We start from the raw sequence: 113,811 nt of genomic DNA on the forward strand, positions 1-113,811 counted from the left end.
TAAATCCAAAACACAGCACTATGCCTGCTGCTAGGAAGAAAATTAACTCTATCCCAGCCGAAACCAGGACATCTGGTAATTATATCTATATTCTTCCAATCACCCTGTGTGGGGAGGGTAAGTGTTTTATTGCTTCTGATAAAAGATGTGAAGAGTAAGGTGGATAACTATCCTGGAAAATGAGGTCTTCAGGTTTCTTTTAAGTCAATATTACTACTATTTAATTAGTTGTAAGAAGACAGAGCTCAGTGTACCTGCCCCAGCTGCCTTTATTTATCACTAGCACAAAAGTGGGCTTTTAATACAGCAGAAAAGCTTCTAAAAAACCCGCTGAAGATGTAATCTAATCCAATGTAGGCACCCTTAGTCATTCTTATCTTTGGAAATTATATGCTTTGACATTCCTCATGTGTGGAGATGAAGGTGGGATGAAGAGGTTTTGGCCTAGAAGTCCTCGAAGTCTCAGGCCATGAGAGCTTCTCAGCATCAGCTTCATAAACCCCCACGTACAGCAGATACAGGCTGGGTAAAGAGGGCTTTTGAGCACCTGGAGCAACAACTTCATTTTCTTTTTAGCCACAAATGACTACAATTTGTTTTGCAGTAAATCTGCCATAGCTTTTCATGGGACAAAGGTCATCTGAAAAAACAAAAAAAGAAAAAAAAGGTCTCCATTTTAAGCCCCTTTTTCATCAGTATTGCACTAAAAATGGTGTTTTCACATGTCCTTTTAAGTGACATTTCTCCAGCCATCCTGTAGTAAATTGCGATAGAACTAGCGTCTTGCTCCTCTGGCTGTCTACTTGCAATAACAAAAATATTTGCAACCACGAGACTTAGCTCTGAGGCCAGTTTGACATCTAATACCAATGATCATTTCATTGTTTTACATTTGCTTTTACCTGATGCTCTACGTACAGCTGGCCAGATCCTTCTCTGTTGCCCACTTTGAGGGCATGTGAGACGTTGCATCCCTAGGGGCAGTGGGGCTCCTTGTGAAATGCAGTTGGCTTTTTTTGTCCCCCAACAGTTATTGTGGTTTCTATGAAAAGAATACTAGAAATAATTCAAGAATCAGCCTTACCTTTATCATTAGGAGTTCACTTTGTTCACACCTGCCAGGTAGGGCACATGCAGTTCTCTGATGTTTAATTTTTGGCTTACAGCCAGCCACTTCTTAAGTCTCTGGCAGCACTGGAAGAATGCGTGCGGAGATTTCAGTATACAACTGAGACAAGCAATCTCACCTTCCTGATGCTACTAGTTCCTCATCACAGCTTGGCAGCATCCCTCTGGTTTTACTGCCATGTTCACGTCTTCTGCATTAATCATGACACTTCCCAGCCTGCACAGTGTGACCGGCTCTGCTCTGCACAGACCACCGTGCAAGCCTGGCCCTGGTTCCAGTAGCTTTCTGGATGTGCCTTCTGTTGGCTTTCAGTCTGCTTTATTTGTCCTGCTGTACAACGGATGCAGAATGTAGGTCAGGCAGAAAGTGTTTACTTCTTCCTTCCATGCTTTGGCTGTAGACCAGATGCACTGAGCAGCCAGTCTTGCAGCGACAGCCTTGCTCCTTAAATGCCCCTTCCCTAGCCTGCATTGCTGGGACTATCACAGCAGCAGAGGGACTCACTCTCATCTCCTCACCCCCAGTTCATTCTGTTCACAAACAAGAACCATGCTCCATCTGCCCTGCTTTTGGCTGGGAGAGTTCATTTTCTTCCTAGTAGCTGGCATAGTGCTGTGGTTTGGATTTAGCATGAGAATGAAGTGATAACACGCTGATGTTTGAGTTGTTGCTAAGTACTGCTTACACTAGTCAAGAACTTTTCAGCTTCCCATGCTCTGCCAGGTGCACAAGAAGCTGGGAGGGGGCACAGTCAGGACAGTTGATCCAGACTGCCCCAAGGGCTATTCCATACCATATGGCATCATGCTCAGTATATAAACTGGGGTGTTGGCCGGGGGGCAGCGATCGCTGCTTGGGGACTGGCTGGGCATCAGTCGGTGGGTGGTGAGCAATTGCATTGTGCATCACTTGCTTTGTATATTCTTTTATCATTATTATTATTATTATTTTCTCTTCCTCTGCTGTCCTATTAAACTGCCTTTATCTCAGCCCATGGATTTTACTTTTTTTTTTCCGATCCTCTCCCCCATCCCACCGGTGGGGGGGAGGGTGAACAAGCGGCTGCGTGGTGCTTAGCTGCCAACTGGGATTAAACCACGACACCACCAGAACCTGTTTTCTCTGTACCAGGACCTTGTTTGGCTGTGTAGTGCCCTGGCAATGCTTATGATAGCACAGTAGACTGATGCTTATCCTCATCTCCCCAGCAGTGCCACAGTCTGTAAAAGGCACTGCTGACACTTAACACCCCTTAACACTGTCTCCCAAATCACCTTCTTCTCACCTGGTTTCTATCCCATTCACAAGGATGAGGGTTCCCTTCAGCACATGGTGATGCTCTGCCTGACGTACCACTCATTCATCACTATGAGCATGGTCTGCAGGCTTGTGCTGGCTGTGCTTACCTGCCCAGGTGCTTTCCTATGGAGACCAGCAGCAGATACATGTCTGGTGTCTATTTTGATTGCCCCAGTGCCTGCTCCCATCTCCTCTGCACTCATTGCCTGCTTCTGTTTCACCTGGGGCTTTATCTCCACATACTTGGCCTCCTAGCAAATCCTTGCTGGCTTCACCACTTCTCCTTCTCACTTGGTTTTCTGTTTCTCTTTGTGCTTTCTGGAAGAGAGAGATGATACTTGGCTGGAGAGAGGACAGGAGGGGACTGGAGGCAGTGCCTTTATGGACCAGCTGGAGGAGAATTCAGTCCATCAAAGGAACCAGGAGACAACGTGTGATGGAGTTGCCATTTTCAGAGGGGTAGAGTGACACAGCAAGGATTTCCCTGTTCCTTCAACCTCGCAAACTCAAATATATCTCTCACAGAAAATTGTACTCAAACCCTAATTAACAAACTTTTAGCAGTTTGGAGAGCACTCACCCATCCAGGCCACTCACTGCCATATACAGATAATTTTGTCTTTATTGGTTATCTTTAACAACAGCAATTACTAGTCAGGGATGGCAACATTGCTTATAATGATAAAAAAGCTGACATACCTTCACAAGGAGCAAAAAAACCCAAACCCCTCATTAGCACTTTAATGATAAAGAAAAGGCAGCAGAAGAGCTGATAAGTGTGAGCTGAAGCCAGACTCATTCAGGTGGGAAGCTCAGATGACATTTGCAGAATTAGCCATGGGTAGTTTGCACCAATGTGTTCCCTGTTCTTTTGAGGTCTTCAGATTGAGACAGATGGTGTCTGAAAGGGGTGTTTTAATAAACTATCCAGCCTATGGCTTTGTGCTGCCCTCTTACCCGGGGCCATCTCTCACACTGCTTCTCTCACACTGCATGCCTTGTCATACATCTATCACATGCCGTCACAGCCTCACAATGGGGCATTCATGTTAGATCACTCAACTGGAGGCCACGTGTGGTGTCCACATGGGATGGGAGAGTAGTAGATCACAAACTAGGGCAGAAAACCCTCAAGTTCCTATAGAAGATGAATTCAGCATGACCGATTTACTTGAACATATAGTGGGTGCAGTAGAGATGGAACAACAGAGATGAGATGTCATGGTTGGTGTTGGCCTGGCAGTCATTGGCACTTCTGGTCTTAACAGCTGGAGTTCATGAATCGATTAAGTGTGTATTATTGGGTGGCATTGGCTGTGGTCTGGCTACATTACAATGTGCACTAGATAGATAAGAGTTTAATTGGTCTAGAGTAATGCACACCTGCACTACAAGGGTACTTAACCTGTCTTAACTCTTTCTTAAATTGGTTTAGCTTCTGCCTGCAAATTACTAAATTCTAGTGTAATTGATTTAAGGAAGGGTTAAACCGGGTTAAGTACATCTCCATTATGTGCTCTTACTGCTTTAATTAGGTCAATTTAAAATGAATTTAGAAAACTTGCACCAGCTGGTTTAGCCAATGTAGATCAGAGTCTAGATATGGTGAAAGAGCAAAATAATTCACTGAGTCATCAATTCATCATTTTTTATGGCCAGATGTCAGATGGTCTTTTGGACCTAAATTTATGGTTTTGGTAAGCCCAGCTCTGCTAGAGCATGCATATATGCTGGGGCTGAAATTAGATGAACTTGAAAACAGCTCTTCCCACCATGCTGCCTTAGACTCAAGCCTGGTTAGGTTTGGTCTACTTGTTTCACACTAGAGGTGTTGCTAGCTATGACAGAGTCGGCAGCCTTCGCATTAGCCTGTAGCCCTCTGGACAGCCTACACCCAACTGGTCTGCTTCAGGCCTGAGCTTTGTTCCACCAGGAAACTTGCTGAAGCAAGAACCACCCTGCATTGTACACGTGTTTATTGCCAACAGCCTAATGGCACGTTTGGCAGAGGTCGGACCTGAAGCCGAAAGCACCCTCATAACCCTAAAACATGACGTAGAGGAAAGTGCTTCCAGAATCACCCACTTCTGCAGCTCCTCCCCAGCACTGCACTGGGATGCTGGTGGATCCAGAGGCAGGGAGGACACTTAATAGGGTAGTGGTCACTCCAGAAAGGGTAGTCAAGCATTGGAACAGGCTGCCCAGAGAGGTGGTGGAGTCACCATCCCTGGAAGCGTTCAAAAAACAGGTAGACGTGGCACTTTGGGACATGGTTTAGTGGGCATGGTAGTGTTGGGTTGATGGTTGGACTGATGATCTTAGAGATCCTTTCCAACCTTAACAGTTCCTAGTTTTTACTTTCATTAAAAAATACTCCAGCCACCAAGCCAGGAAACAAGAAATTACTACTCTACCCTTAACTGGTTTAGTGGTGGACTTGGTAGTGTTGGGTTGATGGTTGGACTGGATGATCTTAAAGGTCTTTTCCAACCTAAACAATTCTATGATTCTGTAAATTCACCTCTCCACTGCCAGTGATAACCCAGTCCATGCACCAGGAAACATAAATGGGAAGAATCATAGAAGATCAGGCTGAAGGACTGAGAGACGTCATCTGTCCCACCTCCTGCCTCAAGCCAGGACTGACTATGGCAACGGCACTTCTGACTCAAGGGCAACTCTCCAGGAAGGAGATAAAGGTGATGGGGAGGAGAAGCTGCGAGTACCACTGGGCAGAAACTCTGGGGCTCTTGCAGCCCTTCCAGCCCAGCGGTTTGGACAAGGAGGTCTTGTCCAAATAACAGGCTGCGCTGAACCCTGGGTGTCCTGGTTTCGGCTGGGATAGAGTTAATTTTCTTCCTAGTAGCAGGCATAGTGCTGTGTTTTGGATTTAGGATGAGAAGAATGCTGATAACACGCTGATGTTTTAGTTGTTGCTGAGTACTGCTTATGCTAGTCAAGGACTTTTCAGCTTCCCATGCTCTGCCAGGTGCACAAGAAGCTGGGAGGGGGCACAGCCAGGACAGTTGATCCAAACTGACCAAAGGGCTATTCCATACCATACGGCGTCATGCTCAGTATAGAAACTGGGGGGGTTTGGCCAGGGAGCAGCGATCGCTGCTCGGGAACTGTCTGGGTATCGGTCGGCGGGTGGTGAGCAATTGCATTGTGCATCACTTGCTTTGTATATTGTTATTACTATTATTATTATATTGTTATTATTATTATTTTCCTTTATTTCAATTATTAAACTGTTCTTATCTCAACCCAGGAGTGTTTCTCACTCTTACTCCTCCGATTCTCTCCCCCATCCCATTGGGGTAGCGGGAGTGAGCGAGCGGCTGCGTGGGGCTTAGTTGCTGGCTGGGGCTAAACCATGACACCGGGGCAAGGCAAAAACATAATGGGCATGAAGGGGAAGGCTCAGAAAACCAGGAGAACCTCATTGCTGGCTACAAGGGTCCATAACATGGTCGCATGCCCCAGAGTCAGAAGGCGAGACCAAGGCAGTGCATCGCAGAGTGGAGACATCCTACTGCAAACTCATCTTCCTCCGGAGCAAGAGGTGGCTCTAGCAATTTGGGAAGGGAAACCGCTGAGTAAAGATATGGTTCCTTGCATTTCGACACTACCCACAATGTCAGCCAAAGTACTAAAAAAAAAAAAAAACCCCACCAAAAGAACAAAATTGAAACAACCTCTGCACTTGAAAGGTTTGGGGTTTTTGTGTGGGGCAAGGGGCAGGGGCTGCTTTTGCTTTGGACAGGGTACAGCAGGAGCAGCTCCCTGGCACCACTGTACTGCAGATGAAGAGTATTATAAACTGGAAATCCTTGTCAGCATGTATTGAGCAAGTTGGTATTGCCCTGAACCGGTTAACCATGCCAGTATCAAGCAATTGTGAAACACCGCCATAAAATCAGCCTGTCTCATAGCCATGGGTTCAAAGAGCCATGTAACGGAGAGGCTCAGGCACAGGGGTTTGATCTGGTGATCCCATAAAAGCAGCTATGCTGGGTCAGGACAAAAATCTCCATAGCCCACTATCACTCTCCAACAGCATCATTTAAAAAAAGGGCAGGTAGAGGGTGATCCTTTTCCTGGTTTTCTTTCTCAGACCTTGGCAATAAGAAATTTGAAGATTTCCTGAAGCAGAAGCTGTAAACAGGCCAGCATGCCCCAAGGCTGCCAAGGACCCTCTCCTCTATGAACAGGCCTAATCTCTTTTTAAACCCCCTTTTGACTTTTCATCGCTAACGTATCTTGTGGCAAGGAGTGCTGCGGTTTAATGATGCTTGGGTGTGAAATTGTTTCCTTTAATGTGGTTAGAGCTGTTTCCTGCCAAAGTCCTCCAAAGCTGAAGCATGGACTGCTTGGGTGAGAGCTGCAGCGCTGCCGCCGGGTTGGAGGATGCTCAAAGGGCAAGGATCGAGTCCCACATGCTTGGTGGCTATTTTTAAAAAATCTGGGCACAAAAGGAATGGAAATTTGGGAATTCACTCATCTGTCAGCTGGGCCAGAGGGTGAATGAGCAGGAGGGTGAGTGGCTGCAGGGGAAGGGAGAGGTCACCCCCGTGGTGCACCCATCCCTCTCCGGCTGGGTGTTTCACATCAAAGCTGGATTTGGGGGGCGAAGCTAGAATTTCCCAGGTCAAACTTCACATGATTTTTCAGGTGTGTGTTTCTCCACTGAAAGCAGGTAGACTGGAGGAGTCTTTCCTAATAGATAGTCAATAATTAATTTGTTTAACCCAGAACTGTGGTGGTTTTGAATTCTCAGCCAACTAGGTGTTTGGGAAAATGTACTTCTGTGTGATTTTTATCTCTCTTGGTGGTTGGATCAGCTTGTTCTCCACCCCCAGCCAAACTGCCCAACTGCAACATTTAAATCTCTTCATGTCACATTCCTCATAGCTTTATATCACTGGGGTGCATCTTTTCTAACTCAAGACTATGGTTCTCCATCCTTAGAAGAGCTGGAAAAGCCACAGCAGTAGTTTCTCCAAGGAAATCCCTGCTCTGCCTGGTTTTCAAGTTGGACATAAAGACAACCACATGTGCAGTGCCCTGGGGACGTCAGTCTCCGTGCTTCACAACTGCTCATTCACCGCCTTGCAAAGGCACCACAAATATAACCATCTTGTTGCATGTATTGTCAAAGCAATTGCACTTGCAGGTGTTCAGGCAAATTTCAAGGATATTATTTGCATGAGTAGTTATTCTGCAAAGAGATCACTGCAATTAACTTTTTCACTACTGGGCGGAGTCATTTCTAGTTATTTGTATTTGTATGCATAATTGCATGCTCACAGCTGCACAGTTAGTTTAAAACTGGATCAATGGGTCCAACACTTCTATTCTGAATTGCTCATCAGGCATATTATTTTCATCTAAATCTTTCATGAAAAGTTGAAGTGATGCATCAAAAAACATATATATTGCCATACATCTATATCATTACATATATGCACATATGTATCATTACATATATACATACATACATTCGAGATAGTGGTTTGGAGAGAGCCTGTTATGCTTCTGCTAACAAAAAATGACCATATCACAAATTTAAATCTAAAAAAAAAAAAAAAAAGGAAGTATCTATGAGAAAGATCTTTTCTAATAGCCATAAGGAAAAGGGTTTGTATCTCAGCTTAGAGGTAGGGCTTTAAAAGTAGCAGGGTGCAATACAAATAGCACATAATTATCCTCACTATATTGCTAAGCCTGAGAGTCACACCTACATGCAAACTGCCTGACGTTTCAGGGCTGGCACCCAGCAGAAGCCGACCATGAACTGTCATGAACAGGAGACGTCCCCCGCTGCTCCCCATTGCTCCTACCTGCAGCCCAGAGAAAAAGATGGGAGCGCAGCTTGACGGAGAGCGAGTAAACAGGTTGGAATAGGAAGGGAAAGCAACATCCTAGCTCTCTGCAATTAGGGATTGCTTCTGACAAGTGAGAAGAGCTCCAAATTCTGCCTGCTCATTTGTAATTTGTTGTCAGCTTTACATACAATATGCAATTATATGTCAGCTAGTCAGAGTGTTCCCATTTCATGAGCTGAAGGAGTAGCTTTTATTTAAGACCACAGAGCCCCTCTCCAAGACAGCCTGCCATGCATGGGGACATCCCACGGCCACTGCAGGGGCACGGGGGACACTGGGACCCTGCCGTCCTGCACACGTGTACCCACGGAGCTACGTGTCGTCCCCTCCTGCCCTTTGCTCCGCTCTGTCAGGCCCATGCTGCTTGCAAAGCAAGGTGATGGATTTGGGCTGGCTCTGATCACCCCCCTGCTCACCACGGTGGCGTTCAGTGGAGTGAAATCCTGCACAAAGCATGCCTGGAAGAGTATTATTCAATTATATATATGAAAATGTATATGAAAATAACTATTATATGTATCATATGCATTAAAAAGTTAACGCAGCTGCTTGTGTCAGGATCGAGCCCAGCAGCAGGACGGTGGGAGCAGACAGCCCTTTCTAAAGGTCCTTTCCTCCCCTCCATCTTCCTCTTCCTCCTCCCTGCCAAGCATCACCCACGGAGTGCACTAACATTTAAGTGACATTGAAGCCCTACATTAATCCAGTATCAAATCCTTGTCACTTCTTTTTTTTTTTTTAAAGCTTGGGTTTTGTCTTCAAAAACAGCTTCTGTGAGCTCCCAGCACCAGCGTGTTTTAGGTCTAGGAGGTGATTTCAGCCAGCTCTGACAAAGGGCTGGAAAGACTTGGGTTTGGGGAGTTTCAATTCATGAAAAGCAGCTAGGGCTAAATCGGCAGTGGGTGAACGAGCTGCACATCTGCGCTATCCTCAGCCCGTGTTGACTTGCAGCCCAAAAAAAAGGAGACAGGCACCATGGTGGTGATGTCTGGGTCAGGGGTAGGGTGCTGAGAGGTGGTGGGAAGGATGGGGATGCAGCCAGAAACATTTCAAGGTGGAGACTAGGGAAGGCACAGAGATACCAGGGATGAGGGACATTGGGAATTCAGGACATCTCAGCTGGGGTCCTCCAGGCCTTGCTCTCCCCTGTCTGGCCAATGCTATGCAGAGCAATGACAGACCTGTGTTGACCACCATCCCTCTCTGACATTTCCAAAATAAATGCCATGTATTGATTTCTCCTGGGCAGTAAAACCTCACCTCAGGGTCTGGCATTTTGTTCCACCAATTAATTACTATCTCACCTCACACTGGCTACCTCTGAGAGCTGGCTGCACCAAGTGCCTACCCAGCAAGTGCAAGGGAGCGTGGAAAGGGTGGACATTGACCTTCTGACTCCAATGGTGTACTCCAGAGCTTGAGTCCTGGGGCCACGCCAGCATTTGCAGGTTTTCCAAGCAGGAAAAAAAAAGCCATACCTAGGAAAGGCACTTTCCTGGCAGCTCCCACCAAGCCAGAAGCCATAAGGGTGGTGGACAGGACAGGGGTGGCTTGGAAAGGCAACAGGTAGCAGCAGAATGTCTTGGTCAAAACTGTTAGCAGGAGGTTGGTAGTCATGAAAGTGGCCTAGGACATGGTCTAGTTCTGATACACCCCTGCCTACAACCCAGCTTGATGGTTTCATCTTTTTTTTGAAGGCCTGTGGTAACTCAGGAATAGATATTCATCTTTCCATTGAAAAGAAATCCACTGAAACGCAAATCATTAATTCATTCCTTCCATTCATTCATCTGTATCTTTTTCCAGCTTCCAAGCTCTTCACTACTAAATAAATGGTTTCCTTATTTTTAGTATTAATGATCCCAGATAGTCATAATCTGAGGCTACCTGATACCATAAGATTTCTTAAAAGTAACACATTTGGAGTTTACTTTGTTTTCTGCCTTTAATGATCTGAGTTCATATGTTGAAGTCCTTAACAGTAACCATCACAGTAGGAAACTTCCTCTTTCCAAAAGAAAACCAAATATTTTCAAGGAATCAGCCCTCTCAGAGAAACTACCCATGACTACATGACATAAACCCATGACAGTTATCATCACTGCAGCTTTTTAAAAGGGGGAAACTGTCACAGCTGGAAAATCAAACACAGACCCTGCACAGATTTGGAAAATTTCAATTCTTTAACCATCCAGACATTTGGGGCTAGCTGTGATTTCACAGGCCTGCCTCCGCCAAATGGATCCCCTCAGCAAAGGAAATGGCCTGTTCGGAGCTCATGGGCTTGTGGAATTGCTCCGTTGGTGGGTAAAGCCACACAGCTCACATGTATCCAAATTCTCCCTAGGGTAATGGAAGAGGAGCTGGAAATGCACACTGGTTCACACTTGAGCATAGCATATTCCCTATAGAAAACCCCCAAACCCCCAAAATCTTGTTTCCAGATGACCTCCAGCCATTGATCTTCAAACCTGCAGTGTGCAGCCATGCCCGAGCCCCTCAGACGGAGGATGAGGAGCAGTACTGGGGCTGCCCACAACCACCCATCTCCTTACACACCTCTGAACAAAGAGCAGTCAGCGGGCGCTGAGCGTAGGCTGGCAGGGCACGGGACCTGGCCATGGCTCAGCAGAGGCTTGGGGACCCATGCTGTGCCACACAAGAGCTCTCCAGGGCCATCCTACCACAGCAGAGCCACCGACAGCATCCATGCTGCTCCTTACGCAGCACCAGGAGAAACCTTGTCCACGTCAGCCCTGAAGGAGCTTCTCAATGTGTGCCACTGTTGTGGTTTAGCCCCAGCCAGCAACTAAGCCCCACGCAGCCGCTCGCTCACTCCCCCTAGCCCGATGGGATGGGGGAGAGAATCGGAGGAGTAAGAGTGAGAAACACTCCTGGGTTGAGATAAGAACAGTTTAATAATTGAAATAAAGTAAAATAATAATAATAACAATGTAATAATAATAGTAATAACAATATACAAAGCAAGTGATGCACAATGCAATTGCTCACCTCCTGCCGACCGATACCCAGACAGTTCCCGAGCAGCGATTGCTGCTCCCTGGCCAAACCCCCCCAGTTTCTATACTGAGCATGACGCCATATGGTATGGAATAGCCCTTTGGTCAGTTTGGATCAACTGTTCTGGCTGTGCCCCCTCCCAGCTTCTTGTGCACCTGGCAGAGCATGGGAAGCTGAAAAGTCCTTGACTAGCATAAGCAGTACTCAGCAACAACTAAAAACATCAGCATGTTATCAACATTCTTCTCCTATTAAATCCAAAACACAGCACTGTGCCTGCTGCTAGGAAGAAAATTAACTCTATCCCAGCCGAAACCAGGACAGCCACCATCTCAGCAAATCATCTGCTAGACCCCACTCCCCAAAATACCCCAGCAGAGAAGGAAACGAGAAGGTGAATGGGGAATTTTTAGCACCTGCTGAAAGTTGCCAGCAAACGCACTGATTCCCATTGTATTTCAAATGTGACTCAACACTTGCGTGCCCATGCAGGAGGCAATGCCACCGTGCTCGGTGTGTGTCTGGCTGAAAAACCTTGAAAACCCTCTTACTAAACCACATGCAAAAGCCTCAGGATGGTTTGGTCTCATGGTAGTGGTTAGTCCTATTCATCAGAAAATGCCTGGACTCGGAGGACACCACTACTTCTCGTTATTGGTGTGAGAGCAGGAACAAAACCTCTGCAAAATTCACAGGGGAGAAAAAACAAAAAGCCCTGGGTTAGGGAAGACCGTGCCCTATGGATCAATGGGGAGGGGGATGAATTTGCTGGCAGTGATCTAGGAGAGCATGTGGGATCTATCTCAGGGATCTTCCAGGTTCATACTGGGAAATCTTGTTCCTGGGGACATGTTTGCTGTGTCCCCATGCTCGTGGTCTGCATCAGAGCACCCCCAGGAAAGCCTCAGCTGTATGCAGCAGCCTGGCTCATAATCATCACCCAAGTCCTATAAAAAAACCCCAAATAAGTGCCCCTGCCATGGGGTTTGGTTTCTGGAGGTAGGCACTTTCTGCTGTGGGGCTTTCCACACTGTACAGCTAAATCTGAGAAAAAATAGAGAAGTCATCAAAGCCAGCGTCCTGCAAGGTGTGGTGGTTTGACCCCAGCTGGATGCCAGGTGCCCACCAAAGCCGCTCTATCACTGCCCTTCTCAACTGGACAGGGGAGAGAAAATATAACGAAAAAGCTCATGGGTTGAGATAAGGACAGGGAGAGATCACTCAGCAATTACCGGCATGGGCAAAACAAACTTGACTTGGGGAAAATCAGTTTAATTTATTACCAATCAAAACTGAATATGAGAGAGGAGTGAGAACACGTGTAGGGTAATGAGAAATAAAACCAAATCTTAAAACACCTTCCCCCCACCCCTCCCTTCTTCCCGGGCTCAAAGGGCTTCCTCCCTTTCTGCTCCGGTTGGGCTCCTCCCCGGGTGCAGGGGGATCTCTGCTCCCCGGGGGCCCCCATGGGTGCAGGGCACAGCTGCCTCGCCATGGGCTGCACCAGGGCTGCAGGGGAATCTCTGCTCCGTGCCTGGAGCCCCTCCTGCCCTCCTTCTGCACTGACCTGGGGGCTGCAGAGCTGTTCCTCTCACATATTCTCACTCCTCACTCCAGCTGCAGTTTGTGCCCCATTGTGGGTTTTTTTCCCCCCTTCTTAACTCTGTTATCCCAGAGGTGCTACCACCGTGGCTGATGGGCTCACCCTTGGCCAGCGGTGGGTCCATCTTGGAGCCGGCTGACATTGGCTCTATTGGACACAGGGGAAGCTTCTAGCAGCTTCTCCCAGAAGCCACTCCTGTAGCCCCCCCGCTACCGAAACCTTGCCACACAAACCCAAGACACAAGGTGACGCTAAGTCAGACTTTAAGTGATGCAGCGATGGGTACAGATAGGGCTGGTGGCTCTGCTAGAAATCCAAGCTAGTGACTGATGAAACCTAAAAATATTCCCCTGGTCGTCTCCCTCAGGGGCTTGGTTGTTTCCTGTGGATTTTCCCTTTTGAAAGGTTTAGTGTGAGGAGTAATTGTCTGTAAAAGACTAATGAGACCAATTGTAATTGATGCCTGGGAATTGAGTTAAACCTCTTCAGTGCATCACCACACCTCTCTCTCCCAGAAGGGGATTATCTGGCAGATGGAAACTGCATTCAGATGGACTGCTTCCTTCCCAAACACACTCTTTTTCTTGTCAGAGCAGAGCAGAAGATGATTGCAGTCTGCAGGATACTAACATATGTAGTGCCAAAAAAAATGCCCGAGTCCTCCGCTACAGTCCCAAGGTTTGCAGAAATAGCATCACGCATCCTGGAGGCTTTCTCAGCTGACCCAAAATTGAATGGCAAATGCAAGCAGCAAAGAGGCAGGAGGGCCCCAAGCTCTGGGTCCTCCTTGGATCCATCATCTTGGGGTCTGGATGTTTTTTGACGATTCCCTGTGGACACAAGGTAGGAAAGTGGACTGGGAACCCTTATGCTAAAAGCGCAGGCTGTGCTTGCAGCTGGCTAAAGAGCTTTAGTCCTAGGAAATGTTCTCTCTTCCTTGGACCAGCAGAGCAGAGGACTCATGCATGATGAAAACAGAAATGCTTATGGTCTCTTCTGTCTTTAATAGGACAATATAAGAAGTACAGTTTGGACAGGCTGCTTCCTAACCATAATTCTTTTCTTGCCGTTCTGAGCAAAAAAAACCCGGCTGACTGTGATTTGCAGGGTGCTAAAACAAGGACTGAGTCAAAAGTGCAAGCAAGCTCTGCATGATGCTTTCAGAGTTAACAAAGATAGCATTACATGTCTTTGAGGTGATCAGAATTGAAGCAGAAACGGACAGCAAATGCAGTCAGGAAATGGGTTTATGAGCCTTCATTTAGGAATAGCGGCTTCTGCTGGCAAATCTCACAGGGTGCTGCAAAGTGCCTGTATTAAAGGAGTATCAACTGCATCGCTGATGAGGCCCCCCATGCATGGAGGAGTAATGTGATTTGTCCGAGATCATGACACATCTGCATTTGAGCTGGGAACAGAGCCCAGATCTTGTGAGCATTAAAAACACTTGCTTTAACCACGCAGCTTTTCCCTTTCGCTTAGTGGAAGCTTTGAGTTGCTCCAGCTTCATTGCATTAAATCAGCCTGTAAAAAGACCAGAGTGGAACAGGTTGCCCAGAGAGGTGGTAGATGCCCCATGTCTGGAAGCATTCAAGGTCAGGTTGGACGGGGCTCTGAGCAACCTGATCTGGTTGAAGACGTCCCTGCTCATGGCAGGGGGGGTTGGGCTAGATGGCCTCTAAAGGTCCCTTCCAACCCAAAGCATTCCATGGAAGCAAAGGCTGAGATGCTCTGCCCTGACCTGAAGCTATGGCACTGATGAGGTGATGCTGGCATCACCTGGTCTTCAGCTAACCAGAAGCAGCCACTAAATAACGCAGCAGGAAAAATAGTGACACTTCTGCTACTGCTTTCCACGTCTCCATGTTCCCCAAACCCTCGCCCATCCAAGATGGTCCCTGCATAAGTACAGAGGCGATGGTTCACATGAGGCATAAGGAAGAGGCAGGTGCCTTGGGTGGGTGTTTGGCTCTAGCATGGGATTTCTGACCGATCCTGACAAAGGTGTTTTGTATCAATTTGCCAGGAGGGACTCACAGTCTTGAGAAAGGCAAGTTGTATTTTTCAAAGTGACGTAAGCCCTAGGAGTGTACACCCATCACAAGTTTTCCTTATTTAATTGTAGGTGGACATTTTTCAAATGGTTTATCAGGCAGTGAATAAACCCCCTCTTATCCACAAGACTCCCCCACTAATTTAAGCAGGATTTAGAAAATAATTGTAGGACAAAAAAATTAGAGAACTGCAGCTGTTGAAAACTGGCTGGTTTATTTCATTCTGGCACAAAACTTTTCACATCTAAAATTGCTTCAAAAATTGTGGGTGTTTTAAATAACTCTGGTTATTTAATGAAATGTTGGGTTTTGTTATACCAGGAAAATTCCTATCTCTTTGTTTGACATATCATGCTCTGGGGGTTGTTTGGGGGTTTTTTGGTGACCCAGGAAGGTGAAAAGCTGGAGTCAAACTGACTCTACAGGATGTCTGCCTTCCTTGAGTCAACATTTCCACTTTCTCATCCATAAAACCTTCTTTTAAAAGATCACTTCTTGCATAGACAATGCCGTACTCAGGAGTCAAAGTCCCAAGGTGTTGGCAGAAAAGAGAAAAAAAAAAAAAAAACCACCAAACCCAATTCATTTCAGTTCCTTGAATTTGAAGCAAGGGAATTTCCCCAGATAGAAGGGAGAGGCAGCTGGTGTCAGCTCTGGCTTTTGTAACCATCCTGCAGCCAAGAAGGAGCAGGGACCTTCTGCAGCCACAGGCCACTTGGCCAAGGAAGGGAGGGACTGGTTTCAGCCTTGATGGAGACATACCCATCCCGGGCAGGGGAGGCATTTAGGCAGAGGGGGCACACCCCGCCACCGCACAAGGGGAAGGCAGCAGCAACCCGTGCCCGTCCCCTGCCTCGCTGGCAGCAGCGTGGGGCACAACACTCCCCCTCCCCATAGCACCAGCCCCACCAGCAACTTGGGCAAGCCAACGCTAACCATGGGGAAGACGAGCGGCAACCCCATCGTAGGCTTTTGGAAAGGATGATCACCACCATGCAAGGGGAAGCTCTTGGGAAACGGGCTCTTGGGGACACAGCGGGGGAATGCAGTTAAGCTAGACACAGCTAGGTCTGGCTTTGCTGGAGCTTCAGCTGCAAGAGCTGTTTGTGCAAGCCAAAGCAATGCCTACAAAACCTCTGCAAGTGAAGGGTAAAGCTGAGAGCCTGCAAAAGCACTGCCTGGGATGGACTTGCCTTCAGGGGGCCAACACAGAGACGTGAAGCGATGTCAACGAGACCCCATGGATCAAGGTAAAAGGGGTAGATCCTGTCCATGCTCCCACCACATGCTTTGTGTCACCTAGTTGCTGCTGACCTGTGAAGCTGGAGCACGTGCGTGGGCATTAGCTCCGTCTCCGATGAAGGAAGATGAGCTTGAAGTGATCTGGCCGTACCAGAGAGAACTGAGCAGACTGGATGCATCAGCACTTAAAAGAGCTGTTTCTCTTGTGCCCAGAGCCCTGGCCTGGCCCCAAAAGATGAGGCAAAGCATGAGAGCTACTGCCTGAGCTTCAGTTACTGTAAAATTAAGTAACTTTGTCCCCAGCGCTGATGTTTGTGCAAAGAGGGGATGAAATGGGCACTCCCTGCTGCTGCCCCTCACTTGGCACCAGTCTGGGTCCAGTCTCAAACTCCTGCCCAGCCTGAGCTTGGCAAGAGCAGGGATTCAGACTCCGCTCTGTTTTCACTCTTGTAAAAACTCAGTTCTGTAGCTTTATCCAAAATTAAAGATGCATTAAGTTGCACTTGATTCCTGTGGGAGGCCGAGGGCACTGCCCTCGTCTGTAGCATTATTCATGAGGCTAGTGGGTCTAAAACACATCTCAAATTCTGCATCTTCCAGAAATAATCCATGCTCCCAGGCAGAGGAAATACGGTATAATGGAAAGCAGAACCCTGTATTGAAGCATTTTACAGAGCACTGGGGTTTTTTTGCCAAGCTACAGCCCTGGGATTTTTCTGCAGAGCTGTTGTACTGTCAGCATAGGATTTGCCTTTTGGGTTTTAATGTCCCATTAATAATGCATCTCTGTATTTATTGCAGTTTGCATTAATGTTCCACTGTTACTTCTTGATCACTCGCTATTCTCTCTGTAGTGCTGGGCAAGGCTCCAAACCCCAAACAACGGCAGCAGTGTTACTACAGACCAAGCCGCAGCCCCACCAGATTCAAGGCAGCCCCGCCAAGGGGGATCATTTATCTTCCCCAAGCTGGCAGAGCACGCTGCACCCAGGAAAATGGGAACAGCTCTACGTCCTCTCCGGCTCCGCGATCAGACCTAAACTTTTCCAAGGCAATTTGGACAGTCAGCTCTTTCGAGGGATCTAAGCCAGAAAACTGTAAAACATCATTAAGGAGCAGCTTGCTTAATCCTGGCTCTGCGGCACCCACCCTAACAGGAGCGGGAACAGGCTGTCAAGCTGGCTCTGGCCGACAGCTCAGCTCAGCAGCGCAGGTCTCCGTGGAGGACGCGCTAACGATGCTTCCCTCAATCAACCTTGCATTCCTGAAAACCGGTGCTTAGCTCTCCCTTGACCCTGCAGCCAGCCGAACTCTGTAGCTACCTTGATTTCTCACCCTACAGCACGCTGAGCACCCCATGCACCCCCAGCTCAGCATCCAGGCTTGGGCGTTGCACTGCCAGTGTCCACCTCCCACCGGGACCATCCTCAGGCCTCACCAAACCCGTACCGCACTGCAGAGGAAATCGGAAATGATACAGAAAGGCAACGCTGAAGGAGGTGGGTGGCTGCCTCACCAGGGGGTTGGAGTGCTCATCTGTAACACAGGGCTTCGTAACCCTCTTTTGCCTGAAGAACTCACAACCCCTATCTTTCACATCGCAGGAAAATGCCTTAAATCCTGAAAAAGAGAGTTGCAATCCTGTTTTGAGGCAGGATTTCTCTCCAGCCTTCTGGATAAGGCTGCACAAACACTAGGAGAAAAGTTTCTCTGGTCTTCCAAGAAAGCCCTAGGTTGCCCTCCCTTCCCCTGGGAACAGAGCTGACCTCCTCCCTCCCTTATCCTTGCAAACACCACATTACTTCCAGCAGCAGCAAGGAGTTTTGGAGCAGGAAAACTGAAGTTTCTCTGTCCCGGGCTGGTGGTTAGGGCACTCAGGAGGCGGGTTTGAAGCCCCTCAGGGCACTGCAGAGAGCCCAAAGCGGGTCTCCTGCATCCTCAGTGGCTGCCCTCAACACCAGGCTCATGGGCACGACAGGACATGGTTCACCTCTTCCCTGGCCGTACTTTGACAAAAGTTGCATTTGCTCTCTTTTAGTTGTAATGCTATTACACACTTATTTACAAAACAAAACTCGGGGGTCTTCAGGGTGAAGCATCATCTCTGCTGCTCAGCGTGCTACATAAACTGCAAGATGAAGGGGGAAGATGCAGAGTTTCCGCTGTTCCCTTCTGGCCGAGGTCGCGGGTTGCCGGGCGGCAAGCTGCGGGAGGCAAATCTCATCCTCACCTATTGCACAGCGGTCACCGATAGACCCCAGCCTTCACGTCCACCCCAAAGATAAAGATTGCCGTGTTCAACACAGAAACCTTCAAAAACGCTTTATGGATCTCAGCTCTTATGGGCGATGTTCACAAGTTCTCCTGTCTGACCTAATCCCGGAGGAGACAAAGGTTTTCCTTTGGCTTGATCCACCTGCAGCCAGCCAGACCCAGGAGCACGGCCCGGTCGCCACAATCTGACCTCGTGCGGAGTGTCCCTGAGGTGTCACTTGCCCTCGTACAGCAGATAAGGTAGCTTCCAGATTTCCGTGCAAGCTTCAAGTGGTTTGTCCAGAAAGGCTCCGAATGATTAAAGAGCTCTCCGAGCCGTGTTGTTGCCACTGTTTGGTTACTGACCCACGCAAGCATAACATCATAGGAACCAAGGATCTGGCAAAACAAACTTTTCTGCTCCCTGCCTTCTAATATTTAGCTTTGCTTTTGAGATGAAAGCAGCACTAATTCCTGTTTGTATCCATTCGCATTGCCTGACAGGATTTTTTTTTTAAAGTTTACTGTCAAGAACAAGCCTTCTATTTTTACTATTTATTAAGCTTGAACATAGCTCACTTTCCAAGTGCTGTGCAAATACAAGCTCATTCGCTGTTACCAACATACTGAAAACATTTTGTTACCCCTCTCTTACAGGTAACAAATCTGTAGCAGCCAGCGGGTGTTTTGTACCATACAAGCAGGATAAAACCCACAACGTATGCCCTGCTTGCCAAAGTATGCACGAGCAGAAGACAAGGATCACTGCCTCCCTTTCTGGCTGAATAACTCAAAATTCCTTCCATTACAGCTTTAAAAAAGCCTCTTCCCCAGTTTTTGTATCTGCAGATGCTAACCAGCCTGTTCCTGGAGTGTGCTTTCAGTCAAGCTAATAACCTTTAGCTTTCCAGACAGATCGTTTGCTATTATTAATGGAGGTAACACATAGAAAGCAAGCAATTTTGGAAGCTACCTTTTCTTCTCTCATTCCTCCCACGTTTTCACAGGGTATCTCAGCACCCTACAGTGCAGCAGAGAGTTAAGAGAAGGGATGGTTCCCCGGGAAGAAGCATTATGAGCGTGGCCAATGCCAGCACTGAATCTGGCTTCTAAATCGCCTACAAATGGAAATGCAGCATACATACACAAACTAGAGGAAATCACCACGAGGTTTGACTGTTTAGTATTAGTTTTGCATTTTTTTTTTATAATTGTCAGTCGTGAAGTCAAAGATATTTGACAGAAGACTTGTAAATAGCGTTCATTCAAAGTGATCCTGCAGAAAACAGTCAAAAATAGCACAAAGAGTTCTCAGTGCCATCTGACGTGTTTCTTCACCACTTCTTACTAGTCGAGCTTGGTCTGCCACCACAGAGAAGCAGGAGGTTTCCTCAGCAGCAACAAATCACACTGAATTCTGATTCAGAGCAGTAAGACACTTACTTGGAGAAAAAAGAAAAAGGAAGTCCCAGTTATGAATTCCCATCTTATTGAAGTATTTGCAAAGCTCTGTTCTCACACTCCAAAGGGGCTTTCTAGCCTATTCTTCTGGCTTATCAATCACGATCTCCTCCTCTCTATGAAATCTCATCTACTGCCAGCTCTTTGGTGTCCTTCATGCCAAAACTGACTCCACTTGTCTGTTTTACATAATTACAAAGCAGCAAGAGCCCCATCCACTATCACAGCCTTCACCCCAACTGTGTTTGGGCGTAGGTAGCTCACATGTCCTCAAGAAGTACTGTACAGCGACAGCAACTGGTGCAAGGAGCAAGAAAGAAACTTTAAAACATAGAAGATCTCAGCTGCATAGAGGTACATGTCATGAGAAGAAACATAAATTTTCTGACCACAGGAAGCAGCAAGTTTTTTCTACCACCATTTTCTGCACGCATATGAATTTTAAGCAAACTGAAACGCTTCCTGTCTCAGAAAGGGCAGTTTAGATGATTCCCAAGCCAACCTGCTCATGCTATGGATGAAGACTAACTGCTACCTCAGCTGCCTCTCCTTCACAGTATAAACTAAGTCCATTTCTATGGCCAAATAAGTACCGCTCTCTAGCCTTGGAGACAGGGACTCTCATCTGAAGTCCTGCCATATTCTCTCCCCTATCACTTCTGTCCATGAATAGGAACAGCCACCTACACTGTTTTCCGAAGCAGGCGTTAGGTTAAGATCTGAATTGTAATGTTAGGGGCTTTCCTGTCAGTTCTTTCAGTACAGATCAGAATAATTTCTTGATCTTGGTCTGTGCCTGAATTTTAAAGGCAACTCAAAACTAAAAGGAGAGGTTGGCTCATCCTGCCACAGCTGGAGCACATTTTCCAAATGGCTCTATTTAAAGAATCATTGGTATTAGATAACATGGGAGCAGGACTGACTAACCACCTACTGAATTCATCACCATTTCCTGCACAGCCAATTCTGCAGGGAACAAGAAACAGCAATTTGGCACATAACATGGTGTAAGGCAAAGGACAGTCACTTCGGTGTTTTCTGAAAATGAGACTGTGTTGCTTGACCAACCTGATCTCCTTCTATGACCTGGTGACCCGCCTAGTAGATGATGGAAAGGCTGTGGATGTCATCTACCTGGACTTCAGTAAAGCCTTTGACACAGTCTCCTATAGCATTCTCCTTGGGAAGCTGGCGGCTCATGGCTTGGACGGGCGCACTCTTTGCTGGGTAAAAAACTGGTTGGGTGGCCGAGCCCGGAGAGTAGTGGTAAATGGTGTTAAGTCCAGTTGGCAGCTGGTCACGAGCGGTGTTCCCCAGGGCTCTGTTTTGGGGCCAGCCTTGTTTAATATCTTTATCAATGATCTGGATGAGGGGATTGAATGCACCCTCAGTAAGTTTGCAGATGACACCAAACTGGGTGGGAGTGTCGATCTGCTCGAGGGTAGGATGGCCCTGCAGAGGGACCTGGACAGGCTGGACTGATGGGCCGAGGCCAACTGTATGAGGTTCAACAAGGCCAAGTGCCGGGTCCTGCACTTCGGTCACAACAACGCCATGCAACGCTACAGGCTTGGGGAAGAGTGGCTGGAAAGCTGCCTGGCCAAAAAGGACCTGGGGGTGTTGGTCGACAGCCGGCTGAAAATGAGCCAGCAGTGTGCCCAGGTGGCCAAGAAGGCCAACAGCATCCTGGCTTGTATCAGGAATAGTGTGGCCAGCAGGAGCAGGGAGGTGATTGTCCCCCTGTACTTGGCGCTGGTGAGGCCGCACCTGGAATACTGTGTCCAGTTTTGGGCCCCTCAATACAAGAAAGACATTGAGGCGCTGGAGCGTGTCCAGAGAAGGACAACAAAGCTAGTGAAGAGTCTGGAGCACAGGCCTTATGAGGAGCAGCTGAGGGAACTGGGGTTGTTTAGCCTGGAGAAGAGGAGGCTGAGGGGAGACCTGATCGCTCTCTACAACTACCTGAAAGGAGGTAGTAGCGAGGTGGGGGTTGGTCTCTTCTGCCAAGTAGTTAGCAATAGGACGAGAGGAAATGGCCTCAAGTTGTGCCAGGGGAGGTTTAGATTGGATATTAGGAGAAATTTCTTGACCAAAAGTGTTGTCAAGCATTGGAACAGGCTGCCCAGAGAGGTGGTGGAGTCACCATCCCTGGAAGTGTTGAAAAGCCAGGTAGACGTGGCACTTTGGGACATGGCTTAGTGGGCACGGTGGTGTTTGGTTGATGGTTGTACTGATGATCTTAGAGGTCCTTTCCAACATTAATGATTCCTAGTTTTACTTTCACTAAAAAATACTCCAGCCACCAAGCCAGGAAACATGAAATTATTACTCTGTCCTTAATTGGTTTAGCGGTGGACTTGGCAGTGTTGGGTTAATGGTTGGACTGGATGATCTTAAAGGTCTTTTCCAACCTAAACGATTCTATGATTTATTGACGCTTTCCTGCCCTGCTCATTTAGCATCCACACCCCTTGCTCCCCTGAAGCATGTTGGCTGACTGCTGCCCCACCACCATACAGGACTACTCCTCACCACTGAAGAGGCACGCAAGCCTGCCAGGATTGCTACAGGCAACACTGGCCTCAGGAGCTTCAGGCAGCAACAGAAAAGCAAGCTAGTGTCTAGAAAAGGACATCCTCAAGTTGCTCAGGAGACTCTCTCTCTTTTCACGGGCAGCACAATGTAATTTCCCATACATACATTTCACATACACAGAATTTGTACTTGGATATATTATGCCAAAGTTTAAGACTACTAAGTTTTCCTGTATTTCATGGCTCCAGAACTGCGAGGACAATTCATTGCCATGACACAAAGTGACCTCTTAAGCTTCACAGAGAAGTCACACGAACACTTGGGTGAATGAGTGAGTTAGGTCAAACTCTTTAGAGAGCTAAAGGATGCCACATCTCCACATAGATGCTCTTCACTCCAGGACTGTGAATACCTCTTGGGGATCTTTCTCAGCAAATGGTCTGTTACAGTATGGACTGTAGCCTGAAATTAAAAGTCTTTTTGCTACCACCTTTGTTCTTTCCCATCTAACTATTTGCAAACTGTATCCAACTAATTCTGTCCCACTTGTTCACAGAACGACATGTTTTGGAGAAATACATAGCAGGTGCTAAAATTGGAGACAGACCCAAGGGAAAGAAGATTTGCCAAGTCAAACTGGAGAGCTACTGGTCTAATGCATTTGTTAAGCTTCAGCGCAATTTGCAGTACATTTGACACAGTTTTAAGGGGCTGAGGCAGATGGAGTCCATCAGGATATTCCACAGAGGCTCTTTCACAATCCCAAGCCAACGTCTCCCACTACCTGATCTGATCCCCGTCAGCGCAGCTCCACTGGAAGCAGGAACTCCTCAGCTGGCTAAGTGAGCTCTGGTGCTTTTCCACTAGCTTAGCGGTACCACTGAGAATGATCAGGGGCCAAAATCTGTTAGAAAACTTGCCTAGATGGTAGTGAGCAAGCTCCAAAGAATTTTAACTATTTGCACGCATTGCATTCTGATTAGAATCAAATGTATAAACAAGAAAGTCTGATTTCTGAAGAGTGGCTAACAGCTCTCAGCTATGCGATTTTTAACAGCCATCAGAGTCAAAGCGATGGCTGTTGGCCACATGACAAAATTCCCTTGGTAACACAGCCACGTAATAGGGCATTCAGAGTATTTCTTTTCAATGTGCTTTATTAAATATCCTCTTTGATACAGAATATTTAAGCAAAAATAGTTTAAAAACTGTTTCAGTAATTCTGATGGGAGTCTTTTGTGAAGTCACTGTTACAGCAGCTCACGTTGCCATTTAAGGAATAAATTTTTATCAAATGTCAGGTTTCTCACTGTAGGGAGATCTGTTCCATACAAAGAAGTCGTAAGACTAGGCATTGGAAAATGCCTACAGAAACCGTGAAAACTCTGAATTCCAGTCTTCGGTTAATAAAGAAATTTAACAATTGTGTCACAGACACATAATTCTTAATAAACTAAGTAGCAGAATAGAAAATATATCCTCTAAAGCTTATAAAAGTCACAGCAATGCACGCAAGTACAGCAAAAGAAGAGGATATGCCTCAAGCACAGACGCTTCAATACAATGTTGAAGCTTCAGCACAGCACTGCCCAGCTACACCTGTGAGTTCTGAATGCTATTTCCAAAACTGGAAATTTTTCACACAACAACTGTGTGGCAATTGGCACTACCCACCCATATGGGATTCTGCCCCACAGAAATTAGACAGCATAAACAGATTCTGCTTTGACTTCTGTCTGCCACAGCTGTTGGACGGTCTGTTTGAGACCCAGATGGTCTCCTTTATTTTATTCTTTTCTATGTAAACCAACAATCTCATTTTTTACATTAGTGAACAGTAAATAAATGTTTCTTTGGATCAAAGGATAGCTCCTGTAGGTGCAGACATTCTCATTAAATAGATTAAGCTCATCGGGTATCCGGATTAACAAACCTATTGGCACAGGGAAGATGACTGGGGACAGACACAGTATGTGCCCTTGGTGCATAGCTGTAGGGCATACGTATCTCTTCTGATGAACACTTGAGTCAGAATCCTTAAGTTCTAACCAAAACACTACGTGAGGGGTTGCTTGAGGTCAAACAAACCAGTCCCTCCTTTAACAACTTTTCCAACCACTAGGCATGCGGAAGGGGATCGCAGTTCATCATGGGCACCTGTAACAGAATTCAAACAAAATCATATTAGAATGTTTCCAAAGGTTTCTCAGGTGGTCAGGGCCGAAAAAGCATTTTGGTCTACATGCAAGAAGTGATCTGGTTCAGCCCCCTCCCTAGTTTCAGAAAGGCACTGCCACCTATTGTTCAGACTGAATTTCTATTTCTGAGAGCAGAAGTCCAAAACTATTCCTACCCCTCCTACAACAACTATTATCTCATCCCAATCTTTTTGTGCAAGCAGAGAGTTAGGCCACACATTACTAAACCCTGCCTATTCAGCAACACGTTCTGAATTCTAAGAGAACACAGATTTGACCTTCCAGTGAACACATTTTGCTGATTAAATACATCGCTAAAAAAATACATCAGTGAGGCAAAACCAGAAAGATTCCCTTTTCATTGCTGCCTTTTTCCTTTGTTAGAGTGAATCCTTTTGATGTGGATTTTAAATCCTTCTGCTAGATACGAAGAGAACTTTTCACTGGAGAGACATTCCATGAATTCCTTTGATTTTGTGGTTACTCACTGTAGCAAAACAGTGTCACAGAAGTTTGGGAGCTCTACAGATGACACGTCTGGCTAGGACTGTTCCACTTTCACTGTTTTTATAAGCATCCAGGCTGTTTTTCATTCATTCTAACTACAGCAAGCTGGAATTTTGCCATTAAAGCGGTTGGAAGATTGGAAAGAAAGTTGCTAAACTTTTGCTAAGTTTTGGTCATCTTTATTCTACTGAGCAAAATGTACTGAACTTTCTGTCATACAGAGGATGGGGGGAGGAGGTGCACCATAGGGCAGTCTATGGCTACGCTTGCTGCTCTGATCTCAGCTACAGCTGAATTATTAAACAGCTGCTCCTAAATGCGTCAGCTGAAGGAAGAAAGAAAAAGCCCCTTTGTTAAATCATTAACAGAAACAGTCATAACTGTCCTGTTTGCTCATGATGTTAACAAAGAGTTATTCTTTGAGCAAAGAGCCAAAGGGATCTCACTTCTGATGCAGTGTGCTCTCTGCACACCAACTGATCAGTCGTCTGCTGGGTCACACCTGCACTCTAATGGCACTTCTTACATTAGCTGTGCACCGCCATCGCAAGCCGCCTTTTTTCCTTCTTATTGATCAGGGCCATAAGCAAGCACTCTTGCAGTATCTCTTTAAATGTACAGTCAAGTTATCAGTTACATTAAAGCAAATTAGATCCACACTGCTGCAACCCACATTATGACTGTGATTTCCATCTCGGTGAAATCAATAACTCCTTCCACTTGTAATCAGTGCAGCTTTCCTGCCAATTCACTGTGCCCTTCCATCAGGAGGCACTTCATGTCTTTATTCATAATATTATCCATAAATACAACTATGTTTCACCTGGGAAAAACCTTATCTTATTTCTAAGTCAATATGTGATACAACGTAAATCCAGAGAGAGAGCAGAACTGTGCATAAACCATCCTCTCCTATTCAATTTCACCCCAGATTTATGCTTTTCCTTTCTGGTTTTCAGATGAATTTTAAGTCAATTGTAACCAATACTGTTCATTAAAACCCAAATTCCCAGAAAAGGTATAAAACAGCATTAACAAAAAGGAATTCAGTGATAAAAGACATCTGTGCAAGGCAGCTGAGAGCTTTTCCCATTTGTAACAGGCAGCAAAAGCGGCAGCACAGGAGTATCTGAGAACGAGAGTATCCAACTGGCAAGTGACAGAAACCAAGACTATTTGCAAAAGGGAGACGTAATTAATATCCAAAGCATGAGATCAAGCAAACTGTCTAATGACAGACTTAAAGCACAAGTTTTTTGGATAAGATTCCTAAATATAGATGGCTAGTGCCATTTCAAACGCCCTCAATGATCCATGCAGCCATGTGATCTCTACACCTTCAGAGCAGCAACTAGAGGCCAGAAAGGATACCTTTGGGCATCTCAGATGGCACCAGAAACCTACCATGAGACAAATGAATCTGACCCTTTGTCTGTGTGTGAGGAAAAAAGCAAAGATAGTAAAGTGCTACAAAGCAGAAGAAAAACAGAATCAAAAGTTAACAACCAGGAGGACTGTTCTCACAATAAAATTCTGAACAGAAAGGTTAGAGAAGAGATGAAAATATGGAAGTTATAATAGAGACATGAAAACAAAGCAGAGATGACAACTGTAATAGTAGAGACAGAAAAAGGCAAATTTAGCAGCCTGTTGCTAAGATTTGTTATAGCAAAGCTTTGTAATCTTAAGGTTTGTGATAAAAATGCCCATCTAATTCTTAAAGAAAGGAGTCACAGACCCCACAAATTACATGTAGGAGCTGACTTCATTTAAGCTGATAAAATATTATTAAAAACATCTGGAACATTTTCCTAGCCAAAGGCTTAATTAAAATTTTAGCCTCTGGCATTTTTTCCTAATGCAATTATGCATTACTCAAAATAGCGGAAAGTTACGATGAAAACAAAGCATATGTGAAATGCTGCAGCAATATATTTCAACCTAAACCATTTACCCATCATTGTTGCTTCCTTCAAGAATTTGTAGCTGGTTTCAAATGTCATCTGTTGCAGAGGGGAGGAGCTGGACTGAATTCCAAAACGATTCAGTGGTTTATAAAGTCCTTCAAAACACATGTAATCCGCCACAAGTGAAAGGTGCCGAGGGTCTACCGCAATTCCTAGGAACACAAGAAAGAGCAATCATCAGGGCATTCAAGGGCTAACTTTTTTGGGTTTTTTTTAATAAATCAGGTCTAAATTAAACCCTCTGAATCTAATCAACATGGAGAACATATTTTTTTAACATTCTTCTGGCAGCTGCACCTCTTTGTGTGTAGCTGGCTTAGCTGCTCCCCTCAAATATCCAAGAGAGGCAGACCTCACTATAACATAAAACAGTATCTCTCCAGGGAAACTAAAATGCCAAGAATGCTGTAAGGCGGCAGAGTTTCTCTACACAGAATCAGTAAGGTCTGCATCATCTTTTGTTTAGGTAGAAGGGGATCGCACATCCATCCATTTGAGATGGGACCTAGATCTGGCCCCTCACCTGATGGCCTGCATTAGCTAGGCACCGGAGTCAGAAAGGTTCTGATATTTTCTGTGCATGATATTAGGCATCCACAGAAAACCCCATTTAGGCTAAAAAGAAATAGCGCTTATTTTTAAATCACACTTGTGGAGTCAATGTAATGGGGGATCATTAACAGCTCTGTCAGCATTTACCTAGCAGTTCTTGAACAAGTTGAAGGTCAGACCATTCTGGGCTGCCAGCTGGCAAATCTGTTTGATATAACTCGTTGCTAAAATTCCCACTGTATTAATCTTCCCTCTTTTCAACAGTTTAATTCATAGCAAGACTTAGCTCGCTTAAGGAAAATTCAGCATGCCTAACTTTAGCAGCCTATAAAGTCAGGCATCTTCCCTAAGCTAGATGCCTGGACTCTCTCAATAATCTACGCAGAGAGAAGAACATTCAAACAATGCAGCGCAGCTATTTTAGGAAAGATATAAAAACTCAACTACAAAGGGAGCCTAGCCTCCCATCATTAAAAAGCTAGAGTGAGGCAAGATTAATCCTATTCTCAGGGCCGCTATACAAGTCTAACAGCTAGCTTCCTCAGCTGTCAATAGTCAATTCGTCTGGACCTTCCAGCCTGCAAAAAACAAATATACCAGAATAGAAAAGCTCTGTGAAGAGGGGACAAATTCAACCTTGTCTAGTGAATTTTCTACTGATTCAACGGAACCTAACAATTAACCAATGAAGTCTTCACAGAAGGCACCATAATGATTAAAACAATGAAAAGGTCCAACTTAAAAATACACACATGTATTAAAAGATCACGCAAAACCATAACTTTGTAAGCACTGTGGCTGGGTTTTCCCATCTTAATGATAATAAAGACTGTCTTTAAAAATACAAAGAAATCTTACCATATACAGCAAATACATCTTTTATTTCCTTTATAATCACCCTCAGGGCAGACTCAATTCCATAATTCTTAGCCATGGCATGAATATCATTGGAATAAAGTCTGTTCAGGTCCAAAATCTGAAAGCAAAAAAACAATAGATACAAGTTAGGACAGTAGTTACTCTATATTCCCAAATAACTTAAGCTAAGGTAATAGAGCTTTTTTCTCCATTTTTCATTAGCTTAAGCAGCACCAACTGTTCCAGGACAACTAGGCAGCAGCTCAGAGTCAAATACAGATAAAAATTATTCTGGGGATTTATGTTTAAGCTAGTGATCACAGCATTATATACATGAATAAGAGTACTGCAATCAAAACTCACCACAGGAGAAAATGATACGAAATCAGAAAAAGCAAACAAACCATCCCAAGCATCAGCGGAACATGTTAAAGTCTTCCAAGCAACACAATGCAATGCCCAGTCTGTCTCAGCCAGCCAGAACTTTTAGCAAAAGCAGTGGAGAAGATGTAGCTTAAAACAATCCTGGATTTGTAGAGTTGTGGGCTAGAGGGCATAACAGAACTATTCATTTCCAAGTACTGCTATTCATTTAGATGGAAGAACTCCCTCAAGTAACATTTAGAGAGACAGCTACAAGCATGGTGTGGAATTGTCTGTCATTAGACACTGGGCTGCTGCACAAAAACTGATTTGCAAGCTGCCCTTGACAAAAGGCTCTGCTGAGCTCCGAACACATCTGGGGGTAAAAAGGAGGAGGAACAGAGTTTAAGAGCTGAAAAGGCTACACATCACCCCTGCTAAATTTAAATGGCATCCATCATCCACTGTCTCTCCCTAGAACACAGAAGATCATTCAAGTTTGGGATTATAAATAGTTTACGTACATCAGAGTATCTGAACAGCTCCACAAAGTTTATCCCTTCAGTATGCAGAACAAGTTCCTTCTCTCCTTGCTTACTGGTACTTTCATTCAACAAGCATCGTGTGATCCCCTTCACTTCATGAATGACTGTGCTTCGTGCAAGAGAGACAAGCAAGGAGGAGAGATCGAAGTACACCTTCATCAATGGAAGTGTCAATGAAACCTAAGAAGGAAAAAACCAATGCAGTGTTCTGTAAGAAAACTTGAACATTAGGCTCAATAGCCAGTCTCTTCTTTTTAGGCAATAAGTAGACAACTGAACAACTGGGATTATCCTAGCTGTGCGCTTAGGAACATAAACATCTGACTAGAATTACAGCTGCATGATGCTAATAAGAACACCACATCCCAGGACCATTCATCAACACTGCTTTCAAGATCTCTGAACTTACATCAACTGGGATTTGGTTTTTAATTTGTTTGGTTTGGATGTTTATACTTTTTCCCTTCTGTCTTGCAGGAGGACCATGCAAGTTTCTCAATGCCTGCAGCTTGCTTGATTTTGTTACATCTTCTGACAGTTTCAAAGCGGTATTAGCTCCGGTAAAGTAAAAGCTCAAGATTTTTCAGCATGAGCTACGCTGGAAAACTGGTGAGGTGGACAAGGCATAGCTGAGATCAAACAACGCTTGTTGCTGGAGGGGTTTTTGGGAGGAATATGGGAGTAGCATTGGGGGAAAAGCATAGGATAAAATTAGCTAGCTAGATCTGAAACAGAAAGTTTTATTTCTGGAAGTGTTAAAAAAGGTTTGTTAAAAACAGGGGGAGTGAAATTTTTCCAGATCTATGAAATTCACATTCCTGCCAGATTTTTTCAACTGCCGCTGTCACATTTGGTCAAGAATTTCTGTCCCCTCTAACTACTGTTTCACACAACTACGCATTCCAGCTTTATTCATCATAAATTCCTCCATGAGTAGACGTGCTTCCCAATATAAAGCTCCCCTCTGCCCAGCACATTGGGCACATTCCTAAACAGCCTCTTTCAAAAGTCCAGTCATCACTTTTATTAATCAGGAGCTACACAGTGCTGCATCATATATTTAAAAATTAAAACACAATAAACCCATTAGTTATCTTAAAAAAAAAAAAAATCATCAGATATTCTGAAAGTTAGGGGTTGCTAAAAATTATGTCAAGAAGTACCTGTGCACTGCCACTTTTCGGTGTTAATACAGGAGCGCCGAGACAAAACAGCAGCACTCCACTGAAGAGATCCATTTGTTACGGGAGCTACATGGAACCATTGCACAGCCACACACACGTTTCCAGGTACCACCATCTTACCTCACACCAAAGCTCATTTTCGGTGTCAAACGTGTAATCCTGTATTGATGGGTGGCTGTCCAGAACAGCATTTACTCGCAACTCTGCTGACTGAAGTAATCGATCTTTCTCTTTTTTAGTCTGAGACATAAAGGAAAGATGTTGAGATTCATCACCATCTGCTTCAATCTGATCTTCTGCACCAGGAGTCCTTTCTTCTTTTTCCGATTCAGCCTCTTCATCATCTACATTCTCATCGATGTTTTCTTCCCCATTCTCCTCTTCACTCTCATAATCAACCTGCAATGAAATAATGTTGTATTTATCTGAGCCAGAACATGGACAGAAAAGAAGCGCACCATGAACAGTTTTGTTCATGAACATTCTTGACAGCTGAGTTGCAAGTATCTTGCCTATGACACAACAAAAATGCAATTCTGTTGTAAAGAACGTAATACAACAGACTCAGTTCAGTCTCTATTTCTTTATAATCTTGCCACTATTCCTCAGTACAGTCTGGGATGCTACAGGTTATTGGGACTGTAGCAGAATTTAGTTTTCTCCCCCTGAAAAAGGCTCTTCCCATAATCTAACTCTGATGACAGGATTGCCTCAGGATTTTCAATTACTCTACCCTCTTGCTGAAATTACAGCACCCCATTTTTTACGCAGTAATCATGAAGTAGCAAACATGGAAAACATGCAGAGCCATGGACAATATTTATTAAGAACTACAGTAAAGTTTTAAAAACAATTAATGGCATGAAAGTAGCCAGAAATAAAGTTAATGTGAACTACAGCACAGAAAACCTGACTGCCAGACACGTCTACCCAATGCCTGAAGAACAAGGCTTTGGAAAAACGCAGATCTCTTCCATCTCTAACTTGCGTGGTTCTGTATCACTCTTAAAGGACAGCAGTGACCAGGCTCAACTATGGTGACCATGGCCATCACAAGTCTCAGCCTACATCTTCTGCTATCGATTTCCCTCCATCCAAATCAGAACTGATCAGCACAAAGCAGAGACCCTCCTATCCCCTTTCAAGTGGGGTTTGTTTTTTTCCCAGCATTTTGTCTCAATGGAAGCTTTCCTTCCCAACTCAAACCAAGGCAGAAGAAATTGGGAATTAATGTGCAGTGCTGAGCACCTATAAAATCATTACCTCTTCTTCTTGGTTCTTTCTCTGTTTTGCTTGTGTAGCATCGCCATCCCCTTCATCAGCTTCTGCATCAACAATGTTCTCTTCTTCCTCTGCTGGAGCTTCCTGACTGTGCTGTGTCTAGAAATCCATGACAGAGGAAATAATCATGCTGACTCTGCTAGGAAGCATCAAATGCATCAAAAGCCTTTGGCCAAACATTTATAATTTAACAATCCCTTGTTCAATGGTCTACCTTTAAGGACAAATTAATTTCTATAAGCCCACTACTATAATGAGTTGTAAGTTCATGATTTCTTTATAACTTTAACACTAAACAAGATGAATGTCTACATGATAGATAAGCTACCACCCTGCTTATATGGCAGTCCTTGCTGGGGGAGGGATGGCAGCAGGTACACGCAAAAGCCTTTCAATGAAAAAAAGGATCTTCCCTAAAGTTTTGGCAACCACTGCTACAACAGGACATTGATCTGGGAGCAAACGGAGAGTAATATGCTTTTATCTTACTGAAGCTAAAATAAACAGGCATTTTCAGAGTACAGTCTTAAGTAAATTAGGATTTAATACACAGTAACTTTAATTTCCTTGTTAATTTTATGAGAATGCAAAGATGGGTCATGCATAAAGAAAATATTTAAGTAGTAATTTAGTTTTCACACATTTCATGTTCACATTGAAACATACTATGCTTTTTCAAATTCTGGTTCTCAAAAATAGGTAAATGAAATTACATTTTTCAGGTAATGTTTTTCTGTACCTTGTCTTGGTCACCATCTAAATCTTTCCGAGATGCCTTCCGGGTGCTGACTTCAGTAAAAGATGCCATCTTTGCATTCTTCCTTTTAATTGCTTCCAGAAAAATTTTAAAGAACCTGAAAGAAGCAGGAACCCAGAATGTCAAAGCTCAGCAGTACCAAAGTCAATTTTAAGTTGTCAGAAAATTAATTTCTTTTGTTTAAGAAGCCAGTCAACTCATGACAGGACATATTCTCTGGTCAATCCAAAAGTACTTCTAGGATAAGGCAAATAATTTTTCTTCTTGTCCCTTTGGGAATCAAAAGGTTGGTATCATCTCTCTTACAATCACAGATGCAGCCATGCATCCAAAGCTTAAAATTATAAGCTCATCTGGACATAAAATCTGCACATCAAATTGACCTTCAGAGGACATGGTTCTGGACTTTTTTTTTTTTCTTTTTTAAACCAATGAGCACATGCGAAATTGTTAAATAAAGTAACTCAGCTTGAACTCATGTGGCCTGAAAGAAGACCAAATCAATGAAATCTTTCTGCAAAACAAAAATAGCTTTCAATAGACCCCTGTCATTAAATGTTCTACTTTTAACTACACAAATTCAGCCAGACATGAGGAAGGAGGCAAGACAGAAAGACAGACAGAAAGACAGACAGAAAGACAGACAGAAAGACAGACAGAAAGACAGACAGAAAGACAGACAGAAAGAAAAAATCAGCCTTTTCATAGAATCATAGAATGGTTTGGGTTGGACGGGACCTTTAAAGGCCATCCACTCCAACCCCCCTGCAATGAGAAGGGATATCTTCAACTAGATCAGGTTACTCCCAGCCCTGTCCAACCTGACCTTGAAGGTTTCCAGGGATGGGGCATCTACCACCTCTCTGGGCAACCTGTGCCAGTGCTTCACCACTCTCAATAGTAAAAAATTTCTTCCTTATATCTAGCCTAAATCTACCCTCTTTTAGTTTAAAACTATTACCCCTTGTCCTATTTCTAAGCCCCCTTTAAGTACTGAAAGGCTATAATAAGGTCTCCCCGCAGCCTTCTCTTCTCCAGGCTAAACAGCCCCAACTCTCTCAGCCTGTCCCTGTAGGAGAGGTGCTCCAGCCCTCAGATCATTTTCATGTCCCTCCTCTGGACCCGCTCCAACAGGTCCATGTCTGCCCTGTGCCAAGGGCCCCAGAGCTGGACGCAGGGCTGCAGGTGGGGGTCTCAGCAGAGCAGAGGAGAGGGGCAGAATCACCTCCCTCGACCTGCTGGCCATGCTTCTTTTGATGCAGCCCAGGATTCACTCGGCTTTCTGGGCTGCAAGCGCACATTGTTGGCTCATGTCCACCTTTTCATCCCCCAGTACCTCCAAGTCCTTCTCCACAGGGCTGCTCTCAATCCCTTCATCCCCCAGCCTGTATTTTCCATTTTATTTATTGAAAAAAAAGTAAATAAAGTAAGGTTTATTTCTGTTCAACAGGAGCATGATGGGATAATTAAAGTATTTAAACATTTCTGCTGGTAATAAATGTTTAAACATCAAAAGATAAGGAATGTGATGTTGCTTACACCAGCTCTTGTCTGAGTATATCAGAGACATATGAAAGATCTGCCTCGATACAATTCCACACTGTCACAAATCCACAGTTTTATTCAAGACATAAAAAGCAATTGTGTAGATGCTTCTGCAAGCATATCTGCAGGAAGCTGTTGCTCTGAAAGCCACAGCAGCAGTAATAAACAACATGCAGTGACACTTAGAGCCCGTGGAAGGGCAAAAGAAGAGCAAACATTAAAGTATCTGAAAGCAAATTCACCTTGTTTCCATGAAGTGCAAGATCTCCCTGGGCTTCACACACTTCTCCTCTCGGTAATATTCATAGGGCAAGAAATGGAATTTGATTTTGTAGAGGCGATGTTTGTTCTGCTTGCACTTCACACGCAGGGATTCCTCTATCTCAACTTTCTGCAAGACCTACGAAAGCCACAAGCAGGAACGTTACTCCTTTGATGAAGACACTTAATTTACTTCCTGCAACTCCAATGCTTTCCATATGAGACCAGAATTATGCAAGGCTAACTGACAAACTTTTCTGGAGGCTTTGTGGCAGCTCTTGGGGAAGAGGACCCTACCCTACTGCACTCTTTTTGGCTTAAACTCCCCCCAACAACTAAATTGGACAATACTGGGAGAACAGCCTCACCTCCCACCTGACTCCTTCACAAGAGACTACACTTCTTAGCCGGCCAACAGCTTCATTTTACTGATCCATGCTCATTGAGCACGACAGTATTTCAGCACAGAGCCAAGTCTTAAGTCTATCCTTGCTGCTTTCAACTTGAAAGGGTTGGGCATGCAGGAGAGCAGAAGAAAGACTGCACTCCTAGGAAGAGAGGGAGCACAGAATACATCAGACTCATCAGATTTCAATACATTCAGTCTCCAAGGAGCCACATGTTTTGCTTCTATTGAGCACAGCCACTTGTACAAGATTAGGAAGGGGTGGGGGACAAACAAACCCCCTACTATGTCAGTCACAGCCAGATTAGCTTGTCTCAAAGACAAAACAAACCCCTCCAATTCTAGACACTGACAAAAAGGAGCTTGAGAAAAAAACAAACAAGGCTATGGCAGCAAACATAAATCCTCCCTGCCGTTATACTACTGCTATGTATGAACTATTACTCTCCCTCTTTACGTTCTATAGAGTTTGTAGCCTGTGACAATGCTCTACAGGTTAAATTGAATTTAAGTCTCATACAGCCACAATAACTACAATTCCTTTCAATGCTCCATTTCCTAGCAGATATTACAAGGTGCCGTAGGCAGGAGGTGAAAAGAAAGGACCCTCTCATCTTGCACCCACAGGTAAGCCTTCAAAAGTGGAAACTGCTACAAAGCCACACTAACTGATGAGCTCAAATAGGAAATTTTGTTTTGCAGACTCTCAAGGGATACACTGAATAGGAGGCTTACCTCAGCTAAGCACACTCTTGTGAGCTGTTTCTTAAGCTGTTTCACCTTCTTGAGAGCTTTCTTGGTATTGAACACAGGAACACTCATCGTTGGCGTTTTAATATTTGCACTGGCTACCATCAATATTTCCCGCAACCTTTAAATAAAGAATGATCTTTCAAATTAAGCAATAAAAGCACTATGCGATCAAATAAATATCTAGTTCATTTAAATGCAGCAACTGCCAGTTTCACCAAAGCCATATGTATCAAGAGCTGTGGTTACCACTGCACTGCTCCTTTTCACTCTCCTGGTTCCTCATCAGGCACAGCACAACACTAGCTCTACTGCCTCAATTAGATTATCACCCCAATTATGGGAAGAGACTAGAGATGATAATAAGTTGTTCCAAGAACAGAAGAACTAATGAAGCCTGTTTCCTACAGATGCATAACGTATGCTCCTCACGCTTTCTCCCCCTCCCCTGCTTCTCTGAAGTAACACAACCATCTCCCACCTAAGACATCACACACCTAGGCACAAGGCCAGGGTCCGCACCCATGTTATTCAGAACAAGCTGATGACTGGCTGGCAAACACGTGTGTGCTGATAAAGTCACTGTCACCATACAGAAGAGCCAGGGAAACCTGGCTGCTGTAAACCAGATCTCTTTCTACATCGGTGATAATACTACTAAACACGCCAGATTTCATAGTTGCAGTGAAATTTTCTGTGTGAAAGAAATAGGTTCAAAAGTTACTAGGGGGAAGAAGCCATTGGCAGAGGGCAAACCCACAAAGCACCATTTCTTTAGGCTTATACTGTAGTGACAAAAAATACAGAAACAAATAAGCCATTTGCTATACATCAGGTAAGAGTAAGGGGCCTTCACAGATATTTTGTATCTGGAAAATGAACCAAAACAACTGTAAAATTGTAAAATGTTAAAATAGTTTTGAACAGGCACAATCTACAATTAAGCTGAAGGATCATTTGCCCTCAGGATTACACATACCTGCCAGTGAGACTAAGCACTATTACGTAAGTGCCAAAACCAGCAAAGGACCCATTGAGAACACAGTTTTCTCACCTTGGAATACCCAATGTGACATTCATTTCACCTCTGCCAGCAAAGTGGAAGGTGTTCAGAGTCATCTGTGTGGAAGGCTCCCCAATACTCTGAGCTGCAAGAAGACCCACAGCTTCTCCTGGGTCACAAAGAGATCGCTGCCACTTTAAATACAACAAATCCTTTAATCTGAAGACAGGAAATAGGAAGAGCTTTAGCTCAATGTAGTACAAAATACAGAACTCTGAAGAGACTGAAACATTGCTCAGTTCAATAAAGTTATCTCTTTCAGAAAATTTCTCCTGGTAGCTTCCAGATAAATACACTCCAGAAACTGCAAAATTGTCTATCCCGATCTGATCTGACAAACGCAGCCCATTAACACAGAACTGGGGCCTTGGCCAAACCGGATTTTACTTCTACTGCTAATTCCCAGAACATCAAAAGAGAGTCCATTTACTCCCACTTGCTCCTCTTAACTGCCTTGCTAACTCCAAGGTGTGGCAAGAGCAATTTTTGTTTTTTAACTGTTACTGTAAAGTATTATTTTATATGTAGCGGGACAGCAATACGTTGCTGTTATTCCATAAAGCCTTAGCCAAAGCCCTTACCAGCGTGGAAAATTGAGGTTTGGAAGAAACAGAAAACCAGGGCCTCTCCACTGCATACTAAGCACACTTGGCTTTCAGGAACCACCCTGAAACCCACTACTTTGTTTCAGAAAGGTCACAACAAAAACAGGAGTTGATAAAGACTTTCATCTTGAGCAAACTCAGTCCAAAAATAGGGTGGGGTTTTTTTTGGCTCAGTGCAAAGTAGTGAAGACACAGAAGTTATTACCTATCAGAAGAAAGTTCTGGGCGCGTATAACTTTGTCTGTTCTCAGATTCCCACTTGTTGATAAAATCTTTGACTCCATTTTCAAATGTTTCCGAAACAGACGCAAAGTAAGTATCTGGACGCCAAACACCAAGGCTTGGGTCAGGACACTTATTTGTCTTCCTCAGATACTTTCTTCGTTTCTTCTCATCTAGTTCGTACCACATCTTCAATAACTGAAAATAAGAGGAGATTTTTAAGCAGACTGGTTTATCTACAATAAGACCAAAACCAAATAACACTGCTTCCACCAGCAATCAAGCAATAGCAAAGGAGGAAAAGATTACCCGTGTAAAACTTCAGGTTGTACGTAACACACAGCAAACAACTCAGCTACAAATACGGCATTCTCCATTTTCTGATACTTACACTTTTGATCCCAAACAATTTCAAGGTTCTTTACAAGCTTGAAATAGTCGGTTTTCTACCCATAGTAACTACTCCAGAAACCAGTGAAATACAGCCCTCTAAGAATGACTTTAACTTGGGAGTGAACCCCCTTGACATACTTAAGTCTTTATTTCTAGCTGACTACCACCTCACCTGTCTAGAGCTGGCATGACAAAGGAGCTTCTCTGATTTTCAGCTGTCCACATTCAAGCACTACAGTCCAGCAGAGACCTTGAACGTAGCTTGCATCTTATGCATGCTAATTCGTTTTACTTCTATTCTTCAGTTTGCTAGTCTTTCAAGTAACATTTCAAATGTTGCATTTAATAATGGTAAAAGTTACTACCGACTTAAAAAAAAATCAATACAGAAAACAAGCTAAACATATCTTCTACACGCCTTGCTGTTTTATGAAGGAGTAACTGGCTTGTGACATGGAAGTCTGTCCACTGAGACACAGATAAACATGTATCTGTATCTACCTAATCTACTGAAAGAAAAATTAAATAAACAGTGAATGACTCCCCAGGCCAAACTGTTTTCAATGTTATCAAAAGTGGCAACAGCAACACAAATTCAGCATTGCTGATAAATGAAACAGTGATTAGGCATAACATTTGCAGACAAGCTAATAGTTATACATCTCAACACCTTCAACCTGGAGTTTTGTGCTAACTGTCCACGTCCTACCAGGGTAAATTCCTTGTGAAAGCACGGCTGTGGAGCAGCACCTGTTTGCATTTTGTGTCCATACATACAATCTTCATTAGAAGTCATAACATATAGATCAGTGCCCTGATGTACAAGAGGCTTAAGCAAGAGTACTTTTTTGAAACTGTAGGCAGGGCTGGCTCAGCCCTCTGATCTTTGTATTTAAACAGGCTCTCATCCAGCTAGCAGATATCTGTCCATCCAAGAGAGATCTACTCAGTGTACATGGGGGGGAAAAAAAAAAAGCACACCACCAAAAAACCCAGACAAAAACAATCCTCCAAAACCACCCACAAACATGGGCTGTTTTCTAAAACCAGTTTTACCTCAGAGTTTTTGGCCTCTGCCCCAGCACTAGGGCCCACAGTCTTTAACAAATGAATCTCAGCTTCACCACGCACACAGCTGACATATGATTCCTTCAAAAGGTAACTTGTGTATGCAGACTGTGAAACACTTTGGGACACTTGGCCCAGGTGGCCAAGAAGGCCAACAGCATCCTGGCTTGTATCAGGAATAGTGTGGCCGGCACGAGCAGGGAAGTGATCATCCCTCTGTACTCTGCACTGGTGAGGCCACACCTTGAATATTGTGTTCAGTTTTGGGCCCCTCACGACAAGAAAGACATTGAGGTGCTGGAGCGTGTCCAGAGAAGGGCAACAAAGCTGGTGAAGGGTCTAGAGCATAAGCGTTTGAGTCCCCATCCCTGGAGGTATTTAAAAGCTGTGTAGATGTGGTGCTTAGGGACATGGTTTAGTGGTGGACTTGGCAGTGCTAGGTTAACGGTTGGACTTGATGATCTTAAAGGTCTTTGCCAACCTAAACGATTCTATGATTCTATGATTCTATGAAAAGCCATTTAAAAAAAAAAATCACTGAATTCTGCAACTTTTTTTAAAGGGCTTGGTCAATTCAATTGCTCCTGTGTTACCTGTAAAGTGGCAGGATCTCTTCCATTTTTAATTTCTCCTCCTGGAATCTGTGCTTTTACACTTGCCATTTTCTTTTGGGAAAACATCAGAAAACCTCCTTCTCTTTGCACAGAGTTTTTGTGCCTGGCTTGCCACTTTTTGATGGCTTTGAACTGCTGGTTAGCTTGGTGAGACTCCATCCTTGCTAAAGCTTCATCCAGATGGTTTGTCTTCTGGATTACCTATAAGAAAGTTATCTGTATGATTATTCTTCTCTCTATGCTCACTGTAGCAGAAAAGGCAAAGCAAACTGAAAAGGTCATCTGCTGCTACTCAAAATGTTCGGCTGCTGTAAAACAATTTAAAAAATCGGTTCTCAACCCAACTGAGACAAAACTCCTTCTATCTTTATGTGACCACTGGCATTCTTTAATAACCAGTGATGACACTGGTACAAGGAAATTAATCAAACTTGACAGACTGAAGAATAGAGTCACCTGCGTTGAATCCAACTGCAGAGTTTGGATAGACAAGAATAGGGAGAGTGCTTGGTGCTCTGTTGAAATTGAGACTGCTTAAATCATGCCACAGACTTAAGATTCACTTCCACATTTTGAATACAATGGCAAATAAAAACATAGGTTAGTCCGAGAGTGACTGCGAGAAACAACTGGATCCCTAACAGATATGCCAGATGTTAACCATGCATTTCAGTCTTTCCCTTCACCCCACATAAATACTTGAGATTCAGGTGTTCTACCTCATAGTTTTCTGCAATGAAAGGAAACTGCTCGGGTTGTAAGAACTGTGTTTTAGGGATATCAAGCCCATCTTCTCCATACAGAAACTGCACCACACTGCCATCACTATCTCGTACAGTCAGGTCATACTGAACTACCAGTCCTTCCAAATGTTTTATGATACACCTGTTCCAAAGAAAAAAGAACAAACCACGCTGTTAAGAGGCTACAAAGCAACAAGGATGATGTAACTCTAACATGAAAAATACTGTTTTCCTTAATATCTTAAGTGCACTTAAGGGCTGATCAGGAATTCTGGAAGCCAAAAATCATACAGACACAACACACAGGTGAAATGCATAATGATACTGCAAAGCCTTCTGCACGTTGCTCCCTCCAGTTTCCTTGGACTGAAGTGACTTAAAATGAAACAGCAAATCACTCTCTATTTCCGCTGTCACTCTTAAACAGTTGTCTGAAAGAAGGGGGCATCCCTCCTTTAGAACCTCTCACTACCCTCTGAAACAGTTAAAAAGTTCCATCTTCTCTTATATACTGGAGGTGTTGCTTTAATAAAGACGAGGGCCACACAATGTGGCCAAGAAACCCTGGAGTTGCCTCAGATTTGTATATCTTTACTTGTACCAGGAAAAAGATTTCTCCAAAAGGAAAAGTTGCTGCTGCTATGTGCCAGAGATAAGTTAGAGATGATAAAGTCAGCCTTAGAACAAACATTCAATGCTCAGACAATAAACACTTTTCTAAAAAGCAAGTACACTGAAGTTAATCCAAACAATACAGGTGCTTCTTCCAGTCTACAGTACTCTACAAAAAACCTAAACAAACAAAAGGACCTTTTAAAGGCTCAAATTCTAAAACAAGCCTCTTACCTTTGCAGGTACCCAGAACGGCTCGTTTTGACAGCTGTATCCACAAGACCTTCCCTGCCAGCCATGCAGTGAAAGAAGAATTCCTAAACATAAGCACAATATCATCAGCATTCTGCTGAGAAGTACACCAACTCCGGCAATTTATGCTCTTTCTCAAAGCTGCGTATGGAAGTAGGGTGAGCTAAGTAGGGTCAAAGGGTGAACAAAGTCAATTTATCTATAATTGCAGACACTCTCTATTAAAGTACCAAGATTTAAGTTAACTTCAGTATAAGCACAAGCAGTATTAAACTTACAGAAGGTCTGATCCCAGTGAGAAATCTGCCAGTCACAAATCCTCCTGAGCTAGGGGAAAAATCATAAGGCTGGAAACATGGCAGCGATTTGCCTGATGCCATCAATGGGGGTCTTCGACCTTCCAACTCAATCTGGCCCAGCAAACAAGAAATCTAAATGTGGACAGGAAAAAAGGAAACATCACTTTTCCATCCAACTTTTTTCTCAAATAAGTTCAACCATTTTTTCTTGAAAAACATAGTAAAAAAATCAAAATGTTCACTAAATGTTCTTTAATTAAATGTTGACATGTTCATTAAATGTTCTTGCTAGTGATGGGCAGAAAAGGCACATAGATCTCATCTGGTCTTTTTAAGTTATTCCAGCCCCCTTGACTCATCCTCAACACTTCCATTCTCATTCTGTATATTTATTTTAATACAAAGAGACATGAAACTAGAAATATTGTAAATACTTTTTAGGTCCCTAAATTACCCTCACCACCTTCCAGCAGTGTACTAAAAACAGAACAAAAAAACCCCAAAACAAAACCCTCTCTCTCTTGAGCTTGGATCATTCTGTCTCATCAGAGATAGAATTTTAGATGGCCTTTTTATACAGTGTTTCTTGCTTGGTGTCTGTGTTGCAGAAGGCAAAATGAAAAAGCATCCTTGCCATTTCTACCAAAAATCAAAGTAAGATTTAGTCATACCTATTCACCAGTGGAAGAAAGGAACAGAGATGTCAGTCTCCAACAGAGGCCAGAAGTTCTTTCTCCTACAGTAGGTTTGTATAAGCTGCAGCATTCCTTCTAAAAAGGTCTGCTGTTTCTACAAATCCTAATGTATCACAGAATCATAGAATAGTTTGGGTTGGAAGGGACCTTTAAAGATCATCTAGTCCAACCCCCCTGCAATGAGCAGGGATATCTTCAACTAGATCAGGTTGCTCACAACCCTGTCCAACTTGACCTTGAAGGTTTCCAGGGATGGGGCATCTACCATTTCTCTAGGCAACCTGTGCCAGTGCTTCACCACCCTCAATAGTAAAAAATGTCTTCCTTGTATCTAGCATAAATCTACCCTCTTTTAGTTTAAAACCATTACCCCTTGTCCTATCGCTACAGGCCCTTCTAAAAAGTCTGTCCTCATCTTTCTTAGAAGCCCCCTTCAAGTACTGAAAGGCCACAGTAAGATCTCCCTGGAGGCTTCTCTTCTCCAGGCTGAATAACCCCAACTCTCTCAGCCTTTCTTCGCAGGAGAGGTGTTTTGTATCAGTCTGTATCTAAGGGACTGAGAACTGATTCAAAAATAGGAAGTTATAATAAACATTGACTCTCCTCCATCACCCACCAAGCTGTTTATTACATTCTTCTAAAATTTCTCATGACAAAGGCCTCTATTCCCAAAGCCCAGAATAAAAATCTTGTTTTGGTATTAGACAGCCACACAAGAGCTTCTCAATAGCTTACATTCTAGGACAAATCACATCAACACAGGTAGCTGCTAAGTATTCTAGCTGTCATTACCTGCATTGTATTTACAGTGGATCCTTTGGCTCCTGACTGTACCATCAACTGCAAATTGTTCTCTGGAAAGCTCCTGTGGAGACCAAGGGGCATACAAACCTAAAGAGTTGCGGTGGGGTGAAGAGAACAAAACCAAACCATTATTAATAAAATAATAAACCAAAGAAATTTCTGTTGAAGGCTTTAAGAAGGGGAAACAATGAGTAATCACAAACATTCCTATTTGTAATTTTAAAAGTCTCTTGAATATCAAGCCATCTTCTCATTCAGGGAGAACAAGGTTGAGATGGCGAGGCAGTATGTGAAGCCTCGTGCTGGGGACAGATGGAAAGCTTCAGCCTCCAGAACAGTCAGGCACCCCTCATCGACACTAACTTAATAAGAAAGCCTCCAAACAAGATTAGTATACACAGATGCCTCGATGCCAACCTTGTTAACTTCATTGTTGTAATTGTTTACTTCCTCCTTGAATTTCAGATCAACCATGTTAAAATCCCTCTGGTCTTTGCAGAGATGGGCATCCTGCCATTTCCCTTGGACCTCCTCACATGATGCCGTTTCTGGCAAATTAAGAGCAGCTCTAACAGCCTGAAAGTAAAATACGGGGTTTTTTAGGTGCTAAGCAGGCATGATTAAACAGGGCAGGATTTAAAAACTTTTTAATTATGGGGGGAAAAAGATTCTGCAAGACAGACTTACTTCAATACCACACTGGCTTGACTTTTCAATGATTTTTTGTCTTTTGTGGTCTGCTTCAGGTTTAACCAAAAGATCTTCAATCCCTGTTAAAGAAGAGAGACAGAGCACATAATGATATAAACTAAAAAGAACTGAGGAAGGAACCACATTCGGTGTCAGGGATTTTGAGAGCAAAGAGCTGGAAAAGAAAGTCACAGTTAAAGACATAATAATTGGTAAAATCAGGCTAACTGCAGTTTGAGAAGAAAAAAAAAAAATCAGAGTGGCTTTTTGAGGGAGAAGGCACAGGCTGTCATCAAAACATGCAACATCAGCTAAGCTAAGCATTAAGAGTGCAAAATCAACTCCCTAACTTAAGAAGTCTTAACTTCAACAGTGTGTATAAAATCTTAATTGGTGCACTTGCACACAAACAAACATATTACGGGCCAGCCACATCAAACTGTTTTTCCTCTTCCATCCACTTCCAAGTTCCTATTAGCTGACCTTTAGAGCATCTGTCATTTCCTAGTTTTAAAAAGGTAAATTAAAAATACAGACCCTTGTGATGACAGGACCAGGAGAACAACAGTTTAGAACAAATCAAAGGTTGGAACCCTAACTCCTGTAAGCTGTTTGTAAGGAGTCCTGCAAAAGTCACTAAAAAGGTCGCTAAAATGGCTGGAGCACATGATGGACGAGGAGAGGCTGAAAGATGTGTCTGTTTGTCCTTTAGATACAAGGAAACAAAATTTTCTTCAAGAGGAAAAAAAATTTGACAGTGTGTACGATCAAATGCTGGCACAGAGACCCAGAGAGGTTGTACAGTCACCATCCTTGGACATATTCACAACTTGACTGGACAGAGTCCTGCGCAAGCCCATCTGGCAGGACCCGCTTTGAGCGGGGAGCTGTGTTAGATCACCTCCAGAGGTTCCTCCCAGGCGATGTGTACAGCAGTTCTAGGGGGACAAGTGGGACACTTTACTAGTGAGTTACACATGCCATTACAAGGCAAAGGAGCCTATGGCCTTGGCTCATGTCCCTCTATCTTCACTCTTTCTGTCCAGCCCTGCTCTCCTTTTCCCATTACAACCTTGTCTCTTCTACTTTATCTCCTTCCTCTGGATCCTATTCATCTCATCCCAAAGTCTCATTTTGCTCAGTCCCGAATCATCTTCGCCAAATCCCAGACTCCTGCTTCAGTCCCAGTTGTCTTTTTCTGATGTTTTAACTACCTAGTGATCCCAGGGTCATTACCTTTTCCTAACTAATTTTCGCACGCTGGCTCTTGACATAATTTCTGTGTCTTACAGTCAATTAATCACCTTCCTCACGTCAAAAGATCTCCTTCCCTTTTCCTTGGCTCACAGCAGTCTGTTGGTTCCTCACTACTGCTGTGTACCAGTTGACCATGTCTACCTAATTCTAAGTGATCATATTGTGCTTTCAGATAAAAGCCAATTTAAACCCTCCTGCTGCTACATACTCTAAGTATTTCATTAGTATAAAAACATCTTGTAAAGCTCTACATGGTAATTCGAAATATTTCAACTACTGCAAGAAGAGAGAGTACAGTCAGGGTCAAACTTTTATTGTATGCCCAGTGCATTTTTGTATGAGTTTGCAAAGCTGTAATGAAAGTCAAACATTTACCAAAAGATTTACAGTAAAATGAGATATGCAAGACTTGATTAATAACCCTTGAAAGTTCTTCCGTCTCGCTTTATCAGTTGTTCTGGTTTCTATGCAACAATACTTTTTCAGGGAAGTAAAAATAACAAAGACTCACAGGAGGTTTTGATCTAAACAAAATTTCAACACAAGGCATTTAGACTGTGTACACTTTGACTAGGCAGGACAGAAGAGAGAACTTGGTGGACATACTCAAGATTATACTTTCTCTTTATGCTTAGAAGCCCAGCTATGCACCAACCAGAACAAAAAAGACCAAAAAAAAAAAAGGCTGGCAAACAGCTATCCCACTCAAGGACAGTCCTGCAAAATTTTAACAGAACTCTTAGCATGTATTATACCCAACAATGTCTGGCTTGTATCTCAGGAGGTGCTGCACCACAGCACTGGTTAATCAGTCCTTGTGTTACTCACCCATTGTAAATCCCCTGTACAGCTGCAGATAAGCAGTAAAGAGGCGTCCTAGGCACGTCAGCACTTTCCCACTGGTTTCACCCCCATAGATTTCATAGCAACAGTGGACCAGGCCATAGGCAGAGCTGCCAAAGTGAGCTTTGTCCAAGACTCCACACAGTAATTCCCCACTTCTAATAACAACCTGAAAAATAAACCACAGCTATTCAAGAAAACAGGAATTTTGATCTTACTATGATCTCTACAGGTTTTTCCTGTGCAATCTACATGAAAACAGGTTTAAGTTTAAAAAGCCCACATTTTGGTGAACAGTTAAATATGGTCAGATTATCAATACTTCCAGAATTTATAGCAGAAATAAAACTTCTAACACCATCTATATTTTTCCAGCTATTAAGTCAAACAAGGAAGACACATGGTTTAACAAAAACAGATGGAATCTGTATCAGTCAGAATGAGAACAGAGTTTTTCCTGACCCCCAGGCCTATCCTCTAATCACCACCTTCTGGCAGTAACTGTTACTGAATATCTGGTTTTAACTTTGTCATCTGCCTGCTTCCCTTCCCATTCCTCTACTGTATACACAGTTTTATTACAATACAGCCCAGCCCAACCCCCAGAGTTGCTGCCCCAGCATACCTGAGATTCACACATTGAGTCAAGATTTAGACATCTGTTTGCAGGTCCCTTTACCCAGGCTCTTCCACCAATCTTAGCCTTCCCAGTCAAATTCAGTGGGATGTGGTTTTCTGGAATGATGTTTATTAACAATGTAGAAACGACCTATAAAGAAGCAGGAAGAGAGGCAGGAACTGTTTATTTCCTATATTCCCTTCTCAACGTAAAGAATTTGGCACGGAGGAGAAAAGCAGCATCCTATACGTATTTTTATCACTGACAACAAAGCTTTAAGAGCTCGGAAATCTGAAATTTACAAGACAGGAATATCTTCTTGCTCCTCTAGCCTTTGAAAGATCAACAAGCTGAGACACATAATTATTCAGAAACATATGGCACCAAAGATTTTTCCAATAAATAAGAGATGCACACACACATACATACATATATATATATATAAAAAATTGTCTGTTGGGTTTTACAGGAAAAACTGGCTGAGAATTTCCCCTACTCTGCTATGAGACATAGTACTTGGACTGAATGTTAAACTCTCTTAAATAGTAGAAAATGGAGCATTCACTTGGGCTTCCCAGATATTACATCAACCTAATGATGATCTCAACCAAAAAGTCAAATACCAGAATATTTACCTACAACCTTTAAGTTCAGAAGTTTAAAAGCACTGACTAGCATAACGTAGTTTACTGTGATGGACTAATTCCTTTGCTGCTCCATGCCTGCAAAATGCAGCATTATACTTCTATCTGCAACACTGTTCAGAGAAGCAAGTAAAAGTATTATTCTAATATTACCATTTTAAATGAAAGATGACTCTTGTAGCTCCAATAACACACACCTATGTGTGTGTTGATTAGATGATGGGATCCGGCTTTTCAGCAACCCGCAGCAGCACTGGTTTTAACATTAGCACTCTGCTTACTTTGGAACCACCAGCATTCTTTAACCCAATAAATTATAAACTACCTGCTTTCCTGTCCATAGTCGCTGTGGTTTCATAATGGCAGGAGGCAAGATTTTAATTCTTCCTTTTTTGTCTGTTAGTCCTCGGTAAACAAGCTCCATATATTGCTCTCTGGTGAAAAAGCAGCCCCGGATTGTCATGCTGACTCCAGAAATCATGTGATCCTGGATCAAGCCAGGAAGTGGCTTCCCATCCTAAAGAGACAACAAGAAAAAGGGTTGGGGGGGAATAATAAGTCATGTGCTAGCAGCTCCCAAAATTATTCCAGCTGAATAAAAGCTCTGAAGTCATTTGTAAAGAACTTGCCATCACAGCACAACTCTCTACTAAATCTCTTCCGGACATTGGCATTAAAAGGAATGAGATTGTTTGGATGTGCTGGGCCTTCTTCAGATGAAGAGAACCACAAGTGGAGACAGAACAGAAACCAGGAATAAATTTCAAAAACAAAAAATAAATCAAATCTCATTTACCATTAGAAAAAACAAAGCAAACAAACAAACAAAAATCAAACAAAGTGTTTTCACGTAGGAATAAATTTATCTGACAGTTTTACTTACCTTTGGAACCAGATACTGTTCATCAGTAAAGGCTAAGGTGTAAGCTTCTGCTCTACCCAGCTCGCTCTGTGGAAAATGGGCGTTCATTTCATCACCGTCAAAATCAGCATTGTAAGCCTTGCAGTTGGCATAGTGAAGCCTCAGCACTTTTTCTCCAGGCAGGATTCGGGCCCGGTGAGCTTGGATGGAGGGTCTGTGAAGAGTGGGCTGGCGGTTCAGTAAGAGGACATCTCCATTTTTAATATGTCGACAAACCTGCAAGAGAATTCTGGTTGCTGCTTATAAGGCATTTCCATGCATGCCTCTGAAAAGACTGCATCTTAAAATATACACACATCCAAAACATTTTCTTTCTAGTATTAATGTTCTGTGCAAAACTCTTAGTGAATCAAGACTACTTGAACCTGAACTCCCTCTGCTCACCACCAACCACACTCTAAGGCTGCATATCCTCCATTAACTCCCACAAACCACAGTGATCAAACCAAGTTAACAGCATGCAAGCCATGCTCTACCAATCTCTCCTCCTCCTTGGCCATATAGGGATCAAAGACTGAAAAAGAATGAAAATTAGGCCATTTGTAAATGAGAAAATAAACTATTGATCCAAAGCCCACTGGCCTGAATTGATAATACCTGTCACCATACACCCAGCACTGGACATCCTAGAATAAGGTAGTAATACGACCCAGTAACTGAAGCAGAGGCCAGGGATCTCCAAGTTATAATTTCAGGTTTGAGTACAACACAATACATTCTTCTCTAGAACACAGTCTCTCAGAACAGTCTCATTTTAATTTCTTTGTCAGTAACACCCATATATCCATTTAAGTGATTACCAACAGGAGTATGATAAGCTGTTTGTACAATCTAAATACTGTTATGTTTACCTCTGTGACAGGTTCCAAGAGAACTGATGTCACAGAAATACTCAGTCTTAAATATTAAATCTCTACCATGCCTCTATTAGAGACAGGGTTATACATAACAGACATTGTGAAAAGACTATTCATCACCAAAACTTTTGCCCTAGCAGCTAAATAGTAAGTTCTCAACTCTTGCAAGGGACAGAGATACTAGTTAAGAAGTTTCAAAGGTTGATTAATCTGTAGCACAGAAAACAAACTCTCCAACAGCTCCAAAGAAGCAACCAATACAAGCACTAAGCATTTCACAAATGTTAACATCTGTACAAGCAGATGGGCATCAGTGGTTGTTTCTTGTTCTGTCTGTAAAACGAGATGGTGATGGGAAGATGGATCCCAGGTTACAGCAGTCAGTGCTAAAACACAGACCACTCCTCCCCTGGTCGGTGCCAATACCAGCACAGCCGACACAGAATGGAGGACTCTACCTCATACATACTCACGGGCACGCCACTCCTGGAAGACGTCACATCAACCGCTTGTGTTGTACCTACTCTACAAGTATACTGAATTTCAGCCTTCAGAACTACCACCAAAAAACTGCTCCAAATACAGAACCTATTTAATATTTCAAAAGGAGAGGAAAAAAAGATAGAATTTGCTGAGAAGGACGGACAGGCAGGGGGACATAAAAGCATAAAATGAAAGCAATGTTTTATCTTCCATACTGCTAAGACTTCCCAAGACTAGTCAGATTTAAAAGAAGGACTACTCTGCATCTTGGCAAGATGAGTGCCACACACTGCATATTAAGAGAAGAGTAAAATTCAGGATGGAAAAATAGCTTTTAGAATTTGAAAAAGTATCAAGCTTTTCTTCCCACCCGCAACGTTTTCTCAGCCACCTACTGAAAGACAAGATAACCCTGCCCCGGGGGGGGTCTTTGTGAGTGGGCCCACTGGAATCACTAGCATGGACAGTAGTATCACTATTTAAAAAAAACACCACAGGTGTAGGAGGGCTCTGACAAGCCCTCTGTTGTACTCACGATCTTTAGTCCTGACTGGGGCGCGCCTGAAGAAGGAGTGAGGAGCTGCTTAGCTATGGCTTCCCTCTGGGTCAGGCTGCTTGCACTCAACACTGTACGAGATCCATCTTCGTTAATGACCATGGAGGCCCCAGGGTGAACCTTTGGACCGTTTATGACAGCCTGCCTCAGCTCTTTGACATTCCAGGGAGTGACTGGCTGAGGGTAAGTCAGTTTGGTAGCAAATACCTAGACATGAGGGAAAAGAGGAGAGAAATAACTAGTTGTTCAACTTCGGCTTAAAACAGTACTAAGTCACTGAGAACACATTGTCAAATGTTAACTCATACAATGTAAACATAAATTACTTTAAGCTCTTGGATGCATCTCCTCCTCATTCTACTGTCATGCCAAATAAATACATTTCTGTTTTAAAATCCTCTACCGTAAGAATAGAAATGATGTCCTTCTACGATTTTCTACTGCAGTAGAAAACTCAATTAGCAATTAAAAAGAAAGCATGATTTTAGACTCTGCAAACAAACCAAAAAATACAAAGAAAAAGCCCGTTAGTTATCACCAGGTCCACTATTTGCAGATATGCAAGCAGAAAAGATGATATAATGAAAAGCTTGAATTCAGGCTTGGTGTCCTCTCTGTGCAGTTAAAAAACATTAAGGATGAATGAAGTTGGTGACACTATTATGGTCTTTTCTTAAAGGCTGCCTGCCATAGATGTTACCAGATACACTGTCCAAAGACCACAGGAGAAACAGGATCTACTTATAAAGTTTGCACTAATTCATAATCCCAGGAAACAAGTACAGCTTTTTGTTTTCTTTAATCCTCTTTTCCAGATGTGGGAAAAGAACCGTAAGAATTTCCTCCTTTTCAATGCTCCTTCTTTATTAACACACAGCAGTAATGTACAGCTATGACATGCTGGGGAAGAAAGAGTCCAGATGAGTCAGAAAATCTCTACGTTTTAAACTGCTTGCTATGTAGCTGAACGTGTTAGAGTAGTTCAGTCCCCAGCTGCACCAAAAAGAACCACTCCTTTACTACTTCTTACCATAGGAATGCCAATCTCATTGGTACCAATGTACATATCGGGGCAAATGACTGATCGAGCAGCAAAATCCACACGCTTCCCCATCATGTGCTTGCGGAACAGTCCTTCCTTTTTCTCCAATAGCTTTGAAAACAGAAGTTAAGTTAATGATTAAAACGTGAAAGCATGCAACATCAGACATTCTCCAGATATTACAGTGATGAGTATCATGAAAATGCCTACATACTAGCCACAAATATCTCACTTTTTTCTTATTCCATCAAATTCTCTTATTTTAACTATCTGTGACACACAAAGTCCAGAGTCTCTAAGACTTTGCCTGCTACCCACCTGACGAATACCAGGGTATTTTTCTGTCATTAGTTTGTCCATGTCACTATCAAATACAATGTTGACATGACTCTGAAGGCGAATCCAAGCGTTGTACAGCTTATCTGCAATGGTCTGTCCTGGAATCATTGTCAGGACAGAATGGTCCAGAGCTTCATTATTCTCTCCTGTCTCCTACAGAAACAGAAATTTGAAACTTGGACTTAACAAAAAATACCTTCTATTTACTAGGCTGAAATTATAGTATTAAACAGAAAACCACAGAATTTAAAAAAAAAAAAAAAAATCCCCCAACATTAACAATGTAAATGTAACTTTCAAATTATTACAACCAAGTGCCTCAGACAGGTCTGCCGTCAAGTTTTAGAAACTGACTTGGATGGGAGATCTAAATGTTTCTATGATTCTATGTGGTGGACTTGGCAGTGTTAGGTTTACAGTTGGACTCGATGATCTTAAAGGTCTTTTCCAACCTAAATGATTCTATGATTTCCAAACATCACACCCAGTGGGATTTTAATAGATGATTGCTAATCAGTCATCTCCTGGTAAGTGACGGTCCTCTTTCCAGATTTGATGTCACCAGTTAGTCAGTCTGTGCTATAAATCACTGTGCTACCAGAAAGTCCTATTCTTAGATGAAAATAATGCAAATCCAAGAGCTTTTATCACCTACATCACTTCATTTTCACGGTATACCAGTCACATCCAAAACACATTAACCTTCTGTCACAGCGAACATTTTAAGAACATATCTCCACCTAGTGGCTAAATTCTGAGGAACTAAAAATGTTTTCAAAATGTTTTACACTTAAGATGTAAATCAAGTTCAGCTGAAACTAGGTTCAGTATCAAAAAACCCTCAATAATACAATTCATGAACAAATATGAAAAGAAGCATGGTGACATACATTATCATTTACCACTATATGATCATGTGAACAGGTCGGTAGTAAATAAGCATTGTTACTAATTAATGTTATTTGTGAATTTTTTTGGTTCTACTTAGACATCAATGGTCAAAAATAACCATGATCACAATTAGTTCTAGTAGGCTTAGAAAACAAAGTGGCTTTTTTCCTCCATCATTTTACATTCAATGAGATGCTGGAAAAGTTTTACTGTGAATGGTTTGTGCTGTACATATTTCATTCTCCAATAACAGGATCCCATTATGTCTCACATACAGCAATCTAATACAAAAACCATGACTAAAAGATACTGTGTAAAATGTTTTTCCCTTTGCACCAGGCGGGTGGGTAGAAAGAGGCATGAGCAAAAAAAAAAAAAAAACCCCAACCAAAACACCAAATTATGGAGAGCATCTCCAATGGCACGTACTCCAACAGCCTAGGCAAAATCTCTTACTGGAACAGTTCAAACAGGAGCCCACCTGAACTCGACCCACACACCCAAAAAGCAAAGAATAAGATAACCAGCAACTCTTACTGTTTGGATTTCTTCTTCTGTAATTTTTATTGGTTGACATTGTTCTTTTGCCATGAAAACCAAGAGCTTCCGTATCATTTTGGCATCTTTCATGACAGCCTGCAAGTTCACTGTCTGACCATTTGTAAACAGTCGGTCTCCAACACGGTTTACAGGACGATACCTACAGCAGATCAAAGTTACTTTAGAAGATTAAAGCCACCGAAAAGTAGCATGATAAACCTCTAACATTCTAAGCTAAGTCTTCAATGCATGAAAAATAATCCCTATAAACTACCAGTAAGCATTTAAAAATTCACATTATACTGGGACAGTTATGAAAGAGGAATGATTCCGTAACAAGAAATTCTACCACTACTATACAGTTATAATATTCTATAATAATTTAAAATACTAATACTAAACTAAATTTTTTTCATAACTATTATTTCAGTCCTTTAACAAACTCATTTGAAGTTATAATAAAACTTATCATCAGTTACTGCTGTGATTTTTTTTTTTTTAACACTGCACTGACACTTCAGCAGACCAGCATCTGTACTACATGTGTTTGCATCTCTGACTCCTGCAAAAAGTACGTGCCAAACCCCATGATTTCCACAAAAGTTTTTGGGGGAAATTTTACCTTGAAGGTGGAACCACAAGTAGATCTAAAAAAAACATGTCTGGACTGAATCCCAAACTCTCATGGGGACCCATCCCAGAGAAGAGATAACGCAAAAAGAAACCTAAAAAGATACAATAGAAAAGATAAACTCATTATCACTGCTATTGTTGAGGAATCCAAACCCCCAGATGCATTTGGTCAATCAAGCCAAAGGCATCTGCAAAGTTAAACACTAGCGAGCTTGTTTGAAATACAAACATTTAGGCACACTTTAGAAACGTTTGCCATTGTTCTTTTTGGTCACATACATGATTATTTAGAAACAACTCTGAACAGAAATACAGAGTATAGCAAAAGAAAAAAGCAAAACAGCAGGAAGAAACAGTTTCCAGCTACTAGCTGTGACGGATACATGAAACTGCTATGGTTTTTCCTGGCAACTGCAGACAGATTCAGAGTACAGGGAATTCAAAAGAAGAGACCGCTAAATACATTCTCAGTCTTTAAACAATGTAACTGTGAGGAATATTAGGTGCAGCACCGTATGAACATTAAATTATCTCTAAACAACAACTGTGATTTGTGGGGAGCCACAATTTCAGAACAGCTAATCAAACTATTCATTGAATCCAGCTCTCTGCACTAGCTCACTAGCTACCGGTCCTCCTGTCACAAAAATCTATCTTGCAGCCAGGAGCCCTCAAGGCAAAAGACAAAGATTTGACAAGGTGTTCATATGGGAACATTTGCAGACTTTGTCCACTAAATGACACAGAAAACAATGTAATGTTGCTCTTAACAAGTTATTACCTTCATTCTTCCACAGAGCCAGGATGTATTCCTTGGCAGTCATCGGTGTCAGGTATCCTCTCTTCCCTAACTGGCTTTCATCAATAGCTGAAAAATAAAAAATAAAAATTAAAATAATAAAATGAAATGTTTAAAAAAAAAAAAATCACAAGCAGCTAAATTTGTTTTTGGTTACAATTTGCCTTCTGGCCAGTCTGGGCAGGGCAAGATATAAAGAATGAGCTCTACATCGCAGCCAGGGAGACTGGCCCTACGGAGCCTCTGGCAGAAAGCACCAGGGGAGACTCGAGATCGACCCCTAGGATTTTGGAGTCAGGGATACAGAGGATCCGAGACCCACTATACGCAAACTGAGAACGAGATACTGGCAGCATATGATGGGGTTCGAGCTGCTTCGGAAGTGGTTGGTGCTGAAGCACAGCTCCTGCTGGCACCCCGACTGCCGGTGTTGGGCTGGACGTTCAAAGGGAGGGTCCCCTCTACACATCACGCAACTGATGCTACGTGGAGTAAGTGGGGTGCACTGATCACACAACGGGCTTCAAGAGGAAACCCCAGTCGCCCAGGAATCTTGGAAGTGATCATGGACTAGCCAGAAGGCAAAGATTTCAGAATACTGCCAGAGGAGGAGGCGATGCGTGTTGAAGAGGCCCCATGTTGGGTGCCAAAAAGGACTGTCGTGGTTTGACCATAGCCAGCAACTCAGCGCCACGCAGCCGCTCGTTCACTGCCCCTGCCCTGGTGGGATGGGGGAGAGATCAGAAGAATAAAAGTGAGAAAACTCGTGGGTTGAGATAAGAACAGTTTAATAATTGAAATAGAGTAAAATAGCAGTAGTAGTAATAATAGTAACAATAATAATAATATACCAAGCAAGTGATGCATAATGCAATTGCTCACCACCTATTGACCGATGCCCAGCCCATCCCTGAGCAGCAATCACTGCCCCCCCGGCCAACTCCCCCAGTTTCTATACTGAGCATGATGCTATATGGTATGGAATAGCCCTTGGGCCAGTTTGGGGCAGTGTCCTGGCTGTACCCCCTCCCAGCTTCTCACTGGCAGGGCATGAGAAGTTGAGAAGGCCTTGACTAGTGTAAGCCCTACTTAGCAACAACTAAACCATCAGTGTGTTATCAACACTATTCTTATGCTAAATCCAAACCAGAGCACTATGCCAGCTACTAGGAAGAAAATTAACTCTATCCCAGCCAAAACCAGGACACAACGATAAGTGCTTCCAGCTCAGAGAAAGAATGGAAGTACATGCAAAATATACTGGCTGACATCTACGTTAAAATATCATTAACATGTTTGCTTTCGGGATACGAAATTAACTAAAAAGCCTTCCCAGTATGGAAAAAATAAGCTATTTCTGTGATTAATGGATATCGATATAAGTAACTGAAACAAAACTCAACTTTAAAATCTAAAGTGTATCCTTCATTTGATTAATAGCAAGCTGGACCCCTTCTTCAAATTATCTCGTCCACTGACCAAAACACAAATCAAGAGTCAACCTGCAGCTGGTGAACACAGAGGTGGGATTCAAGTATTACCAGTGAGATCAAGGTTCCCATGAAACACCTAAGTGGATGAGACACTAATGCCAATCAGCAATTTGTCTGTATTGTAAGTTAGAGTCTGGGCTAGCAGTATTTTGGTGAGGAAGGAAAACACATGGGTTTGCTACTGAAAAGAAGAAAGATCTTTTTTTTAAAAAAAGCCAGAGATTTTAGGTCTCAATTTCCACTTCTCTTGCAGGCCAGCCCCTCATGTCGCATGGAAGCCAGAGTATACAGCTTGAGGAAAAACAATTCTCCCATGACCTCAGCTGAAGTTTCCTATTGTTCTTTTTGCTAAGGTCCAGAAATCCAGATTTTTCCACACTGAAACTTAAATTCTCCATTCCTTCACACAGAAAACCTTTCCATCCCTTAAACACAAATGCATCAATGCCAAGGTTAAAAGTACTCCTTCCAAGATTCAATACAATGAGCAACCATGACACATGCTATGCAAAATGTACCTAACTGTATAGTCCATCCCATTTCTGAAGATATAAGACTTTTCTGTAATGAAAGAAACCAAGAGGTGTTACAGCTTTGGTTTTTGAACACTGAGAGGAGGAATATATTTCTTATCTGCACTTCAGCTGTGAATGTTAACAGAGACTGCGAGAATATGTCTGGGTTTGAAGCTTTCTGTGGTGAGGCAAGGTATTCCAGTTCTGGCAACTCACCTGATCCTCCAGAACAACTGTTTTCATCACTAGCATAATAAAACACACCCCCAAACTTTGGACAGTCCTAAAGGGGCTCAAATAAAAAGCCCTAAGTATTAGCCTACAATTTCATGGAGCAAAATCATAGTTGTCTACTGTTGGGATATCCAAACTTTCCTGCCTTTGTTGAATGTATTATGGATAGGATGTTAAAGAGATCCAGCCTTTCTGCTTGAAAACCCATCACTGATTATCGTGCTTCTCTAGGCACAACTCCAGAGATTTAACCTAGTATTTAAACCACAGACTAGTGAACAGAATAAGCTCTATTTATAAATCTTTTCTAAGAGTTAAGTAACACATACAAATCCACTTCAATTTACCTGGTTGTATAATGGATCAAGGATACAAGATGAGGAAAAAACTGATTCAAACACTAGGATAATTAAGCTTGAAAAGCGTCACCTACTTCCTTTTCTGTCTTCTTTAAGAGGAAATTCTTCCATACAAGGTAGGATTAACTAATTTTAATTCTGAAATAAGGTTGGTCATCTTCCTCCTAGTTCATTTTTTATCTAGTTCCCCTAGTTTAAAAATCTAGCAGAACATCATCTACCCACCAGAAATGCAGTGTCCCAAAACCACATTAGAGTTGACACAGATTATGCTTTTTGTACTTCTTTTCCTGACGTACGAACAGACACTCAAAGCTGCAAAAGCAAAGGCAGCTCGCAAATAGAGAAATTTAATGGAGTCGGGTACTCCTCTACTGCTGAGCTTACTGTTTTATTTTAATTTTTTATACATGAGTCGCAAGCACATAGTCACTGCTAGGAATCTATGCACCTTGAATACAGGAAAATAAGTGTGAACATATTTGAATAGAAGACAAATATTTTACTTGCTGGCTCTTCCAGGATGCCTTCCTCTCCTGACTTATGACACACTGTAGAAGGATAGGTTACTGTCAGCTTGCTGTTATGCTCTTTTCGCACTAGTGATCTCCTAGATCTTAAAGGAAAAAAAAAGAAAACCAGGAAAGGCAGATAAAAGTTAATACAAATGCTCACAATATTTAACTTTACACCAGCTATTTAAGCACATGAGGAAGTAAACTTACTTGCAGTTTGGGCATTTCTTTGAACTCATATGTGCTTTCCAGAACTGTGCTATCAGTTTATTTCTACACTCACATACATTTTTTACCTGATAAAATAAAAAAAAAAACAACTTAAAAATAATTTAAAACATTTTATATGAAGAATTATTAAACACTACATAATTAGCATTAACTATCAACACGAACATTATTAGTATCAATGCACACAATTCCTTGCATTGATTTAATTCATGCCTTGATCTCTAGTGTTCTTCCATCATCTTCCCATATTTGCTGGAAACATACACCCCCGCAATACATGCTACGCTCCTTTTTAAATTTATTTCATAAATAGTCTTTATTTTTCAAGTCAGTACTAACTTTTAAAGCTTTTCTCTAAATGACAATTTAAGAAGCCAGAAGATTGATAAAATTACTTCTTTTGACTGCTAATGAATGTATAATTTCCAAAGTGCTCAAGGCTAGTTTTGAAACAAGTGACTCTGGAATTAAACTTGTCTTATAAACAAATCTGCTCAAAGGTGTTAGACCTTTAAACATATTGTTCACTAGTATTTTCCTTTAACTAACAATGTACATTTGAGTGCATTTAAATGGAAATGAGAATTCAATTACAATTACGTAATTATTTCTAAAAATTTCACTGTAAGTAATTCTGTAAATTTGCTAGATGCACAAGTTCTCAAAAAATGTTCTGCAGTTAATAGAGAGAGCATCGTGCAGAGAGGTATCAACACCTGTAGGTAATGTACTGACAGCAGTATCAGATCATTTTTGTATCATATCTACACAGTCAAAACATTTCCCTTCATAAAGTATATTTTTCCAGGAACCTAATAGTTAATCTAACAGGAAAGAAAACCTTTTTAAACTTTATTTCGGACATTTCACCCAGAACGCCCTTTAAATATAACACAATTCAGAACTCCGGGACAAAATCTAGAGTCTACATAGTCAAAAATAGGCTTTCTTCTACACATTACTATTTTAAAAGGACAAAACCTGAGATCCCAGCAGAAACACTGATTGTACTTACATTTGAACACTGATCTCTTATTTGATTACTTTGTAATATTTCATTAACATGGTGATTTAACTCTTCTTCAATTTCTGAACCTGTTGCATCTGCACATTGCTCTAAAAACTAAAAGAAACAGAATAAAAGAAATTGGGATAGCTCTATAGTTACAGGACTATCAACACAAAAAGGAATGGAGGAATACACAGTACTTGCCCTGTTCAGAATGACTTCAAGATCATGGACGGCATGAAGCAACCCTTTCTCCAGAACCTTCAGCTGACTTAGCAGTAAGTGAACCACAGCTCGAGGGCATGTCAGCATGTGACAATTTAAACAAGAACCTCGAATTAGAAGGTATAATTTCTGGAAAGAAAAGGGGGGAGAAAAGTTATCCTGGTCGATTTACTAGCTTGCACCGTAAGCAAGTAGATAGATTTGTTTGAACTTAAAGGAAGTGCTACTATAATTGAGAAATCAGACTAATTGTTAAATTTAATCATAAAGAACTGGATTGAAAAAAAAAATTTTCTTTCAACCACACAAATTCATATGGAAAGTGTGACCTGTAGACAAACTACCTGCAGGCTGCCTACATAACAGATCCAGGGGTCAAGAGGAAAAGCCTGTCACATCTACAGCAACGCTGGGACCAAGGCTGCTCTTACACAGCACTGTGATTACAGCTTTTAACAGCTTGTCCCATAAAGGACAATGTGGTTCCCAAAACTCCACACTAGTAAAATGTAACGTTCTGGTCACAAGTACTATCCCTGTCCTTCAAGATTCTTCATGCAACCACATTCTGCTCAAGCTTCAGGAAAATATCAGTAGTTTTTATTATTCAGCATAGCTCTGCACACAACTCGCTCTAGCTGCACACAGCACCAGTGGCCCGAAGGCTAGGAATTGCTGCTCCCTGGTTTTGTTCCTTGGTCAAATAGAAGTATTTTACTTCAAAGCTGGGACAAAACTAGAAGTGGGATGGACCTCGTCTAACCTCAGTCACCTGCAAGTCGTTTTTAGTCTCAATTAGTAGCCTGTGCAGGAGTCAGCTACTGGAATTGAGACTAGCACCTCAGGAGGGAATTTCACCCCAGCTCAGGTTCCTGTTATAGGCTAGATGAATCTTCCTCTGCAAATAGCCCTGCTCCTCAGACTCCAGAAAGAGCTAAAAAGTACTAATCAGATTACACATCTAACTTTTAGAAGACCAAAGTAAGGCAAATCCTACCCTTCATGCCAGGAATCCTTTTATATTTAAAAGATGACCCTTTAGAAAAAAACACCCACATGAAGCACTTAGGAGAAATGTGCAGTTTGACCATCATGAGCAGCTTTCGAAACAAGCCTATTAACACCTGCCCCGAAAGATGCACACCAAGTCAAATCTCTGCTCTGCATTAGGTATCCCACATATTATGTACATGCAACAGTTGTAAAGCTATGAGAAGCACGTGTCTGACTTCCAGGTGCAAGAAATCTTCCTGACAGCCTTTTTTTAAATTATTGTTATGAAAATTGATGGATTTCTATATAGCTTAGCATTTTTCAACTCCCTGCTGCTGCCAAACTTACACCACTATATCCTTCCATTTACTTGGCATATGCGTTATGTCACTCAGCATATTGCTGGCTAGGTTGTTGGGTCTTAACCACATTGATCCAGTTTTCTGGAATGAATTATTCTGGAATAAAAAGACCTACTGGGTAGAATGTACAAACACAGCTATTTGGAGCTCAAACAAGCCCTTAATGTCCAGGAAACACTTGGAGATCTTAGGATAAAAGTAGGTAGCTGCTCATGTAAGTTTGTAATAGTAGTTTAAAGGAAACAACTTGTAATTTTTACTGTGCCATCCATTTAATTAAGGCATGAGACCCTGCAGTTGGTCATATAGTTTATTGATCAACGCTCCCCCTCTCTTGTTTGTCAATACTGAGTAAAACAATAGTTACAACAACGTGTACATTTTACAAAAGTCTAAGTAGTCTACTTGTATTGAACTATCGTGACACAAGAAACTTTTTCTACTATGTTTGCTGTTATTATACTTAGAGAGAAAACAGATCTCTGCACCTTTACTATTTTCATGGACTACAAACTGTATGACAGCTTGAGCACCATCACCCATTTCGCCAGCAAGACAATAATTAAGCATACATACCTCAAAAAACAGAGGGTTGTAGACAGGCAGAGGCAGCTCTATATGGCCAAAATGACCAGGGCAGTTGCTGAAGTTCTGCATGCAAGTTGCACACACTTCTCTGGAGTCCGGAGGTCCCAAAGCCAAGTCGTACAGTCCATTAACGGCTGGATTCCCCATGTTATCCAAATACTGAGGGTTTGTTATGGGTTTTACACTCAGTTTCCTGAAGTTGAAAGAAAAGAACAAAAATCAGCAGCAGCAAACAGCCACTTGATTTGCACTTCAACGGCACAACTAGCATTGACATTTAGTATCTATATGATTTTTTTTATTGATAGAAACATGTTTTTGAGGGTACTTTGTGCATGCAACAGGCATTTCTCTATCATTAACTCCATTGTCTGAGTACAAACATTCATATCACAGCACATATTTCTTTTACATCTTCAGCCATTATATTAAGAAGTCAGGTAATTTTGTCTGTGTGTCCTCTCAAGCAGCAGGGGAGGTATAAAAACAACGAAAACACCTAGATGGCAACAGCCTTACATCCTTGACTATACACAATGCTAACATCACACCAACTCTAAAATGCTGACAGCTCTCTAGAACTCCAGGAGAGACAACTTGCTGGAAAAAGCTGCAAAAAAAACCCCTGCAACGAAGATCTCAGCTCTGCAACAGTTAACACTGGTGCTAAAATATCTGAACATATTCCTCCTCGCTGAAACCAGCCAGGTCTCTTCCACGCTGGACACTCAGGATCAGATCACTGGCCCGGTTTCCAGGAGGGTGCCCACCAAGGAACAAGCCCAACCTTACCAGCACAGGGCTCCTCCAGGCTCTGACAGGTTCCGCTGGTGCTGAGGTGCAGGGGTGGGGGGGAAGCCCCCCAAGAGGGGTGCAGCCTTCACCCTCCCAAGGTGAGTTTACGCTGCAGCCTCTGCCCCTGGCAGCACATGGAAACGGCCACGCTCCCCCCGCCTCCATTGCCAGCGAGGGGCTCTCCTCAGAGGACACGGGCCGCCTCCCTGCCCCCTTACAGACCCCTTCCCCTCACCCACCTCAGTCCCACACAAGGAACCTCCCCCCCCCCCCGGCCCCCCAGCCCTTCCCCACTCCTCCGAGACCTCCAGCGGCCCCAGGCCACGCAACGGGGCTGAGAGCCCCACAGAGAGTCCCGCGGCCCCCCGAACCCTCAACAACCGGGGGTACTCAGATGCCGCCATCCCCGTGGCTGGCGAAGGCCACGGCACAGCCGGCAGGACTACATGTCCCAGCAGGCCGCGCGCCTACAGCCCGCCGAGGCCTGCCGGCGCTCTGGCGCAAGGCACGCCGGGAGTTGTAGTCCTCAACAGCACCCAGAAGGCAGGGGACGAGCGGAACCCACCGCCTGCCGCAGATCCTCACCTGATCTCCTCGGCCGTGTACATCCCGAAGGAGACCCCAACCAGCCGCCGCCACGGCACCACTTTCGGCGGCCTCATGGTGAACGGGCGAGTCCTCCCGGCCGAGGCTTCGCCCCTCTCTGCGGCCGGGGGTGCTGCGGCACGGGGAGCACCACGCGGTCCCGGCGGCACGGGCGGGCGGGGTCGGACGCTCCCACCGCAGCGGAGGGGGGAGGGCGGGGACGGGCTCTACCACCGCCGCGGAGGTGCGGCCTCGCCCCCCCTCCGCCGCCGCGGGAGTGGTACCGCCCTCTTTCCGGGAGGCCACTGCGCGAGTGCCGGCATGGCGGCGCGGCGGCTGGGGGGCAGCTCCTGGCAGCGAGTGGTATCGCTGAGCAGGCGGTGCTGCTTACCGGGCGGGAGGCGAGAGCGCTACCGGTAAGGCTCTGCCGTTCCCTCAGCGGAGGGAAGAGAAGCGGCCCGGCGGCGGTGGCGCCGCGGAGGAATCAACGGGCCGGGGCCGGGGGTGGAGGGGGGGGGAAGAGGTGTGGTGTCTGGGGAGTTGAGGCGCGAAAGGCTGCGCAGGCGCAGTCGGGGCTGCTGTGCGCATGCGCGCTGGTGTCTGGCGGGCCGGCTGGGGCGAGCAGGGCCTGGCCGGGGCTGGCCTGGGGAGCGTCTCTTCTGCGGCTTTTCCCTGCGTTTGGTGGGCTCGGAGCTGTCCCGGGAGTGAGCTGGAGCTACTTAAGTGATTCCTAGAGCTGAATCTCACGAAAAAGCAGATGAAGGCAGGGAAGTTGCTTTCAGGGTATGCCTCAAGTGAAAGGATTCTGCTCCTCTCTGTACTCTTTATATGCAAAATATAACTGCATCTGGGATGGTAAAATCATACCTAATAAGTTTATGTGACATATAGGAACAGCTAGAATTATGCAATATCACTGTAAAGCATGGATGTAAGAATGCACATTAAAAGCATCTCCCTCAGGGTCCAGGTCAGTGTGGAAGCACATGCAAATACCAGTTACCAGGCTTTAGTGTTAGAGTGCTTCATGAGGAAAAACAAAAAGTATTTTTATGTAAACTTTAATCTGTGTTAAAAGCAGTAGAATGTGAGCAGTTGTAAGAAAGACTTGGAGCTGTGTCCTGTGGGCACAGAGCAGCTGCTTTGCAGTACGGAGCAGGAGCAACTTTATGTGGATGTGCCTGCTATGGCTGTGGTTACGCGAGCGTGCTGTCTGCAGCTCTGTAGAGGCTGGGCATCTGGAACTGAACAAGTCTGATTTCCCAACTCAGGGTCTTCTGCTTGTGTAAAAACTACTCAGGTCTGAAATATTTTTAGAAAAGGTACTGCTTTCAGTTAAATCCTGCCTCTAAAACGTAAAGTGTCTTTTCTGATACATGTCCAGGATTTTCTTTCTAATTCCTGAAAACTACTTGAAAGCCATGATATCCCCAAAAATAAATGATTACAAATTTTATGTAACATGATTTTCTGTGTGTAACTTCATGTGTCTTGAAATTAGGGCTTTAAAAGAAGCATCGGATATGAGTTTTATGATAATAATTTGGAGTTAGTAACAGTGCAACAATTCCAGTTACTTTTCCCCTATAATGTTTTAATTAGTTCTGACCCGCAGTACAGAATTTAGTTAATGTACTTTTGCTATATTAATGTGACTGTCATAAATTCAGAACTCTGATTGGTTTATAGGTGCTCGTCTAGTAGTACAGCTATTGGGAAGACTGTGGAAAATTCAGAAGGTATGATGTCTTAATTACTAATTTCTTGCATATGTTATTTTAATCTCCAAACAACATAGCATGTCAGGAGATAAAGAAGACATGAATGCCCTCTTTCACCTTCTTGGATTTTCTTTCCCCCCGTGTTCATTGTGCAGAGATTTCCTGGCTTAACTTGATTGCCCTCACTACCAACCAGCTCTGTGCTCCGAGAGCATGAACTGAGTTGTCCAGTTCCATGAGCTGTCCAGTTGCTCTTTGAAAGGGAATAAATGATGAAATAAAAATAAGGAGTTTTCCACCTTAATCCTGACAGTTTCCTTCATGTTCTTGCTGCTTCTCTGTACTCCTTACTGTATTTCTGCTATGAGTTTTGTGAGAAAAGTAATCTGGGATGCTTGGAGCCATGCTGCACATGGGAACAAGCTCCTGCCAGTCAGTAACATCAACACAGGGGCAGAGGGAAAGGTACCTCTGCAGACCCTGGCTTGGGGGGTTATAATCAGGAGGTCCCACATGCTCCTCTGTGAATGGATTTGCTGAGATGCTTTACTGTCAACCTCTGGCTGGTTCTTTTGGTATTGTCCTTTTTCTTTTTGCCTCTCTGGGAAAGCTGGGCAGATTGATCTGTAGGGTGGAAGGAACTGTGCAGTTGATGCCAAGCTGTTGGGGCAGGAACTTGAGAGGGCACTTTGCTGCAGTGTTCAGGCAGGCTGAACTGGAGAAGCCAAATGGGCAGAGACGGCAAGCTTCAAACTGGGGGACTAAGAGTAGGAAAGCAAGGGACTGGGAAAGGTTGGGGCTCAACCTAGATGATCTAGGGTAAGGATGATTGAAGAAGCTTGAATGGGTAAATGGGTACAATCTCTTTGACGTTTGTTTATCATAGGGCCCTGATCCTGTCTTCACACAAGACGCTGAAACTCCCCACCAGCTTTTCTATTACCATTGCAATAAGTTGTGGCCTACATTAGACTGTGGTTTTAAAATGTTTGCTTTAGTAGTTTCAGCTGGATCAGCTTAATTCAATTTTCATGAGGTCAAGGTTTTCTTTGGACATCTGTTTGTTTCTAATAACAATTTTGGTATTGTTTCTCATAGTTACTCGAGAAGAAATTGTGCTCCCACGAAGGAAAACCTGGTGAGTGTTTACTGCTGGAATATCTCTTGAACTGGAAGAAAATCATTGTTAGACAGCTAAATATAGTCTGTCCACCAAAGCTGAAAAAGAAAATTCACGTTGCTGTATTCCTGGATTTAATGTCCCGCTTGTGGCTTTATTGCTTACTGGGAATATTCTTGACTCTTACTCTCGGTGCAAAGTATGTACACTCCGTTCCTGACCTCTCTTTTAAAAACAGTTATAAGGACTGCATTTTTAAGCATAATTCTTTTTCTTTGTAAAAGATCACATTCACTAGAAATCTGTAAAATCACGTTAATTTGGCTGTCTGCATGTAGGTGTGTTTCTTTCAGCAAAATAAACTTGGCCATTGATAGCTGGCTGAATAAATCCTGTTTAGAAATTATGCAGCTGAACAAAAGCTATTTTGTTGGAAGCACATAAGATGAAATTGCATGACTGTGCCGCAAAAGCGAAGTTTACAGCCAAATGGTGTCTGCATGTAAACCTAAAATAAGACCACCTTCTCCTAAACACTTTTGTTGGCCTTCCCTTGTTTGCTTGAAACACAACCAAAGTCTTGAGGGTCCATAGACACAGGAGTCCTGAGAAATCTAGTTTTGTTTTGGGTTTTTTTGGGCATTTTTTTCCTCCCAAGACTTGTTTTGGAGAGGGACTCGTGTATCCATCCCTCAGAGATGGGGTAGTCTTAAGGGGCTCGATAATGTATAATAAGGGCAGGAAACACACACATTTTTCTGGTTTTCCTCAAAGTCTTTTCTTTTTCCTGTGGTTGTTCCAGAACTGAGACTGGTTTTGAAGTTGAATTTTCCCTCCCTTTGGGAAAAGTGGTATTTTCGAAGTGCAGCAAACCCATTATTTCCTAGAACTGAAAATCCTTACAGGCCAGGATAATCCTGTGCTTGTTCTGCATACAGTGTAATGCATAACATTCAAAGTCTGCAACCGAGTATTAATCAAAGCTCCTTTATGTTTAGGGATAAGCTAGCGGTTCTGAAAACATTGGCTTCTACCGTGAACAGGGTAAGTAGTTCTGTTGATCGTGGAACTATGTCTAACTCATGCATTAACCTTGCACTCTGGAGGCTCTTACTTCTACTTTGGCCATAAATGAAAGATGGGACTTCTACATCTGTTCTTGCAGGGTTTTCACTTTTGCTCAACACGTTTTGCTGTGTTCTTAAAGCCTCATTCTAGTGCTAAGAGAGAGCTGCAATGTACCAGCAAAAGCTGTAGTATTTTGATAAGGCTTTTGCTAACATCAGGAGCAAGTTCCTTTACCAGTTCAGTTTCCCAATCCAGACTGCCTCTTCCCACTCTCAGTCCAGAAAGTAAGCCTTGCAAAGAGCAATTGATGTCTACTCTGCTAGGCAACAACTGTAAATGCTGTGATGCCATTCTTTAATCCTGTCTGTCTTGAGTTCTGGAAGTTGAATCTGATCCTGCAAGTCCCCTCAGCTCCCCCAAGACTGTTATATATAGTTGGGGTCTTGCTTGCTTTGCAGGACACACGTTGTTTGTCATGTTACATTAAGGACCCTTTTGTTGTCACTGTGTTAGCCTGCATGTGTGTGTATAATGGAAAAGCTTTTTTAACTATTTCCAAATGGGCTAAACCTTTTGAACAAGAGGAACTTTTGTAGCCAGGCGGTGGTTATGATGGAACTGTTCACTGTGCCTTAAATTCCATGAGGCAGTGTGATGTACATGTACAGTATGCCTGTGTACATAACTATAAACGTTTCAATCCCGGGTTCTCCTTTCTACAGGATCCTACTGCTGCTCATTATATATTCCAGGATGACCCTTTCCTTATGCCAAGAAATGCAGCCAGTTCTGTAAGTATTTCCTTTCAAATCCTTGATAGCTTCCCCCCTTCATCTAGGTTATGAAAACTATCTAATTGGAGCCTAGTTTTAATTACAGAAGAAAATGGAAGTATCAGACTTCTTTCAGAATTTTCTCCTCTGTGTGTTTCTGTTTCTCTGTGGTCTTAGTCCATTAAATAACTCCCAACAATAATCTTTAGGTGAGGCATTCAATCTGTTAAAACTGTGTTTATATACCTTGGATGTACACTGAATATGTGGTACTATAAGTGTTGAGATTTTGTGCTTACAGTTTACTTAAATCTGAATTAAATGTATGAATTAAAACACACAAGGTCACTTGTGTGTGTGTTACTACCAGACTACATGTTATCAGTTAACTGTCCTGGCCAAGCCCCAGGAATTCTAGTTTTATCACAGAGCAGCTATTTAGTAACTTAGAGTAGTGTCCTGGTTTCGGACAAGTAGTATTAGAGATAATAGAAAGGAAGGAAAGGAGTCTTTCCCGATGTTACCTCTGCATAAGATTAAAGAGCATGAAGCTGAGGCAGGAGAAAGCAGAACTGGAAACGAGGGCAAGAAGAAGAAACTGCTGCGTGTGATGTTAACTAGAGCATAGCAAAAGAAGACTGGGAGCTGAGATGTCATGGCAGATCAGTGATGTGGTTACAAGAAAACCAGTTCTGCTGCTGCCAGAGTGAAGCCATGGAGAAGGCTGAAGGCAGCTGTCAGATGTGAAGAGTTTTAAAGGAAACAGCAAAGGAAGGTCTGACTTCAGAACTTGAGGAAAAGAGGTGAATGGGAATCAGGTGATACTCTTGGAAATGACAGTCAGGGAGGAAAAATGACAGTCAGGGAGGAAAACGTCTGAGTGCCGTAACTCTAAAGAGAGAGATACTTTTGAGCTTGAGATAGTAGTGCAGGATTTCAGATGTCTGGTACAGAACTTTGTCCTTTGACCGAGTAACAGAAAAGTAAATTACATTCTCATTTAAAGAATAGACATTCTTATATTGGCATAAATACCAGAACGTTTATCTGGAATGTTGTCATGTGCCTGTCTGCATTTCAAGTAAGAGCTGAAAAGGAAGTATGAGTTTAATTTGATTCCATCAGAATGCTCAGTGTTATGGAAAACGTTTTTCTCACTCTCAGCCTTTTAATTGCGTGTTTCTTCATCTTGTTCTCTCTCATTCCTATGCAGCGTCTGTTTTTATTGTCGAAGGAGTCTGGGAGAAATGCTGCAAAATATATTATAAAGCAATTTCCTCAATATTTTGACAAGACTTTTGCAGAGCCCAATGTACCAGTAAGCTTTCTGCTTTTCATTTTCATTGTATTTGTGCCGTGTCGGGTAGTGAAATCAACTGTCAGCCTGGTCCAAAACTAACATAAAAGGATAATTTTGTTAATTGTTTTGTAGACAGCTGTGAAGGCAGTGCTGTATTTCCATTATGTTTCTGAAGTGAACATTTTTCTTTAGGAATTCAATATCATACCAGGTTCTTTAGATAAAAGTAAGGGAAGAAATGTTGTTTAGATGTTGACTTCATAGCATGAAAGTGGGAGATGAGGCTGTGTGGTCCTTTATCAACCAGAAGGATTGCTGCTGTTAGGCTGGGAGGGTCGGGAGATTATCAAAGCAGTGTACTGGGTGAAGAGTAGCACATTTGGTTAGTGTTCTAGCAATGGTTTAGAGACAGTTTGAGCTCGTGTCTAACTTGCACTCCTTGCTTTTAGTGCTTGATGCCTGAGATTCTTACACCTCAGATTGAAGGAGTGAGTGAGGAAGCTCTAAAAGAGCGTATCCACCTCAGAAGGCTGAAGGATTCGGTGGACCTGTTCGATCAGCTTGTACAAGCAGGTATGTGGTCACCTGCCAGATTCTGTGGTGGAGCTCTACTTAAATTGTGCCAAAAATATTTTAGTACCTGGCACGGGCTATGGCGACAATTTCATGACTGTTGCTGCCTTTCACAGCTCACTCTGGTCTGGTGAAGTGGTTCTCCACGTTTACTGGGCCCTCCTTATCCACTGCTTGCCTGACATGTCACTTTGGTGATACGGAGAACAGATGGTTTCCTGATCAAGCAGCAGATGATACAATGCTGAGATTTTTTTCTTCTCTTCCAAAGTGGAACAATTTGTGATGCAGTAAAGCAGGGCCTCTACAGGCAGATGCTGTGTGATTGAGTGATGCCATTCTGCCTGCAAAGGCCCTCACACAGTAACGTATTGCTTGATACAAGCTATGTGCGTGCTGAGTGCTTTGCTGCTGTGTTGGACTGGTATCGCGTACCATCCCGAGTGCCCCTTCTGTGGACCTGCCCTCAATAAATGAGTCTTTCTTCTCAGTTCCTCCTTAATTTGGACTTTATTATCTCTCTCATGGGTGAATGAAGAGGAAGCAATAGAAAACTGTAACTGCCACAGCATCTGAAGGAGGAAAATGTTCTGAGAAGGTGAGACCTTCTCATAGCCGCTGCAAGATGGAAAGAAGATGATTCCATCAAATAGCTCTTTTCTTTTGTTGGTTTTAAATCTGTTTCATAGAAAGTGAAACACACAAAGTGATCTTCACAGCAGGGTTTATCCTAGGAGTAGTTATGAAAAGCACTAGAAAGTTTGGATGTTGTGTTGGGCTTGTGCTGCTTCGCAGTTTTGGCTGTCAGCTGCCACTTCCCTCTCCCACTTTGTCAGGAAAACTACCCTTTCAGTGGCTTCAGTAGAAAAACCAGATACTCTAATTCAGTGTTAAAATTGTGTCCTGCTGTGAATAGGTTTGTAGAAGTATTGGCATCACACCCAGGTTTTACAGACTTGCTAGAGAACACCTTTATGTCAAAAGACAACTGTGTGTAACTGTGTGTAACTGAGTGTTTGAAATTTTTCTGTTACAGCTGTAGAATGGTGTGTTCTTTACTTTCTCTGCAACTGTTGTATATCCTCATTTTCCATAGGTACCCCTGCATCTCTGGAGACCACAAACAGCCTTTTAGATTTGTTATGCTTTTATGGAGATGGAGAATCTACTCCGGAAAAAGAGGGAGAAGAAAAAGAGGATTTGGAAGAACCGGGGGTATGAAAAACCTGTTGGTCTCTATTTCTTTCTTTCTTTCATACATAGTGGTTGTGTATCACGGTGATGTCAAGATTTTTGTACTGTGACTACCTGCCTGGGAGGTGGTGTGAGGTGGGTCAGATGCAGTCAACATTCCCTGGAGATAACGGCAGTTACAACAGTCCTGTGTCTGACCTACTAGCAAAAGTAATTTCTGTAAAGCTGAACTTAGCAGCTGGAACCCTGTCTTAGTTCTGGTGAACTGCGTTTAAATAACTGTTTCTCACCAACAGCCTTGTTTTTATAGTTGCCTGGAAAGAAGAGCCTGGTACCTCTGGTGTAAAATCAGCTACTTAATTTTCTTCCAGTCTGAACCATAATAACTAGATTTCAATGTTGAGGGCTCCTTGTGTGACCTGAGTATCAGATTGCAGGGTACAGTAGGAGGTGTGTTGCACAATACCTGTCCCTGGGAAGACTGTTGAGGGAGAAGGGGTTTTACAGAGTGTGTGTTACGGTCTAATGATTCCCACCAACTCCACAAATACATATAATTTGCCTTGTTAATATGTTTCATAACATAAACAGTATTCTTAATCTAGTTATTGCTTCTTGAACATTATAATAGAAATTATTTTAATGTAACCCATTAAAAAACACTTTTGGTAGCATATAGATTGCTGCTGAACTTCTGTGTTGTTACCAAATCACATCGTTTGATGTTTAATCATAACTTTGAACTCTGAGAAACTTATTTCTGCAAAAATCTCTCCAGGTGAATGCTTCAGAGCAGAAGGCTCCAAAGAGACAGCTCCAACGAGGTTTGCAGTCATCTGGCTCTAGGTGGAGGTATAGAAAATGTTGCCAATATTCCTGTATTCAGTGGGTTGTGCACGTGCATTGTTGTTATAAAACAGACTTAAAGACTTTTTAGCAGCCCGTACTTGCAGGTGTTAAATATATCCATGTTTGCTAATCTTTTGAAGTGTTGATGGAAATCTAGTGATTGTAGAATAGCTCAAAGTGTCACAAGTAGTTAGTGATAGGACGAGAGGAAATGGGCTCAAGCTGCGCCAGGGGAGGTTTAGGTTGGAAATTAGGAAAAATTTCTTTACGGAAAGGGTGGTCAAGCATTGGAACAGGCTGCCCAGAGAGGTGGTGGAGTCCCCATCCCTGGAAGTGTTCAAAAAACGGGTAGACGTGGCACTTGGGGACATGGTTTAGTCTAGTCTACCCTTGATTGGCTTAGAGTAGACTTGGTAGTGTAGGTTAATGGTTGGACTGGATGATCTTAAAGGTCTTTTCCAACCTAAACGATTCTATGATTCTAAGTAGTGTATTTGAATGTCAGCCCTTGGGAGTACAGCCCATTTTTTTTGTTCTGCATTTTGAACCCTTTTCCTATGGGAATCTTTTATTGAGTTCTTCAACATTCAGCTTGTTCGTTGATTCTAGGGAGAACAACAATGCTGAAAGGATATTTAAGATAATGCCAGAGAGGAATGCACACTCCTATTGCACAATGATCCGTGGGATGGTGAAGGTAAAGTTATCCTTCAGTGCCCCTTTTTTCCGCTTGTGAAATCTCACACAGTCATAGAGATTGTTTATTTTTGTTTGTTTGTTTTTTGCAGCATGGGGCTTCTGCTAAAGCTTATGACATGTACATAGACTTGCTTAATGAAAGACACAAGGGTAAGCATCTCCTGGTTTTGACTTGTGGTCTTCTAAGTAGCAGCAACCAGTTGTTGGGTACATGAATATTTGTTTCATGGCAATGATGATTGGCGCAGGGGTACGGACCTCAGCTAGATCATGGGAGCTGAATGCAAACTGTTTATCTCGGTGCAGCTGGCATGTGGCCGGCCCACTGGAAACAGGTTTGCATGAGACTTCGCCAAAAACTGAGCCATGTTAGAACAACTTGTTTTCTGTAGAATGTAATTGTTAGTTAAAATGAATTATCTTACATTTTTCAGCTGATGTGCACACCTTCAACGCACTGATTACAGCAGTCCCATATCTAAAGGAGAGGTTCTCAGAAAGATGGGAATTAGCCAAGGTAAGGAGGTGGAGCGAAAGAGGTGGGGAAGGGGTAAGAGTGTAGGGGCTGGGTCTGCCTTGTCAGTAGAATTTTACAGTTAGAAGTCTAAAACCAAGAGCTTTGTACGAAGATACTAGTATCTGCTGCGAAGGAAGTACACTAGTTTAAACTTAGAAACTAACTGTTGAGGAGTGGAAAATGTACAAGATCCGACCTTGCCCTTGCAAATGGCTTGCCTTGTGAGAACATACCTGATCCAAGAACTGCCCAGACAGAAAGTAATTGGGAAATTATGCTGGGAGATAAAAACAAACAAACAATTGTAGATAAAAACTCTTCTCTGAATTGTGATTCATGGTGGTGTGATGGAAATAGAATTTTGAGGGGTAACATTAGAGGCTTCAGTTTTAATGATGTAACATCAGTAAGGAAAATTAGTAGTAAATTTAAAAATTTCCTTGATGATCTAGGCACAATTTTCCAAGATCTGATATAATTTTGTAGCCTTGTTTTTTGGTCACATTGATTACAAATTAGATGGTACTCCCTTAATAAATGATCAGTTGAGGTAGAGTCGTTCACTTGAAAGGGGTGGGAAAGATCAGACTGAGGAAATGCACGTATACCTACCTGAAAGCTGAACTGGGATCCATAATGTGTGAAGCACTAAAGATTTGGGGATTTTGTTTAAGGTCTTCCTGAATCACATGGCTCAACAGGAAGTGCAACCAAATCTGCTAACTTTTAATGCTTTACTGAAGACTCTGAGAAGATGCGGTGGTTTAGGCAGAAGTATGTCTTTATTGGTAATAAAGGAAATGGAAGCACTTGATATAGGTAAGAGAACCAGAACGGTTATTATATTCCAGTGCTGCCTCCAGAATAGCTAACTTAGAGATCAGCAGCAAACAACACAGTGATTCCTAGTTGCAGGGAAGAAGTCCAAGGCCTGTGGAAAAAAGCATTTCTCACTGTGTTCTCAACTTCACTATTTGTTTCCTTTTGCAAGAGAACTGAGAAATAAAAATGCTGTACTGAGCTGCGGCCACTCAGCAAGCCAATGCCTGGGGATTTCAAATTGAATCATCATCCTCAGAGTCTTTGTTCAGTGTTGATTACTAATTACAATATAGTGGGTGCACTTAGCCCCTTAGGTCAAATAATGAAGCATTTTGATGCTGTACTCTTTTAGGTTAGGAGCATGTTTATCATTATATTTTTACCTGTAGCTACCTCTGGCTACTCAAGGACAGGTGTGTGTATGCAGTGGGGGAGTGTGTCCTGGCTCATGGGTTCTTTCTCAGCTGGGTCCTTATTGTAGTACTGCTGTAGAAATAGTGAATAATATGAATATATATTTGCAGATGAGTCTGTTAGCTTCCCAAAAATCAAGGAGATTTACTTCACAAGCCACCCAAACCAGTTCAGGTCTATATGTCTACATCTCTACAGAAAAAAAGGTTTTGATCTAGATGATGTTTTTCGATGTCAAGTAAACGTTGCAAAACCAGGGAATGTTGGCATAGCTGATTCGATATCTTGTAGAGAGCGCTTTGCCCCAGTAACATGTGCGCTGATACACCAAAGATAGGTTCATGAGCAGAATGGAAATCTAGTTATGAAATATTTTTGCTTTTAATTTAGAGCAGAGAAGCCTGGCTGTTCACCCCATAGCAATACGGTGCTTCAGCTGGTGGTCCACCCTCAGATGTTGTCTCTCCCAGTTGTACGTGGGGCCTGGTCCAGCATTAGGGTGGACAGGGAGAGAAATGATAGAGTAAATTTATGCATGCTGCCTGACTGGAAGGGCTGGGGACTGTGAATTAGAGCTCAGGCATAAAGCTCAGCCAAGAATGTCGAAGTAACTTCCATGTTTTTGCTTTTCAGAGCCTAGCCTTGCAACGTATGATCATCTTATCTTTATATTTTATAGAGGCGGTACGTGCAATATCAACTTATCCATGGATGTGTCCTGTTTAACACCTGCTTTAAATGCTTTCCAGCTGTGATGGGTGAAGGCAGTTGTTCTATGGATTAAAAGACAACTTCCTATGTGTGCAGTCCTAATGTTACCTGTGCAGTCTGATTCTGCTTGGGTGAGGAAAAAGCTGCAGAGGATCATAACCTCTTACAGGGAGGGAAGAGTCCTTGTGTTTTGAGAACAGGCAGAACTGGAAAGAAAGCCCATTTCCTTTCCATTTATGGCCACGAGTTGATAAAGCTAAAGAGCAAATGCTACTCAGTCTCTGTGGAGGCTGGATCTGACTACAGCACATGTGGTTTCATAGACTGTGCCACTCACAGGGAAGAAATTGCACAGGGATTCTGTTTTTCTGCAACAGTTCTGTGCATCGGAGCTGTAAAATAGAGCTGTGTTAAAAGGCAGGAGCCCAACTGTTGGAGATCCTTTAGCCAAAAATCTGTGGGCGTGGGAAGAGAATAGACACAGTAGTCATAACTGCAGTCCTTGTGTTATAACAAATGTGGAGGAACTGCTCTGGAGTCTCTCTGGGTTATTTTTTGTTTATAAAATGCATTGCTTTTCCCGGTGCCACATTCTAACAGACAAACTTGCAGGCCTGTTGGATTCCTTGCTAGGAAGTACTTGTACCTTTCTTAATCTGCCCTGTTGTGCTGTGGAAATCTGGCAATAGTAGGGCAAATTTTAGCGCAAATAAAACTGCAGCTGGTGTGGAGCACCACGAGTAGGGGTGTGGACAGTAGAATCGTGACACTTGTTTGAAATCATGGTGCTTGTTTCCATTTCCATAGTATATTTGCAGGCTGAGGCTTTTTACTAATGGAAGTGCATAGTACAACTGAGATGTGATGTTGCTTGTCTGTCTGATCCGTAGTTGATCTTTGCTCATCGGGCATCATCTCTGAGGTGCTAGATGATGTTGAAAAGAGGAGCTTCACTCCCCAGGACCCTGATGATGGTATGGACTTCAATGTATCTGACAATCTGCATTGTTTAAGCTTGGGTGAAAAGCTAGGGAACTTCAAGTAGTTCTACCCAGCTAGAAAGAATGCATGCAGCTTGCCTGTATCAGTCCCTTCTGATACTTCTTGGAGACAAAGAAGGACAAATTCCAGTGCTGGGAAGGTGTGCTGTGCATTGGTGCACTGGCTTCTGTGTGGTAGTAGTAGTATTCCCCACGTGAATGAGCGTTTGACTCCCATGCCATAAAAAACACAAAGCTGTTTACAAGACTAGTTTAAGGAGGAGCATCTGCTAGCAGCTTCATGAAATGATACACGTCTGGTGAACAGCAGGTTTTTGCTGTAGTATGGTTTGAGTTCCTGTTCTAGTTCTTCCTAATCCTTTTCAGAAGACTGGATGAAATAAAACTTCATGCAAAACTGAAGCTTGGGTGTGTAGAAGGGGTCGATTCTAAACATCCCATGTCTCACTGGCTCTTTCTGCCATCTGTATGTACGCAGCTTTGCCCTAGTATGTTCATAAGCCTTTCTGTACGTTTGGAAGTAGATGCAGCTTTGTTCTGAAGACGAGCGTGGCAAAGAGGGGTCTGTAGCTGTGCTGTGTACAGCGTGGCGTTAACAAAGTGTTGGAAGCCATGCTTCAGCAGCTGACAGTTCTGTGACAGGGTGAAGAAGCTATTGCAGTGCATGCTTCAGGAAACCTGCGAGGAGTTGATACATTTTTTGGCCATTTAAAGGACAAAGATTAGGAGATGTTATGTTGGAGTAGCATATTAGGTTATCCTACCAGCATTTTATTTTTTTTGTCCTTGGAAAGAAGCCTGGAAATAGAATGTTGTACACCTCTTGTTCGCTTCTGTCCCATTATGTGTGTTATACTGTCTCTTGCTCTGGCTGTGAGCTGTTGCCAGAAGTGCAGGCAATGACTACACCTGCTCTGCTCCTTCACACTCTTTATAGAAATACCAGTGTTAGCAAAGGCAGGGTTTGTGGGCACACAGGTACAGGCCTTGCCTGAATCATGGGAGTTGAATGAGCTTCTCTACACAGCGTTTGAGAGAGAGAGGGAGAGATTGCTCACATAAGACTAGATCAAAGCCGCTTTGTCTAAGCAGGGGGTGTGTGTAAACATTTTCTGCTCTTCTTCAACATGGGATCCCTCTTATGCTCTTTTGGTAATTGCTATTGCAGAATTCAGGTTGATGCTTTGAACAAAACTGAGGCTTGTTTTTCCTTAATGTGGTGTTGTACGTGAACTGACTCCTACCTTCAGAAGCCTCTGTGTTCCCTGCAAGGCCTTTCTGTGGCCCAGAGGATTCTGTAGGCTGTAGCTGAAGTGTATACTAAACACCCAAATAACACAAAAATGTCTTTTCTGACTTAAAAGTATTTAGTTAATTATTAAGTCTTGCAAGGGAAAGGGCGGTGTATTGTACCTAATGGTTTTAAGTAAATTGACGGTTCTTCCCACCATTTTGCTACCCACAGCTAGCCATTGTTGCAGTCTCTGATAGCATCCAGTGCCCTTATGTTTCCTTCAGAAAACCAAAAACACCTATCCAAAATTCTCACCACAAAAATGAAATGAGCTACTGAGCAGGGTAGTTTCTGTCCTTCCTCCTGCTGTAGCTTTCTTTGCCTCCCTCAGCATCAGTCTGTGTGCTGCTTTGAAATGTCAGTTGCAGAAACCAGAGTCAAAGCCTCACTAAACTGGAAGGAGACATTTTCAGGGGGCAGTTGTATGTTCTTGGGTAGCTCTGGGGTGTACTAAGGAGGTGGGTAACCTGCCTGAATGCCTGTCTCTCTTGCATGTGTTCTCTTCCACTGGAGTAAATAGAGAAGATGAGTGACCTGGCTGCCTTTTTTTGTAGCCTGCCTGTTAGACAAATAATGCTATCTTGCAACAAAGAGGAGGATGTACTTTTGTAAAACTGTCTAAAGTCAAACAGATCTTCTGCTGAAATCTGTCTCCAAAAGCACAGCAGTGTAGTTGCCTCCAGAACACTGGCTAGCAAAACCCGTAACATGCCAAACTCTCTACATATAAAATGGAAATCCCTGCTACATTGTCAAACTGAGCTACAAATCCAGCTTTCTAATTGAACATGACTCATCTGTCCTCTGGGAGGCTGGGTTAATGAGCTGCTGTATGTCATCTTGAAAGTTTGAAGCTAACAGACTCCATTTTCTCCCTTTCAGCCAACTTCTTTGCCACCGCTATGCAAGCGGTAAGTACTTCTTCCCTGTAGTTGGAATTCCTTTGAGCCCTCCAGCTCTTTCAGAATTTCCTGTTGAGTTTTCCAACCTGTCATACGAGGTTTAGCTCTCAATATCTTTCCTTTTCACCTGTGTTCATCACCTTCTGTAAACTTCTCCATAATTCTACAGTTCTTTGCTTGATACCTCCTAAATTGGTAACTTGCATGCCTGTGATACGTGCATCTCTTGCTAGAGATGGCTGTGTAAGCCCCTGTCTTCTGTGCCCTACCTCCTCCTAGTGACACTGCAGCCCTCAGACAGTCTCTGCACCAGAAGGTGTCAGTTTAGGTTAGAAAGCTCTGGCCCATTGGGAGAGTCGCACATTTGTCTCAACTAAACAAAATGCCTTGGCAGACACTGCATCCTGTTAAAAATGTTTGCTGTCAGCTCATTACTCTTCATACCTTTGTGAAAGTGAGTCTCAGAGGGATATATTAAGTGTTATGTTTGGTAGCTTTAAAATCTAACTGGTTTATTGCAGTGCTGTGATCTTAAGGATATCAAGCTTGCCTATCGGTTAAATAAGGCAATGGAGAAGGGAGACAACTGGAAGTTCTTGGACATGGATCGGTTAAATGCCTACTGGTGAGTGAAGTGCAGTTACGTTCAGCGTCTTGTGTATTGTTGTCAACTTGAATACAAACTAAGATTCGAACATTGCACAGAAGGATGCTTTGTTGAACATCATCTGGCTATTGTATGGTGCAATTTGGGAAATAGGTCCCTCTTAAGAACAGTGATAGCTTAGGATTTATTTTTCATTTGTGGCCTTGCCTGAACCAAAATAAAGTGTCTTGGAGCATCAGTTTAGCTTAATCTCCATCAAACAACTGTACCAGCCGGTTGTATTTTCTGCAATCCCGTCGTCCACTTAGGATGGCAGCTTAGGTGGTAACACCGAAATAGCATACAGGTCAGACCTAGCTCTCTGCTTGGTGTTGTAGAGAGAGGCTGCAGTGCAGCAGGTGTATTTAGGCACCCAACTCTTGTGTAGTTCCACCATTTGACACTGTCATCGTGGCATCTGAAACATCTTTACCAGTGTCATCAAGTGCTGCAGTCACTGAACGCAATTAAGTACTTCGAGCATACTGATTTGAAAAAAAGTCTATTTAGGCATTGGAACTAGAGATGCTCCAGTAAATTAATGAAAAATAACTATCAAAATAAGATGCAGTTTCAGGGGTGGGATGATTTATGTGATTTTACCTTATTTAGCCTGTAAATAAATCAAGGAAAATTAATGGAAATTAATTTCTTGGTGTAGAGACATCTTTCCTGTTTAGTGCATTGGATCAAGGTCCCAGGCTTGTATTGTGAACTTGCACAAGTAACCAGGTTAACTTAGTTCACTTCTTAAAGTGGTTCTTAACCAGAGGTTGCATTTGAGAGAGATTCAGATACCTCAAACCTGGTGTCCAGCAGGGAGATTGCATTTTCTTGAGATTTTAAAACACAGTGGTCCACTTCTTACTACTTCTGCCAATTGCATAGTGTCAGCATTAAGTTCTCTCATAAAAAACCACTACTGCTTTTTTAATTATCTGGGGTATTGCAGTCATACAGGGAAATTTTCCTGATTTGCAATATAAATCTGATCAGAACACCATCATTCTAATCATGACTGAACTAGAATATTTTTCCCCTCCTGTAGGTCAAAATTCTTTTCATTGTTGTGTATGATGGAACAAATTGATGTTGTGTTGAAATGGTACAAAGAAATGTCCCCTTCGGTAAGTGTGTATTAGGGTAAGCAAGCTTCAAAGCTTCAGTATGGATAAGCGGAACAGTTAGAGTTTACTGAAATGATTCTCTTCCTTCATCAGCTCTTCTATCCAACTCCTAAAAATATATTGGACCTCCTTCAAGCACTGGATGCAGCCAACCACTTGGAAGTGATCCCTTCAGTCTGGGAAGGTTAGTGATAGCTGCAGGGCTACATAGGCAGTTTGTTTGATGAAAGTCAGGAGCAACGCGAAGTGGGAGGTAATTGGGAAACTTCCCAGTGCTCAGAATAGCTGTGATAAGGAACTTTGGGATGAGGGACATTATTCCTTAGTGCAGTGCTGGGGCTGTTGTATTAGAGAAAGGCAGAAGTGATAGCACTGAGATCACAGTTCAGTGTCAGTGTCATGGAAAGCTGAATGCTTACCAGAGAGTAGCCCATGTTTAACTCTTTCAAAATTATTTGCCTGGTTTTGCCCCTTAAGAAGAGGAGACAAGAATGCAGGTACAGGCCTTAGCACACAGAAAATACTCTGCGGTCAGCCAACACTGAGGGGACGGACAGGTTCTTCTAGGGATCCTTGGCAGAGTGATGACAGTACTAAGTTGTAGTTACAATTAAAGCTCTATTTTCTTAACAGGATTTTATGATTAGCATAGCATAGAATTTATAATCAGAATAGCACAGAATTTCTATAAGCAGAATCCGTGTAGTACAATTTTATAAGTAGCATAGTACAGAATTTTTATAGCACTGCTTAACTTACGGTTTCTAATGACCTGGACCCTCTGCAGGTCGGGTCACATCTTAATACTTGGTTTGCTGAATCAACATAAAAATCATAATCTAGCCTCAAAAAACATGTAAAAGAATATGAGTCACCACTCAGTCCTTGGAGGAAGCAGACAATGGTGAAGGTGTCCCTGGCCACTGGGGGGTCATGGGTCTTGCTGTCCAGCAGCAGTTCAGGTCCAGGTTCCCACTTAGGACTTGTAACTGCTTGGTTTTCTAGACAGTGCTCTGTGTGCTGTTACCTTCTCTGTTCTGTGATGGGGTCATCACCACCACCGGGTTGGCCGGGTGCCTGGGACCTTGAAGGCCATTAACGAGGGGAGTAGTTGGCCTGGTACCCAAGGATCTTGAGGCCGGCAATGGAGGAAAGAAGGAACTCTGGTTCACGTACTTGATGCACAGGACCTTCAGGGCCTGGTAATGAGCAGAAAGGGAACTAATACATGACCTGCTCTGTCACAGAAAATGGCTGTTTGCCTTATAAAATGGCGTTAGTTATGCTGACTGTATTACCAGGAGTTGGGACGAGGGGGTACGGGTCATGCCTACTAACTACTGCCTTTCTCTAAACAGATATGAAACAGTTGGGGTTTAATAGGAGACAAGACCTGTTGGAAGAGCTCCTGTCTTTGATGAGCAGGGAGCAGCACCCTGAAGAGGTAAGGAAGCTGTCATGGTTTAACCCCAGTAAGCCCCTAAGCACCACCCACCTGCTCACTCACTCTTCCCCTGGTGGGATGGGGGAGAGAATCGGAAGGGTAGAAGTGCAAAAACTCGGGGCCTGAGATAAAGACAGTTTAGTAGGTAAAGCAAAAGCCATGCATGCAAGCAAAGCAAAACAAAGGAATTCATTCACTACTTCCCATGGGCAGGCAGGTGTTCGGCCATCTCCAGGAAAACAGGGCTCCATCACATGTAACGGTTACTTGGGAAGACAAACGCCATCACTCCGAACATCCCCCCCCCTTCCTTCTTCCTTCCCCAGCTTTACATGCTGAGCATGACATCATACGGTGTGGAATATCCCTTGGGTCAGTTGGGGTCAGCTGTCCCAGCCATGTCCCCTCCCAGCTTCTTGTGCCCCACCAGTCTGCTCGCTGGTGGGGTGGGTGAGAGGCAGAAAAGGCCTTGACTCTGTGTCAGCACTGCTCAGCAGGAACTAAAACATCCCTGTGCTATCAACACTGTTTCCAGCACAAATCCAAAATACTGCCCCATACTAGCTACTGTGGAGAAATTTAACTGTTTCGTAGGCAAAACCAGTACCCAAGCTCAGTGAAAGGAGTAGAGATGTCTCCCCATTTCTGTGCACAGCATACAGACTGTATTTAAGTGCTGTATTATTGTCCTTGGTCAGTCTTAGAGGTCCAGTTCCAGTGCATACACCATTACAAATTTCCAGATCTATGCAAGCTTATCCAGACCTGCTAAACCCTTCAGATTGTCTTCAACCTATAGAGAAACCTCAAAAAATTAACACAGAAGAGGGGTCACTTCCTTACCAGGCTTTGGAAGAGTAATCCAGCCCAGCCAGCCACATCTTTGGGGAAGTACATGGTGGAATTCAGGGATTTTTGCCAAAGATGTCATTGCAGTAACTGGCCTCTCGAGCTGAGGAGGGTTAAAGGTGTGTGCGTACTGCAGAGGTCTCTGTACAGCTGTCCCTGCAAAGCCATCTTGGAACTTGCCTAGCGGGGACAAGTGTCCTGACAGAAGTGAGAGATTTTTCTGCCAGGAGTAACAGCTGTTAATTCACAAATTTAAATCAGATACAGGGCAGACCTGTAGGAATGGTAGGACGAATTGTACCGGAAAGGATATGTTAATTCTAGAGGGTTTGGGATTAATAGCACAATCTTTTCACAGATTCAGCTGGCGTTTGCCAAGTGTGCTGAAGACATCAAAGCTGTCCATGAGCAAACTGGGAGGGAGCAGGCCCCGTTGGAATGGACAGGCAGTGCGCTGGGCCATGTTGCTCTGTTGTTTTCCAGGGTTGGGAGAACCCAGGATGCTTGGTACGTGTGTGGCTGTCACGAGCTCTTGGCATGCTGACACTGTAACTCAAGGCTTAATCACAAAAATCAAAAGCTAACAACTGATTGCCTTGGAATGCTAGTACAAAGGGAGGGGATAAATTCTGCTGGGAATGTGCTGGGGGTTTTTTCTTAATTTTATTCATTCTTGGCACCAAGTTACAGTTGTCTATCTTAAATGTGGTTTAGAAGTTAATGTAGCAACTGGCTTAGAGCATCGTATAGCTGCTTACAGCAAGGCAGGGTTTGATTGTCACTTCACCAAGTATTGCTGATTTCCTACAGCTTCCCAGATTCCAATTTTTAGAACTCTTTGGAATTCAAACATTATCTAGCCTCCAGTTTAAGGGTCTGAGCTGTTTTCTGTTAAATACAGATGTTCTCTTCGCGCTGATTCATTTGAAACAAAGAAGTGGCAAGTACCCTTCTAAAAATACATAATATTTTAAAGTAAACTTGCCACCAGCTACAGTTTTTATTTTTTCTGCACTAGTTAAGATATCCTGTGTTAAACTAATCAGTGATGTTAGCTGATACACATTGCATCTGCAAGAATATGGCATGGGATCTGTTTCAGATCTCTGGGGAAGATTTTTTCATGAAATTGAGCTTGCCTGTGTTTCAGCAGGGGCTTATCCAAGATATTTAATATCTGTCTGTTCCTGTGTTTTGTGGTGGGTTTTTTTTCTAATTACTATTTTGTTTTCTTTTGAACAGGAACATGATGGAGCGTTTCCAGCAAATCAATAGGATTCCCACGTGAGTACTTTTAGGTTCTGACTTCAGGTACTAAGTCTCCCCTTTGGCTGAGATTTTGCATTTCTATTATAACTGACAGTAGTGGTCCAGATCTTACTGTTGCTTCTGAAGCATGAGTGTGTGTGTGTGTCTGTCCCTGTGAGCATGGGTGTTTGTTTATCCAGCTGTTACATTCCAAGACCAAGACTATGTCTCAAAAAACGTTGCAAACGCAAAGGAGGGGTTTAAGTGGTTGATCCTCGAGATGTCATTGAATAAAGCTCTGGGACCTGGAGAACAGTGCCACTGATTAACTTGCCGTTAGAAATCAGTCTAAGCAGGACTCTGGAGAACACCTCATTTTCTGTGTGCTCAAAAAAAATTCTAATATGCTATTAACCAAGCATAGGTGCTTCAGACATGTCTGGATTTCTGAAGACAAGTTTATCAAGTCAAATCCTAAATCTTACATGGTACCCTGTTAAGCTACAACAGTTAGCTTTTCTCAGGATTTTGGAGGGGAAAAAATTCATTTTTGAAGTAGAAAACAATTTCTAAGGAATAGTAATGCAATTTTAAAAAACAAAAAAATAAACCCCAAACAACTGCTTGTGCTCACAGAAAGGAACACCTTAGATCTGATGTTGGCGATGGGAATTTCACCGAGGTGCACGATGTTCTCTGTGGCTGCCTGCGCCAGTGAGGGTGTGCGGTGCCGTAGGCAGCTGCTGGTGGACTCTGTGCTCTCCCTGTTCTGCAGACTGCCCTAGCATGGCCCAAGGAAGCCTTGACACTGCCAAGCCACGTCAGAGCCCCTGTCTCAATTTGGGGAATAGGGAAAGGAGAAGAATTCTCCTCTTGAAATTGTGGTATAGCTGATGGTTTGTGGATGCCATGGGTCATGAGTGTGAAGGGAAAGAAAGTAATTTCCCTGCTGTTACCTAGTGGTTCTTCTGGTTGAACTGTCCCCTTGCTTCCCTTCTCTGCCAAGCTCCTGCGGCACCAGCTGCAAACACTTACTTGTTTCCCTGCCTAAAGGCAAGAGAGGTGTCTCCAGCAGGTGACGAAGGAGCAGAGCCAGCTGTCAGCAGCTCCTCATGCCCACAGACAGCATGGCAGCCTCTGGCAGTCAGATGCCTGCCCTTCATTTATGAAGTGCTGTTATACTGTTCCTTTACCTCTGCCAGCCACGTAAAAGAGGGTGAGGGCCCGATGTGGGGATTGTAAAGAGGGCATGGTTATTTAGGCTGCCGCTAAGGTGGGTCCTTATCCGAGCAGTGAGCTGCTGCCCTCTGTTTTTGTGCAAGGAGGAGTACTGCTTTCTGCTGGGATAGGAGTTCCCAAGCGCACCACATAGGTATGGGGTGAAGGCTGAGGTGGGATTTCTGGCAGGAGCAGAACTGGGCTGGTTGAGTGATCTGAAAATCTGTCACCTCCTCTCCCTCTCTAAAGCACCTGCTGTAGGTTAACGGCCACCTCACCTGGGGCCCCGTGAACAGTCACTCTTTGCCTTTGCTTTTGCAGTGACCAGGTGATGGATGAGTTCTTGAACTGTGCTAAACAAACCAATTGCCCGGATGAGGCGATTAAGCTGGTAAAGCTGGCAGCATCCTTCGGTCTTCCTTCATCTCAGAGGCTTAAAAGCAGAACGGAGAAGGAATTTGAACTCTCTGAAAAGCAGAAGTAAGTCGGAGTACTTCACATGACTGCTGAAGGCATATAGTAGGCAGGGTGTTGGAGGGGTAATTCCTGCAGAAAGGCTTCTCCACCGAGGTGGCAGAGAACTGGCTTCAGAATGATGGGCCTTGGTGTTGGCTCTGGTCGATTCACACCCCCAAAATGGCCCTGCAGTTTTTGATCCCATGCTGTATCCATCCCACCTAGGAGGGAAGGTAACTTTCCATGATGGGGTTAGCCTTATCCACCGCTCAGATCTGCTACCACCTTTCTTTCCCAGAATCTTTTCCTAGCTGGGTCTGGCCACCTAAAGACACTGACTGCAGGCTAGTCAAAGCAGGGAAGCGGTACAGGATGGCCATGCACGTGGTTCACAGGTTCTGAGGCTCATAATCTTCAGTACATCTCACTAGCCACCATGGTTTGTTGCTGAGCTGATGCAGTCAAGCTCAGATGATGGGCTTAGCCTGGAGGAGCATGGTTTGGAGCCAGTGGTCTGGTCCAAGGGAATGAATGAAGAGAAGTCCAGCAGCCTTGACAGCTGGCCCACCACTTTCTGGGTAACTGAAGTAGTCTGCTTTTCCAATAGGAGGTGGGGGTGCTTCCACCAGCTGCTGGGTGCACCTGTCCTTTGAGGATAATAGGCATCAGACAGTCCATAATGTTCTTTTTGGAGGAGGTGTACTGTGTGTTTTGGATATTTCTTTTCAAGCAAAAGTTACAATAGGTGACTGATTACTGGACTGTTTTCCATCTGCAGGAAGACATTGGAGAATATCAAGTCAGACAGCGACAGCAGTGATAGTGACAGTGACAGCGATAGTGACCGTGACTAGCTGGCCCTCTTGCCTTCCTCTCGGGAAAACTGGGAGCAGCGGGTGCCTTGACAGCAGGAAGCTTCTGTGAGAAGTGAAATTACTGAAGGGACGGCTGCTGGGAGGTGCTGCAGCACTGCGAAGCACTCCAGAGCATTCCGATACGGGACCTGCTTGGCAAGAGTACATTTTCCTCATTGGAGCAAGCCAGAAGCCATCCTGTTTAATGTTCTTGGTAACTTCAAACACGGCGTGGGCTACACCAATGCGGTCTCTTCCACGCCACTGCCTGCACGAGCTCGCTCCTGCCAGGCAGCTGTGGCCGGCTTAAACAGCTTGGCCGAGGTACCGGAGGGCTGCAGCAAGAGGAGTGCTGCTTCCTGGGGGCTGCTCAGCAGGTACAAGACTTTGACAGCTCAAGCAAGACTTCTCTTGGACCTTCTGCAACACAAACCTGCGCCGGATTTAATTCCTTTCCAGCTAACTTTAATGAACTACTTAAATATGAAGCTTACTCTGTATGTAAACACTGTAAGTAATGCAATACTCATCACCTGTTGTGTTATTCCTCATTCTTTTCGGTGGTTTGGGACAGGCTTTGGACTGTAGGTGTTAAAAAGCTACCATTGGTACACCTGGAGACAGCATCTAATAAACAGCTGACATGAAACACGGCTGCATTCTGATAATCCCTGCGCAAAAACTGTTGATTACAAAGTGTCGCTGTTGCTCTGTGAGTGAGCGAGTAAAGTTCACACAGAATACAGCAATAAAGCTAATGAGGTGGCTGCCTGGGAAGAGAGATGACGCGCTGTTCCGTTCTCTGCCTTACAGTTAACGAGCCCTCACAGCATTGTGCTGCTGTTCTTGGCTTGTAGAGGAAGCCTGAAGGTTTTTTTGAGGTAGTTATCTTGAACAGGCAAAGAAGGTCTTGTTCCTGCGAGGATTAAACCCTGTTCTAGTAAAATTAGTTAACAGATGATTCTCTTTGTGCAGAATAAAACCATGATGTGCGTGATGCTTCAGGGCAAGTAGGAGCACGCTGCTGTGGAAAGCAGCTTAAGGAAAATTCAGTAATGAGTTTGGCAAACAACAGCTGCTACAGGTAGAACAAACTACAACTGAAAGGCTAAAAGTCAAGCGTTCCTCATGTGACAGGAGTGGATGGGCAGCAAAGCTGTTTGAAGGCAGCATTTGCTCCAGAAAGCAAATGTGCCTGTTCAGGAGTGCATGACTGGTACAGGGGTAGATCAAAAGCTTTTGGGGGTGGTGATACACTCTTTGCTTTACTGTACCAACAATTTAAAACTGGCTCAGCAAGTAGACCAAGCTGCAGCTACTCCTTTCGGTAAGTGGGTACTAAGTAAGTTTGATCAATCTGTCTCACTGATGGTAGGAATTAAGGAAAAGGTAAGAGAAGGAGGAAGCTTGGTCTTTATGCAAGTTCTCATGGTTGAACCAAAATCTGGCCTCTAGCTGGAAATACTTCGTCTTCTAAAACTACAGAAGAGCAGGACCAACAAGAGGAAACATGGAAGGGTAGAAGTCCACCAGAATATGTGCTCTGACACCTGCTTAAGTTATGTCTACTTAAACCTGTACTCATACATAATTTTTTTTTTAACAGCTGTACAAATTAATGAATAGATATATTGATCGCATCAATGATTTCTCACTCCTTGAAAGGAATAAAACAGAGATAAGTTTTAACTTCTTCAGGTCACAGCGAAAGGCTGCTCTTGTACTGCTCAGTTGTATTCGGTGTTTAAATAGGAGACAGAACAGCAAGAGAAAGTGGTTGAATTCTTGTTTTATTCAGCTGACAAAGTGGCAAATCATTAATGGTAGGTTACAAACATTATTTTGGTTGGATCACAAGCCTGCTTGGTAAGATGGGGAAACAAAACTCTTACACAAATTGTAGAGAAGCTTCCTGAAGTTGGTTGTCAGGATAACTCAAAAACAATACAAATACATCAGGTGGTAAAGTTAAATACAGTGCAAGGAAACGAGACGGTACCCGTGCTTTGATTTAATGCTTCCAGCCCCTGCCAGCAGCTTGGTTTGCAACCCTTAGGAGATCATGGGATTTCTTTCCGGCACAAACGATTGCTGAACTGCCTCCGAAACTACAATCCTAGCTCACTGCACTTGAGTTGTTCCTAACCCCACAGCACTGGCATATGCTGTCAAGATATCCACAATTTGTTTTGTTTCTAGGGTCATTCGAGCTTCGGTCAGCCAGTCGTGTGCCACTCTCCTAGACTCTCCTCTTAACTGGTTGACAAATTTAGCTGCCAGCTCCAGATCTCCGTGTTCGATGCAATACGAAGCGTAAGACAGTAACTTAAACGTGTCGAGGTCATCGGGGCTGAGCTCAGCAGGCGGCTTCAGCTGTTGAGGATGAAACACAAGCAGCGACTGCAGGTAAGACAGGAAGTATTGATACAAGCTGTTTCTCGTTTCGTCGATCATAGCCACTCTTTTTGCCAGTTTTTGGACTGTGTAGAAACGTGCTCTGAGGGCCTCTTCGCTGTACACTCCCCGCGTCAGGGACTCCTGCGGGAGAGCTGCTGTTAAGGCTTCTGTAAAGGCGTTGTCAGAGCAACTGGCTTTGATGGCCTTCACCGCGCTCTCCAGGGGTTCTGTGGGGCTGTCCCCAGAGCCTGTTTTCATGCAGTATTTGAGTGCCTCGACAGAAAGCCACAGCTGATGGGCCTTTCTGGCTTCCTCTTCTGCTACTGCGTGACCTGCAAAATAAGCCAAGACAGGGGACCCTCAGTTGGGGACACGCGTACGGGAAGAGTTTCGAACACAAGCAGCAAAAGCCATTCCTCTGAACACCCTGCTTTCGAAAGCAGCTGCGCCCTGGGCGTCTGACCTCAGAGCGAGTCTGTTCCACCATTTAGGGTCAGAACAAGACGACAGCTTTGGACTCGTGCAGCTGGGATTTGCTGGGTGCTCAGCACCGTGGCAAACCCCGGCCCATGAGCTGCCTGCCTAAGCCTGGGTTTAGGCACCCATGTTGGGTAAGAGGCCTTTGGGGATCACGACTTTAGTCCTTAAAGAAATGCCATTTCAATGCTCACTCTCAACTGCTTGCTCAATTCCTTTCAGCCTGGCGTAGGCAGTGTTTATATCCAGCGTGAAGTTGTCGAGCTGTTCCTGAGTAAGGCGTCTGAATTGCATTTCTTGTTCGCTGAGTTTCTCCGACAAGTTCTGAAACAGAGCGAGATACACATATCAGACCAGAAACAGCTGTTTAATTCTATTTACCTTATTTTTAAGAGAGGTTGCTATAGATCTGTTATTCTTGCTAGGGACAATGCATATAGTAAATGCAATATACCAGTAAGAAGCCTTATTAGGGTGAATTTAAGAGTTATGCACTTGTAACTGTCAAAAATCTCTCACCTATAGCAAAAGCTTTTAAGGCAAGTCTGAATAAAACCTATGCATTCAGGCACTTGGTATCATCTCTTCAAGATGAGCAGACTTGCCTCCCAGCCCGCATTTCATTCTCCTGGAAGATGGTTCAGGGCTCTCGTCCTGTGAAGGGCGTGCTTTGCAAGGGTTCAACTATCCCCCTAATTCCCTTGGGAACTCTTCTCCCTTACCTGCTCAAATTCCAGCTTTAGTTCCTGTTCCTGGATCTTAAGAACATCTCTCAGATGGTCTGTGTGGGCAGCAGCCTGCCGCCGGAGCTGGGTCCTCATTTCGCTCTCCATCACCTCTCGGACTTCTTCAACCTGTAAGCACACGAGCGGTTGTTATTACACTGCTATTTTTCAGCTGCTTGTCACAAGCTATATGATTATATCGTCCATCAGGGATTACCTTGGGTACATTTTATAGAAGTGGCATTGACAGAGCCCAAGTTTCATCTTAAAAAGCTGCCCAGGTCCAGTTTTATAGCTAAGCCTTTTCCAAGAGACATTAAAGAATAGCTTCACAGTCCACAACGCCTGTAACTGGGGGTTATACTCACTAGGCAATTGATGCGGTTATCAAAATGTTATATAAAAAAAAATACAGTAACATGTCAAACTAAACACCCTGGTGTTTATAAACCAGCTTCCAAATAAAACACATTTTACCTTTTCCCTACATGCTGTAATACTGTCAGAGTTGGACACAGTTTAATAAAATGGTAATGATGTCCCTTTTACCTAATCGTGTATAAACCAGCCACTTTAGAGAGGGCAGGTTAGCACAAGGGTGCATGGTGCAGGTTTGTTTAGGAGTAGTTGAACAGTTTTTTTGGTTTTGTTGGGCTTTTTTTAAAAAACAAAGGATTGCATCATTTCCAACCTTCCATTAACTGCAAAGCTGACAATTCAAGCTACTTTAAAGAGCTCTAAATTAATACTTGTCACTGCAGGGCTTTGAACTAAGAGGCTATAGGTGAAATCCTAAGTATTCCTCAAGTCACTGCAAATTTTCCAACTAATGGCCAGTGTTTAATCTCATTTTCAGAGGCATGCATATGAAAACAGCAGGAGCATTTGGCAGAAGCATCTGCCTGCAATGTGGCATCTCAAATGATATAACCTCCAGTGCCCAAATTCCTAAGTTTGCAAGTTGCACTGGCTTCGTGTGCAAAGCAGTATTAAAATTCTGAGGCATTTTCTTAGTCTTTTTGAAAGAAATCAAATCCCAAACCACTGGCAAAGAGTGGAAGGACACGGAGACACCTCTGGAGGCAGGATGGACATAGCCCTGCGATGGCCATACTGGGTCAGATCAAACATTTATTTTGACCCAGCAATCCTATCTGCAACAGACAGGAACGTGAAGAAGTCACTCCTGTTTCGCTCTACGATTTTACCATTCTGCCTCTGCAGCAGTTCCCTTGCTCAACGTCTCCTTTCCACACTTATCCTGGGGGTCGCCCTATCTGAAGTCTCCCACCCCTCAGAACATCCCAGCTGCTCTTCTGTGCGCTTCTTCCCCCTCTTTGACATCCTTTTTGACATCCTGAGATCCAAGCAGGTGCGTAACACCCCTTTACCTTCTTCTCCTGTTCTATTTCAATCTCGCTTTTGTGATGCTCCAGCGCCTTGGCCACGGCTGCCTCAAATGCTTTTTTATCTTCAAGTTTCTGCTTCTCCAGGGCCGACTCGATGTGCTGCTGTTCCCGCACTCGCTGCTCCGCCAGCTCCTTGTTTAACTGGTCGATGCGGCGATGGGCGTGTGCGATGAGCGAATTTAAGTCATCCATCGATAACTGGCCAGCTGAAGAAAACACAGGGCGTTAGGAAGGTCTGCGGGGAAACTGCCACCGCGGTGCTTGCCCACCTCCCACTCGAGCACTCCAAGGCTCCATGTGGTTGACCAGCCAGCGTGTTTTATAAAAACTTTCCAAGCGCTTCAAGCCCTTGACCTGTGCTCATGCTAATACCACTGAGCCACACCTACAAGCAAGCACTTTGTATCTAAGAGAGAAAGGATGTTAGTTTGCTTGAAGTGATTCACAGCTAGTATTTATGCTCCCATATCCATGTCACACTCAATTAGAGGAGACGGTCGACAACTCATGTCGTTTCTTTCTTTACACCACCGCATATTTTCCCCCCCGACAGCACACAGAGCAGCAGGATATGTAAAACTGTGGTGCTGACCCGTACCTGCAGCTGGGTACAAGCTTAAGAGAAATTTGATTCTGAGAACACTGAAGTCACTGTGAGACAGCCAGAATTACGTTCTCTCTTCAACAGTCCTCCAGGCCAACTGCTCCAAATCAGATTTCTTACCCCAATTTGTACCTTTCAGGTTTGGCTACTCCAAGAGCAGCAGGGGTCCCAACTATGTCTGTGTCTGCTAACGAGTTTGCTATTTTTCTGCTGGGAGAGGAGGAGGACACAAGCTACACCTGCAGCGTTTGGTCACCTGAGATGTGGCAACCTGAAAATGGCACAGGCTCTGTAAAATGCTGCAGCTCATTTTGCGCTGGCTGCCAGCTAAATGCCCGTACAGAAAACCAGGGACTACTCGGGAAAGCGTTCCTGCGGGGTCCAAAGCAAATGAAATTCAGCAGTCTGTCAGCCATCCTGCTGGTGAGTGCTGGAGACGGGACGGGCGCAGGAGGGCTCGGTGCAACGGCGCTCGTGTCGGGCAGGGAGCTGACCGGCACCACTAAGCTCAGCCGTCGAACCTAACGCTGTTACAAACAGAACGGGGGTTTACTGCGCTCCAGTTTTAATAGGTTTCTTTGCTCAAAAGGGAAAAAAGAAATCATAATCAACCTCAGAATCAAAGAGTTTATCGACACTTCTAAAATCAGTTGCGAAGATTAAGTTTGAGGAGTCAAGCCAACTTCAAATTAAACGAATCTGGTTTTGGTGACCCAGCTCGGAGCGGCCCTCCGTGGCTTTTCAAGCATACAGAGTACCCAGGCGTTCCAGCGGCACCCGCAGGGGCTGGTGTACCAGCACCTCTCTCAAGCCAGGGCTGCTGCGAGGTGGGCCTGCTTGAGGTCAAACGCCACCACACAGCTTAATGGGAATCGGTCAAAGTTTCTGTTTCTCATTGGAATCTCAGCGGCAGGTATCGACCGGCAAAATTCACAAAGAAGATTTTAAACCTGGCTTTCACAAGCCAGCAATCACACTCACCTGGGAAGCACTGCTAGACAAGAGTTGTGGTTTAAGCTAGACATGCAAAACTAGTGGAAAGGATCCCAAAGCATACCTCAGCCTGAAATGTCTTAGGAATGCAAAATTGCACCCCTTTGTTGATACTGTCTGTAATTTAAAGCAACGTACCGCACAAACACAAAAAAGAACAAAGAGAAGAGATGACGTTCACAAGACCAGAACAAGTGACAGGAACTCACCTAAGTCAGTTATCTCTGCAACAGAAAGAGGAGAGGTTGGGAAAGTTAATGCACGTTCACTACAGCAAGTCAGTCATGCAAAAGTAAAACAGAAAACTAAGAGCTTATCTACAGCCACTTAAACATGAGTCCAAGTCTTTAGAAATTTCGGAAGAACAGAATGTCGAGTATAGAGGTCTCTCTCTGTTACAGGCAAGATGTAGCCCAAAACATCCCAACCACTAAAATCACCTTTGGAAGCCCACAGATCGATGTTGAAGTTTTGCCAAAGCAAGAAATACAAGTCTGAAGTAGGAAAGTGCAAGAGGACACTGGAAATTTTACTCTGACATTTCTAGGTTCTTACAAATCAGAAGCAGTTGGTTAAGAAACAAGTGAGAGTCAACCAAATACTTGGTCAGTGAGCAACACAGATTTGATATGAATCTGGAGTGACCCGGCTCTCTTCCTGGAATACCAGGGGAGGGAAGAGATGTTTAAACAACCATATGATACTTAGCATACCAGAGCTACATTTTTTTGAAACTTCCAATACAGCACAGGTGGTTTCCACAATTAAGCCTCTTCATAACACCTGCTTTAGATTACTTATTTTAATTGTGAACTAATTTTCACTTCAAACCAACCAAACAGTAATGGAAAATGGGATGCTGGACAGTCAATTCCGTGGCTGTAGTTACAGAAACACTACAAACCAAAGCGACTGGCACGTAACAAGCACAAGTAACCCTGCACTCAGAGACTTACTTAGCCCCTTCCAGCCAGGCTGTACATCGGGGGTGATGCTGTCAAGCTCTCGCTGAAACTCTTCTCTAGCTGTAGCCACAAGCTCATGATATTGAGCTACTATCTTGGCCTCAGATTGTGCTGCCTGAACCTGTAACAAACAAAAATGAGATCAGTTTCTTTTTCAAGGCAAATAGTGAAAAGAGAGGCATACATAATTTAAAGCCAGGTCCTGAGTTAGTGGCAGATGTCATTACCCTCCAGCCCAACCAAAGCAAACTCACTTGGGGGAGAAAAAAAAACACCCACCCTGTGATATCAAATCTCTTGTATAGAATCATAGAATCATTTAGGTTGGAAAAGACCTTTAAGATCATCCAGTCCAACCATTAACCTACACTACCAAATCCACACTAAACCAATCAAGGGTAGACTAGACTAAACCATGTCCGAAGTGCCACATCTACCCGTTTTTTGAACACAGTAATTATTTGCTGGAACTACCACAAATCCATTTCTCCTCATGCACACAGGGTAACTAGATAGCCAGTCTGTAGCCTAGACAGGACCAAAAGAGTATCTTAATTCAGTTTGTATCTTTAAACGTCTCCAGCTCTTTTTCCTCTGCTTTCAGTTACCGTACAAGCCTAGTAAGCCAGGCCTGTGACAGCTGCCCCCCTCTCAGTAAGTTCCAATATTCCCACTGTTAGGGTAAATTCTCCACTCAAAACGCACCTGATGAATTATCAGCTATGCTGCAAAGGAGATAAATTTCACCTTTACATTTCTTCCCCAGTCTTCTGAGCTGTAAGGTGATTTACCCACCAAGTCATTAGCACAATTTGCTCCTACTCCTCCCTAACCTCATGGTAAATTCCTCTCAGCATCAAATGGAAAGAATTACAAGTTGCCTACAGCAAGGATGGACACTAATCGAGCTGGCTGGAGACTCTTTCAGGACAGAGTTCAAGTTCTTGCAAAGATCTTGTCATGACTGTTCACTGGTATATAATCAGTAAATATATACTCAAAGACTGAATATAACTAAAAAAAGACCAGAATTTACACTTTAAAAAATACTTAACCTACTACAGAGGACTTGGGAACGGGAGGCCTGCACAAGCTGCCAAGCAGTCCTTGACTCTAATGGCAACTAAAACCAGTCTGTGGAAGCGTTACCTTTTTCACGACATTGTCCAAGTCAACTATCATGTGATGAAGATTTTCTTCTGCAGCGATAATGTGAGGTTTGGCTCCTGCGATCTGAGACTTCTTGGCGTTCTCGATTACGCCTTTCATCTTCTCTAACTCTTCTCTGAAAAAGAGAAGCAGCTGCTAATTAGAATGCGTACAGGTCTTACAACATAACCCCAAAGAACAGTTTACTTTATGCTGTCTGTATTAATAGGAAGAGCTACTGGGTGACTCTACTGGTGCTTCCCATCTACCAGCTCTATGGCTAAGATGCTGTAATTAAAGATTATTTTTTTCCACAGCCTGAAACCTAAAGATGAGGTTTAGTAGTTTACATTTCCGTGTAAAAATGAGAATTATTTATAGTGCAATTAGTACTCAAGACTTAGCTGGAGGGAGCAGATGAAAGAAAATTTGCTGAAAGAAGTTAGTATTAGTAAAACTAAGTTAGTATTAGTAAAACTAAGTATTAGTAAAACTAAGTTAGTTTAGAAGGCAGACATTCCCATCACATAACGGAGTATCAAGGAAACATTTTTAATATAGATGGCTTACTCTTGCAGAAGCGTTTTGGACATGATGACTGGTGGAGCTAAATGAGGATGGGAGAAATTTATAGAGCTCTGTAAAGATAGATTTTTTTTTTTTTTTTTTTTGTAATTAAGAAAGAACCACTTTCCTCTCATTGGAATAATAATTGGAAATCAAGGAAAAAGTGAAAAAGCATTCCTTTTCCAACTCCATTCAAACCAGCAGAGGTTTCTAATGACCTCAATGGAATAAGGAACAAGCTTTAAAATAAACAAACAAGTAAATAAATAAAAGCGAAGGCATCCAGTAGAGCAACAGAGAATGAAAGCTAGTGCATCTGGGGTTTGGGTTAGCTTTGAAACCTCAGTTACACCTAACTTTTTAGTCAGCACAGCAACTTCAAAGGTAAGAGAAGTTTGTAACTTAAATAGCAACTGTGCAACCTCAAGGATGGTGTTGCCCTCTCAGCCTTAAAAGCATCAAAAGGGCTTCCAAATTTATGTCTATTCTCATTACAAGGGCAACTTGGAGATACCCGTCTCTCATCTCATTTTTGCTGCTCTAATCCCTACGCAATGAGCCTGCACACCAGACTCGATGCACATCAGCGTGGTTCATACAGAACCTGGCATTATGAGCAGCGCTCCATTTCAGAATTCAGGCTTTTCTTAGACACGCACTTAGTAAAAATCTAACCTTAAAAGCAACCCTGCTGACAGATGGAACTGCCAAACAATGCTGTAAGGTTTAATTTTTCATTACAACTAAAGGAAGCTAGTGATGTTACTGACTCAATACACAGAGAGTGCTGTCACGGGTTTAATATTGACAAAATTATCCAAAAATAATACGAAAAGGATTATGGATTTTTTTTTCTTTTTCTTTTTTTTTTTTTTTTTTTAAATCTTACTTGAACTTATCAACACTATATGTAGGTACTAAGGAGATAAACAAGTCCTCAAAAAGAAGAATAGGCCTGTTTCAGATTCTTCGGTACAGTGAGGACCACATGCATAAGCACCTAGGATGCACATGCTGCAAATTCTAATATTCATTAGCGTATGCGACTTCATTGATTTGGCACAAACACGTCAATTTAATGTGAACACAGGTGACAGCATACGTTCTAGAAACTCATCTAGTGCCTGCCAGCCCTCGCATGGGCGATACTAACTTACCGCTCAAGAAGCCTTAAAAACAAGCAACTTACTTGGCTTTCAGAAGAGCATCAGCGGCTTCATCCACTGCTCTCCTCCGGTCCTTCAGCGCTTCCTCCAGAGTGCGCCACTGAGATGATTTTTTCTCCCCAGCAGCCTAAGAAGCACAGATGCCTCGTTAGGGTCATCACAATCACGAAATAAAACAGTTATCAAAAATAAATGAAAGCCTGTAAGGACTCAGAAGTTGCTACGCTCGTTTCACTCAATCTGAGCAACATTTTCATGTTTTACCAACAGCACAGCCGGAAGCTTTATGAAGGATTTTTCCCTTCCAATGTTTTGTTTTGTTTGATTCTTAATGTTTTGTTCCACCTGAGCAACAGCCATTTGTCCACACAGAAGAGCTTGTGTGAGGATCATTGTATGGTGCCACGATGTTTTGGGGGAAATCTCCACATGTATTGATGTACTGTAATCCTTGAAAATTGCTTTTAAGCTTAATACTTAAAGTACTGTGATACTTTAAAGTTTTTTAATTCTAAAGTCAGCTTAATACTTCAGCTTAAAAGCAAACTCTTAAGGTACTTGTTGTTCTAACTATTAGATTAAATCGAGCGCTTGTTAGTTGCCTGTATACCCCTGTGCATTGATTAACCACTAAATTATACCCTCTGCTCCAAAACAGAATAGGAAGCAGCAGTTCACACAAACCCCAGCAGAAGCACACCAGAACCACAAGCTGAGATCGCTCGTACATCCCCTACTCATTTCCAAACAAGAAATGAACAATCCAGCAAGATTTTGGCAAAGGGAATGGTTCAACCAAATTATCAGGGTGGACAGTATGATACCCTAACTATATTTAGGTAAAAAAGGGGCTTGGGAATTAAAATACAATGACTTAAAATACAACGTGAAGATTATTGGTGTATTAACTTGAACTTTTCTACTTGCTAAAGGGGAATAAAAGAGTTGGGGGGAAAAAAGTCAAAAGCAAACCCACTTTATTATTCATTCACACCACATTTCATAAGTGGAAAGATCAGTTAAACCTGTGATAAACATGAAGATGCTGCAAGAAAAGCTTCCTTCTTTAACTTTTGTAACTTTTAAAAAAAATAAAAAAAACCACAAAAAAAACCTGTCCCCATTTGTCCAGTTTACCTCAGAATCGTCCATGGCCTCCTTCAGTATTTGCGAATGGGCATTCACCGCTTGCACCGCAGACTCCTGGGCAGTAATCGCCTGCAGGGTTATACGAGCTGTTGCACTTAGGGCTCCTTCTAGAGTTGCTGCAAGGGCTGTAAAAAAATTATCTGAGTTAAACTACAAGGAAAAGAGCTGTAGAGTTAGTGAATTGACACATTACATCCTCTGCGTCTCCTTACGTTACTTTCTATGACCCAGAAGAGTTGGTCAGTTTGGGAACTGCAGCCTACAGAAGAAGAAGGGTTGCCAGAACACGTTTCTATTTAGGCGAGTGCTGAGGTGCAAGTCTGCACCTACAGCAATCAAGCTACTCTGTGGAAGACCTTTACCACATTTCTGCAGGGGGTATATTTAAACCAATAGGTATTTTCTGTCTTTGTTTGTTACAATGGTTATTAAGAAGAAACAAGTAAATTCTCTTATCTTCCACGAGGAAGATATATTCAAAATGCAGAGTTGTTCTTCCTAGCCAAGAAGGTGGTGGACTCAATTATCTATTCCTATTAGCACAGAAGCACAAATGAGCTATTAATTATTCAAGCAGGAACCAAAGAAGAACGGTTAATCAGAGTGAGCAACCTCCGCCTTTCTGGAGTCAGACGTTTATTTCTAAGTAGTAGGGTAAGCAAATCCACCTTTCCAGTAAATACTACTATGGATTTCTTCAGGGTAACATTTCAACTTCTTCACTTGCAAAACAGTCCTTGTACAAAGCATACAACTAGTGCCAAGCCTTCTGTTTCTGCTCCTGTTGCTCTTCTACACCAGACAAAGTTCTGAACAGAAGCGAGCGGCAGCAGACCACAACCAGCACGTCTACTCCAAGCCTGTTAAGTCCAGGCTTGTACATCCTTCTCATCCCTCGAGTGCAACACCAGCCCAAGGCTTGGACTTTGGTTGCGGACCAAAGCACCCAGAGGAAAGTCTGCGCGTGGTCGACACATCTGCCAAGATCCCATCTCGCGTGCACAGCAGTCGGCCAGGTCAGATCAGACGCAGTGCACTGGGCCAGCGCCTCTTCCACCACAAGCCCTTTCCAAGAACGAAGAGAAAAATAAAGTAAAAAGGCCATAGCTCCCACAACAGGCTGAAGCACATCCAATACATGGCCTCAGTACTGTCAGACTCCCTTTCAAGCCTGTTTTCACTGGCTACACCTATGTTAACAGTAAACTTTCACTTACTTTAAATACAGTTTCTGTTCAGCGTCCTTATAGTCAATGCCTCTAGCCTACCCACCCCCAAAGACTCCTTCCCTCACCACAGAAGGTCTGCAGAGCCGCTGCAGCCAGCCGTCCTTGCACTGCCCCAAGTCAGAAGTCATCCTTCAACACCCAGCCGATTCTCCAAGAGGCTGGTCTCCCTCTCATCCTCATCAACACTGGCTGGAGGACGATACGGAAGCTTGCTAACACTGCAATCAATCTGCAGCTTGAGCTGGGTTTGCTTTCAGAAGGTTAAGTATCAAGGTAGCTGGCTACAGATTGCCTGGACACACTAGACAGCAGAACACCATCTACCAAAAAAACCCACGTTTCTCTATTTTTCTGGCTTCCCCTGATGCAAACCAGGAAAGAACCCAAAACTCCCAATTTAAACAATCATGCTGCAGCCAAACCAAGACCAAACAACAGCCCAGAAGTATTTAAAATCTATTAAACCAAGTGGGGGGTGAGGGGAAAGCAAAGCTTGTGGTTTTGAGCAAGATGCACAACGAGGCCATGAGTTTTGGGACACAGGAAAAGCCAGACCACCTCTCAGTAATACAGCTGGATTAACAGGTCTGCCCGAGTTCGAACCCATGCAAGGAACTGTCATAGTTCCCAAGCCAGAACCTACAGGCAACTCTTCACAGAGCCTTGACTGTCTGAAGCGTCCCTGAACCACTGTCGAACAAGTCCAGGCAGCAGCTCTGCAGACGAGGACCTGAGGATCCCAGAAGATGGCAACCTGAACGCGTGCTCTGGCAGCAATGAGTCCTGGCCGTGAGCAGGGCTGCATCAAACAAGAGCACATCCCACAGATCAAGCAAGGGAGTGATTCCCCTCTAATAGGCAGTTACGAGACTACATCTGGAATACGGTGTCTCATTTTGAGAGCCTCGGTGTAAGCAAGGTACAAATGAACCGGGGAGCGAACACTGGAGAGGCACTAAGACGGTTAGGGGGTAGAGGCACGTGACACAGACGAGAGGCTGAGGGATCTGGGCTTGTTCTAGCCTAAAGAGAAACCAAAAGGGTATCTTAAGTAGTGCCTTCCACATCTAAAGGAGCGTTACAGAAGAGACTGAAGCAGACTTGTCAGTGGTGCCCAGAGAAAGCACAAGAGGCAACAGATCCAAGTGCCAACAAGAGAAATTAATTGGATGTATCAAGTTCTCCATCATAAGAAGCACTGGCAAAGCTGCTCAGAGAGGTGGAACGATCTCCATCCTTGGAGAGCTTCAAATCTCCAGAGAAGGAGTCCCTGAGCAATCTGCCCCAACTCTCCAGGCAGGGGGGGTGGACTGGAGACCTTGGAGGTCGTCCATTCCAACCCAAAATTGCCCATCGTTCTTTGACTATCAGTTACTTCCTAGTGGGTGGAAGAAGCTTCAATACCACTCATTCTGCCGACACAATGCAGGGATAACAACAGAGATGTGTAAGCATCTTAGCAACTTAAAACTCTAAAGCAAACACAGTCCAACAATTCTTCTGTCACATAGAATGGAACACATTAAGGAAAACTACCAGTACGGACTTACCTGATACCTTCTCTTGCTCCTCTTTTTCTTGCTGGGCAAGCCGGGCTGCAACTTCTTCTGGTGATCGTTCTTTTATAGCATGGGAACCTTCATGTTCTTTGCCTATTCAGAAGTAAAAAGAGTTAAACTGTTTTAGTCCGAATTAGTATATGGATTACTTGTAGGGAAGTAACTTTCTTTTCAAAACTGATTTTTATAGTCAGTATGACTTTATAAAGCTGACTTCTGCACGAAGCCATGCTGAAACTACCTCAAGCTTTTTAATACCCATAACTATGAAGGCCAGTCTCAAATCTTCTTAAAATTAAAAATAGTAGCATGGATACCTCACATGCATCTGTAAGATACTATGTTGCCTAGTTACAAAAATATACAAGATTCAGAAGTGAAAGGCAAAGCAAGAACTGGAAAACACTTATGGAGCCAAGCTTAAACGTTAAGTGAATATCTACCTGGTTTGGGGGGGTGGGGGAGGGGTTGTTTAGGGTTTGGGTTTTTTTTTTCTCTCCCAGTTCTCCCTTGGCATGCTTGGAGAGTCCAGCCAAAGTAAAGAAAGATTAGGGAGGGAGCTACGGTGAATCACAATTATACTCTATTCCCTAGCCTAAGGCTACTTAAAATGCCTTTAAGAGTGAGCACTGACCTAAGTAATTCTCTCAAGACCAACAGCAAGTCTGCATCTGAACTGAGGAGAGAGCCCAGCCCTCTCAGACTCATGCTGCAACAAAACCCGTCAGGTTACCTTTTAGTAATGCTGATGCTAACTCTGAAGAATATAGTTACTTATCGCTGGCATACTTTTTATGAAATGTGTTCATACATCAAGAAATTAATATAATCTCATCTGAAAGAGACTGTCATATAGAGCCTAGTGTTTATTGTTGAGTTAAACAATAAATGCAGCTTCTTCACTTGGCCCTGGGCTGACACGCTCTTCTGAACAGCGATCAGAAAGCCACAAAGAGCAGAGGCAAACTGGAGTGTACAAGTTCCAGTTCAGCACAAAGGCGGGCTTTCCTCTTGCATTCACGCCTACACCTGTCCCAGGTATCAATCTCAGCTTCTTAGTATGTTAAAAGTCTATTAACAGATGATGCAAGTTTTATTCTGCAAAAGGCACAAAGAATCACACCTTTAAAAACTGACAATTGCCAACACAGAAGAAAGCATTTATGCACTCAAAGCTACAGGATTTTGGTTTTCTTTATCGTGTTCATATGATCTTTCTCACCTTCTTCAGTCTGTATCCCCGGAGCTGGCACCGACATGGCTACACCTGTTGCAGAGATGATCTGTGCCGCAGCCTTGCCTGCTGTTAAATACAGTTATAGAACAAAACCAGTTAGTGTGTATGCGCTATAATGTAAGAACAGGGATATAAGACTTAATTTTTTTCCTCTGTAGAAACATATTATTTGGACACCAATATTATTATTTCCAGAAAAAGATCATTTCCTAGACAAAGAGCGGCCAGGTATTACTGACAGATACGCACACATGCACGGCCATGAGAGAAGAAGAGGAGGTAAACGGCCTCAGGATCCAGCACCCAAAATGCTCTTCCTGCTGAGTCTTGTATCTAAACTATGCAGGACAGTCATTGTTTATCTTAGATGCCAAATATTCTATAAAGTAAATAAATTTCCTAAAAAATACCAAAGAAAAAGCTAAAGCCTTTTTAGGCATATTTTCTTATGACCGAAAAGAAAATAACATTATTTCTAAGAAATTATAACATATTCATCTTCAACTATTCCAAAGGACTATTTTAATCTACCCTAGCACGTGTGATATAGGAGATCATTAGGTCTCTTGCTTCTCTCTACATGACATTCTATAAATTTACCTTCTTTTTCCTCTGAAGGAGCAACAGGTTCTGTTTTGCTCATCTGGGGTTTGGTAGCGGGCTGTTTAGACTCTTTCATTACTTCTGCTACAGATGAGATCTTCAGTGGACCTTGCTGTATCTTGAAAAATCAAAAACAATAAATATCATCAGTTTTCCAGACAGCCTGTGTCTCACCAATTCCATTATAATGGAAAAGACCATTTCCATCCAGACGACTGTAGTGTAAATCTAAACTTCAAGGTACACATGAAAACAGTAGCAAGGCCATATAATTTCTTTCCTTGATTTTTAATTTAGAAGGCATCTTTACAATTTTCAGCTCTCCAAAACTGAAGGTATAGTAGTGGCAGTTTTGACTGCAAATAAATGTTTACTAAGGGCTGCATAAAAAGCAAATAATTTCATGCCCCAAATATTCCAAACTCTTCTGAGTGTGTTGAACACTACAGATAATGCAGAAACTATAAAAATCACACACACGTGAAGGTCTGAAACAACTCCAGAAAGCAGATTTCAATTATTTCCCCTTGGAAATTACCTAATTCATACAGGTATATCTTTAATTAATTCAGCTGACATTTCCCCCCTTCATTTCAAACCTCTGGAGCATTTATTGTCAAAATAAGTTAGGCCACCAGTCTTCTCTACCCAGCTTCAGCTTTTCAGGTAACTGCTCCAAGAACTGGCCCCCTCAACTATAATTTTTTGTCCACCAACAGTTATGGGAGTCACTCCTCCCATCCTGCTCAGTTTGTAGGCAATTCCTTTTCAAGTTGTAGTGGGAAAAAATATATAATTGTTTTAAAGATACATGACTGCATAATTAAAGATTTTTGTTTTTTAAAAAAAAAAAGAACAAACATGATTTTGCCTGGGTATCACTGAACAGAAGATGCTACAGGCATGGCATGGGGTTGACAGGCACGGAAGAAACAGAGTTGCACGACTTCACTGATTTCCCTTTGCAAGTGTCGGGGGCAGATGAACACTTACTCAAGCGTAGAGTGTTGTGACGTTTTATGGTATTAATCCTTTAATATCCATCATGCAAAGCCACAAGGTAAAAATAAAAGCATTTGAGTTAGAGCCATGACTGGGCAGGTAACAACTTTGCTGTCTGACCCATCTGTTTTGCAAAATTTACCAGTGCCTGGGAGGCATTAAGAGCTTGGATCATCACGAGCCACGCGTAGCTAAAACCAGAAGAGACACAGTTTTGGTTAACTGATATTCTCCCATTCATTAAGAACAGCTTTCTTAAACTCCAATTAAAAATATTTGGGGTTTCTTGACGGCCAAATGGCTCCTGAAAGCTCAGGACAGCCATGGCCAGAGCAGCTTTTCAGCACTCTTGGGTAACTGGGAAGCATTTGCTTTCAGATGCAGGAACGCAGGAACTTCCAGATTCGATTTCCAGAGTTATGCTGAAAGCTGTATCAAGTTTTCCCTTCTGCGGGGTCGCATCACTACGATTTCAAAGTACGATGCTTATGCATGGCTCTGTACCATTCCAAGTTTTATTGATTTGAGAAGTTCTCAGTTTTCTTTAAAATAAATTCAGCTTAGAATAAAACTTGTCTAATCCTGCTACATTGCTAACTACACTAAATCTCTAGCCACAGTAAAACAGTTGAATTCCAACGCGTCGCCTACCCCTCTCTCCCCGCAATTTATTTGGGTATAAGCAGAAGAGCTACTCAGTTAGGATCCTACTAGATTATTTTACTGCAAATAAAAATAACAGTTTTACAACCCTAAGACCACAATCTCAAGATGATAATGGCAAACGTCCAAGCAGCACTGTTATGCAGCACCATGTACTACCTCGGTACATGGTCCTTAAACCTAGCACACAACAAAATTAATCAGAATTTGAAAACTAAGAGCAGATGCTCACTTTAAAAAAAAGAAAAATTAAAGGGTGGGGGGTGGATGGGAAACACTTACCGGTTTCTTTGGCATCGGTGTGCTATAAGGTGCGGGACCAAGTGCCATCTCAAAGAGTTTATCAGAGTAGGGAACAGCCTTCTCTACGCTCTCCCGGAACTGCGGATCATAGCTGGCATACAGGATGGTTCCACCTACCCCTCCACCCACAAACAGGACACCTGCACCAATGATTTTGCCTACAGAAACACTGGGGGGGGTGGGAAGAAGAGTGAAAGTTATGTAAATTGTATGACATGACGAACACCAAAGAGATGATAAGCCTTTAGCTTACAGCTGGGGACAACCACTCTGTTCCAGAAGCTTGCCAACAAACCCAGCACCCACTTTAAATCGCTTTCAGCACCAGCGAATCCCTGGTACCGTACTGGTTCATGACTAACCCAAAGTTAAGACAGCAACCCACAACCCTCCTTCTAAATATTGACCATGTTGATCAGCTTCATTTAAATCGGACTGAATCAAACAAAGAACACACAAAACCATGAGAATAAGAGTTACTCAACAAAACAAATCCCACCACTACCAATTGCTTTCATGCGAAACTAAGGAACAGATTTCCTTATGGCCAACGCAACAGAAGAACCAATTCCACCCCTCCAAAACCTTCGACATACCCAGACTCTCCCGAGGGGGTAGCATATCCACGGTACAGTCGTAATGGACGGAGTGACGCTCTCCCACACCGGCTATTCTGCAAGGGGTGGAGGAGGCAAGAGTTAAGCATGAGCGCATTTAAACGTCTCTTCACCTCATCAGCGCTATCGGACCGGTTTGCTCCATCGCCACATCTTGCACACCCCTGAAGGAAAGCAGCAGCTGGCACTAGAGCAGTGACGCTGGGCTCTGTTTTCCCTGAACAAAGAAAAGACCTTTCTCACGTGCAGCTTGTACATTAAGGGATTTTTAAGACATAATTGGAGAGGGGAAAAAAAAAAAAAGCCCAAACAAACCCAAAAACCCCCACCCCAGCTTATTTCTGCATTCATTTTGCCTATTTATGTTCCCAACCTCCAGTTTGGGCAGTACAGCTGGGTTAGTCCAAATTCTCTTCAACAATCTCGTGGACTAGAACAGCTCAGCTGTGAGCACTGCAGAAGAACAGCTGTTTAAATACTTAAAACTATTAAAAACTGTATTTAAACCTAAAACTATTTTTATTTCTGAAGACATACAAGCAGTTCTCCTTGAGCTTCCAAACCAAGACTTCTTCTTTAAAAGAATAGCGCATGCACTTTCCAGAGAGACATCAGATTATAATATAAATGAAATTACTATATGAAGAATGATATTTCATTATATTCTACTTAACAAAAACCACATTACCCAAGATTTTTGTCTTCCTTATATTTTAGCTGAAAATTAAGATTAACCAGAAAGACTGGTTAAGCTACTCTAGCCTACAGAAGAAGGAACAATGCTGTCCCCCCAGGTGTTTTTTTTCCCCACATGTGAATTGCTAGGAGAGAAATACAGGACTCAGACAAAATCAGTGTACAAGGCACAAAAGGAACTTTTCCCACAGTTGAGATATTTCGAGCAGCAAGGAAGTTTTTATTTAAAAAAAAAAAAATAGAAAATGGGGAGGTGCTTCACTACAACATACCCCCAGAAGATAAGTTTCTCTATTTCCCTTGCATATGGCAGTAAGTAACTAGCACAAGTCTTGTGCTTTAGGTCCCATCCTTGTCCAACAGCGTAGAGAGGAAAGGCAGGAACACTGAATTCTTATTCTTTCCATAACAGCAGCCAAAATTTTTTAATCAGTAACAGGAGCATGTGTACAACAACAGGAAACGTGCTCTTCTTTCCCCCGAGACCTTCACGAGCCCTAGCTGTGCTCCATGGTTGATTTTCTGGTTTACAATGGATAGAACGGGAGACAAAATAATAAATATATTCTGTAATGTTTTTGATTATTAGACTTGATTGCCCCAGAAGCATACACCGAGGCTTCACCAGTCCTTTCAAATGGAACGTCACTAATAAAAGCCTCTTAAATCATTTTGTAATCAATTGCTGGGCATGCTTCTGAGTCTCAACAGGTCCCTATTACACCATGAAGCATAGGACGAGCAAAATATTAGAGCGCTACGCGTACAGCTCAACCTGATAAAATAGAGCGGGGAAAGAATCAGTTCTTTCCTATTGATCCGTTCAATTTCAGTCCCTTCCAACACTCGGGGTTTACGCTGTTTTGCCTAAAACTCACCTGGAAATAAGCCATCACTCCCAAGCCCCTCACCAGGCTCCCTGGAGGTTATCCCACCGTGCGCCGCGGCAAGAGGGAGCTTAAGGCAACTCACTCGCTCGTCCGTGCTCAGGCTGGACGTGCCTTCTAGGTGATCCTGGAGGCTGCCACAGCTGTAACCCTGGGCCAGCGCACTCGTTTTCGTCCCGGCTGCAGACCCTACTCACACCTAGCGATGGCAAATAACACCGTACCCATTTAGTTCTCCCACCTTCGGTAAACACATCTGCTCCCGCACTTAAGCGTAGCCGTTCCTAGGGAGCTAGCAGGGCAGAGGAGAAAACTCACTGCTCGTTGTTCAGCATTTGTGCTTTGTACATCAGGAGGGTTTTTTTTATGGGATTATTGGTTTTGCTCCAGAGGCTCTTTGGATCAGGTGATCTTTCGAGGTCCCTTCCAAGCTGGGCTGTTCTATGATGAGCCAAATCCTCGTGTTTATTCATCAAGATGAGAGGAACCGAAGCGCAGGCGCTCAGTCCACGCTGTCAGACTCTCGCGCTAGTGCACACGTAGCAATGGGAGTGATAACTAAAACTGAAACAAGTCCCCACCAACTCTTTCTTTCAAGATGCTGCAAACAGAAATTCCCAGAGCTGGCCCAGGGAACAACAAGCGAAAATCTTTAGGTAACAAAGTTTTATGAGCAGAAGCCCAAGTCTAATTTTCCTCCCTCGCATCCAAATACACTATTAACTCCAAAAAAATCACTCATTTATCAAAATTTTTAAAGCTCTTTTGGCCATCATAATAATCTTGCTTATATTTACCATATCACCATAATACAGAAAATTAGGAGTAGTTTCTAATCTCCCCTTTGCATAATTTCCAGGAATTTGTCATTTTTTAGACCCCTGTTATTTATTTGCCATAATGCCTCAAAGGACTTGGAAGAAACACATCACACATGCGTCGCTATGTCCTGTAAAAGGCAGAAATAAACCACTTGCTGTCCTGCAGAAGAGAAGGTAGAGAAAACCCTCTGGGTCAGACATCACGGATCCCCGTGGCAAGGGCACTGCAGGGCAGCTGTTGCCAGTTCTTCCTCCTCTTCCAGCAGTTCTACCTGCTATTTGCTTCACCTAACTTCTTAAATGCTCATTATTTTACATTCCTTATCCACTATTATATCGCCACAAGAATTACTTTGCAGGGTACATCATACCTTCGCTCTGGTTAATGTTAAGAGCCCCAGTGAATCCGGCGTTTGAGGTTATCCACGTGAGCTCGCCCTGGCAGAGCACTCAGGGCAGGTACGGCATGGCAGAACATCATTAAAAAAGTAAGATCTGCCTTGCAGGCTCATACTTCACACATAACTTCAAATAACCAGATGCAGGGCACGCCATCCTCTGTGTTCATGCAGTCCCAGCTAAACCCCTCCTAGTCACCAGGCTCAAGCACCTTGACCCAGAATTTGCACAGAATGAAGCTTGCAAGACACGTACGGTTTTCTGCAACATGGGATTTGTGTATTTAAACAGAAAGAGCCAACCCAAAGCTTCAGAGGAAGTTTGTCTTCGTTACGATAGAGGTTAGGTGTAACAAGGATATCTGACCACAGAACTTAAATTAACTTCCCATCATTCAAGACTTCTGCTAAATATCATGCTTTTTGTAAAAAGCCCTCTGTTTCTTTTCAAAGAAAACTACAGAAGTACTCCAAATGAGGGAAGAAGGGTCTCTCTGCAGCACTGCACATATAGCTGAAAACACTTATGAAATCGCTGTGATGAAGACCCACTTCTCAAAGCCACAACTTCAATTTACTTGTTAACGAGCTTACTGATCCTCCATGCACAAAGCTCACAGTAAGAGAGAAGGATAGATCTTTTCCCAGTCTCCACCACAAGCTCTCTACTGGGATTTTCTGCACTTAAGCCTCCACGCTGCTCTGGCTTTGGGGAGCAGCAGTTGCTTTGCTATCCCCCATCCAGCCGCGCTCTGCTTCCCAGCTCCCTCAGCCCGCTCAAGCGACCGTGACCCCACAGTCCTGATCAGGTCCAGCTCTCCTTAGACAACTGGATTTTTTAACCTGCAAAGGAGTATCTTAAGACCACAAAACAGAAGCAGACTTGCCTTGTCAAAAGAAGAGGGACGAGAGTGCTGAAGGGGTAGTAAAGAAGATGGATAATAAGATATAAAACCAGTGTAATTGTGGCTGCCTGGGGGTCACCGCAGCTGGAGCGGAGAATAAATCAACGCTGCTGCTCCGGCAAGAACGTGTCTGTTGAAGGTGCTCGCCCAGGCAGGGGATGCGGGCAGCGAGGATGCCCCCTCACCAGCACGGCAACAGGGAGCACAGGCAGGTGGAGCATCCCGGTGCCACCGCAGCGGGCCCCTTCCAGGCCTGACAGCATCAGCATCTCCCTGACAACCCCTTGACAGCCAGAGGTCTTACTTCCATGACAGGAGTTTTCGCTACTTGTGAAAAATTACCTAGTATCATCTCAGATCAGCTTAGCAGTTCTTGATTAGAGTCCACAACTCTGCACCTCTTGCAAAACAAGCACTATAATTAAAACATTTATTTCTTCCAGTTTCTGGGGTTTTTGCCACCCAAAAAGAACAAAGTTTTAGTTGCTGAAAGTCCATGGGACCAGCAACTGTTTTCAGGTGTACATACTCCGGTATGCCACAAAGCTTCCCCGCGCTACGCATAAAAAGCAGCAAAATGCATAAAAAATTGTTTGACTGCATATACACTTTTGCTGTCCAAATTAAATCTCTGTTGTACTTGATCTCATGAGGAAATACGAGTAGGGATGAAAGAAAAACAAAGTTATTTTTTGAAGTAAGGGAACAAATGGGCAGGGTACAGACAACAAACTCTGGAGTGCTGTGGCACCTCTGTGTTCGCACGGTTCTTCCACTGAACATTTACAGACTGAAGGCACGCTTCCGAGCTGCAAAGCACGCCACCCGCTCTTCCAGTGCTGTGCAGTCATTCTAGACCCGTTCTTTTAAAGACTGAATACATACAAATCGCCCTAAGTGATAAACAGCCACGAAAGCCTGTGTTCTGTCTTCTCCACTCCCAGCTAAAACTTTCCCCAGGCCTGCAATCCCAGGGCCTTATTTTAGTGGGCATCAGATGACCCGGCCCGGAGAACTCTCCAGCCTTATAAAGCAGCAGAGGAAATGCCAGCTGCTGCGGTGGAGAAGGCTGCTGGCTTTAAGGCCGTTACCTTTCAGCTACGTGGGGGCTGGATGCACAACTTTCCCTTGGCTGAACTGTGTGAACAGAGAGCAACGCACACCGGAACGTGGAGCAGAATGTGAAAATCAGATTATTTGTTGTTGCTGTTAAGCAGACACCTGAAATACAAGTTGGGGCCTTAGCAGAGGAGTCACCCTCACCTATAAACCCTTGTAGCTTCTTAAAGTTGGCCGCCTGCTTTAAAAAGGCTCCGTAGCGTGTTATTGTCGTAACCTCTACTGATGAGGAAGGGCAAAGGTCCAGAAAAATGCACCCAGGGGCACCTTCCCCCCCGGCATCGCACGTTCCCTCCGCGTCTGGCTGCGAGGTCTAAGGGCTCCCGGCTGCAGCCACCGGTACCGCAGGGCCCCTCGCAGCCGGGGGCTGACGCTGCTCGTCACCCAGAGCACCGGGACCCCGCACCGGGACATCACCGACGCGGGCAGGCGATCGGCCCCACCGCCGTCAGAACGGGGGAGGGCTGCGAGGCAGCGCGGCCGCAGGCCGGGCCGGCGCGGGGGAGGCAAGGTCACGTCCTTCCCCGCCGGCCAGCGGGCCCGGCCGCCCCGCCGCCGAGGAGCCGGCCGGCTGAGCGCCGCCGCCGAGCCCCGCCGCCCCTCCGGGCTGCGGCCGCTGCTCCCCGGCGCTGCCCCGAGGCCGGGACGGGCGGGAGAAGCGGCGGCGGCGGCGGGCCCGGCGCCGGCAGAGCCCGCCCAGGCGACCACAGCCCCCAGCATGCAGCGCGGCAGGCCCGCCGCGCCGCCCGCCCCTCCCGGAGCGGCCACCCGGCGGGCGAGCGGCCCGGACTACAAGGACCGGCATGCCTTGCGGGCGGCGCGCCCCTTCGCCCCGCGCCGGGCTGCCGCAGTGCACGCCGGGACTCGTAGTACAGCCCAGGCCCCGGCGCCCGGCCCCCGCCCGCCCAGGCGCCCCGTTGGCGCTCGCAGCCGCCCCTCAAAAGCCGAGCAGCCAATCGCGGCCTGCGCGTGCGGAGTCATTCAGACAAGTCGGAGCCGCGATTAGAGGACGCGCCGCGCCGCGCGCCCCCCCGCCCCCGCCCCGCGCTGCCCCCGCTCGTCCCCGCCGGCCCGACCCAGCCCAGCCCGGCCCGGTCCCTGCGAGGCCGGCGGGCCTCGCCGGCCGGAGGGCGGGCGACAGCGAGGACGGCTCGCGGGGCTCCCCTAGGGCTGCGCGCCGCCCCGCTCACCTGCGCAGCCACAGCGACCCCCGCTCGGCGGCACGCCCGCAGCATGGCCTCGGAGCCGGCGCGGCCGGGGCAGGCTGCAGGAAGGCGCCGTGCGCGGTAACTCCCAGCGCCGCCCGCCTCCGCCCCCCCCGCCGCGAGTAGAGCGCGGCGCGCATGCGCGGCGGCCGCCCGTGCTTCCGCTCCGCCGGGGGCGTGGCCGCTTCCGGCGGAGAGCGATGGGCAGCGCGCCCAATCAGAGGGGACGGGGCGGGCCGCATGCAAATATCGCCTGGCGGCCGAGTGCCGCGGCCGCGGCGGCGCATGCGCGGGGGCGGGGCCGTGCGGGGCCCCGGGCGCCTGGCGGCGGCTGTCAGCGGCCCTGCGGCGGGGGACGGGCGGGCCCGGAGCGCCGTGCCCCTGGCAGCGAGGGGAGGCCGGGCTGAAGCCGCCCCGGGCAGCGCCCCGCTAGGCGGGGCACGGCGCCGCTCCGCCCTCGGCGCAGCGTGACCTTCGCCGGCTGCCGTAGCCGGGGCGCGGGGAGATGGCGGTAGCGGCGGTGGTAGCGGCGGCGCGCGGGGCTGTGGCGGGTCGGTGGCGCGTCGGTGGCGCGCGGGGGGCGGCCATGTCGGGCCGGGGGGCGCTGCCCGTGAAATGGCGGCGCGGGGCGGTGTTTCGGGGCGTTTCCTGAGGGCTTGGCTCCCCGCAGGGATCCTGGGGCGCTGGGCCCCCTGGGCTGCCCGCAGCCCCGCCGCGGGACGCGCTCTCTCCGGCCTCTCCGCCCGGCGCGTCGGGCAGGCGCGGGCACCGGCAGCGGCCCCGCTGTGGAAGCCGCGGCTGCCCTCGGGGAGCCCGCCCGGCGGAGGCAGCCCGCCCGGCGGAGGCAGCCCCTCGGCCCTCAGCAGGTACGGTCTGCGCGGCGCTTGCTGGAAGGAGAGCTGAAGAGGAGGTTTATATAAATCTCTTTGTCCGAGAAACTTCTTGGGCTGCTTTTTGCTCCGGCAGACGGGTCTCGGTGTTAGCCCTGAGTCTCCCACGTCTCTTAAGCGCCATGCTTGAAGCGGGATGTCAAGCGGAATGTGCTTTGCAGGCATAGGCTTCACAAAAAGCCGTGTTATAATCCTCCCTCTTTCTCTTGCTGGTCGTTAACGTTCTAAAAGTAATTTCTGAATGCCAGTAACAGCTGAATGTTTGCTCTCGAGTGTTTAGCCACTTAAGGCTGTTGGCATTAGGAGTAATAACTCTGAGATTAATTTCCATTAGAGTTCAGCACTGCAGTTAGTGTTCATACATGCGCACTCATTAGGCGGTGTGCTGTGATTTTAGGTGAGTTCTTGTTAACCCACTTCAAACAAATCACAGCCGCTTCTGACTTCTTTTTATGTGAAAAAGCCAGGGATTACTTTATAGAAAAAGATGTTTCATTCCTGTTCTATTTTTTCCCTGTTTTGGGGGTGGGGCGGTGTTTAGCATCACACCTCTACTTCCGAGTATACTTCAGCAGCCAGCGAGGACTCTCACCTACTGTAGCTTGCGGAATGGAAAAAGGAAAACCGTGAAAGCCGTCGTCGATAGGTTTCTCCGGCTGCACAATGGTCTGTGGGTTAGGAGAAAGGTAAGACTTTTTTTTTTTTTCGTAATAAAAGCATGTTTAGAGTCAGTGGGCTAATCGTTTTCATTCTGTTAGAGGGCAGCATGGATGTTAAAAAAGGCTCTAGAGACACCTGTCTTCCTGAAAGTGGGGAATTTGTCCTCGTTTGCTTATCAGTATTGCTGTATACATATATTGGCAGCAACCCTCTTAAAAGTCTTTTGTGTATTTTCTTCTGACAGGCTGGTTATAAGAAGAAACTGTGGAAGAAGTCAGCTGCCCAGAAGAAGCGTTTGAGAGAGCTGGTGTTGTGCACTAGAACGCAATGTAAACTCCTAGATAAAATGACCACTTCTTTCTGGAAAAGAAGAAATTGGTACGTCGATGATCCCTACCAGAAGTATCACGATCGCACGAATCTTCGTGTGTAGAAATCTTGGTTTCATTTTTACATCTCTTTAGGAAAGAGGTGGCAGTACACATGGTATGGTCTTAATTTTAGAACATAAATCTGTAACACCTGTTACTTTTCTAAATAAACATGCATATCGTCTGATCAGAATTAGGGGTTTCAATGCCCAAAATAAAGGAATATTTAAGATGATCTTGAGCTGCAATTTGTATTTTCCTTAGCAGAGGTCAAGCTGGTCACCTGCACATTCTGGTGTTTGTTGGTTTCCTGTGATTGTGTGTAACGTGGATGAATACAGTCTAAACATCACTAAAAGTGAATAATTCAACATATTACTCTTAAAAATTTTTAAAAGAAACATGCTTAAATAACCCGAGGATATATTTTGCTCTGTCCACGCTTATTGGTAGCTCACTGAATGGAGTCTCCTTGGGGAAGGGGAGAAGGGAGAGCGGGGTCTGTTTCAGTATTGGTGCCTGTTGCCGTGTCTCCATGCTAGAGAGCATAGCAGAAAAAAAAAAACCCAGTGTTTTGCGGCTATATGCATTTTTTATAACATTTAAAAATGTATTAGCCCCCAAATTTCATTACAGGACTCGCATTTGGTATCCTGTGTTGGTTTTTGAGTGGTAGAACATATTCTTTGGGTCCCACACTGCATCCTCAAGCAGTTAGTTCTGAGTATTTTCTTGGTTTTATTCTTTCTTTAAGCCTAATTATACCTCGCACTGTATCTCTGATCACGTGTATATATAGAGCAAAAACCAAGGATTTATTACAGGATCCTTTCAGAGTGTACAACACAACTCGTCTCTGGTTTCGCGAAGGGCTAGATCTGAGGCTTTCTCTACAAAGCTGATACTCCAGCAAGCGTATGAAAAGCAGGCGCTTCTAGCAGTAGCTTCAAAATGTTCACTAATAGCCCCTTAAAATATTAAGCAGGTAGTCCCTGGTTATTGGCTCCAGAGCCACCTGTATAGCAATGGATGGTTCGCTGTACAAGGCTGTAGCGTTTCAATGAATTCACTAGTTACTCAGAGTGTTCAGTAGCTGTATTTTTTTTTTCCAGTTCATAATACAGAAAGAAGTTCTGAAGGACATGCAGCACTTAGTGAATACATCTATATACAGTCAGCCAGAATTGAGATAAAAATAATACAGCAATCAAAGTAATTATTCTGGCCTGCCAGATACATTGAACAGACTAAAGAGGTTTTCTTTTTTTTTTTTTTTTTCCTTTTTTTTTTTAAAGAAAAGATTAAGACTTTATTCAAGATGTATATCAAGCAGTATAACAAAACCAGCAAAACATCAACCTTTGGAATACTGTTGTAATGGTGATCCTTGCGAGGCGTTAAGTGTACCATTTCATCACACATCTTTTCTACCGATCACAGGAAAAAAATCACATGAAGGGCACAATTACGATCCTTAAATAGTTTCTCTAAACGCAAATCCCAACGTAGTGTTCTCTGCTATTTCAAATACGGTGCTAGATGCAAAACGGGTACCCGAAACAAACGGCAAAAAGGAGACTGTGATTAACGAGCATTCGGTCACAAGTACGAGGGTTTCATCACTACGTGAGAACACATCAGAGGCAGCAGGTTGTTTACATGAGGCTAAGGAGCATCGTATCTCCCCAGACAGCTTTCTCCCTCTTGTTAGGAATAAATAACCCGATCTGCGTTCCTTCAGTGCTGGGTTTGCACTTACACAATTTAGATCAGCAGGCGATTGATTCCAAGGTGACAGCGATACGCGTGAAGCCTGTCTGGGCTATATTTGATGTGAGCCTGATTCAGCAATTGGCGACCACCGTAACTGCGCTGACGCTGGCCCCTGCGACAAGAAGGGAGGCACGGAGGGCTGCGCTGACCTGCTCAAGCTTATTCTCTACATAATTGAGGGGAATTTAGGGTAAATGGGTGAGGTAATTCACAGGCCCGTTTTCCATGGACCATCTTCAGCTGCAGTTTCCTTCCCTTCAGCCTCAACTTTACTCGCTTAAAATAACGCGCGTTTCACTTGAGCCTTGTGCTGGTTAAAGGCTGCGTTTTCTAGGGCTGGGCTGTTCCCTTTGGGGTTTCGCTCTTTGGGCCATCTCTGAGAAGTGCCTGCCTGCCCCACAGGATGGGTCGCAGAGGCCAGCTG

The 113,811-nt window shown here is 44.0% G+C and overlaps 4 protein-coding genes and 1 non-coding gene across 10 annotated transcripts; 3 read left to right on the forward strand and 2 right to left on the reverse strand.

Annotated features, from left to right (window-relative positions):
- Nucleotides 1-23,606: 23,606 nt before the first annotated feature.
- POLR1A (RNA polymerase I subunit A) lies at nucleotides 23,607-62,125 on the reverse strand. The gene is made up of 34 exons (XM_075708890.1): nucleotides 62,049-62,125; nucleotides 60,657-60,861; nucleotides 58,705-58,854; nucleotides 58,507-58,614; nucleotides 57,471-57,556; nucleotides 57,252-57,361; nucleotides 54,127-54,213; nucleotides 53,335-53,437; nucleotides 52,710-52,872; nucleotides 51,261-51,434; nucleotides 50,931-51,053; nucleotides 49,880-50,107; nucleotides 47,966-48,220; nucleotides 47,408-47,599; nucleotides 46,445-46,588; nucleotides 45,805-45,988; nucleotides 43,717-43,799; nucleotides 43,447-43,605; nucleotides 43,018-43,116; nucleotides 41,510-41,662; nucleotides 41,214-41,296; nucleotides 40,344-40,509; nucleotides 39,604-39,825; nucleotides 37,533-37,747; nucleotides 36,714-36,881; nucleotides 35,645-35,780; nucleotides 34,485-34,642; nucleotides 32,680-32,794; nucleotides 31,923-32,039; nucleotides 30,780-31,058; nucleotides 29,455-29,655; nucleotides 28,568-28,685; nucleotides 27,145-27,309; nucleotides 23,607-24,642 (listed from the first exon to the last, which is right to left on the reverse strand). Exons 1-34 carry the CDS (start codon nucleotides 62,123-62,125, stop codon nucleotides 24,542-24,544), a joined length of 5,127 nt encoding a protein of 1,708 aa, XP_075565005.1. The 3' UTR covers nucleotides 23,607-24,541.
- Nucleotides 62,126-62,369: 244 nt separating this feature from the next.
- PTCD3 (pentatricopeptide repeat domain 3) lies at nucleotides 62,370-85,098 on the forward strand. The gene is made up of 24 exons (XM_075709089.1): nucleotides 62,370-62,464; nucleotides 63,738-63,787; nucleotides 64,868-64,907; nucleotides 65,888-65,933; nucleotides 66,680-66,748; nucleotides 67,944-68,048; nucleotides 68,480-68,603; nucleotides 69,700-69,818; nucleotides 70,576-70,649; nucleotides 71,256-71,343; nucleotides 71,435-71,495; nucleotides 71,780-71,862; nucleotides 72,537-72,681; nucleotides 73,732-73,782; nucleotides 74,700-74,783; nucleotides 76,987-77,015; nucleotides 77,528-77,631; nucleotides 78,701-78,779; nucleotides 78,873-78,963; nucleotides 80,138-80,223; nucleotides 81,431-81,579; nucleotides 82,315-82,356; nucleotides 83,860-84,018; nucleotides 84,773-85,098. The coding sequence occupies exons 1-24, from the start codon at nucleotides 62,370-62,372 to the stop codon at nucleotides 84,846-84,848; spliced, it is 2,049 nt and encodes a 682-aa protein (XP_075565204.1). The 3' UTR covers nucleotides 84,849-85,098.
- On the forward strand, nucleotides 71,572-71,713 carry LOC142593504 (small nucleolar RNA SNORD94). The gene has a single exon (XR_012831033.1). It is a non-coding gene; the product is annotated as a small nucleolar RNA SNORD94 (small nucleolar RNA).
- Nucleotides 85,099-86,620: 1,522 nt separating the features above from the next.
- Nucleotides 86,621-109,723, reverse strand: IMMT (inner membrane mitochondrial protein). 6 transcript variants are annotated; one of them, XM_075709524.1, is made up of 15 exons: nucleotides 109,679-109,723; nucleotides 103,642-103,718; nucleotides 103,025-103,214; nucleotides 101,075-101,195; nucleotides 100,460-100,540; nucleotides 99,229-99,330; nucleotides 96,438-96,574; nucleotides 95,324-95,427; nucleotides 93,568-93,703; nucleotides 92,410-92,539; nucleotides 91,663-91,677; nucleotides 89,839-90,062; nucleotides 88,445-88,576; nucleotides 87,917-88,046; nucleotides 86,621-87,577 (listed from the first exon to the last, which is right to left on the reverse strand). In XM_075709524.1, exons 1-15 carry the CDS (start codon nucleotides 109,721-109,723, stop codon nucleotides 86,970-86,972), a joined length of 2,232 nt encoding a protein of 743 aa, XP_075565639.1. In that variant the 3' UTR covers nucleotides 86,621-86,969. The 6 variants fall into 6 exon arrangements, with proteins under 6 accessions (XP_075565639.1, XP_075565640.1, XP_075565641.1 ...); XM_075709525.1 differs by having other exon boundaries at nucleotides 99,229-99,332; nucleotides 100,453-100,540; XM_075709526.1 differs by lacking the exon at nucleotides 91,663-91,677.
- Nucleotides 109,724-109,749: 26 nt separating this feature from the next.
- Nucleotides 109,750-111,849, forward strand: MRPL35 (mitochondrial ribosomal protein L35; the record flags this gene model as incomplete). Its single annotated transcript, XM_075709875.1, has 4 exons — nucleotides 109,750-109,774; nucleotides 110,364-110,559; nucleotides 111,125-111,269; nucleotides 111,488-111,849. Coding segments are annotated over 4 exons (555 nt in total), but the record flags the coding sequence as incomplete, so codon positions are not given.
- Nucleotides 111,850-113,811: the final 1,962 nt, after the last annotated feature.

Source organism: Pelecanus crispus, chromosome 4, assembly GCF_030463565.1.
Source record: "Pelecanus crispus isolate bPelCri1 chromosome 4, bPelCri1.pri, whole genome shotgun sequence".
In the NCBI taxonomy this organism is placed as follows: domain Eukaryota; kingdom Metazoa; phylum Chordata; class Aves; order Pelecaniformes; family Pelecanidae; genus Pelecanus; species Pelecanus crispus.

Excerpts from the sequence above, each read along its gene's own strand:
- POLR1A (XM_075708890.1), bottom strand. The coding sequence starts at position 62,125 with ATGAGGCCGCCGAAAGTGGTGCCGTGGCGGCGGCTGGTTGGGGTCTCC. Across the intron at positions 51,435-52,709 it reads CAGAAGAAGAAATCCAAACA|GAGACAGGAGAGAATAATGA; the intron begins GTAAGAGTTGCT and ends CTGTTTCTGTAG. Across the intron at positions 36,882-37,532 it reads CCAGAACTTTCTTCTGATAG|ATTAAAGGATTTGTTGTATT; the intron begins GTAATAACTTCT and ends TCCTGTCTTCAG.
- PTCD3 (XM_075709089.1), top strand. The coding sequence starts at position 62,370 with ATGGCGGCGCGGCGGCTGGGGGGCAGCTCCTGGCAGCGAGTGGTATCG. Across the intron at positions 68,604-69,699 it reads CGATCAGCTTGTACAAGCAG|GTACCCCTGCATCTCTGGAG; the intron begins GTATGTGGTCAC and ends CATTTTCCATAG. Across the intron at positions 74,784-76,986 it reads TCCCCAGGACCCTGATGATG|CCAACTTCTTTGCCACCGCT; the intron begins GTATGGACTTCA and ends TCTCCCTTTCAG.
- IMMT (XM_075709525.1), bottom strand. The coding sequence starts at position 109,723 with ATGCTGCGGGCGTGCCGCCGAGCGGGGGTCGCTGTGGCTGCGCAG. Across the intron at positions 95,428-96,437 it reads AGGCCATGGACGATTCTGAG|GCTGCTGGGGAGAAAAAATC; the intron begins GTAAACTGGACA and ends TGTGCTTCTTAG. Across the intron at positions 87,578-87,916 it reads AATTGAGCAAGCAGTTGAGA|GTCACGCAGTAGCAGAAGAG; the intron begins GTGAGCATTGAA and ends CTTATTTTGCAG.